At 44.6% G+C, this 136689-nt stretch overlaps 1 protein-coding gene, 1 long non-coding RNA gene, 1 pseudogene and 3 gene segments (V, D, J or C); 5 read left to right on the plus strand and 1 right to left on the minus strand.

Moving 5' to 3' along the window:
* The first annotated feature begins 1557 nt into the window (after positions 1–1557).
* LOC123487046 lies at positions 1558–23810 on the plus strand. The segment is given in 2 exon segments: positions 1558–1716; positions 23499–23810. Coding segments are annotated over 2 exon segments (471 nt in total).
* Positions 23811–30287: 6477 nt separating this feature from the next.
* LOC121579033 lies at positions 30288–31950 on the plus strand. The segment is given in 3 exon segments: positions 30288–30301; positions 30582–30661; positions 31362–31950. Coding segments are annotated over 3 exon segments (411 nt in total).
* Positions 31951–32795: 845 nt separating this feature from the next.
* LOC121579025 lies at positions 32796–62188 on the minus strand. The gene is made up of 5 exons (XM_045218195.1): positions 62115–62188; positions 61669–61965; positions 35045–35136; positions 33845–33917; positions 32796–33711 (listed from the first exon to the last, which is right to left on the minus strand). Exons 1-5 carry the CDS (start codon positions 62185–62187, stop codon positions 33296–33298), a joined length of 951 nt encoding a protein of 316 aa, XP_045074130.1. The 5' UTR covers position 62188; the 3' UTR covers positions 32796–33295.
* A 1407-nt stretch (positions 62189–63595) lies between these two features.
* LOC121580038 lies at positions 63596–71219 on the plus strand (annotated as a pseudogene).
* Positions 71220–109675: 38456 nt separating this feature from the next.
* Positions 109676–112001, plus strand: LOC123487047. The segment is given in 3 exon segments: positions 109676–109691; positions 110089–110205; positions 111415–112001. Coding segments are annotated over 3 exon segments (450 nt in total).
* Positions 112002–118441: 6440 nt separating this feature from the next.
* Positions 118442–120224, plus strand: LOC123487045. Its single transcript, XR_006659597.1, has 2 exons — positions 118442–118939; positions 119640–120224. It is a non-coding gene; the product is annotated as an uncharacterized LOC123487045 (long non-coding RNA).
* The last annotated feature ends 16465 nt before the right edge of the window (positions 120225–136689 follow it).

Here is a 136689-nt window from a genome sequence, read left to right on the forward strand (position 1 = left end):
CTGGACCTCGCTGGCTTCTAACTCTATTGCATCTATGTGTGAATGGAATGGATGATTCTACTGTTGGAAGTGGTAATTTCCCAATTTCGTGTACCATGAACTTTGATGTTACTACTCCAGAAAGGGTACCGTTCAGATGATGGTGCTTTCATAATGCAGATTGGGAAAATTTGGTGATCATTACTTAAATGTTGGACAGTTGTCTTTAGAGAGGCTGGTTGATGTATGTGCTTTCTCTGTGACATCACTGATTTTGAGTGCTACAAATGTGTATGTACCAGAGAGTGAAGTGGGTGAGAAAAGGAAGGTGTTTCCATGGTGGACTGAAGAGTGCACTGCGGCTATTAGAGAAAGAAATAGGGCTTACAGAGTGTTGCGTAGGTTCTATGACTCCTAAGAATCTAATTGATTTCCAAAGAAAGAGAGCTTTAGTACGTAGGGTCATTAAGTCTGTCAAGAGAAATGCATGGAGGCAGTTCTGCTCTACAATAGGCAGGGGTACTGAGCTGGGGGATGTATGGTCTATGTTGAAGAAGATGACCGGAAGAAGCAAGTCCACTCGAATTCCAGTTTTGGTTGTGGGTCCAAAAATGATAAAGAAAAACTGACTTGTTGGGGAAGACATTTGCTAGTGTACATAGTGGGGTCACTTTGGATGAAGTATAAAAGCAACGTAGGTGTGAGATTTGAAATGCTCATGTTAATGTGTATAAGAAAAGGGATACTGTTGACTCTTCTTTGGATGCTGATTTTACCATACATGACATGCGTTCAGTCTTAATAGGCTGTGGATATACAACTCCAGGTCATGATCAGTCGTGCTTTGTAATGTTTAAGCATATACCTGATGAGGTAATGTAGTGTATCTGTTTACTGCATGTCTTTGTAGACTTAGGGGCAGTTTGCCAGACACATTAAGCTTAGTCCTGGACTGAAAAGCAAACTCAATTTGATTATCTTCATTGAAGAGCTTCATCTGTGTCCAGGACATGGGGCGGCGCACAATTGGCCCAGCGTCGTCCAAGTTAGGGGAGGGTTTGGCCGGCAGGGATGGCGTTTGCAATGCCAGGGTTGTGGGTTCGATTCCCATGGGGGGCCAGTATGAAAAAAATAATGTATGCACTCACTAACTGTAAGTCGCTCTGGATAAGAGCGTCTGCTAAATGACTAAAATGTAAATGTAAAAATGAAACCCCCTCCTAGTGTTTTGTTGCTCTTGGTGTGCTAAACTGTAGAGCATGAATGTAACATACATTTTTCTGATGAATTGTTTGTCTTTATCTTTATAGATGAAGTGTTTTGTTGTTGTCGGTTGTTCTCAGTACAGTAGCTAGTTGTTTATCCTGTGTGTATTACCTCTCCTCTCCTCTCCTCTCCTAATATATTTCATTATACAATAGTAGTAGTAGCTGACTCTCCTCTAACATCTCTCCTCTTCTCCAGCTCTTCCCTCTGTCAGGCACACAGTGTCTCTGCTCCCTCCTGTCCACTGAGTAACTCTCTGGGTACTCGGCCAAACTGGCCTGCCTGCTGAGTGTCTACTCCCACCAGGGGGAGATGGTGAGCTGGGAGGTGGACGGGGCGGAAGTCAAGGATAGGGTCCTGACCACCACAGAAGAAGATAAGGGCGGCCACTTCAGCCGCAGTAGCACCCTGACCCTGAGCAAGGCACGCTGGGAAGATGGAGAGGTGTACACCTGCACGACGACGACACCAGTGATTCAGCCGTCAATATAGTGTCTAGAGACCGGAGAAGCCATTGTAGGGTTCTAGAGAATCCCCACATGGTGCTAGTTCTGGAAACATTAGTGTTTTAGAGCTGAATGTTACAGTATAATAGTGAATAATATCAGTAGTGCTGTGTGCTAAATGAACTATTTTGAGATTATGTTGTACATGTCTTCTTGCCTCTGAGTTCAAATAAAGCTTGTTTTGATTAGAAAATAACCCAATAACTGATTTAATCATGATTCCAGTGATCACTATCGCATGAATAGGCAGAACACTTCATACTAATTTACATCAATCAGCTTATTTTATAATTTCAGCATTGTAGCATATAGCTACTGTCACGCCCTGACTCAGAGGACTCGTATTTGTTGAGTGAGGGTGTGTATTTTCTGTGTAGTATGTTCTTTGTTGTATTTTCTAGGTTTAGATCTAGATCGTATAGATCTATGTTGGCCTGTGTGGTTCCCAATCAGAGGCAGCTGTCGCTCGTTGTCTCTGATTGGGGACCATACTTAGGCAGCCTATTGGCACTAGTGGGCTGTGGGATCTTGTTCCGTGTTAGGTATGTTGTTTGTTCTACCTTGGACTTCACGTTTCGTTTGTTTATTGTTTGATGAATATCACGTATATTAAGCAATTGTTATGAATAAAATATTTACATTAATATACATTATACTTTTGTGTAGATTAAATAATTGTTCAACAACAAATTCTGAAACTGTTAACCTTGAAAGCAGAAAGCAAGTGTCCAGATGAAGCTGGTGATAAAAGTGATGGTTGTTGTGGGTTCTGTTGTCATGAAGGACAGCTCTCAGTCATGAAGTGTTTAACTCACAGGGATATAAACACTCCCAGAGTACTGAAGCATGTGCTGCCAATACAAAGTGTCTTATATGTAAATATTCTTCTAGGACAGTCAGACTTTATTAGTAAATGTTGTGTGATGTGATGTAGAAACATGATACCTATGTAATCACTGATATCATTTCTGATATAAGTGCTGAATGGGGACTGATATATTGCTTCTTCAAGCTCTTCCAAAAGTTCTGTGCGATCCTCCATTGCATATTTACTCTAAACATATTCCATGTCCATCCTTTTTTTCTAGTCCATCATCTTCAACTTCACCAGATCTTCCAGAAGATAGCTCAATTGGTAGAGCACGGCGCTTGTAACGGCGTGCGCTTGTAACGCCAGGGTAGTGGGTTCGATACGTAAAAATGTATGCACACGTCTGCTAAATGGCATATTATATTATTATTATATTATTATAATCCCTCACTATATATTTATTCAGAATATGTTTCCCTTTCTTCCTTTTTCTCTTGTCCTCCATCTTCCCATCCGACAGAATGTCAACCCCTCGTCCTCCTCCACACTAGTTCAAAAAAACTGGGAGTTGAAGGGATCTGTGTGAACAGAAGCATTTTAAAGGTTGAGGCTGATTGTCCAGCCAATCATGGCCTTGATTGGTTAACAAGCCTCATCTGGGCTCAATCAAATGCTGGGAAGGTTCTGGAAAGTTCCAATCAGGCCTTTTGCTTGAATAGTCTTCCTGGAAATCAGACGTATTAATAAATCTTGTGTGAAGTAATGTAGATTCACGATAGCTATGTAATCACTGATATCGTTTCTGATATAAGTGATGAATGGGGACTGATATAATGATTATAGGCATCTACAAATGGAGCATATTGTTATTAATGTGTTATTAGACCAGGCAGTCTCTGTTTTCTGTCTCCCTCCAGTGGTCAGGGTCAGTAACTGCAGTCTGTGTGTGGATCGTGTGATGCCACTGAATGACAGCTCTAAAGGGGAATTCTCCAGATCTCTGACGTCTCCAGTCTCTTGCTTCACCTGCTGCTCTCTGGAACTACCACAGTGGTGTGAGGGAGGATATATGGGTAATGTTTGTGGTCTATATTGTATGTGTTTGAATCATGTTAATTAAATTCTAGCTATTCAAAACACAGGTCATCTTTAGGGGTTTTAATGATTGCACATCATCTCTATTCAGATTGGATGATGGTTTTCCTTGAGTTACTCAACAGAGTCAACATGTAGTTAATGGTCAGGAGAAACATTTCGTGATCAGTTATGATCTAAGGTCTTCTAGACATGGCTCGAGTTTGACTCTATTGTTGTTCAGCTCTACTACACACTGTGTCATTGTACTGGATCATCTCCTCCCCTCAGCACCTACAGTAGGTCCCAGCTGTAGCAGTACAGTCACTGTGCAGTCTGACTGAGGGAGGTTTTTGTACGGCTCTGTACCACTGTGTGAACACATCTTTACTATTGATGTAGTGCCAACTCTGACAGTAGTAATCTCCTGCATCTTCAGCCTGGACTCCACTGATGGTCAGAGTGAAGTCACTATGAGTTCCACTACCACTGAATCTAGATGGAGTCCCAGACTGAAGTGTTTTAGCATAGTAAATAAGGAGTTTAGGAGCTCCTCCAGGTTTCTGTTGGTACCAGGCTAGGTGGGGATTAGAGCCTCCTGCACCATACACATCACTGCTGGTTTTACAGTTCAGAGAGACTGTCTGTCCTGGGATAACAGCTTTTACTGCAGGGGTCTGAGTTACAGTGACCTGGCCTCTGGATTCTGAAACAGAGATGGCATGTAGAAATAGCATTCAATTGTTAATACATTTTTCCATATAGCATATGAAATTAAACTGTAATGAGGTTATATAGCCTGATATTGCAATTGTCCGGGTAGTTTTCTGTAAAATATATTACAGAGGGCAAATATCCAGATAAAGATGGTGATAAAAGTCATGGTTGTTGTGGGTTCTGTTGTCATGAAGGACAGCTCTCAGTCATGAAGTGTTAAACTCACAGGGCTATAAACACTCCCAGACCACTGAAGCATGTTCTGTCTATGCAGAGCATCATCACTATGCAAATAATCTTCTGGTCTTCTCCCCATCCACCATTATTCAGTAGTGTCCTACATGTAAGTAGTCTTCCTGGACAGTCAGAATGATGTGATGTAGAAACATGATATCTATGTAATCACTGAAATGGTTTCTGATATAAGTGCTGAATGGGGACTGATATAATGACTATAGACATCTACAAGTGGAGCATAACGTTATTACTGCTTTTAGACCAGATAGTATCTGCTTTCTGTAGCAGTACAGTCACTGTGCAGTCTGACTGAGGGAGGTTTTTGTACAGCTCTGTATCACTGTGTGAACACAAATGTACTATTTGGATAGTGGAAACTCTGACAGTAGTAATCTCCTGCATCTTCAGCCTGGACTCCACTGATGGTCAGAGTGAAGTCACTATGATATCCACTACCACTGAATCTAGATGGAGTCCCAGACTGAAGTGTTGTAGCATAGTAAATAAGGAGTTTAGGAGCTCCTCCAGGTTTCTGTTGATACCAGGCTAGATAGTTTTTGCTATAGACATCACTGCTGGTTTTACAGTTCAGAGATACTGTCTGTCCTGGGAGAACAGCTTTCACTGCAGGGGTCTGAGTTACAGTGACCTGGCCTCTCAATTCTGAAAAAGAGATGTCATGTAGAAATAGCATTCAATTGTTAGTACATTTTTCCATGTAGCATATGAAATTAAGCTGTAATGAGGTTATATAGCCTAATATTGCAATTGTCCCAGACTGAAGTGTTTTAGCATAGTAAATAAGGCGTTTACTAGTATTATACTCTATTGTATAATACTAGTGCTTTATTACCATCAGTCCCTATTGTATTTTACTAGTACTTCAATACTATCAGTCCCTATTGTATTATACTAGTACTTCAGTACTATCAGTCCCTATTGTATTACACTAGTACTTCAGTACTCTCAGTCCCTATTGTACTGTTGACCATGATGTCCTTCTGGACAGACTGGAGAGGTGGGTTGGCCTCTCCGGTCCAGTTCTGAATTGGTTGAGGACCTATTTAACCTGTCGAGAGTTTTAGACACCCTTGGTGACCATAATTAAGAGAAAATACAAATCACAGGTGGCATTCTACAAGGTTCGATTTTGGTTTCAGTACTGTTCAGTTTACATATGTTACCATATGGAACCGTTATCAGGAAGCACCACATTGATTTTCACTGCTGCGCAGCGATGCACAACTTTACATTTCTGTGGCACCAGAGGATTTCAACTCCATGGATAAATTATTAGACTTTATTAGTTATTTAAATACTTGGATGGCTCACAACTTCCTCCAGCTACATCAAGACAAGACGGAGTGTCACGTTCGTTGAGAGACAGGTCAGACCAAGGTGCAGCGTGGTATGCGTACATGTTTATTAGAATGAATAAACACTAGACAAAACAACAAAAGCAACGTAACGCGAAGCTCAACAGTGGCTACACACAACAAGCCAAACACGAGTCAAGATCCCACAACTAAGGTAGGCAACCAGGCTACCTAAGTATGATCCCCAATCAGAGACAACGATCGACAGCTGCCTCTGATTGGGAACCACACCCGGCCAGTATAGATCTAAACATACTAGATCTCCACATAGAATGACACATTACATAGATACTCACACCCTGACCAAACCAACTAGCGAACTCTATGTCAGGGCTTGACAGTACCTCCCCCCCCAAAGGTGCGTACTCCTGCCGCACCAACCTGACTCATTAGGGGAGGGTCCGGTTGGGCATTCAGCCTCGGAGGCGGCTCCGGCTCCGGGCGTGACGACCTCTCCCTCTTTGCCTCCCCGTTGCACCCCTGGTCTGGTCTGGACTTCGGCGCGATCCTTCCCCTCTCCTTCCTCCCACGATGCACCAAGCCCTGTCTGGACCCTGGTGTGGGAGGCCCCGAACCTGGAGAGGGGCTGACATCTGGGCCTGGAGTGGAGCCGCTGACCGGAGCTGAACTGGACCCCGGTGGAGCGGACTGCTCTGGCTCCGGAGTGGAGCCGCTGACCGGAGCTGGACTAGGCACCGGTGGAGCGGACTGCTCTGGCTCCGGAGTGGATCCGCTGACCGGAGCTGAACTGTACCCCGGTGGAGCGGACTGCTCTGGCACTGGACTGGAGCAGATGATCAGAGCTGGACTGGGCCCCGGTGGAGCGGACTGCTCTGGAACTGGAGTGGAGAAGCTGACCGGGCTGCGGACACGCACCACTGGTCTGGTGCGAGGAACAGGCATGGGCCGCACCGGGCTGGGAACACGCACCACTGGTCTGGTGCAAGGAGCAGGCACGGGCCGTGCCGGACTGGAGACGCGCACCACTGGTTTGGTGCGAGGAGCAGGGACAGGCTGTGCCGGACTGGGAACACGCACCACTGGTCTGGTGCGAGGAGCAGGCACCGGGCGTACCGGGCTGGCGACACGCACCACTGGTTTGGTGCGAGGAGCAGGCACGGGCTGTGCCGGACTGGGTACACACACCACTGGTTTGGTGCAGGGAGCAGGTACGGGCTGTGCCGGACTGGGAACACGCACCACTGGTCTGGTGCGAGGAGCAGGCACGGGCCGTGCCGGACTGGATACACGCACCACTGGTTTGGTGCAGGGAGCAGGTACGGGTCGTACTGGACTGGATACACGCACCAATGGTTTGGTGCGGGGAGCAGGTACGGGGCGTACCAGGCTGGGGAGGCGCACTGGTGACACAGTGCGTAGAACCGGAGCACGATATACTGGACCGTGGAGGCGTACTGGAGGTCTGGAGTGTACAGCTGGCACAACCCGTCCTGGATGCCCACATTCGCACGACACGTGCGGGGCACTGGCACAGGACACATTGGGCTGTGAATGCACACTGGTGACACAGTGCGTATCTCCGCATACCTTGGTTCCTCAATGAACGCACACTCCTTTTTTTGCCTGACCAGCTCCTCTCTCCATGTATCCACTACTTCCTTCTCCCTACAGGCCTCCTGCAGCGCCTCCTCTTGTAGGGAGCTCTCATGCTCTATTCTCACTATCAGCCCCCGTAATGTGGTGGCCTCCTCTCTTAAACTGCAGATCCGCAGGTCTTGGAGGACCTCTAAAATAGCGGCCTCCTCCTCTACAGTCAGCACTTTCACGGCCTCCTGCTGCCTCGTCGTCCACCCCGTTTGCCCCCCCAAAAAATGTATTGGGGCTGCTTCTCAGGCTTTCTTCGTGACCAAGTCTTTTTAAGTCGCCATTTCTCCTCCCTTGCTGCCTCTGTCTGCTCCCAAGGAAGGCGATCCATCCCAGCATGGATCTCTTCCCATGTCCATGAAACCTTACCATTTAATATCTCCTCCCAAGTCCATGATTTCTGCTTCTCCTGGGCACGCTGCTTGGTCCTTGTTTGGTGGGATCTTCTGTTACGTTCATTGAGAGACGGGTCAGACCAAGGTGCAGCGTGGTATGCGTACATGTTTATTAGAATGAATAAACACTAGACAAAACAACAAAAGCAACGTAACGCGAAGCTCAACAGTGGCTACACACAACAAGCCAAACACGAGTCAAGATCCCACAACTAAGGTAGGCAACCAGGCTACCTAAGTATGATCCCCAATCAGAGACAACGATCGACAGCTGCCTCTGATTGGGAACCACACCTGGCCAATATAGATCTAAACATACTAGATCTCCACATAGAATTACACATTACATAGATACTCACACCCTGACCAAACCAACTAGTGAACTCTATGTCAGGGCGTGACATGGAGGTACTTGTTGTTGGAGCCAAATAACAGAGAGAGAATCTAGTCACACATTTTAATTAACGGGCAATAAAGATAAAACACCAGGTAAAAAAACCTAGGTGTTATTTTAGATTCTGAATAAAATTTTGATTCACACATTAGGAATGTGACCAAAATAGCTTTTTACCACCTGAGGAACATTGCCAAGATGCGGCCGTTTCGCTCTCAGACTGATACAGAGAGACTCATCAATGCTTTCAATACAAGCAGGCTTGACTGCTGTGATGCTCTCCTGTCTGGTCTACCCATGAAAGCCATTGGTCAACTGCAAAACATACAGCATGCTGCAGCACGGGTACTGATCAAGACCAGATGTAGAGTACACATTACAGCGCTTTAAAGATCTCTGCACTGGCTGCCTGTGAGTTTTATAATTAATTTTAAGATTGTTTTTTAAATCAATCCACGATTGTGCACCCCAATACATGTCAGACATGCTTTTAAGTTATGTTCCCAGTAGGTCCCTCAGGTCCTCTGGCAGTGGCCTTTTAACTATCCCAAAGCCTAGGACGAAGAGACATTGAGAGGCAGCCTTTAGTTATTATGCCCCCAGTCTCAGGTATAGCCTGCCAGAGAACCCGAGGGGGCCGAAAATGTGGAAATATTTAAAAGAGATCTTAAAACATATCTAGTAGTAGTTGTTGTTGTAGTAGTAGTAGTAGTAGTAGTAGTAGTAGTTGTTGTTGTTTTAGTTGTAGTAGTAGTAGTAGTAATAGTAGTAGCCGACCCTCTCCTCTCTTCTTCTCCCCTCTCTTCTCCTCTCCTCCTCTCCTCAGTAGTTGTAGTAGTTGTAGTAGTAATAGTAGTAATAGTAGTAGTAGTTGTAGTAGTAGTTGTTGTTGTTGTAGTAGTAGTAGTAGTAGTAGTAGTAGTAGTAGTAGTAGTAGTAGTAGTAGTAGTAGTAGTAGTAGTAGTAGTAGTTGTTGTTGTTGTTTTTGTTGTTGTAGTAGTAGTAGTAGTAATAGTAGTAGTTGATGACCCTCTCCACTCCTCTTCTCCCCTCTCCTCTCCTACTATAGAGTTGTGGTAGCTGACCCGCCTCTCTCCTCCAGCTAGTCTCCCTGTCAGGAGGAGGAGGAGGAGGAGGAGGAGGAGGAGGAGGAGGAGGAGTAGTAGTACCACCTTGAAAGCAAGTGTCCAGATGGTGATAAAAGTCATGGTTGTTGTGGGTTCTGTTGTCATGAAGGACAGCTCTCAGTCATCAAGTGTTAAACTCACAGCGCTATAAACACTCTTAGAGCAGATGCATTATGCAAATGAGTGTTTCAAATCTATTTCGGTTTCCAAGTAGGCTCCCATCATAAGAATATAATTATCTTGCATAAGTTTGCTTTTCTAATAATAGTAATTAGGTGGGTGCTTATATTTGTCCTATTTCACACATGTGTATTATACGGGGATTGGATATGTTTTTTGGGTGGGATATCCCAACTCCCCCTGAGACATCCTCAGAGAGTGGGGTCACGGCCAGCATCTGCCATTATAAACGGCGACCCTGGAGCAATTAGGGTTAAGTGCCTTGCTAAAGGGCACATCGACAGATGTTTCGCCATGTCGTCCTGGGGATTTGAACTAGCAGCCTTTTGGTAACTAGGCCAACGCTCTAACATCAAACAGCAACTTTTACTCAAATAACTTATGTATGGCAACTTTTATGTCACACCACCATTTATTTTTATTCTGATGATGATCAGACATAATTAACTGTCTGTTCACTCATGCTTGGTCTCTTATGTAAGTTCCTCTAATCAGTTAGTGAACACTTCTCTAAACTAAAGCTGGTAGGATTCCTCTGGTAGTGTTGTCTGTCTGTGACTGTTAAATCTGAGATCAACATCTTTAATAAAGGAATATAAAACATGGATCACTATCAGTACTGCTGCTGCTGTTGTCTTTCATATGGACAATATGGAGGAATACTAGCAACACTGGAGCTAATGCTGGACAGTACTTACAGACTAGGAGAACATCTGATACACAGAGGAAGGAAAAAATACTAATATCTGGTTTTAAGATACAAATCATATTTGTATTATCTAGAAACAGCTTATATAAAGTGTTTGTTCTACCTGGAAGATGTTAAAGTGTATTTGTGTTGATTATGATTCTGTATGAGTGATCTTCACTGTAACAGCTGCAGCATCACAACACAGAGAGGTTTTTGTACGATCAGTAATAGGGATTATATCACTGTGGTACACTTTTGGTAGCGGCACCAGACTAGATGTTGGAAGTAAGTAACAAGCTCACTTGATATTTCTTTCTGATTACACTTATTAAGTATGTTATTCTTACACTCTGTCTATGAAAATATTGCGATTTTAGATTTTCAAAATGTTTTAATTGCTTTTGACTGACCCTTCGTTCTAATAAAATGTTATTGAATCGAAATGTTAAATTGTAGGTTTATTTTTGTCTGATTTGTATGATTGCAGACTATAACTCTTAATTTTGGTAGGATCACTATTTAATAGCATTGGATATAGTAGTCATTATTGTTGTATTGAGTTCATGGTAGCCTTCACTGTTAGTGTGAAGACAAAGGGTCTCAGTTATGTTTGTAACCAACTTCATGAACTAACATGGTTGATATGTGATTAAAACTAATTTATGCTCAGATTTTGCAAATACTATGAATATGAGAAGGCTATTCTGATCAGATCAATTCCTAAATAATATCTGTATGACATGTATAACTGACGCTGTATGACATGTAACTCTACTTACTTAATACTTGTTCGGTTCATTATTCTGCTTTATCATATTACAGTTTGTTTTATCCACATCTTTTACCAATCTAACTTTTGCATTAATATTTAGAAGGCATTTCCAAATCACTTTATTTTGATTTGTCCTTTGCTGAAGATAAGCTCTTGGTGAATTCACCTTATAGCCAGTGGGATAACCACTTTACAATATGTTTTTTTTTTCTTTCTTTGGGGTGGGGTAAGGGGGGGTAGAAGGATTACTTTATCCTATCCCAGGTATTCCTTAAAGAGGTGGGGTTGGTGAGTGACTCCGCTGTCCTGGCGTCGTGAGGGAGCTTGTTCCACCATTGGGGTGCCAGAGCAGCGAACAGTTTTGACTGGGCTGAGCGGGAACTGTGCTTCCGCAGAGGTAGGGGGGCCAGCAGGCCAGAGGTGGATGAACGCAATGCCCTCGTTTGGTTGTAGGGACTGATCAGAGCCTGAAGGTACGGAGGTGCCGTTCCCCTCACAGCTCCGTAGGCAAGCACCATGGTCTTGTAACAGATGCAAGCTTCAACTGGAAGCCAGTGGAGTGCGCGGAGGAGCAGGGTGACGTGAGAGAACTTGGGAAGGTTGAACACCAGACGGGCTGCGGCATTCTGGATGAGTTGTAGGGGTTTAATGGCACAGGCAGGGAGCCCAGCCAACAGCGAGTTGCAGTAATCCAGACGGGAGATGACAAGTGCCTGGATTAGGACCTGTGCCGCTTCCTGTGTAAGGCAGGGTCTTACTCTCCGAATGTTGTAGAGCATGAACCTACAGGATCGGCTCACCGCCTTGATGTTAGTGGAGAACGACAGGGTTTTGCCAAGGCTCTTTGCACTCTGGGAGGAGGACAAAACGGAGTTGTCAACCGTGATGGTGAGATCATGGAACGGGCAGTCCTTCTCCGGCAGGAAGAGCAGCTCAGTCTTGCCGAGGTTCAGCTTGAGGTGGTGATCCGTCATCCACACTGATATGTCTGCCAGACATGCAGAGATGTGATTCGCCACCTGGTTATCAGAAGGGGGAAAAGAGAAGATTAGTTGTGTGTCATCTGCGTAGCAATGATAGGAGAGGCCATGTGAGGACATGACAGAGCCAAGTGACTTGGTGATTAGCGAGAATAGGAGAGGGCCTAGAACTGAGCCCTGGGGGACACCATGGTGAGAGCACGTGGTGCGGAGACAGATTCTCGCCACGCCACTTGGTAGGAGCGACCTGTCAGGTAGGACGCAATCCAAGAGTGAGCCATCGCCGGAGATGCCCAACTCGGAGAGGGTGGAGAGGAGGATCTGATGGTTCACAGTATCAAAGGCAGCAGACAGGTCTAGAAGGACAAGAGCAGAGGAGAGAGAGTTAGCTTTAGCAGTGCGGAGAGCCTCCGTGACACAGAGAAGAGCAGTCTCAGTTGAATGACCAGTCTTGAAACCTGACTGGTTTGGATCAAGAAGGTCATTCTGAGAGAGATAGTAAGAGAGTTGGCTAAAGACGGCACGCTCAAGAGTTTTGGAGAGAAAATAAAGAAGGGATACTGGTCTGTAGTTGTTGACATCGGAGGGATCGAGTGTAGGTTTTTTGAGAAGGGGTGCAACTCTCGCTCTCTTGAAGACGGAAGGGACATAGCCAGCGGTCAAGGATGAGTTGATGAGCGAGGTGAGGTAAGGGAGAAGGTTTCCGGAAATGGTCTGGAGAAGAGAGGAGGGGATAGGGTCAAGCGGGCAGGTAATTGGGCGGCTGGCCGTCACAAGTCGCAAGATTTCATCTGGAGAGAGAGGGGAGAAAGAAGTCAAAGCATAGGGTAGGGCAGTGTGAGCAGGACCAGCAGTGTCATTTGACTTAACAAACGAGGATCAGATGTCGTCAACCTTCTTTTCAAAATGGTCATCCACAGAGAGGGAGGAGGGGGGGGGGATGGGGAGGAGGTTTCAGCAGGGAGGAGAAGGTGGCAAAGAGCTTCCTAGGGTTAGAGGCAGATGCTTGGAATTTAGAGTGGTAGAAAGTGGCTTTAGCAGCAGAAACAGAGGAAGAAAATGTAGAGAGGAGGGAGTGAAAAGACGCCAGGTCCACAGGGAGTCTAGTTTTCCTCCATTTCCGCTCGGCTGCCCGGAGCCCTGTTCTGTGAGCTCGCAATGAGTCGTCAAGCCACGGAGCAGGAGGGGAGGACCGAGCCAGCCGGGAGGATAGGGGACATAGAGAGTCAAAGGATGCAGAAAGGGAGGAGAGGAGGGTTGAGGAGGCAGAATCAGGAGATTGGAGGGAGAAGGATTTGAGCAGAGGGAAGAAAATGATGGTAGGATGGAAGAGGATGGAAGAGGAGAGAGTAGCGGGAGAGAAAGAGCGAAGGTTGCGACGGCGCATTACCATCTGAGTAAGGGCAGAGTGAGTAGTGTTGGAGGAGAGCGAGAGAGAAAAGGATACAAAGTAGTGGTCGGAGACATGGAGGGGAGTTGCAGTGAGATTAGTAGAAGAACAGCATCTAGTAAAGATGAGGTCAAGAGTATTGCCTGCCTTGTGAGTAGGGGGGACGGTGAGAGGGTGAGGTCAAAAGAGGAGAGGAGTGGAATGAAGGAGGCAGAGAGAAATGAGTCAAAGGTAGATGTAGGGAGGTTAAAGTCACCCAGAACTGTGAGGGGTGAGCCATCCTCAGGAAAGGAACTTATCAAGGCGTCAAGCTCATTGATGAACTCTCCAAGGGAACCTGGAGGGCGATAAATGATAAGGATGTTAAGCTTGAATGGGCTAGTGACTGTGACAGCATGGAATTCAAATGAGGAGATAGACAGATGGGTCAGGGGAAAAATATACTTGGTTTTAGCCAAGTATGTTAGGAGTTTAGGAGCTCCTCCAGGTTTCTGTTGGTACCAGGCCAACCACTGTCCATTGCTGTCACAGTCAAATATTTTACCTTGAATCCAGAGGGCAAATATCCAGATAAAGATGGTGATAAAAGTCATGGTTGTTGTGGAGTCTGTTGTCATGAAGGACAGCTCTCAGTCATGAAGTGTTAAACTCACAGGGATATCAACACTCCCAGACCACTGAAGCATGTGCTGCCAATGCAAAGTGTCCTCTCTATGCAAATGGGACTCCTGGAGCAAGGCAGATAACGTATGCCTCATTTGGTAATATATGGGATACACACTGAGTGTCCAAGACATTAGGAACGCCTTCCTAATATTGAGTTCCACCCCCTTTTGCCCTCAGGGCAGACTCAATTTGTCGGGTGATGGACTCTATAAGGTGTCGAAAGTGATCCTTCCACAGGGATGCTGGCCCATGTTGACTCCAATGACTCCCACAGCCATGAAGGGATGCACCTGATTGGCAATTTAAACGTTGCTCCACTTTTATCAAGGGCCCAATGTGTGCCATGAAAACACGCCCCACACTACCACAGCACCAACGTTGACACACAGCTTTTTGGATGCATGTACTCATGTGGTTTTGTCCATACCCTAGTCCTCCCATCAGCGTGAAACAGCAGGAACAGGGATTCATCAGATAAAGCAATATTTTTCCAATTCTCCAGTGTCCAGTATTTCCTTTCCATAGCCCACTGCAAACTCAGTTTCTTGTTTTTTTGCTGAAAGAAGTGTAACTTTGTAAGGATGTCGGCTGCCATACCCCATTTGTGTCAAGGTACGATGAGTTGTGCATTCTTTTATGGGTCTTTGGTCACAAATGTTGTACTAGTCTGTCAGTTGACTAACTGTAGCCCGTCTGTTGCTCTGCACAATTCATGTCAGGCTCCTTTGTCCTCTTCCATCAATTACCTGTTTTCGACCACTGGCCTGCCGTTGGCTGAATGTCCTTTGGGTGGTGGACCATTCTTGATACACATGGGAAACTGTTGACTGTGAAAAACCCAGCAGCGTTGCAGTTCTTGACACACAAACCGGCACCTACTACCATACCCTGTTAAAAGGCACTTCAACATCTACACTGATTGAAGTGGATTTATCAAGTGACATCAATAAGCGATCACAGCTTTCACCTGGATTCAACTTGTCAGTATGTCATGGAATGTTCCTAATGTTTTGTGCACTCAGTGTATATCATCCATTGTGTGACTGTTTTCATTTTGAGGTGTTGGTCGGTCAAATAATAAAGGGAACCTATAAAACTCTAGACTGTAGTCCTCGACACCAACACTGGTCTAGTCCTCAACACTATCATTGGTCTAGTCCCGAACACTATCACTGGTCTAGTCCCTAACACTAGCACTGGTCTAGTCCCTAACACTAGCACTGGTCTAGTCCCTAACACTATCACTGTTCTAGTCTCTAACACTATCACTGGTCTAGTCATGAACACTATCACTGGTCTAGTCCTCAACACTATCACTGTTCTAGTCCCTAACACTATCACTGGTCTAGTCCTGAACACTATCACTGGTCTAGTCCTAAGTACTATCACTGGTCTAGTCCTCAACACTATCACTGGTCTAGTCCTGAACACTATCCCTGGTCTAGTCCTGAACACTATCACTGGTCTAGTCCTCAACACTATCACTGGTCTAGTCCTCAGTACTATCACTTGTCTAGTCCTGAACACTATCACTGGTCTAGTCCTCAACACTATCACTGGTCTAATCCTCGGTACTATCACTGGTTTAGTCCTGAACACTATCACTGGTCTAGTCCTCAACACTATCACTGGTCTAGTCCTCAGTACTATCACTGATCTAGTCCTCAACACTATCACTGGTCTAGTCCCTAACACTATCACTGGTCTAGTCTTCAGTACTATCACTGGTCTAGTCCTCAGTACTATCACTGGTCTAGTCCTCAGTACTATCACTGATCTAGTCCTCAACACTATCACTGGTCTAGTCCTCAACACTATCACTGGTCTAGTCCTCAACACTATCACTGGTCTAGTCCTCAACACTATCACTGGTCTAGTCCTCAGTCCTATAAATGGTCTAGTCCTCAGTCCTATCACTGGTCTAGTCCTGAACACTCTCTCTGGTCTAGTCCTCAGTACTATCACTGGTCTAGTCCTCAACACTATCACTGGTCTAGTCCCTAACACTATCACTGGTCTAGTCCTCAACACTATCACTGGTCTAGTCCTCAACACTATCACTGGTCTAGTCCTCAGTCCTATCACTGGTCTAGTCCTCAGTCATATCACTGGTCTAGTCCTGAACACTCTCTCTGGTCTAGTCCTCAGTACTATCACTGGTCTAGTCCTCAACACTATCACTGGTCTAGTCCCTAACACTATCACTGGTCTAGTCCTCCCCCACAGCACCTGCAGCTAAGACTGTCTGAGAGTGGTCTGAGTGGGGAGGGGAAAACGGAAAACTAGCTGTTATTGGCAGAGAGATTTGGAACTCTCTTTGTTATTGGTCTATTAACTAATTTGCTACATGGTAATGTCACCATGGAAAGCCGAACCTCCCTCAAATGCAAACGTGCTAATTAGAAGGTCCTATGTACAGTACATCATCTTTTCAACTAGGAACAATCATGAAATAACACTGATCAATTTTTTTCATACTTTTACAGTGTTAGTTTCATCAGCTGTTGTACAATATTATATAAAACACAAGAAAAACTGAATTTTGACTGCACAGAGCCTTTAATGGATTACTGGTGGTTTTACAGCAGTGGAGAGTAACTGCAGTATGTGACCTGAAAGGACAGCTTTCACTGCAGGATCTGAGTCACAGTGATCTGCCCTCGGGATACTGAGAAAATAATAACACATTGTCAAGATCAGATTCCATTTAAGATCAGTTTTCTTTAACATAATATGCTTTAGAATTCAACAGCAACTTCAACTTGAAAGCAAATGACAAGCATCAAGATGAAGGGATCTATTCAATCCGTATTGCTGAGGTTCAGCGTTACAGCGTGATTGGAATTTAAAGGCAATGTTCCTGTGTTAGCGGAGACTGCATTCACAGTAAATGCTGCATATGGGGTGGCAGGTAGCCTAGCGGTTAAGAGGTCGCTAGTTCGAATCCCTGAGCCGACTAGGTAAAAAATCTGTCGATGTGCCCTTGAGTAAGGCCCTTATTGCTCCTGTAAGTCCCTCTGGATAAGAGCATCTGCTAAGTGAAGTAAATGTAATATGTCAGCTCAATCAAAAATTATCTTGACATTTCTATCCGGTAATCTGTAACACTTCAACGATACAACTTTTATTTCAGATGAAGGGCTCTATTCAATCCGTATTGCTGGAGTTCAGCGCTAAAGCCCAATTGAAATGTAAAGGCTTCAGCGATACAGATTGAATACAGCCCTAACTGTCACTTCACTCATGCTTGGACTCTTATGAAAGTTTCTCAAATCAGTTACTGAACATTTCTCTAAAATATTTGGGTTTGTTTTATACCTTTCTATTTTATAATAAAACTATAATGTTTTTCATTTAATCAAAAAACTATTTCAAATGAAGAATTTAACATTATATTTGGCCAGTATTCATATGTGCTCATGATTTAAACCACAGTCTAAACATTTTTATTATTCAGCTTGCCCAATGGTCAGGAGGTTTTTGTACCAGCAGTTATAGGGGTTGTATCACTGTGGTACACTTTTGGTAGCGGCACCAGACTAGATGTTGGAAGTAAGTTTCTTGATGTTTGTCTGATTCCATTTTTTTCTTAAACTCTTTAATCTCTATTAAAACATTTAGATTTGAGATACTTTACTTTCCAAAAATATTGTTATATTGTCAGGGCGTGTGTAGGTGTGGTGTAAGGAATCAAATGCAGGACGCAGACGGTAGGTTCCAAATGCTGTATTCTGGCCCAAACACAGGCAACAGGACAATTAAGCCCAACAGCTAAACTACGCACGAGGCGAAAAGGCAAATGCGCACAAACAGGTGCGACAAAACGAAGTGGTGCACGAAACAGGTGCAACTGAGCTCCAGCGCAGTGGAGAAAATATGCTCAACCGAGCAAACACAACACTGACGAAAAACAATCATACACAACCCATGACAAACACAACGAGAAACTTATAGGACACTAATTACGTAAAACAGAAACAGGTGTGACACAAACAGACAAAAGCAAACGAACATGAAACATCTATCGGTGGCAGCTAGAATTCTGGAGACGACGAGCGCCGAAGCCTGCCCGAACAAGGAGGAGAGGCAGCCTCGGCCGAAACCGTGACAGTACCCCCCCTTGACGCGCGGCTCCAGACGCGCGCCGACTCCGGCCTCGGGACGGCCAGGGGGACGCGGCGCAGGGCGCGTCAGATGCCCTCCGATGGAACTCCGTCAGGAGCGACGGGTCCAACACGTCTCTCCTCGGCACCCAGCACCGCTCCTCCGGACCGTACCCCTCCCACTCCACTAGATACTGGAGACCCCCCATCCGACGTCTCGAATCCAAGATGGATCTCACGGAGTACGCGGTGCCCCTCGATGTCCAACGGGGCGGAGGAGTCTCCAAGATCTCATCTTCTTGGAGTGGGCCCGCTACCACCGGCCTGAGAAGGGGACACATGGAACGAGGGGTTAATACACTTATACTCCACAGGTAGCTGTAATCTATAACAAACCTCGTTCAACCTCCTCAGGACTTTAAATGGCCTACAAACCGCCGACCCAGTTTCCGACAGGGCAGGCGGAGGGGCAGGTTTCTGGTAGAGAGCCAGACTCGATCACCAGGTGCATACACCGGTGCCTCACTGCGGTGGAGATCAGCGCTCGCCTTCTGACGTCGGAGGGCCCGCTGCAGGTGGACGTGTGCAGCGTTCCAAGTCTCCTCCGAGCGCCGCGCCCACTCATCCACCGCAGGAGCCTCGATCTGGCTCTGCTGCCAGGGTGCCAGAACCGGCTGGTAACCTAACACACATTGAAATGGGGTTAGGTTCGTGGAGGAATGGCGTAGGGAATTCTGGGCCATCTCGGCCCAGGGAACGTACCTAGACCACTCCTCCGGCCGGTCCTGGCAGTATGTTCTGAGAAACCTACCCACATCCTGGTTTACGCGTTCCACCTGCCCATTGCTCTCCGGGTGGTAGCCCGAGGTGAGGCTCACCGAGACCCCCAACCGCTCCATAAACGCTCTCCAGACCCTGGAGGTGAATTGGGACCCCGATCAGCCACAATGTCCTCGGGCACCCCGTAGTGCCGGAACACATGGGTAAACAGTGCCTCGGCAGTTTGCAGGGCCGTAGGAAGACCCGGCATGGGGAGCAAACGACAGGCCTTAGAGAACCGGTCCACAACGACCAAGATGGTGGTATTCCCTTGGGAGAGGGGAAGGTCTGTTATAAAGTCCACCGATAGGTGGGACCATGGCCGTTGTGGAACGGGCAGGGGTAGCAACTTACCCCTAGGTAAATGTCTAGGCGCCTTACACTGGGCGCACACCGAGCAGGAGGAAACATAAACCCTCACATCCCTAGCCAACGTGGGCCACCAGTACTTGGCACTAAGACAGTGCACTGTCCGGCCGATACCCGGATGTCCAGAGGAGGGTGACGTGTGAGCCCAATAGATCAATCGATACCCGAACCTCGAGCGGAACGTACTTCCGACCCTCCGGGCACTGTGATGGACTAGGGTCGGTGCGTAACGCCCGCTCGAGTTCAGCATCGACCTCCCACACTACCGGCGCCACCAGACACGACGCAGGCAGTATGGGAGTGGGCTCCACGGACCTCTCCTCCGCGTCATACCGCCGAGACAGCGCATCTGCCTTGCCATTCTGTGACCCAGGGATGTACGTGATCTTAAACGTAAACCTGGTCAAGAACATACTCCATCTTGCCTGGCGAGGGTTCAGCCTCCTCGCCCGCCCGGATGTACTCCAGGTTACGGTGGTCCGTCAAAATGAGGAAAGGGGTGTTGAGCCCCCTCAAGCCAGTGCCTCCACACCTTTAGAGCCTGTACCACGGCTAACAGCTCCCTGTCCCCCTACGTCATAGTTCCGCTCCGCCGGACTGAGCTTCTTAGAGTAAAAAGCACAGGGCGGAGTTTAGGTGGCGCGCCAGATCGTTGTGAAAGCCACGGCTCCTAAACCGGCCTCCGACGCGTCCACCTCTACTTGGAACGGCAAAGAGGGATCCGGGTGCGCCAGCACCGGGGCCGAGGTAAACAGGTCCTTCAGCCTCCCAAACGCCCTGTCCGCCTCGGCTGACCACTGCAGACGCACCCGGACCCCCCTTCAACAGAGACGTGATGGGAGCTGCCACCTGTCCAAAACCCCGGATAAACCTCCTGTAGTAATTTGCAAACCCCAAAAACTGCTGCACCTCCTTCACAGTGGTTGGTGTTTGCCAATTCACTGCACGGCCGACACTCGATCTACCTCCATCCTCACCCCTGACGCAGACAACTGATAACCCAAAAAGGAGACCGACTCCTGGAAAAACAGACACTTCTCTGCCTTCACATACAGGTCGTGCTCCACCAGCCTCCGCAACACCTTGCGCACCAGGGCTACATGCTCGACACGGGTAGGTGAGTACACGAGAATGTCATCAATGTACACCACCACCCCCTGCCCCTGCATGTCCCTGAAGATCTCATCCACAAATGATTGGAAAACTGATGGAGCGTTCATCAACCCGTATGGCATGACCAGATACTCGTAATGGCCCGAGGTGGTACTAAAGGCTGTTTTCCATTCATCGTTCTCCCTGATGCGCACCAAGTTGTACGCGCTCCTGAGATCTAGTTTCGTGAAGAAACGCGCCCATGCAACGACTCAGTCATGGTCGCAATCAGCGGGAGTGGATAACTATACTTCACCGTAATCTGATTGAGACCACGGTAATCGATGCATGGGCGCAAACCACCATCCTTTTTCTTCACGAAAAAGAAACTCGAGGACGCGGGGAAGTGGACGGCCGTATGTATCCTTGTCTCAGTGATTCGTCTATGTAAATCTCCATAGCTTTCTTCTCCTCCTGAGACAGAGGATACACATGGCTCCGTGGGAGCGCAGCTCCCTGCCTGGAGGTTTATCGCACAATCCCCCTGCCTATGGGGTGGCAACCGCGTCGCCCTCGCCTTACTAAACGCAATAGCCAAATCCCCATACTCAGGTGGAATGTGCAATGCGGGCACCTGGTTTGGACTCTCCACCGAGGTAGCCCCTACGGAAACGCCCAAACATCTACCCACACACTGGGCAGACCACTCCATCAGAGCCCTCTCCTGCCACGAAATCACTGGGTTATGGGTACTCAACCAGGGCATGCCCAGCACCACCGGATACGCAGGAGAGTCAATCAGGAACAGCTGAATCATCTCCTGATGATCCCCCTGCGCACACATCCTAAGTGGCGCCGTGACCTCCCTGATCAAGCCCGTACCCCAACGGACGACTATCTAGGGCGTGAACGGGAAAAGGAACATCAACAGGAATGAGGGGAATCCCTAACGCTAAACAAAACTTTTTATCAATAAAATTCCCAGCTGCGCCTGAATCTACCAGCGCCTTATGCTGGGCATGAGGTGCTACCTGTGGAAAACGTACAGGCATACAAAAATGGGCAACAGAGAGCTCTGGGTGAGTGGGGCGCCTACTCACCTGGAGGGAATCCCCAGTGCGGGACCTGTCGTCATCTCCCCTAGGAGGCCATCCCCAGCACCTAGCCGCGGTGTGTCCTCCCCGACCACAGTTGGTGCAGTGGATGGACCCCCTAGCCTGCCGACTCCTCCTCTCTCTAGCGCCAGCGCCCCGAGCTCCATGGGACAAGGCTCGGAGGCGCTGGAGGGTGGAATGGGACGGACCCTCCGCAAGACGTCCGCGGGTAGCCAGCAGGGTATCCAGCCTGATGGACATATCCACCAGCTGGTCGAAAGTGAGGCTGGTGTCCCTGCAAGCCAGCTCCCGACGGACGTCCTCACGTAGGCTGCATCGGTATAGATCGATGAGGGCCCGATCATTCCACCCTGCATCTGCCGCCAGAGTACGGATTCGAGCGCGAATTCCTGGGCACTTCTCCTCCCCTGTCGGAGGAAGACCAGACGCTCCCCCGCCGCTTTCCCTCCGGGGGATGAGTCAAACACCGCCCTGAAGCGGCGGGAGAACTCGGTGTACGTAATAGTCGTGGCGTCGATCTTCCTCCACTCTGCGTTGGCCCACTCCAACGCTTCCGGCCAGGCAGGAGATCAGGGCGGACACGCTCTCGTGCCCTGACGGTGCCGGGTGCACGGTGGCCAGGTATAGCTCTACCTGGAGCAGGAATCCCTGACACCCAGCCGCTGTCCCGTCGTAAGCCCTCGGGAGAGATAGTCGGACTCCTCGAGGTTCCGGCGCTGGACTGGGCGGGCTGGCCGATGGTGCTGGCAGGGGCGGGTGGTGGTGGAGGCGAACCCCAGCCTCGGAGTGTGGTAATCACCTCCTGCAGGGCGTTCCCCATCTGCAGGAGTTGCTCTTGCTGGTCCCGAACCTGGGCTTCCAGTCTTGTCTGGGCTGCTTCGGCTCCTGCTGATTCCATGACTGGTGTATGATTCTGTCAGGGCGTGTGTAGGTGTGGTGTAAGGAATCAAATGCAGGACGCAGACGGTAGGTTCCAAATGCTGTATTCTGGCCCAAACACAGGCAACAGGACAATTAAGCCCAACAGCTAAACTACGCACGAGGCGAAAGGCAAATGCGCACAAACAGGTGCGACAAAACGAAGTGGTGCACGAAACAGGTGCAACTGAGCTCCAGCGCAGTGGAGAAAATATGCTCAACCGAGCAAACACAACACTGACGAAAAACAATCATACACAACCCATGACAAACACAACGAGAAACTTATAGGACACTAATTACGTAAAACAGAAACAGGTGTGACACAAACAGACAAAAGCAAACGAACATGAAACATCTATCGGTGGCAGCTAGAATTCCGGAGACGACGAGCGCCGAAGCCTGCCCGAACAAGGAGGAGAGGCAGCCTCGGCCGAAACCGTGACATATATATTGATTTTGAAAGAGTCTTCTTTCAACAGTTTATTTAATCAAAATGTTAAATTGCGGGCATTTTTTTGTATGTTTTATTTGTATGATTGCAGACTATATAACTCTTATTCTGGTATGATAACTATAATATTTGTTATTGTAGTCATCAGTGCATTGTGTTCATGATAGCCAGAAAGGGTCTCTGTTATTTGTATCCAACCTCTTGGATTCTGCAAAATACTACAAATATGAGTATTCTGATGAGAAACGATCCTAAAAAAATATATTTATGACAAAGTAATGCTAAAGTTAAACACGTCATACTTGTATGCTTTCTGCTTGTATACTTTATACTTGTAATCTGCTTTCCTATCATAATAATGTTTGTGTTTTCTTCAAGTCTTTTAGCAATCTAATCTAAGTTTTAGAAGTCATTTCCAAAGTACTTTGTTTTGATGTAGTTGATGTGTTATGTTTCTTCCAGGTAACAGTTCCCAAACCCGTCCAGCCCCCCTCTAGTGAGGAGCTGTCCAGTAAGTCAACAGCCACGCTGACGTGTCTGGCCAACAAGGGCTTCCCCTCAGACTGGACCATGAGCTGGAAAGTGGACGGGACCAGCAAGAAGCAGGAGGCCAGTCCCAGGGTCCAGGAGAAGGACGGCCTGTACAGCTGGAGCAGCACACTGACTCTCACTGCCCAGGAGTGGACCAAGGCAGGAGAGGTGACCTGTGAATTCCAGCAGAAATCCCAGACTCCAGTCACAAAGACCCTGAGGAGGGCTGACTGTTCTGGGTAGGACCCCTCAGTCACACAGCCCTGTGGAGAGAGGATGCTGGTTCCTCTGCTTTGACTAGCTTTGTTCTAAAATCAGTAATTCTCTGATTTAGAGATCACCCTGGTGTAGACTAACAGGGGGCTTGGCTTGAATTCATGTGTCAATCCATTCTGTAGATTGAGATTGTGTTAGTTTTAGATTTGATGTGATCTGCTTTTATTCACTATCATGTTTGCTTTGATGCTTCGATTGTGTGATAATGGATTAAAATAAATATTTCTTTTTGAAATGCATATTTTTGTTGTTTCTATTAATAAACAGTTTCATAGATACTGTATATTTGTAATATTCTGGAAAAATATGTATTCAGTAAGGCTGATTAATGGTGTCTTTAAAAACTGTCAAGTCTAAAACTCACTCTAACATCATAATTGACCAGTATTTCATACTATCACAATATACTATGATATAATAGAAGAGGTTCTGCCATGGTAGTAGTTGACTGTCTTCATTCATCAGGATACTGAGTCTGTGTCAGACCTGTTTGACTTGACAGACTTTACAGTAATAAAAGAAGAACTATCAAACAGTCAACCGATATCTTGGACTCTCACGTGTGTTATAGGCTTTGATTTGAAGCAAAAAAAATAAAATTAAAATTAAAATATTAGAAGTGGCACTACTTCAAGATTTAGCAGCGTTTCCCATACTCGGTCCTCAAGGGGTGCACATTTAGTTTTTTGTCCTAACACTACACAGCTGATTCAAATTATCATAACTTGATGATTAGTTGATTATTTGAATCAGGTGTGTAGTGCTAGAGCAAAAACCAAAACGTGCACCCCTTGGGGTCCCGAGGACCGAGTTAGGAAAACGCTGTTATATAGTGTAGTGACAGTCTTCTCTACCTCCAACCCCCTGGGGACAGAGTGAACATCTGGTGACAGTACTGCTCTATTCTGGGACAAGCAGAACCACCCAGCCCTGTCTATGAAAATCTCAGTTTCACTCCCACAGATACCAGTCTAGTAGTTGAACAGTTTCACTCCCTGAAATACCCTGGACTGGGCCAAATGTGAGGGAGTGGACTGGTTTTAACCTCTAAGGTGGATTCAGGGAGGGACTCATAACATATATGCTACCATGTAATTAATGACAGATACAATTGATATTATACTTTACGTATGTAGTGTACATGTGTCTCATGTTTGAACCCAGCATCATGTCTAATTCACAGATATAACAGTCAGTAACCTGCTCATGAAAACAGTTAATATAATGCTAGAAGATCACAATTTAAATCACACGTTTGGTTGAGGTCCATTTTGGAACTTGTTTTGGGGGGTAATGTTGAGGTTAGAACACCTTTTGTTTTACATCTGTAGATCTTGCTTTACATATTGACAGAAAATGGGTTTCAAAACATCAAATAAATGTTATATACACTTAAAGGCCATGACAAATATAACAAGTTTTAACGATGATGATGATGTTAATGATGATGATGATGGTCATGTGAACTGAATGATTACCTTTTAACCATATTTTCACATGTCACAGTTGACTTCATCTAGTGTTCCATGTCACTGTCTCTTCCCCCTCAGCACCTGCAGTAGGTCCCAGCTGTAGCAGTACAGTCACTGTGCAGTCTGACTGAGGGAGGTTTTTGTACGACTCTGTACCACTGTGTGAACACCCAGACACTGTTGGGGTAGTGCCAACTCTGACAGTAGTAATCTCCTGCATCTTCAGCCTGGACTCCACTGATGGTCAGAATGAAGTCACTATGAGTTCCACTACCACCGAATCTAGATGGAGTCCCAGACTGATGTGTTGTAGCATAGTATATAAGGAGTTTAGGAGCTCCTCCAGGTTTCTGATGATACCAGGCTAGACGGTTATTGTTAAAGACATCACTGCTGGTTTTACAGTTCAGAGAGACTGTCTGTCCTGGTAGAACAGCTTTCACTGCAGGAGTCTGAGTCACAGTGAACTGGCCTCTGGATTCTGAAACAGAGATGGCATGTAGAAATAACATTCAATTGTTAATACATTTTTCCATGTAGCATATGAAATTAAACTGTAATGAGGTTATATAGCCTAATATTGCAATTGTCCGGGTAATTTTCTGTAAAATATATTACCTTGGAGACAGAGGGCAAATATCCAGATGAAGATGGTGATAAAAGCCATGGTTGTTGTGGGTTCTGTTGTCATGAAGGACAGCTCTCAGTCATGAAGTGTTAAACTCACAGGGATATAAACACTCTCAGACCACTGAAGCATGTTCTGTCTATGCAGAGCATCATCACTATGCAAATAATCTTCTGGTCTTCTCCCCATCCACCTTTATTCAGTAAAGTGTCCTACATGTAAGTAGTCTTCCTGGACAGAGACTGATGTGATGTAGAAACATGAAAGCTATTTAATCACTGATATGGTTTCTGATATAAGTGCTGAATGGGGACTGATAGAATGACTTTAGACATCTACATGTGGAGCATAACGTTATTACTGTTTTTTTAGAGCAGATAGTATCTGCTTTCTGTAGCTCAGCTGGTAGAGCACGGCGCTTGTAACGCCATGGTAGTGGGTTCGATCCCCGGGACCACCCATACACAAAAAGAATGTATGCACGCATGACTGTAAGTCGCTTTGGATAAAAGCGTCTGCTAAATGGCATATTATTATTATTATTATTATTCTGTCTCCCTCCAGTGGTCATGGTTAGTAACTGCAGTCTATGTGTTGAATATGTGATGCTGCTGATTGGCTGTGCTCTACAGGGGAGATCTCCACAGATCATACGTCTCCAGTATCCTGTTTCACCTGCTGCTCTCTGGAACTACCACAGTGGTGTGAGGGAGGATGTATGGGTAATGTTTAAGTGATATATTGTATGTGTTGGAATCATGTTGATTAAATTATAGCTATTCAAAACACAGTTCATCTTTAGGGGTTTTGATCATTGCACATCATCTCTATTCAGATTGGTTGATGTGTCATTGTACTGGATCCTATCCTCCCCTCAGCACCTGCAGTAGCTCCCAGCTGTAGTAGTACAGTCACTGTGCAGTCTGACTGAGGGAGGTTTTTGTACGACTCTGTATCACTGTGTGAACACATATTTACTATTGGGATAGTGGAAATTGACAGTAGTAATCTCCTGCATCTTCAGCCTGGACTCCACTGATGGTCAGAGTGAAGTCACTCCCAGATCCACTACCACTGAATCTAGATGGAGTCCCAGACTGAAGTGTTTTAGCATAGTAAATAAGGAGTTTACTAGTATTATACTCTATTGTATTATACTAGTACTTTATTACCATCAGTCCCTATTGTATTATACTAGTACTTCAGTACTATCAGTCCCTATTGTACTGTTAACCATGATGTCCTTCTGGACAGACTGGAGAGGTGGGTTGGCCTCTCCGGTCCAATTCTAAATTGGTTTAGGACCTATTTAACCGGTCGAGAGTTTTTTGACACCCTTGGTGAACATAGTTAAAAGAAAATACAAATCACAGTTGGCATTCTACAAGGCTCGATTTTGGGTCCGTTACTGTTCAGTTTACATATGTTACCATATGGAACCGTTATCAGAAAGCACAGCATTGATTTTCACTGCTGCGCAGACGATACTCAACTTTACATTTCTGTGTCACCAGAGGATTTCAACTTCATGGATAAATTATTAGACTGTATTAGTTATTTAAATACTTGGATGGCTCACAGCTTGGGCTCCCGAGTGGTGCAGTGGTCTATGGCACTGCATCTCTGTGCTTGAGGCGTCACTACAGATCCCCTGGTTCGATTCCAGGCTGTATCACAACCGGCCGTGATTGGGAGTCCCATAGGGCAGCGCACAATTGGCCCAGCGTCGTCTGGGTTTGGCCTGTGTAGGCTGTCATTGTAAATAAGAATTTGTTCTTAACTGACTTGCCTAGTTAAATAAAGGTAGAATGTGTGTTATTTATTTAAAAATAACTTCCTCCAGCTAAATCAAGACAAGACAGAGTTACTTATTGTTGGACCAGAAGCACAGAGAAAGAATCTAGGCAAACATTTTAATTCACGGGCAATAAAGATAAAACACTAGGTAAAAAAACCTAGGTGTTATTTTAGATTCAGAACAAAATTTCGAATCACACATTAGGAATGTGACCAAAATAGCTTTTTACAACCTGAGGAACATTTCCAAGATGCGGCCGTTTCTCTCTCAGGCTGATACAGAGAGACTCATCAATGCTTTCATTACAAGCAGGCTTGACTGCTGTGATGCTCTCCTGTCTGGTCTACCCATGAAAGCCATTGGTCAACTGCAAAACATACAGAATGCTGCAGCACGGGTACTGATCAAGACCAGACGTAGAGCACACATTACAGCGGTTTAAAGATCTCTGCACTGGCTGCCTGTGAGTTTTAGAATGAATTTTAAGATTGGTTTTTAAATCAATCCACGATTGTGCACCCCAATACATGTCAGACTGCTTTTAAGTTATGTTCCCAGTAGGTCCCTCAGGTCCTCTGGCACTGGCCTTTTAACTATCCCAAAGCCTAGGACCAAGAGGCATGGAGAGGCAGCCTTTAGTTATTATGCCCACAGCCTCTGGAATAGCCTGCCAGAGAACATGAGGGGGGCAGAAACTGTGGACATATTTAAAAGAGATCTTAAAACACATATTTTTACCTTTGCTTTCCTTAGGGCTGACCCTCCTCTCTCCTCTCCCATCCCCTCCTCTTCTCCCCTCTCTTCTCCTCTTCTCCTCTCCTCTCCTCTCCTCTCCTCTCCTCTCCTCTCCTCTCCTCTCCTCTCCTCTCCTCTCCTCTCCTCTCCTCTCCTCTCCTCTCCTCAGTAGTTGTAGTAGTAGTATTAGTAGTAGTAGTAGTAGTTGTTGTGTTAGTAGCAGTAGTAGTAATAGTAGTAGTAGTAGTTGTTGTTGTAGTAATAGTTGTTGTTGTTGTTTTTATTGTAGTAGTAGTAGTAGTAGTAGTAGTAGTAGTAATAGTAGTAGTAGTAGCTGATCCTCTCCTCTCCTCTCCTCTCCTCTCCTCTCCTCTCCTCTCCTCTCCTCTCCTCTCCTCTCCTCTCCTCTCCTCTCCCCTTCTCCTGCCCTGCCGGAAACTGGGTCCGTGGTTTGTGGGGCCATTTAAAGTCCTGAGGAGACTGAACAAGGTATGCTATAGCTTGCAGCTCCCCCCTGATTACCGTATTAACACCTCGTTCCATGTGTCTCTCCTCAGGCCGGTGGTGGCAGGTCCGCTCCAGCAGTCTGAGGTGCGGGAGGTTCCTCCGCCCCCTCTGGACATCGAGGGGGTCCCGGCATATACTGTACGAGCCGTCATGAACTCAAGGCGTCGGGAGAGGGGCCTTCAGTACCTCATGGAGTGGGAGGGGTACGGTCCGGAGGAGAGATGCTGGGTGCCGGTGGAAGATATCCTGGACCCTTCCTTACTGCAGGAATTTCACCGTCTCCACCCGGATTGTCTTGCGCCTCGTCCTCCGGGTCGTCCCCGAGGCCGGTGTCGGCCCGCTGCTGGAGCCGCGCGTCAAGGGGGGGGGGGGTACTGTCACGACTTCCGCCGAAGTTGGTGCCTTGTTCGGGCGGCGTTCGGCGGTCGTCGTCACAGGCTTTCTAGCTGCCACCGATCTACGTTTCTTTTTCCATTTGTTTTGTCTTGATTGTACACACCTGGTTCCCATTACATTATATTATTTCCCTATTTAAACCTCTGGTTCCCACTTGGTTTTGTGCATGTTTGTTCTTTGTTTTGTGTCTAAGACTTATGTGAGCTGGTGTGTTTTCCCTGCGTGGAAATTAGTGTTGTTTATTTTTCTAGTAAAGTACGTTGTTTACTCAGTTCTGTGTCCTGCGCCTGACTCCGTCCTACCGCTGCACATTGACAGTTGACACCTCTCCTCTCCTCTCCTCTCCTCTTCTTGCCTCTCCTCTCCTCTCCTAATTTAGAGTTGTAGTAGCTGACCCGCCTCGCTCCTCTCTCCTCCAGCGAGTCCCTCTGTCAGGGGTAGTTGTAGTAGTAATAGTAGTAGCAGTAGTGGTAGCAGTAGGAGTAGTAGTAGTAGTAGTAGTAGTAGTTGTAGTAGTAGTAGTAGTTGTTGTTGTTGTTGTAGTAGTAGTAATAGTAATAGTAGTAGTAGTAGTAAAGTGTAACCTTGAAAGCAGAAAGCAAGTGTCCAGATGAAGATGGTGATAAAAGTCATGGTTGTTGTGGGATTCATTGTCATGAAGGACAGCTCTCAGTCATGAAGTGTTAAACTCACAGGGATATAAACACTCTTAGAGCAGTGGGGCAGATGCATTATGCAACTGTTTGTTCACTCATGCTTGGTTTCTCATGTAAGTTCCTCTAATCAGTTAGTGAACACTTCTCTAAACTAAAGCTGGTAGGATTCCTCTGGTAGTGTTGTCTGTCCTCTGTGACTTTACAACCACTGTTAAATCTGAGATCAACATCTTTAATAAAGGAATATACAACATGGATCACTATCAGTACTGCTGCTGCTGTTGTCTTTCATATGGACAATATGGAGGAATACTAGCAACACTGGATCTAATGTTGGACTGTACCTACAGACTAGGAGAACACCTGATACACAGAAGAAGGAAAAAATACTCATATCTGGATTTAAGATACAATTCATATTTTTATTATCTAGAAACAGCTTATATGAAGTGTTTGTTCTACCTGGAAGATGTTAACGTGTATTTGTGTTGATTATAATTCTGTATGAGTGATGTTCACTGTAACAGCTGCAGCATGACAACACAGAGAGGTTTTTGTACGAGCAGTAATAGGAATTGTATCACTGTGGGCCACTTTTGGTAGCGGCACCAGACTAGATTTTGGAAGTAAGTAACAAGCTCTCTTGATATTTCTTTCTGATTACATTTATTAAGTATGTTATTCTTACACTCTGTCTCTATGAAACTATTGTGATTTTAGATTTTCAAAATGTTTTCATTACTTTTGACTGAGCCTTCTTTCAAAAACCTTTTTTTTTTAATCAAAATGTTAAATTGTAGGTTTATATATGTCTGATTTGTATGATTGGAGACCATAACTCTTAATTCTGGTATGATGACTATTTAATAGTATTGGATATAGTAGTCATTATTGTTTCATTGAGTTCATGGTAGCATTCACTGTTAGTGTTAAGACAAACGGTCTCAGTCATGTTTGGAACCGACTTCATGAACTAACATGGTTGATATGTGATTCAAACTAATTTATGCTCAAATTCTGCAAAGACTATGAATATGAAAAGGCTATTGTGATCAGATTCATTCCTAAATAATATCTGTATGACATGTATAACTGATGCTGTATGACTTGTAACTCTACTTATTTAAAACTTGTTCGGTTCATTAATCTGCTTTATAATATTACAGTTTGTGATTTATCCACATCTTTTGCCAATCTAACTTGTACATTCATATTTAGAGGGCATTTCCAATTCACTTTATTTTGATTTGTCCTTTGCTGAAGATAAGCTCTTACTGTAACTGTACTTGATGTAGTTACTTAGTTGATGTGTTCTGTTTGTTCCAGGTAACAGAGTCCCCACCCTCACCGTCCTGCCTCCCTCTAGTGAGGAGCTGTCCAGTACAACAACAGCCACACTGACGTGTCTGGCCAACAAGGGCTTCCCCTCAGACTGGACCATGAGCTGGAAAGTGGACGGGACCAGCAAGAAGCAGGAGGCCAGTCCCGGGGTCCAGGAGAAGGACGGCCTGTACAGCTGGAGCAGCACACTGACTCTCACTTCCCAGGAGTGGACCAAGGCAGGAGAGGTGACCTGTGAAGCCCAGCAGAAATCCCAGACTCCAGTCACCAAGACACTGAGGAGGGCTGACTGTTCTGGGTAGGACCCCTCAGTCACACACCCCTGTGGAGAGAGGATACTGGTTCCTCTGCTTTGACTTGCTTTGTTCTAAAATCAGTCGCTCTTCAATATAGTGATCACTCTGGTGTAGACTAACAGGGGGCTTGGCTTGAGTTCATGTGTCAATCCATTCTGTAGATTGAGATTGTGTTAGTTTTAGATTTGATGTGATCTGCTTTTATTCACTATCATGTTTGCTTTGATGCTTCGATTGTGTGATAATGGATTAAAATAAATATTTCTTTTTGGAATGCATATTTCTGTTGTTTTTATTAATAAACTGGATCATAGATAGTGTAAATTTGCAATATTCTGGAAAAATATGTATTCAGTAAGGCTGATTAATGGTGTCTTTAAAAACTGTCAAGTCTAAAACTCACTCTAACATCATAATTGACCAGTAAGTAATACTATCACAATATACTATGATATAATAAAAGAGGTTCTGCCATGGTAGTAGTTGACTGTCTTCATTCATCAGGATACGGAGTCTGGGTCATACGTGTTTGACTTGACAGACTTTATAGTAATAAAATAAGAACTATCAAACAGTCAACCGATATCTTGGACTCTCACGTGTGTTATAGGCTGTGATTTGAAGCTAAATATATATTTTTTAAATACAAAAATTGCAAGTGCCACTATTTCAAGATATAGCAGTGTTTCCCAAACTCGGTCCTCGTGACCCCAAGGGGTGCACTTTTCGTTTTTTGCCCTAACACTACACAGCTGATTCAAATTATCAAAGCTCGATGATTAGTTGATTATTTTTTATCAGCTGTGTAAAGCTAGGGGCAAAAACCAAACGTGCACCCCTTGGGGTCCAGAGGACAGAGTTTGGGAAACGCTGCTACATAGTGTAGTGACAGTCTTCTCTACCTCCAACCCTCTGGTGACAGAGTGAACATCTGGTGACAGTGCTGCTCTATTCTGGGACAAGCAGAACCACCCAGCCCTGTCTATGTAAACCTCAGTTTCACTCCCACAGATACCAGACTAGTAGTTGAACAGTTTCACTACTGAAATACCCTGGACTGGGCCAGATGTGAGGGCGTGGACTGGTTTTAACCTCTATGGTGGATTCAGGGAAGCACATAACAGATATGCCACAATGTATTTAATTACAGATCAAATGGATATTATACTTTACGTAGATAGTGTATGTAGTGTACATGTGTCTCATGTTTGAACCCAGCATCATGTCTCATTCACAGATCTAACAGTCAGTAACCTGCTCATGAAAACAGTTAATATAATGCTAGAAGATCACAATTTATATCACACATTTGGTTGAGGTCCATTTTGGGACTTGTATTGGGGGGCTGAAGTGATTGTAACGTTGAAGTAATGTTGAGGTCAGAACACCTTTGGTTTTACATCTGTAGATCTTGCTTTACATATTGACAGAAAATGTGTTTCAACACTTCAAATAAATGTTATACACACTTAAAGGCCATGACAAATATAACAGGTTATAACCATGATGATGATGTTAATGATGATGATGATGGTCATGTGAACTGAATGATTGCTTTCTAACCATATTGTCACATGTCACAGTTGACCTCATCTAGTGTTCCATGTCACTGTCTCTTCCCCCTCAGCACCTGCAGTAGGTCCCAGCTGTAGCAGTACAGTCATTGTGCAGTCTGACTGAGGGAGGTTTTTGTACGACTCTGTACCACTGTGTGAACACCCAGACACTGTTGGGGTAGTGCCAACTCTGACAGTAGTAATCTCCTGCATCTTCAGCCTGGACTCCACTGATGGTCAGAGTGAAGTCACTCCCAGATCCACTGCCACTGAATCTAGATGGAGTCCCAGACTGAAGGGTTTTAGCCCAATATATTAGGAGTTTAGGAGCTCCTCCAGGTTTCTGTTGATACCAGTGCAAAGAGTGTCCATTGCTGTTACTGTATACAGCACTGCTGGTCTTACAGCTGAGACTGACTGAGTGACCCACTGAAACAGTTTTCACTGCAGGAGTCTGAGTCACAGTGTACTGGCCTCTGGACTCTGAAACAGAGATGGCATGTAGAATTAGCATTACATTGTTCATTCATTTGTCCATATAGCATATTCACCAAACCTGTAATGAGCTTATATATTTATTTATATGATCCGGGTCATTTTCTGTCAGATATATTACCTTGGAGACAGAGGGCAAATATCCAGATGAAGATGGTGATAAAAGTCATGGTTGTTGTGGGTTCTGTTGTCATGAAGGACAGCTCTCAGTCATGAAGTGTTAAACTCACAGGGATATAAACACTCCCAGACCTCTGAAGCATGCGCTGGCAATGCAAAGTGTTCTCTCTATGCAAACATACTTTTTTGGTCTCAAAGGGATACTGTAGTTGAAGGGTTCTTCTTCTTCTTTGGGATTTGGTTGGCGGATCACATCCAAATTTTAGGTGCATACACCGCCACCTACTGTACTGGTGTGTGAGGCCCTTCACAGCCTACCTATCTTATATTCTTTAATACAATAATACAACATTGGGAAAAAGGAAAATGACCCTACCACCTATTAGCCCTCTCTAAAAACCCACCACCCATTCTACTATTTAACCCTACCTAGTCCTACTCCAGACCCTCTCTAAAAACCCACCACCCATTCCACTATTTAACCCTACCTAGTCCTACTACAGACCAACGGTCTGAGAGGACATATCACTACCACTCAACACCCCCTGCAGCTGTTCTGCAGTAAATCCTCACACTCCCTCACACTCCCAACCTCTATTTTCTGTGACTTTCAATCCATTTCTAAAGTACAATTAACAACCATGGCTATAAATGCTGAAAAGCCCACCATAATTAAGCACATATTCCTCCCATCACTCTCTCTTGTTCTCTGCCTACTCACAGGAATCCTCTCAGGATCCCTCACCCTGTACCTATCTTCCTCTACCACTCTCTTCACTGCTTAAGCATACGACACTTTCTATACTACTCTGACCCTGGCAACCTCAATCTGCCTTTCTCTCACCAGCCCCATGATCACCCCGACAACTAACACACACAAATCTCTCCACCAATAACACACATTCCTTTGTCTCATGCCCTCCTGCACACTTCTCACATCTCCCTACTACACACTGCTACAATATGCCCATAACCTTGACACCTAAAACACCGTAATATTTTCGGAACATAAACTCTCACGGGATAACTGACACTTCCTACCTTTACCTTATCTGGTAACAACTGTGCATCAGAACTCAGCATGACAGATAATGTCTTCTCCGTTTCCCCACCGGATCTACGTCTCACCAAACAGAGGGTGTCACAGACACCAGGAATCTTCCATTTCAACTGCTCCTCCTCAACACTTAATGCCACCCACGTTATCACTCTTTTCAATGAGGCCCTGCTCTGGAGAGCAAAGCACGTCACAACTCTTGTCCCTAATCTCGAAATCCGGAGCGCCCTCTCCCTCTGGGTGGAGGAAACACAATAAATCATCACAAGTCCACTCCGAGTTACCTTCACCAGCTCAACATTCCCCAACCTCTCCTCCACCCAACCTGACACCACATATGGATCAACCAAAAAGCAAGGATCTACTCTCTCTACAAATCTCACTCCCACTGGGCCAAAATCATCCTTATAATACTTGGGACGAGACCCAAACTCTGCTATACTCGCTGCAGGTACTTCACCTTCACTCTCAAAAAGTTCCATCTCCGAACTACTAGAGCACGTATCCCTGTTTTTGCACTTAACGCCCACCTTCCTCACCTCACTACTTCCCTCTACACTCAACTTCTTCTCAGCAGTCATCACTGCACCTGCCACCTCATTTAATTCATCCTCAGTCTAGTCATGTTCCATTGCCTCCTCAAGCTCTTCCAAAAGTTGTGTGCGATCCTCCATTCCATATTTACTCAAAACATATTCCATGTCTCTCCTTATTTTCTAGTCCATCATCATTTCCTTCTCCGATCTTCCGGAAGACTAGTACAATCCCCCACTATATATTTATTCATAACATGTTTCCCTTTCTTCCTTTTTCTCTTGTCCTTCATCTTCCCATCCGACAGAATGTCAACCCCTCGTCCTCCTCTGCACTCATTCAAAACAACTGGGCTTTGAAGGGATCTGTGTGAACAGAAGCATTTTAAAGGTTGAGGCTGATTGTCCAGCCAATCATGACCTTAATTGGTAAACAAGCTTAATCTAGGCTCAATCAAAGGCTGGGAAGGTTCTGGAAGGTTCTAGCTGGGCGTGGCAGGAGATATTGGTTATGTCTTGACAGAACCTTTGGTCGTTTAAGTGGCTTATAATAATGTTATATCATCTCAAAGCAAAGTGTCTTAAATGTCATTATAAACTGGGAGGTACGAGCCCTGAATGCTGATTGGCTGACAGACGTGGTATTTGATACAGTATACCACAGGTATAACAAACATTTATTATTACCGCTCTAATAATATTGGTAACCAGCTTATAATAGCAATAAGGATCCTCTGGGGATTGTGATATATGGCCAATATACCACGGCTAAGGGATGTGTCTAGACACGCCACGTGGCGTCGTCCATAGGAAGAGCCCTTAGCCGTGGTATATTTGCTATATACCACACCTCCTCTGGCCTTTTTGCTTAAATAGTCTTCCTGAACATTCAGACTTATTGATAAATCTTGTGTGACGTGATGTAGATTCATGATAGCTATGTAATCACTGACATGATTTATGATATAAGTGCTGAAAGGGGACTGATACATTGATTATAGACATCTACAAATGGAGCAGATTGTTATTACTGTGTAATTAGACCTGACAGTATCTGCTTTCTGTCTCCCTCCAATGGTCAGGATTAGTAACTGCAGTCTGTGTGAGGACATTTACATTACATTTGACATTTTAGTCATTTAGCAGACGCTCTTATCCAGAGCGACTTACAGTTAGTGAATACATTTTATTTTTTATACTGGCCCCCCGTGGGAATCGAACCCACAACCCTGGCGTTGCAAACGCCATGCTCTATCAACTGAGCTACATCCCTGCCGGCCATTCCCTCCCCTACCCTGGACGACGCTGGGCCAATTGTGCGCCGCCCATGAGTCTCCCGGTCACGGCCGGCTGCGACAGAGCCTGGATTCGAACCAGGATCTCTAGTGGCACAGTTAGCACTGCGATGCAGTGCCTTAGACCACTGCGCTACTCAGGGCTCCGAACTGACTCCCGCTCCAGAGGCCGGCAGATAAGGTGAGCTTTCTCACAACTTTGTGCGCTGGTCAGTTCGTGTGGCTGTGTGTGCGTTGAGGGGATGCACCGCGTGATGCGGCTGACTGACTGTTCTAAACGGGAGATCTCCAGAGCTCGGACGTCTCCAGTCTCCTGCTTCACCTGCTGTTCTCTGGAACTACCACAGTGGTGTGAGGGAGTATGTATGGGAAGTATTTGGGGGATTTATTGTATGTGTTTGAATAATGTTGATTAAATTCTAGCTATTCAAAACAGGTCATCTTAAGGGGTTTTGATCATTGCACATCATCTCTATTCTGATTGGTTGATGGTTTTCCTTGAGTAACTCAAAAGAGTCAACATGCAGTTAATGGTCAGGAGAAACATTTAGTGATCAGTTATGATCTAAGGTCTTCTAGACATAGCTCTAGTTTGACTCTACTGTTGTTCAGCTCTACTACACACTGTGTCATTGTACTGGATCATCTCCTCCCCTCAGCACCTGCAGTAGGTCCCAGCTGTAGCAGTACAGTCACTGTGCAGTCTGACTGAGTGAGGTTTTTGTATGACTCTGTATCACTGTGTGAACACCCAGACACTGTTGGGGTAGTGTAAACTCTGACAGTAGTAATCTCCTGCATCTTCAGCCTGGACTCCACTGATGGTCAGAGTGAAGTCACTATGAGTTCCACTACCACTGAATATAGATGGAGTCCCAGACTGAAGTGTTGTGGCATAGTAAATAAGGAGTTTAGGAGCTCCTCCAGGTTTCTGTTGATACCAGGCTAGGTATACTGGATTTTTTTTCCTCATTTTGTCTGTCATAGTTGACGTGTACCTATGATGAAAATTACAGGCCTCTCTCATCTTTTTAAGTGGGAGAACTTGCACAATTGGTGGCTGACTAAATACTTTTTTTCCCCACTGTACATATACAGTGGGGAGAACAAGTATTTGATACACTGCCAATTTTGCAGGTTTTCCTACTTACAAAGCAGGTCTGTCATTTTTATCATAGGTACACTTCAACTGTGAGAGACGGAATCTAAAACAAAAATCCAGAAAATCACATTGTATGATTTTTAAGTAATTAATTTGCATTTTATTGCATGACATAAGTATTTGATCACCTACCAACCAGTAAGAATTCCGGCTCTCACAGACCTGTTAGTTTTTCTTTAAGAAGCCCTCCTGTTCTCCACTCATGACCTGTATTAACTGCACCTGTTTGAACTCATTACCCGTATAAAAGACCCCTGTCCACACACTCAATCAAACAGACTCCAACCTCTCCACAATGGCCAAGACCAGAGAGCTGTGTAAGGACATCAGGGATAAAATTGTAGACCTGCACAAGGCTGGGATGGGCTACAGGACAATAGGCAAGCAGCTTGGTGAGAAGGCAACAACTGTTGGCGCAATTATTAGAAAATGGAAGAAGTTCAAGATGACGGTCAATCACCCTCGGTCTGGGGCTCCATGCAAGATCTCACCTCGTGGGGCATCAATGATCATGAGTAAGGTGAGGGATCAGCCCAGAACTACACGGCAGGACCTGGTCAATGACCTGAAGAGAGCTGGGACCACAGTCTCAAAGAAAACCATTAGTAACACACTACGCCGTCATGGATTAAAATCCTGCAGCGCACGCAAGGTCCCCCTGCTCAAGCCAGCGCATGTCCAGGCCCGTCTGAAGTTTGCCAATGACCATCTGGATGATCCAGAGGAGGAATGGGAGAAGGTCATGTGGTCTGATGAGACAAGAATAGTTCTTTTTGGTCTAAACTCCACTCGCCATGTTTGGAGGAAGAAGAAGGATGAGTACAACCCCAAGAACACCATCCCAACCGTGAAGCATGGAGGTGGAAACATCATTCTTTGGGGATGCTTTTCTGCAAAGGGAACAGGACGACTGCAGCGTATTGAGGGGAGGATGGATGGGGCCATGTATTGCGAGATCTTGGCCAACAACCTCCTTCCCTCAGTAAGAGCATTGAAGATGGGTCGTGGCTGGGTCTTCCAGCATGACAATGACCCAAAACACACAGCCAGGGCAACTAAGGAGTGGCTCCGTAAGAAGCATCTCAAGGTCCTGGAGTGGCCTAGCCAGTCTCCAGACCTGAACCCAATAGAAAATCTTTGGAGGGAGCTGAAAGTCCGTATTGCCCAGCGACAGCCCCGAAACCTGAAGGATCTGGAGAAGGTCTGTATGGAGGAGTGGGCCAAAATCCCTGCTGCAGTGTGTGCAAACCTTGTCAAGACCTACAGGAAACATATGATCTCTGTAATTGCAAACAAAGGTTTCTGTACCAAATATTACGTTCTGCTTTTCTGATGTATCAAATACTTATGTCATGCAATAAAATGCTAATTAATAACTTAAAAATCATACAATGTGATTTTCTGGATTTTTGTTTTAGATTCCGTCTCTCCCAGTTGAAGTGTACCTATGATAAAAATTACAGACCTCTACATGCTTTGTAAGTAGGAAAACCTGCAAAATCGGCAGTGTATCAAATACTTGTTCTCCCCACTGTATATGTTTTGGTTGAGAACAGGGGTTTTAGTTTTTTTGTAAGGAAATCTGTTAATTACGGTTCAAACCTTATGAGTCTCCATTTGAGAGAACATTTTCAAATTTGTTAAAATCTATGAGCCCCCGGGAGGACGTTATGATTGTATAGAGAGGATTTGTAATGGATAAGAAAATAACTATAAATCTGCAGATTAGAGTAGAATAAGTGAAGATAGTAAAGTTAAGTAACTTCGAAGTAGGATTTGTGTTCTATGTTTTGTGTTGGTTTGTGCGTTTTGTTCAGTGTTACTGTTGTCTGTGTGGTAATTGTGGTTTGTTGGAAAGAACGGAGAGACAGCTGGTCTGTCTGCTGTTTGACTTAGAGAAAACTTGCTTGCGGGAGGGCTCATCTCACTCTGAAGTCACACTAATAAATGAACTGCGCATGTGTGGAGTTCTAGGATTTTACAGTTACACAGAACGAATATGCCACTCCCCTGCCTGCACTGAGCTGCTGTGACACGCAGACTTATAGCTGCGAAGAGAAGGAGGGGGAGATTTCAGTACACACAAATAAAGTATTCTGTTTGTTAAGCGGCTGTTGCTTGACTAAGAAAACATATATGATGATTACTCCAATAGTTTAATATCTGTATTGTATGGTTGAAATAACCCAGTGAGTACATAAAATACTAAATTGTTGTCTGTTTCTTTTGTTCTCCTGTGGTGTGAGAGACGAGAAGGAGGAGACAGAGAGAGAGGAGGTGCTGACCAGTGCGTCACGCGACAGTATGTGCTGTCCCGGATCCAGTCCAATTAAGGCCAGTACTGTTCTATCCACAAACGTACTTTCCCTTACAGAATATTATAGATGAAGGGCATTTATCTCTTTGTGTATGCCTAAAATATTTCATGTTGAGACCATTTAGCAGGGACTTGGCAACAGACTGATCAATTGATGTGATTGAGAATTATATATTTTTTTGTGAATGGGTTGTTTTGATTAGAGTTGTGTTGAAAATCCAGCACTGAGATTATTCTGTAAAATTAAGGTGATTAGGTGCTTATTAAGCAATTGGTTTGTGGGCGCTGTAGTGTTGCTGGATTACAAGTCTTTCTTTTTTATTGCTCTGAAGTTGACTCGTTTCCTTTACTTTTCTTTATCGGATATGGTAAGATTGCCACTAATCAATAATTTGGTAGAAAAAAATAAAATAATAATAATAATAATAATAAATAGGAGGGAATGATAAGCAACATAGCTTCAAGTATTTTTTGGTTGACAAATTAAATAGTTTAAAATAATAATAAAAATAATAATAAAATAATTCACAATAAAGGAATATAAAAGAGTTGTTACAATGCAGAAAAGGGACATAAAAACTATGAAAGTAATTACTCCTGTTGATGTAGTACAAAAGAGTAACCCTCTAGTTAATGGTATTGCAAGGTTATCTGGAAAATGGCATAAACGTTGGCCTGACATTGAACAACCATGGCCAGTGGAAGGGACTCTTAACCCAGACGTAATTAAAATAATGCAAGTGCTTGTGTCCACGTATAAGGCAGATCAAAAGAAGGGGAAAAAAGGGGAACAACGTAAAGAAAAGAGACAAAGAGAGCTGGGTGTTCTTAAGTTGTTTGAAAATGAGGGACAAAAACTGATAAAAGATACAAAAGATAAAAGAGACAGAGGTATAGAGAAAATGGCAAAAGAGGCGAAGGTAACAGAAAAACGAATGGCAGAAGTCAATACACCTTTCTCACATACGGATTCAGCAAAAAGACCCCCACCTTACGAGGAAGAAGTAGAGTTTAAGGATGTCTATCCTCAGCTTCCAGTGATCATTCAGGAGGGTGATTATTGCATCAGAGATGAAGATGAACGAATAATAGAGAGACGACAAGCAGAAACGACCATAAAGATGAATCCAAACTCCAAAAGTAAGAAGAAAACGACATGTCTGGAAACTAAGGGTAGAGTGAGGTTCAGGAGGATGGAATTTGATGATGATGATGATGATCAGAGTGATTCAGAAGAGATCATGGGTGGATATGACCCTGTGTGTAACGATCCCGGCTGTCTGAGTCGGGTCCTGTCTGGTGACTAGTTTTCCTGTCGTAATCTCCAGTTTCCCGAGGGTTCGGGAACGCTCCGGGGAGCGCTCTGGTTTTCCGCACCTGCATCCCATCAGCAATCTGCACACCTGGTCCTGATCATCACCCTTCTTAGGCTCTGGCCGAACATCCAGTTCCTGCCGGATCGTTAGCTATGAACAGTATGTTTGTCAGCGTGTCAGCCTCTGAGCCCTTAGTTAGTTTTGTTGTTTTGCACCTGGTTACTTGCTGTGTACTGACCTCCGTTTTTGTTCTGTCTGCAGTCTCTCACCGGAACCTTCACCCAACCTCTGCCTGATGGTCGGCGGCTGCCGAGCCAGTACCGGACCAACCACTGCACCCTCAACAACCCATCCACGCCACCCGCTCTGTTCCCTGGATTATTCAGCCTCACTCGGAATCTACTAAATAAACACTCACCTTTCCCTCAACGTACCTTGTCCTTGTCTGCTTCTGGGTTCTGGCATAGTAAACCGTGACAGAACGATCCGGCCAGTAATGAACCCAGCGGACCTGGACTCCGTTACGCCATGCTATTACCCAGCAGGAGAAGATGTTGGGCCATCATAGCACGGTACTACAGGAGATCGCGTTGTCAGTTCGAACCTTTCTACCGGTCTGGCGGAGGTCCAGAACCAACGTAAGTGTCCGGTGGAGGATCCACTACCGGTTTCACCCATCTCGCCTGCCGCTTCTGAAGCTGTGTCCATCCGTGAGCCCAAGGTTCCGACGCCGGATAAATATGAGGGGGAGCTGGGAAGATGCCGTTCCTTCCTTATGCAGTGTGGATTAGTGTTCGATCTACAGCCCTACTCTTATGCCACAGACAAGGCTAGGATAGCCTTTGTGATTGAGTTGCTGCGTGGTCGGAGCTGGAGTGGGCTTCAGCCGTTTGGGAACGACAGGATCCCTGCATGGCTTCATACCAGGGGTTCACGGCCGAGATGAGGAAGCTCTTCGACCATTCCGTCCGAGGGAGGGACGCAGCTAGGCGCCTGTTTTCGCTTCGCCAAGGAACTCGCTAGCGTGGCCGACTTCGTGATCGAGTTCAAGACGTTGGCTGTGGAGAGTGGGTGGAACGAGGAGTCGCTGCAAGCGGCCTTTTACCAGGGTCTGTCGGAGCAGCTCAAGGATGAGTTGATCTCCTATCCGGAGCCTAGTGACCTGGACAGCTTGGTAGCCTTGTCTATTCGGGTGGATAATCGAGTCCGAGAGCGAAGGAGGGAGAAGCAATGGGGTCCGTCCAATCGATCAGCTTCTCAGTTCCCAGTCGGGTCGGGTGGTGGACCAGAACACGTCGATCATTCTCCACCACAATGGATTAGTGGAGAGGTCCTCTCTCCCGATTCTGAACCCATGCAAGTGGGGCGGCACGGGTTAACCAAGGAGGAGCGTCAACATAGACGTAAGACCAACTGCTGCCTCTACTGTGGTAGCTCGGGACATTACATCTCCACTTGTTCCCGGCGGTGCGTCAAACTGCCCGGCTCGCTAAAGTTGGGAGGACTTTTAGCGAGCCAGTTTCAACCTCTCAGTACCTCTGTCAGACCCCGTTTCCCGGCTACCCTTGTGAACAGGAATCAGAGCTTAGCGCTTAACGCTTTTATCGATTCAGGTGCCGATGGAAGCTTTCTTGATGCCGAGTTGGTGGAACAGCTGGGGCTTTCCAAGGAGCAATTGCCGGAAGCCATTGAAGCGACCACTCTGAACGGCAGTAGTCTGGCACGTATCACGATGAGGACTGAACCGGTTAAGATGCGGTTGTCGGGGAATCATTCTGAGATGATTTCATTCTTCATTCTGCCGTCTTCCCATGTTCCTCTGGTCCTTGGATACCCCTGGCTGAAGGAACACAATCCCACGTTCGATTGGGTGACGGGCAAGGTAACGAGTTGGAGCCTTGATTGTCATGCTAACTGTCTCAAGACTGCCTGCCCCCATTCGGTTCCCAGTCAGGTGATTGAGGCTAAACCCCCAGATTTGTCCCTGGTTCCCGAGACATATCACGATTTGGGGAAGTTTTCAGTAAGCAGAAGGCTCTGTCACTCCCCTCCCCCACCGACCATATGATTGTGCCATCAACCTGGTCCCTGGAGCTGTCTACCCCAAGGGAAGGTTATACAGTATCTCCCGACCTGAACGTGAGGCGTTGGAGACCTACATCAAGGAGTCCCTAGCTGCTGGTCTCGTTCGTCCCTCGTCATCACCCCTGGGGGCAGGATTCTTCTTTGTGGGTAAGAAGGATGGCTCTCTTCGACCGTGTATTGATTATCGGGGGTTGAATGACATCACGATCAAGAACAAGTATCCCCTGCCCTTGATGAGTTCTGCCTTCGACTCCTTACAGGGTGCTACGGTGTTCACCAAGCTAGACCTACGCAATGCGTATCACCTGGTCCGGATCAGAGAGAGGGGGACGAGTGGTTGACGGGTTTCAATACACCGATGGGTCACTCGAGTATCAGGTGATGCCGTTTGGACTGACCAATGCTCCAGCGGTATTCCAGAGTATGGTGAACGACGTCCTGAGAGATATGATCGGTCTCTTTGTGTTTGTTTACCTGGATGACATTCTGATCTTCTCGAAGGAACCTTCCGACCACGTCCAGCATGTCCGGCAGGTCCTGCAGCGATTGTTGGAGAATCGCCTGTTCGTGAAGGCCGAGAAGTGCGAGTTTCACGCCCACACGACATCCTTTCTCGGGTACATCATCTCCAGGGAGAGAGATTAGGATGGACCAGGAGAAGGTTAGAGCGGTTCTGGAATGGGCCCAGCCCGGTACGAGATTGCAGCTCCAGAGATTTTTTGGGGTTTGCGAATTTCTACCGCAGATTCATCCGGGATTACAGCCGTGTGGCCGCTCCGTTAACTGCCTTGACTTCCAGTATCAGGACCTTCAAGTGGAATCCGGAGGCGGATCGGCGTTTCTGGATTTGAAGAGGCGATTCACCAACGCACCGATTCTCTCTCAACCGGACACGGCCCGTCAGTTCGTCGTTGAAGTGGACGCGTCTGATGTGGGAGTTGGCGCCATCCTGTCGCAGCGATGCTCCACGGACAGTAAACTCCATCCCTCGCCTACTACCTCGTCGCCTTTCGCCTGCGGAGAGGAATTACGATGTGGGTAACCGGGAGCTTCTCGCGGTGAAACTTGCCTTGGAGGAGTGGCGCCACTGGTTGGAGGGGCGGAGCAACCGTTTATTGTCTGGACTGACCACAAGAATCTTGCTTACGTGCAATCGGCTAAACGTCTCAACTCCCGTCAGGCCAGGTGGGCGTTGTTTTTCGGACGATTCAAGTTTGCCCTGACGTTCCGACCTGGATCTAAGAACGGCAAGGCGGACGCCTTGTCCCGGATGTTCTCCAAGACGGAGGAGAGTGGGTCCAAGACCGAGACAATTCTCCCCGGAACTGCGTCGTGGGAGCAGTTATGTGGAGGATTGAGGAGGAGGTGCTGGCGGCCCTTCGGACTCAGCCCGGTCCCGGTAACGGTCCACCCGGTCGGTTGTTTGTGCCTGAGTCGGTTCGTCCGGCTGTCCTCAAGTGGTCCCACGCCAGCAAGATGGCTTGTCACCCTGGCGTGGCTCGGACAATGGCGTTTCTTCGCAGACGTTTTTGGTGGCCTGCCATGGCCGAGGATACTCGGGGGTTTGTTGCTGCCTGTCCAGTGTGTGCGCAGAATAAGAGTACCAATCGGCCCAGCTCTGGACTACTTCACCCCCTTCCTATTCCCCGGCGACCATGGTCGCATCTGGCCCTGGACTTCGTCACTGGGTTGCCCGCTTCTGAGGGAACACGGTCGTTCTGACTATCGTGGACAGATTCAGCAAGTTCGCCCACTTTGTGCCAATTGCCAAGCTTCCCTCTGCCTCGGAGACGTCCGAGATCCTGGTTAGGGAGGTTTTCAGGGTCCACGGTTTGCCCAGTGATATCGTTTCCGACCGTGGCCCTCAGTTTACCTCTGCTGTCTGGAAGTCCTTCTGTTTGGCCATTGGAGCTACAGTCAGTCTCACATCTGGTTTTCACCCCCAATCCAATGGTCAGGCGGAGAGAGCCAACCAGAAGATGGAATCCACGCTACGCTGTCTGGTCTCTTCCAACCCCACCTCCTGGGTCTCTCAGTTGCCTTGGGTTGAGTATGCCCACAATACTCTTCCTACATCTGCCACTGGGATGTCTCCCTTCCAGTGCCTGTATGGCTACCAACCTCCCCTGTTTCCTTCTCAGGAGAAGGAGCTCTCAGTGCCTTCTGTTCAGGCCCATATTCGTCGTTGCCACCGGACCTGGCATCGGGCCAGAAAGGCACTCCTTAGAGTTTCGGACCGGTATCAGCTCCAGGCGAATCGTCGCCGGATCCCCGCTCCCACCTATACCATCGGAGATAGGGTTTGGTTGGCCACACGGGATCTTCCGTTACGGACTGAGTCTAGGAAGTTGTTACCGAAGTTCATTGGTCCGTTTGTGGTGGAGAAGGTGATCAATCCAGTGGCAGTTCGACTCAAACTACCGAGGACGCTCAGAGTCCATCCCACCTTTCATGTCTCCTGCCTCAAGCCTGTCTTCCTCAGTCCTCTGTTGCCTCCTCCGCCTCCTCCTCCTCCTCCTCGGATGATCGGAGGTGGTCCTGCCTACACGGTGCGTCGCATCATGGATTCCAGACGGCCGGGGCCGGGGTTTCCAGTATCTCGTGGACTGGGAGGGTATGGTCCTGAGGAGAGGAGTTGGATTCCGCGGCGACAGGTCCTTGATGCGGACCTCATCAGTGACTTCTACCGCCTCCATCCTGGCGCTCCGGGAGTCCGCCCGGTGGCGTTCGTCGGAGGGGGGTACTGTAACGATCCCGGCTGTCTGAGTCGGGTCCTGTCTGGTGACTAGTTTTCCTGTCGTAATCTCCAGTTTCCCGAGGGTTCGGGAACGCTCCGGGAGCGCTCTGGTTTTCCGCACCTGCATCCCATCAGCAATCTGCACACCTGGTCCTGATCATCACCCTTCTTAGGCTCTGGCCGAACATCCAGTTCCTGCCGGATCGTTAGCTATGAACAGTATGTTTGTCAGCGTGTCAGCCTCTGAGCCCTTAGTTAGTTTTGTTGTTTTGCACCTGGTTACTTGCTGTGTACTGACCTCCGTTTTTGTTCTGTCTGCAGTCTCTCACCCGGAACCTTCACCCAACCTCTGCCTGATGGTCGGCGGCTGCCGAGCCAGTACCGGACCAACCACTGCACCCTCAACAACCCATCCACGCCACCCGCTCTGTTCCCTGGATTATTCAGCCTCACTCGGAATCTACTAAATAAACACTCACCTTTCCCTCAACGTACCTTGTCCTTGTCTGCTTCTGGGTTCTGGCATAGTAAACCGTGACACTGTGATCAGACGGAGGTTGGTCAGAGCGGAAAAAAGGGGTGATGGAAGTTGGAAGAAGAAGGATACAAGAGATCCAACCTCTGATGAAAGTGAAGATGAAGACAGCGATAAAGATTTGGAGATTAAAGGTGCTTCATGTTCAAGATGATTTTATCCTACAATGACTAGCACAGAAGAAATAGAAAGAGATATGGATCGATGCATATCATGCTTGAATAAGTCAAATAATTTAGAAGAAGTAAGAGAATTGGAAGAACAACTCAAGAAGCTGAAGATACAGAAGGAAAAACTGCTGAAAAAAGAATCCCAAAAATGTCAGAGGAAGTATACATTGCGGCCAAGAAAAGGGAGCACAAGTAAGAAGATGATGCCAGTGGTAATCCGAGGACAGAACCTGGAGTATAAGCCTTTGTAGAATACCGATATGTCAGATATACTTGAGAAGCTGCCTACTCTTCAAGATGGAGCACATCCTTGGATTTCAAAGTTGGAAGAAATTACGGTGGGAACACAGTCTGCCATAGGAGACATTAAGAGACTTTTGACTAATCTCCTTGGGATTCCAGGTATGTAAGACATTTTTCAGAGAGCTGGACTTAATCGATATATGGGGACTGCGGTGAATGATCCTGAGTTTTTAGCTGCAAGTAGAAAATGGCTGTGGAGAGCACTGAAAGATACATTTCCAACAAATGTGCATCCTGACAACATTCTGATTGACCCACTAGGACAACAAGAAAATCAGAGAGCCTATGTGTCAAGAGCTCATCATGAGTGGAGAAATATTACCGGAAATGATCCAGATGTGAGTCAAATAGAGCAGTCAATTTTGCGAGTAAGGAGCAAACTGGCAGAGGTGGTTGGACTTGGAAGTATGGCAAAAGGTGTCTATACAGATCATATAGCCCATCAAGTGGATCTATACAGGAAAAAGGAACACAACCAGAAAGAACAGGACCAAGAAACTCTCAGAAAACTCAATCAAATACAACTGGTGGAGAATAAGAAGACGGAGAAGAAACAGGCTTTGGTTATGCAGAATCAGTGTTCACCAAATCAACAATCACTGCCACAGCTTCAACCGAACCATGTCCAACCGCAATTGTCCCAGCCACCACTAGTGGTACCAGTTGTTTCATATCCACAGCCAGTTTCCGGACAGACACAGAATTGGAGAGGAAGAGGACGAGAAGGTTTAGGAAGAGGAAGAGGAAGAGGAGAAAGATTTAATCCATACTTCCAGCAATCTTCAGAAGTGTGTTATAATTGTGGACAGGTTGGTCACTTTGCCCGTGAGTGTAATGGGCCAGGAGGAAACACCAGAGGAAATGTCAGAGGAAGATACAGGGGCCAGTCAAGATCATTTGAAGGACCGGTGAACCCTTATAGGGGCCCGGAGCCAGGATTCTAGAGGTGCCCAGAAGATCCGAAAGGGGGGTGTCAGCTGGTAGCATCAGGACCGGAAAAAGATCCAACAATTGAGGTGAAAGTAAACAACCGACCATTGGAAGTGATGGCAGATAGCGGAGCTGCTTTCACCTGTGTTCGGCCTGAAGATGCTACACATCTCCCTATGTCCAATCAACTGATTCGGACAATCGGAATTGAGGGAGTGAAACAGCTGATTCCTCTTACAGAACCAATTGAGCTCTGCTATAAAAATCAGAAAATTACAATACCCATACTGGTATCGGAACATACACCTATTGCATTGTTGGGAAGAGATGCATTGTGTAGATTGAATTGTACAATAAAATGTACGCCAGACGGCTGTCTGGTAGAAGTGCCAAAAGAAAAGGTTTACCAATTGTTGATGATGACAGAGATTGACTCTTCTTCAGTATTTTGGATTGGAAATCTCAGTGCAGATTTTTTGAAGCCGGCTAAGATATGGGAGAAATTAATTGTGGCAAACATGCCAGATGCGAGGCTTCCGGAATATCCATTTCATTGTACGCTCAAGTATTTCAAGAATGCTGCCCAATCGAACTCAGGGGAATGGTTGAGTCATCAACCAAAGAAAGTTCAACTCAGCTCATGTTGCATACTTTTAGGACCACAAGGAGCAGCTATGAAGATAAACACAGACGATTATCTGGATAAAGAATTTGAGATTGAGAAGAGTGTGCCACATGTGACCTTGTTGGTTTCTGAAGACTATGAGCAGAAGCATATAGGAGAAATGATGACAGAAGCAGAGAAAGCTGTTTTTGTACCGATGAAAGAGAATTTGGCGATTTGGAGGAGTGAAGATCAGCGATTTCTCAAAATCATGATTTCGGCTCAAGGACAAGGACAGCCACAAGCTGTAAGGATGACACATGAATCTATTTGCAGTGCGAAGATGGATTCAGACCCTATGAAAGAGGAGATGTTGCAACAAGTTCCAGAATGTTTGTGGTCTCAACACAGTACCGATATTGGACTTGTGAAATCAGCCCAACCGGTGAAAGTTGAACTCCGACCAGGAGCCAGACCTCCTTGGAAGAATCAGTATCCATTGAAAGATGAAGCAATCCAAGGGATCGAACCACAAATTGAAGGACTTTCGAAAGCAGGTGTTTTGAAGACAATAAAAAATCCTCAGAGTAACACACCTTTGTTGCCTTTGAAGAAACCTGATGAGACTTATCGTATGGTTCATGATTTGAGAGCAGTGAATTAAGTAGTAACTGATTTTCCAGCAGAAGTACCAGACCCGCATACCTTGTTAGCCCAAATTCCTCCTGATGCGTCACATTTCACGGTGGTAGACTTATGTGGTGCAGTTTTTAGTGTTCCACTTAGTGTAGAAAGTCAGGGTTTATTTGGGTTCACATATAATGGACAGTTCTATGAGTACGGGAGATTGCCACAGGGGTTCAAGCATAGCCCTCACATTTTCAATAAAGTACTGAAGGATGATTTGGTAGGGATAGATCAGATATTGCAAAGCACTGTCATTCAGTACGTGGATGATATAATTATCTGTTCACAGAATGAGGAAACATGTCATAAAGACTCAATTAAATTGCTACAGGTATTGGCAGAAAAGGGGCATAAGGTTTCACAGAAAAAGTTGCGATATTGCCAGGAGAAGGTCGTTTATTTGGGTCAGAAAATAACGCATGGACACAGAAGCATTTCTGACAGTCAATTGGAAGCTATTCGTAAGGCTCCGAAGCCTAGAACTGTCAGAGAGATGATGACATTTCTTGGTATTGCTGGTTATTCTTCAGCCTGAGTTGAGGGCTATGCTAGTTTGACGGAACCTTTGAGAGCTATGGTTAAAGGTACTGGGAATGGTCAACTCCATAGCAATCTTTCCTGGACACAGGAAGGCCTTGTAGCATTTCAAACGATCAAACAGAGGTTACAAGAGGCACCAGCACTCACACTACCAGACTACTGTAAGAATTTCTTGCTATATGTGTCTACTTCTACTGGAGGTAAATATGCTTGTGCAGTTCTTTGTCAGTTGACAGGTACAGGGACGAATCCTCAACCTATTTCCTACTACTCTACTGCTTATTCAGAAGTAAAACTAGGGCTACCACTGTGCTACAGAGCAATGGTGGGAGTATATTTAATGTATGACAAAGCATAATCTGTTACGATGGGTTACCCAGTAACAATTCTTACCCATCATAGTCTCAGAAATCTTCTGAACTATGGAAAATATACATTGACTATGCCTAGGCTCAGAGACTATCATAGGCTCTTAGAGCAGGAATATGTCAACCTAGTGAGGTGTGATACGGTGAATCCAGCTGAGAATTAGCCAAATTCAGAGGATGGTGAGCCACATGATTGTGTTCAAGAAGCAGAGAAATACTTGAGGCTTAGATCAGATTTGCAAGCCGTTCCATTACGTGAGGCAGACCTGGAGTATTGGACTGATGGGTCTTGTTATCGTGTGGGACATAAATTGTGTGCTGGCTATGCAGTAGTTAAAGCCCAAGGAACTGGTCTTGTTGTTGAAAAGGCTGAAGTAATACCACAGCCTGCGTCCGTACAACTTGCTGAACTTGTGGGGCTAACAGAAGCGTGTTTGTTAGCAGAAGGAAAGCGAGTGACGATATATACGGATTCTGCATATGCACATGGTGTATGTAATTTGTTTGGAGCAGTGTGGAAAGGTTGAGGGTTTAAGAAAATGAATGGTTCTCCGATACAACATTACGCACAAATAATGAAACTGTTGCATGCTATGATGAAGCCTAAAAAGATAGCGATAGCTAAGTGTGCAGCTCATAAAACAGATGTGTCAAAAGTCACACAACGGAACAAAGCTGCTGATGAAGCTGCAAAAGCCGTCACAGGAGCGGACAAATTGGGCAAGGTTTTTCTGGTCACTCAGGGAGTGGACTTGGAAGACAAAATTACGCTTAAGGATGTGATTTTGATGCAGGAAGCTGCTCCTACGATTGACAAACAGTTATGGCTAGACCGAGGTGCCGTCAAAGATGCTACGGGTCTTTGGAGAAACCATGAGGGGTTGATAGTAGCGCCTCTAGACCTATTAGGTCTGATGATTCAGGAAGCACATGGGTTAGCTCATGTTGCAAGGGGGAGGTTAGGAGAAAGATCACAAAGGAGTATGGTTTTTGGGCACTATATTTGCTTGAACAGGTTGACTATGTCATAGGCATCTGTCTGAAAAATAATGTTTGCAGGGGTGTGACTGTTCTTCCTGGTCACTTTCCAACACCGAGAGGTCCTATGCGGGAGTTGGTTATCGACTTTGTTGATATGATAAAACCAATTGAAGGGAAAAGATACATGCTGGTGGTTGTGGATATATTTTCACGATGGCCGGAGGCCTGTCCAACCAAACGAAAAGACGCTGAGTCGGTTGCCAAGTTCTTGTGTAAAGAAGTCATAAGCAGGTGGGGACTTCCCGATCGAATATCCTCAGATAATGGGAAAGAATTTGTGGATAAATCAGGGGAAATTTATTTTGCAAAAATTGGGAATTAAGCAACATCTAGGAGCAGTTTATCACCCACAAAGTCAAGGGATTTGTGAAAAAATGAATGGTGTTTTGAAAAATCGCATGATCAAGATTTGCCAGCATACGGGTCTAAACTGGATAGCGGCGCTCCCTTTAGCATTAATGATGTGTCGCTCAAGTGAGTTGCGTGATCTACGTATGACACCCCATGAACTGGTCACAGGAAGAAGGATGCCTACGCCTTGTTTGCGAACAAATGGAAAGGGTCCAAGTTTGGCTCTTTTGGAAGATTAAATGAGAGCGTATGTTACATATATGGCCAATTTTCATAAAAAGTTATCCACATATGTTTCTGACAGGCAAAGAAAAGAAGAGGTGCAGGAGAAGCTCGATGAGCAAAAAAAGGAGTACAGTGCAACCTGGGGACAAGGTGTTCGTGAAGGTATTTAGAAGGAAGTGGTATAACGAACGCCGTGAGGGACCATTTGAAGTTGTTCGTAGTACTGGAACGGCTGTCCAGGTTAAAGGGTCTCCAACATGGTATCATTTGTCACATTGTGTTAAAGCGCCTAGAGAAGAGGTGCCACACGCAGAGAGCCAAGATGTTGAAGGCTCAAGAGAGCAGGATGAAGATAGGGAAGAACAGACAGAAGGAGAGATGCATGACAATATCCAGAGTCAAAACCCAGAAGGAGAGGTTGTCCATGCTGTGGACAACGTTGATGATCATGTGTACACTTCTGATGATGCCAGACACGACTCTGCAATGGATGGAAAGGAAAGGAGATTTGGGGACATTGATTTTCAATACGTCCCAGAAACAACAGGGCATATTTCAGTGGAATGTGAAACCGCAGAGATCACCAAGGGCAACTCTGTTACAGGAGAAGCCGGTGATTCGGTTAGACAAAGTAGCCCCAGACCAGTTCGGAAAAAAGTCAGACCAAAACGTTACGAAAACTAGGGTTGAAGTAACTCTAGAAAAGTCAGATGCCTTTGTTAACCGTGACTGATCTAGATGGAGATGAACAAGTGGTACTGGATGGAGTATTGATGGATAGATATCCATTTTGAATATCTGATTGTGCGATAATTTTCAAATTTCTTTGCATATTGTTGTGATATTTAGTGTTTTCTTATGAATCAAAGGGGGGAAATGGAATGTGATTCATTTTTATATATCATTTATATATATTATTTTTGATATTGATGTTTTAATTTTCATGTGTTGCTTTGCAAAAGATACTGGTTGGTGTTTTCTTTTCTTCCAGAAGCATATGGGGAATGTGTAGAGTGTGATTAAAATACTCAAACATGGACAATATGAATGGACTGGAGGAAGTTGAACAAGGACGGTGTGAAAATGTTCAGATTCCATCATCGACGTTGCATTGAAAGTCGACACTGCTGAGGAGCTGCAGTGTAGTGGACTACATTCCAGTGTCTGCACTGATATATATACATATTTGCATGTGTAATACATAATTTGTGTCATATTCTTTCTGTATACTTTTTTTTGGAAGAATGATGTTTTCTGTTGTTGTGGGGACCTCAGATGTTTTTCATTTTTTCTTTGATGCTTAGGGATGTTGGGTCTAGGCAGGGACAGAGAGAATCCACGGGAGGGTCCGGTGGGTCGACCAGCCTGAATGTGGACATTTTTTTATTGTATTTTGTTTTCTGAGGTTTTCACGTGTGTTCGATTGCATCATAGCTTAAAATACATTGATAAATATTTATAAATTGATCTGGAGTACTTAGGTGGTCGCCTGGGACAGAGGGGCCGTGAGAGAATTTTCCTGTCTTGATTGATTGATGGATATTTGGAAAGAAAGCTGCCAGACAGGTTTTTCGCTCTTACACTCCATAAAAATGTATTCACACTCCATAAACTTTGTTTTATTGCTAAAGTTACACAAGAAGCCTGAAGTAATAAAAAATGTATTTGTCATAATCCTATTCTTTTTGTTTTCGAGACTTAATTAGTCTCGAAGGGGGGAAATATGTAGTATCTGTGACGCCCTGGCTCTGGGGACTCTTAAATGTTGAGCCAGGGTGTGTAGTTTCTGTGTTAAGTTTTTCTATGTTTAGTTTCTAGATCGTGTAGATCTATGTTGGCCAGGGTGGTTCCCAATCAGAGGCAGCTGTAGCTCGTTGTCTCTGATTGGGGACCATACTAAGGCAGCCTTTTGGCACCAGTCTGTGTGGGACCTTGTTCCGTGTGAGGTATGTTATTTAGTCTACCTTGGACTTCAAATCAAATCAAATCAAATAAAATCAAATTTTATTGGTCACATGCGCCGAATACAACAGGTGCAGACATTACAGTGAAATGCTTACTTACAGCCCTTAACCAACAGTGCATTTATTTTAAACAAAAAAAGTAAGAATAAAACAACAACAAAAAAAGTGTTGAGAAAAAAAGAGCAGAAGTAAAATAAAGTGACAGTAGGGAGGCTATATATACAGGGAGGTACCGTTGCAGAGTCAATGTGCGGGGGCACCGGCTAGTTGAGGTAGTTGAGGTAATATGTACATGTGGGTAGAGTTAAAGTGACTATGCATAAATACTTAACAGAGTAGCAGCAGCGTAAAAAGGATGGGGTGGGGGGGGGCAGTGCAAATAGTCCGGGTAGCCATGATTAGCTGTTCAGGAGTCTTATGGCTTGGGGGTAGAAGCTGTTGAGAAGTCTTTTGGACCTAGACTTGGCACTCCGGTACCGCTTGCCGTGCGGTAGCAGAGAGAACAGTCTATGACTAGGGTGGCTGGAGTCTTTGACAATTTTGAGGGCCTTCCTCTGACACCGCCTGGTATAGAGGTCCTGGATGGCAGGAAGCTTTGCCCCAGTGATGTACTGGGCCATACGCACTACCCTCTGTAGTGCATTGCGGTCAGAGGCCAAGCAGTTGCCATACCAGGCGGTGATGCAACCAGTCAGGATGCTCTCGATGGTGCAGCTGTAGAATTTTTTTAGGATCTGAGGACCCATGCCAAATCTTTTTAGTCTCCTGAGGGGGAATAGGCTTTGTCGTGCCCTCTTCACGACTGTCTTGGTGTGTTTGGACCATGATAGTTCGTTGGTGATGTGGACACCAAGGAACTTGAAGCTCTCAACCTGTTCCACTACAGCCCCGTCGATGAGAATGGGGGCGTGCTCAGTCCTCTTTTTTTTTCCTGTAGTCCACAATCATCTCCTTTGTCTTGGTCACGTTGAGGGAGAGGTTGTTGTCCTGGCACCACACGGCCAGATCTCTGACCTCCTCCCCTATAGGCTGTCTCATCGTTGTCGGTGATCAGGCCTACCACTGTTGTGTCGTCGGCAAACTTAATGATGGTGTTGGAGTCGTGCCTGGCCATGCAGTCATGGGTGAACAGAGAGTACAGGAGGGGACTGAGCACACACCCCTGAGGGGGCCCCCGTGTTGAGGATCAGTGTGGCAGATGTGTTATTACCTACCCTTACCACCTGGGGGCGGCCCGTCAGGAAGTCCAGGATCCAGTTGCAGAGGGAGGTGTTTAGTCCCAGGATCCTTAGCTTAGTGATGAGCTTAGAGGGCACTATGGTGTTGAATGCTGAGCTGTAGTCAATGAATAGCATTCTCACGTAGGTGTTCCTCTTGTCCAGGTGGGAAAGGGCAGTGTGGAGTGCGATAGAGATTGCATCATCTGTGGATCTGTTGGGGCGGTATGCAAATTGGAGTGGGTCTAGGGTTTCTGGGATTATGCTGTTGATGTGAGCCATGACCAGTCTTTCAAAGCATTTCATGGCTACAGAAGTCAGTGCTACGGGTCGGTAGTCATTTAGGCAGGTTATCTTAGAGTTCTTGGGCACGGGGACTATGGTGGTCTGCTTGAAACATGTTGGTATTACAGACTCAGTCAGGGACATGTTGAAAATGTCAGTGAAGACACTTGCCAGTTGGTCAGCACATGCTCGGAGTACACGTCCTGGTAATCCGTCTGGCCCTGCGGCCTTGTGAATGTTGACCTGCTTAAAGGTCTTGCTCACATCGGCTACGGAGAGCGTGATCACATAGTCATCCGGAACAGCTGGTGCTCTCATGCATGCTTCAGTGTTGCTTGCCTCGAAGCGAGCATAGAAGTGGTTTAGCTCGTCTGGTAGGCTTGTGTCACTGGGCAGCTCGCGGCTGTGCTTCCCTTTGTAGTCTGTAATAGTTTTCAAGCCCTGCCACATCCGACGAGCGTCAGAGCCAGTGTAGTATGATTCAATCTTAGACCTGTATTGACTCTTTGCCTGTTTGATGTTTCGTCGGAGGTCATAGCGGGATTTCTTATAAGCGTCTGGGTTAGAGTCCCGTTCCTTGAAAGCGGCAGCTCTACCCTTTAGCTCAGTGCGGATGTTTCCTGTAATCCATGGCTTCTGGTTGGGGTATGTACGTACGCTCACTGTGGGGACGACATCATCGATGCACTTATTGATGAAGCCAGTGACTGATGTGGTGTACTCCTCAATGCTGTCTGAAGAATCCCGGAACATGTTCCAGTCTGTGCTAGCAAAACAGTCCTGTAGCTTAGCATCTGCGTCATCTGACCACTTTTTTTTATTAACCGAATCACTGGTGCTTCCTGCTTCAGTTTTTGCTTATAAGCAGGAATCAGAAGGATAGAGTTATGGTCAGATTTGCCAAATGGAGGGCGAGGGAGAGCTTTGTATGCGTCTCTGTGTGTGGAGTAAAGGTGGTCTAGAGTTTTTTTTCCCTCTGGTTGCACATTTAACATGCTGGTAGAAATTAGGTAGAACGGATTTAAGTTTCCCTGCATTAAAGTCCCCGGCCACTAGGAGCGCTGCATCTGGATGAGCGTTTTCCTGTTGATTAATGGCCTTGTACAACTCATTCAGTGCAATCTTAATGCCAGCATTGGTTTGTGGTGGTAAATAGACAGCTATGAAAAAAATAGATGAAAACTCTCTTGGTAAATAGTGTGGTCTACAGCTTATCATAAGATACTCTACCTCAGGCGAGCAAAACCTCGAGACTTCCTCGAGACTTCCTCGTTTGTTTGTTGTTTTGTCGTGTGTTAAGTACTAAATAAATATGTACGCTTATCACGCTGCGCCTTGGTCCATCTCATCCGTAAACGATCGTGACAGAAGATCCCACCAAATGAGGACCAAGCAGCGTGCCCAGAAAGAGAGAATAGCGATGTCTCAGGTGGGCAAATGGTGGTCATGGGAGGAGATATTCGTGGGGAAAGGACCATGGGCGAAGGTAAATGCCCAGGCAGGAGAGGAGAAACGGCGCCAACCGTGCCGACGACGGAAACCTGAGAGGCAACCCCAAGAAACAATTTTGGGGGGGGCACACGGCTTGGACGACGAGGCAGCAGGAGGCAGCGACAGGGCGAATCTGCAGATTAGGAGGCCACCAGGTTACGGGGGCTATTGGTCCAGAGGGAGCAGGAGTTAATTGGTCAGAGGGAGGAGCTACAGGAGGCGATAAGGGAGAAGGAGAGTGTAGAGGCACGGCAAGAGGAGCTGGTTAGAAAGCAGAAGGAGCGGAGGTTTATAAGGGAACCCAGTCCCTCTCCTCGCACCAAGCAAGTGGTGTGTGCCGCCAGTCCGGTCCGGCCCGTTCCTGATCCCCGCACTAAGCGAGTGGTGCGTGTTCCCAGTACAGCCCGACCCATTCCTGCTTCCCGCACAAGGCCAGTGGTGTGTGTTCCCAGTACGGTCCGGCCCATTCCTGCTCCCCGCACTAAGCTAGTGGTGTGTGTTCCCAGTACGGCCCGACCCGTTCCTGCTCCTCGCACTAAGCCAGTGGTGTGTGTCCACAGTCCGGTACGGCCCGTTCCTGCTCCCCGCACCAAGCCAGTGGTGTGTGTTCCCAGTCCGGCCCGGCCCGTTCCTGCTCCCCGCACAAAGCCAGTGGTGCGTGTTCCCAGTCCGGCCCGGCCCATTCCTGCTCCCCGCACCAAGCCAGTGGTGCGTATTCCCAGTCCAGCCCGGCCTGTTCCTGTCCCTCGAACCAAGCCAGTGGTGCGCATCGCCAGCCCGGTCCGGCCTGTTCCTGTCCCTCGCGCCAAGCCAGTGGTGCGCGTCACCAGCCCGGTCCGGCCTGTTCCTGCCCCTCGCACCAAGCCAGTGGTGCGCGTCGTCAGGCCGGTCCGGCCCGTTCCTGCTCCCCGCTCCAAGCCAGTGGTGCGTGTTCCCAGTCCGGCCCGGCCCGTTCCTGCTCCCCGCACCAAGCCAGTGGTGCGTATTCCCAGTCCAGCCCGGCCTGTTCCTGTCCCTCGCACCAAGCCAGTGGTGCGCGTCGCCAGCCCGGTCCGGCATGTTCCTGTCCCTCGCACCAAGCCAGTGGTGCACGTCGCCAGCCCAGTCCGGCCTGTTCCTGCCCGGTGCGCGTCGCCAGCCCGGTCCGGCCTGTTCCTGCCCCTCGCACCGAGCTAGCGGTGCGCGTCGCCAGCCCGGTCCGGCCTGTTCCTGCCCCTCGCACCAAGCCAGTGGTGCGCGTCGCCAGCCCGGTCCGGCCTGTTCCTTGCCCCTCGCACCAAGCCAGTGGTGCGCGTCGCCAGTCCGGTATGGCCCGTTCCTGCTCCCCGCACCAAGCCAGTGGTGCGCGTCGTCAGCCCGGTCCGGCCTGTTCCTGCCCCTCGCACCAAGCCTGTGGTGCGCGTCGCCAGTCCGGTACGGCCCGTTCCTGGTCCCCGCACCAAGACAGTGGTGCGCGTCGTCAGCCCGGTCCGGCCCGTTCCTGCTCCCCGCACCAAGGCAGTGGTGCGCGTCGTCAGCCCGGTCCGGCCCATTCCTGCTCCCCGCACCAAGCCAGTGGTGCGCGTCATCAGCCCGGTCCGGCCCGTTCCTGCTCCCCGCACCAAGCCAGTGGTGCGTGTGTCCAGTCCGGCACGGCCCGTGCCTGTTCCACCGGTGCCTGGTCTGGCACCGGTCAGCTGCTCCACTCCGGAGCCAGAGCAATCCGCTCCACCGGGGTCCGGTCCAACTCCAGTCAGCGGATCCACTCCGGAGCCAGAGCAATCCGCTCCACCGGTGTCCAGTCCAGCTCCGGCCAGCGGCTCCAGTCCGGAGCCTGTACTGTTCGATCCACCGTCGTCGGGTCCAGCTCCAGTCAGCGGTGCCAGACAAGACCAGGGGCGCAACAGGGAGGTGGAGAGAGAGTGGTGGTCAAGCCCGGAGCCGGATCCGCCTCCGAGGCGGAATGCCCACCCGGCCCCGACCCTGTTATGTTTATTTGGCGACATTTAATCAAGTAGAATTCACTCATATTTTCTGACTCACGTGTTTGACGACAGCTGATAATCAGATAAATTCACACGCTGTACCAAAATGAATGAATGGCTGGAGTCAACGCAATCGCGCATTAGCGAACACATTCTATGTTCGAAATGTCATATACTATAAAACGCTATTTTTTCGCATAATATTTAGTATGGTAGTATGGGTATTCAGACATGGCCAGGGTCTTTTCTCCCCCCTCCTCTGGGCAGTTATTCTCTCGTCTCCTCTCCTAATGTTATAGATTAGTAGTAGTAGTAGTAGTAGCAGTAGAAGTAGTAGTTGTAGTGCTAGTAGTAGTAGTAGTAGTAGAAGTAGTAGTAGTAGTTGTAGTGGTAGTAGTAGTAGTAGTAGTAGTAGTTGTTGTAGTGTTAGTAGTAGTAGTAGTAGTAGTAGTAGTAGTAGTAGTAGTAGTAGCAGTAGTAGTAGTAGTTGTTGTTGTTGTAGTGCTAGTAGTAGTAGTAATAGTAGTAGTAGTAGTAGTAGTAGTAGTTGTAGTGCTAGTAGTAGTAGTAGTAGTAGTAGTAGTAGTAGTAGTTGTTGTAGTGCTAGTAGTAGTAGTAGTAGTAGTAGTAGTAGTTGTTGTTGTAGTGCTAGTAGTAGTAGTAGTAGTAGTAGTAGTAGTAGTAGTAGTAGTAGTAGTAGTAGTAGTAGTAGTAGTAGTTGTTGTTGTAGTGCTAGTAGTAGTAGTAGTTGTAGTGCTAGTAGTAGTAGTAGTAGTTGTAGTGCTAGTAGTAGTAGTAGTAGTAGTTGTAGTGCTAGTAGTAGTAGTAGTAGTAGTAGTTGTTGTAGTGCTAGTAGTAGTAGTAGTAGTAGTAGTAGTAGTAGTAGTAGTTGTAGTGCTAGTAGTAGTAGTAGTAGTAGCTGACCCTCTCCTCTCCTGTCCTCTTCTCTCCTTCCCTCTCCTCTCCCAATATATTCCATTATAGAGTAGTGGCAGCTGATCCTCCTCTCTCCTCTCTCCTCTCTCCCCTCCTCCAGCTGGTCCCTCTGTCAGGCCCACAGTGTCTCTCCTCCCCCCGTCCTCTGAGCAGCTCTCCGGGGGCTCGGCCACACTGGCCTGCCTGCTGAGCGGCTACTCCCCCCTGGGGGCGATGGTGAGCTGGGAGGTGGACGGGGCAGAGGTGAAGGAGGGGGTCCTGACCACCACAGAAGAAGAGAAGGGCGGCTGCTACAGCCGCAGTAGCACACTGACCCTGAGCAATGCACTCTGGGAAGAGGGAGAGGTGTACACCTGCTGGATCACCCATGACGACACCAGGGATTCGGTCGCCTTCCGGAGAAGTCACTGTAGTGTCTAGAGACCGGAGAAGCCATTGTAGGGGTCTAGAGAGTCCCCACGTGGTGTTAGTTCTGGAAACATTAGTGTTTTAGAGCTGAATGTTACAGTTTAATAGTGAATAATATCAGTAGTGCTGTGTGCTAAATGAACTATTTTGAGATTAAGTTGTGCATGTCTTCTTGCCTCTGAGTTCAAATAAAGCTTGTTTTGATTAGAAAACAACCCCAAGAGTTCATTTTATCATCATTCCAGTGATCACTATTGCATGAATAGGCAGAACATTTCAGACTAATTTAGATCAATCAGCTTCTTTTATAATTTCAGCATTGTAGCAAATAGCTAATCTCATGTTTTCAAACATAATTAAAGGGCATCTGATCCAACAAACACTCTGCAATCATTTCTACAACTGAATGATCCTGTTATACTGTAGCACCAATACCAGTGATAATAAATAGTGATATTTGATAATAAACCTCTAAGATCTGTTCTCAGAACTCACACTGCTAACCTGTAACTTTCCATAACATATATATTTATCATGTTTAAATCCTAACATGATTTTTTAGATGTTTCTTGAATGGTTTTCTACAATGTGGGGATCTTCTCTACCTCCAACCCCCTGGGAATAGGCTGAACATCTGGTGACAGTGCTGCTCTATTCTGGGACAAGCAGAACCACCCAGCCCTGTCTATGCAAATCTCAGTTTCTCTCCCACAGATACCAGTCTAGTTTCAGTTTCACTGCCTGGACTGGGCCAGATGTGAGTGGGGGGACTAGTTGTACTGTAACCTCTATGGTGGATTCAAGGAGGGGGACTTTATTACAATGAATAAAACACCATGTAATAGATGACAGATAAGATGGGTATTACTTAAAGACAGGCATTGACAGTTACTGACATGTGTTTAATGTCTGAGCTCCACATCTTTTTCCTTTTCATACAGGGGGGAAGTGGGGGATAAAATGTTTCTAATTTTAATTTGCAAATGACTTCTTTAACTCCGTGGGGTTACTTTTTATAGGTGCACTTACGTGTCAGTACAAATAGTGATCATGATAATTTACTCAGCATATTGATGATGATGATGATGATGATGATGATGACAGAGAACATGTGATCTGAATGATCACTTTCTAATCATATTGTCACATGCCAGAGTTGATGTCTTCTACTGATCAGTGTTCCATGTCACTGTCTCTTCCCCCTCAGCACCTGCAGTAGGTCCCAGCTGTAGCAGTACAGTCACTGTGCAGTCTGACTGAGGGAGGTTTTTGTACGGCTCTGTATCACTGTGTGAACACCCCACCAGTGTGGTCACTCTGACAGTAGTAATCTCCTGTATCTTCAGCTTGGACTCCACTGATGGTCAGAGTGAAATCACTCCCAGATCCACTGCCACTGAATCTAGATGGAGTCACAGACTGAAGTGTTGTAGCAAGGTAAATAAGGAGTTTAGGAGCTCCTCCAGGTTTCTGTTGGTACCAGGCTAGAAAGTTATTGTTATGCACATTTCTGCTGGTTTTACAATTCAGGGAGACTGTCTGTCCTGGGAGAACTACTTTCACAGCAGGAGTCTGAGTTACAGTGATCTGTCCTCTGGATTCTGGTAAATTTAGTAAAAGAAAAATGAATAATTAAATACATATTACAATAAATAGTTCTCAATATATATATAAAAGCCATATATATTATTCATGTGTGTATCTTGAATGATCTTTTCTAAAATATAAAAACAAATCTTAACATTGTAACCTTGAAAGCAGAATGCAAGTGTCCAGATGAAGATGGTGATAAAAGTCATGGTTGTTGTGGGTTCTGTTGTCATGAAGGACAGCTCTCAGTCATGAAGTGTTAAACTCACAGGGATATAAACACTCCCAGACCACTGAAGCATGTGCAGCCAATGCAAAGTGTTCTCTCTATGCAAATGAGCCTCCTGGAGCAAGGCAGATAACGTATGCCTCATTTGGTAATATATGGGATACACACGGAGTGTCCAAGACATTAGGAACGCCTTCCTAATATTGAGTTCCATCCCCTTTTGCCATCAGAGCAGACTCAGTTTGTTGGTTCTTGAACTCTATAAGGTGTCGAAAGTGTTCCTTCCACAGGGATGCTGGCCCATGTTGACTCCAATGCCTCCCACAGTTGTGTCAAGTTGGCTGGTAGTGGATCTCTACTCCGAATTGCTCGTTCCATCTCATCCCACAGAATTTTATTGAGATCTGGTGACTGGGAAGGCCACTGCAGTAATCTGAATTCACTGTCATGTTCGTGGAACCATTCCTGGACAATCCTAGCCTTGTGGCATGGGGCATTATCCTGATGAAAAAATAAATTTGCAGATAGATACACTTCTACCATGAAGGGATGCACCTGATTGGCAATTTAAACGTTGCTCCACTTTTATCAAGGGGCCCAATGTGTGCCATGAAAACACACTCCACACCATCACACCACCGACGTTGACACACAGCATTTTGGATGCATGCACTCATGTGGTTTTGTCCATACCGTAGTCCTCCCATCAGCGGGAAACAGCAGAAACAGGGATTCATCAGATCAAGCAATATTTTTCCGTAGCCCACTGCAAATTCAGTTTCTTGTTTTTTGCTGAAAGAAGTGGAACTCTGTAAGGATGTCGGCTGCCATACCCCATTCGTGTCAAGGAACGATGAGTTGTGCATTCTTTTATGTGTCACGGTTTCGGCCGAGGCTGCTCCTCCTCCTGGTTCGGGCAGGCATCGGCGGTCGTCGTCCCCGGAGTACTAGCTGCCACCGATCTATGTTTCATGTTCGTTTGGTTTGGTCTTGATGTTGTACACCTGTGTCTAGTTAGTCCTCATTAGTGTTCTATTTAAGTCTCGTTGGGTGTGTCTGTGTTTGTGTGTGATTGTTCCTGTCGTATGTTTGCTTGTCGATTTCCTTATTCGCTCGGTTGAGCTTTACTCCACTGTGTTGGAGCGTTTTACGCACCTGTGTAGTGCGCCTTTTGTTTGTCGCCTACGTGCGTAGTTTCGCCTTCGGGCAAGTTGGTTCTGTTTTCCTTGTTGGATATTCCACTAAAGTCTTTTGGACTATACTTCGGTGTCCTGCGCTTGATTCCACCACTACACCCACCTACAGCATTTATGACAGAATCACACACCACAAGAATGGAATCAGCAGGAGCCGCAGCAGCCCAGGCGACGCTGGAGGACAGGGTCCGTGAACAGAGTGACCAGATCCTGCAGATGGGGTCCGCACTGCAGGAGGTGATAACCACCATCCGATGCTGGGGGACTCCTACACCGCCATCCTCTCTGCCAGCCCCATCGGGAAGTCAGCCCATTCCCGCTCCGGAACCCAGAGGAGTTCGACTCTCGCTCCCGAGGGCCTACGATGGGACCGCGGCCGGGTGTCAGGGATTCCTTCTCCAGGTGGAGCTTTACCTGGCCACCGTGCACCCGGCGCCCTCGGGACATGAGAGTGTGTCCGCCCTGATCTCCTGCCTTTCCGGGAAGGCGTTGGAATGGGCCAACGCAGAGTGGAGGAGGATCGACGCGAACACCATCACCTACGACGAGTTCTCCCGCCGCTTCAGGGGCGGTGTTTGACCATCCCCCGGAGGGGAAAGCGGCGGGGGAGCGTCTGGTCTTCCTCCGGCAGGGGAGGAGGAGTGCCCAGGAGTTCGCCTTAGAATTCCGTACTCTAGCGGCGGATGCAGGGTGGAATGAGCGGGCTCTCATCGATCACTACAGATGTAGTCTACGCGAGGACGTCCGTAGGGAGCTGGCCTGTAGGGACACCAGCCTCTCGTTCGACCAGTTGGTCGACATGTCCATCAGGCTGGATAACCTGCTAGCTACCCGCGGACGTTCCGAGGGGGGTCCGTCCATTTCACCCTCCAGCGCCTCCGAGCCGTGCCCCATGGAGCTCGGGGGCGCTGGCGCTAGAGAGCGGAGGAGGAAGAGCCCGAGGGGGCCTGTCTCCTGCACCAAGTGCGGTCGTGGAGGGCACACTGCGGCCAGGTGCTTGGGAGGGTTCTCCGAGGGAGAGGACGACAGGCCACGCACTGGGGGGGCCTCCCAGGTGAGTAGACGCCCCGCTTACCCAGAGCTTTCTGTTGCGCACTTTTGTATACCTGTTGGTTTTCCACAGGTTGCACCTCATTCCCAGCATAAGGCGCTAGTAGATTCAGGCGCAGCTGGGAATTTTGTTGATCGAAAGTTTTGTTTAGAGTTAGGGATCCCTCTCCTACCTGTTGACAAACCTTTTCCCGTACATGCCTTAGATAGCCGCCCGTTGGGGTCGGGGTTGATCAGGGGAGGTCACAGCGCCACTTAGGAGTGTGTGCGCAGGGGGGTCATGAAGAGACTATACAGCTGTATCTGATCGACTCTCCTGCGTACCCAGTGGTGCTGGGGATTCCCTGGTTAAGCACCCATAACCCTGCTATTTCGTGGCAACAGAGGGCTCTCGATGGGTGGTCTGCTCAGTGTGAGGGGCGATGTCTGGGTGTTTCCGTGGGGCGACTTCGGTGGAAAGTCCAAACCAAGTGCCCGCACTGCACATTCCGCCTGAATATGGGGATTTAGCTCTTGTGTTTAGCAAAACTAGGGCGACGCAGCTGCCTCCCCATAGACAGGGGGATTGTGCGATTGATCTCCAGGCAGGAGCAGCGCTCCCACGGAGCCATGTGTATCCTTTGTCTCAAGAGGAGAGGAAAGCTATGGAGACTTACATAGCCGAATCTTTGAGACAGGGATACATTCGGCCTTCCATTTCCCCCGCCTCTTCGAGTTTCTTTTTTGTGAAAAAGAAAGATGGAGGGTTGCGCCCGTGCATTGATTACCGTGGTCTCAATCAGATTACTGTGAAATACAGTTATCCACTCCCTCTGATTGCGACCATGACGGAGTCATTGCATGGGGCGCGGTTTTTCACAAAATTGGATCTCAGGAGCGCGTATAACTTGGTGCGCATTAGGGAGGGCGATGAATGGAAAACGGCGTTTAGTACCACGTCAGGTCATTTCGAGTATCTTGTCATGCCATATGGGTTGATGAATGCTCCATCAGTCTTCCAATCCTTCGTAGATGACATTTTCCGGGATATGCAGGGACAAGGGGTGGTGGTGTACATTGATGATATTCTGGTGTACTCGTCTACCCGAGCCGAGCATATAACCCTGGTGCGACGTGTATTGAGGAGGCTGTTGGAGCACGACCTATATGTCAAGGCAGAGAAATGTCTGTTTTTCCAGGAGTCGGTCTCCTTTTTGGGTTATCGGTTGTCCGCGTCAGGGGTGAGAATGGAGGTGGATCGTGTGTCCGCTGTGCGTAATTGGCAAACTCCAACCACTGTAAAAGAGGTGCAGCAGTTCTTGGGCTTTGCGAATTACTACCGGAGGTTTATCCGGGGTTTTGGACAGGTGGCAGCTCCCATCACGTCCCTTCTGAAGGGGGGTCCGGTGTGCCTGCAGTGGTCAGCTGATGCGGACAGGGCCTTTGGGAGACTGAAGGACCTGTTTACATCGGCTCCGGTGCTGGCGCATCCGGATCCCACAAGTCCATTTCAGGTTGAGGTGGACGCGTCTGAGGCTGGTATAGGGGCCGTTCTCTCTCAACGGTCCGGCTCGCCACCTAAACTCCGCCCCTGTGCTTTTTACTCCAAAAAACTCAGCCCGGCGGAGCGTAACTATGACGTTGGGGACAGGGAGCTGTTAGCTGTAGTTCAAGCCCTTAAGGTGTGGAGGCATTGACTTGAGGGGGCTCAACACCCTTTCCTCATTTTGACTGACCATCGGAACCTGGAGTACATCCGGGCAGCGAGGAGACTGAACCCTCGCCAGGCTCGATGGAGTATGTTTCTCACCAGGTTCGTATTTAAAATCACGTACATCCCTGGGTCCCAGAATGGTAAGGCAGATGCACTGTCCCGGCGGTATGACACGGAGGAGAGGTCCGTTGAGCCTACTCCCATACTACCGGAGTCTTGCCTTGTGGCACCGGTGGTGTGGGAGGTCGATGCCGAGATCGAGCGAGCGTTGCACCGACCCCAGCCCTCCACAATGTCCTGAGGGTCGGAGGTACGTTCCGCTCGAGATTCGGGATCGACTCATCTACTGGGCTCACACGTCACCCTCCTCTGGACATCCGGGTATTGGCCGGACAGTGCATTGCCTTAGCACTAAATACTGGTGGCCTACTTTGGCTAGGGATGTGAGGGTTTACGTCTCCTCCTGCTCGGTGTGCGCCCAGTGTAAGGTGCCCCGACATCTGCCCAGGGGTAAGTTACAGCCCCTACCCGTTCCACAACGACCATGGTCTCACCTCTCGGTGGATTTTGTAACAGACCTTCCCCTCTCTCAGGGGAATACCACCATCCTGGTCGTTGTGGACCGGTTCTCTAAGGCCTGTCGTCTTCTCCCTATGTCGGGTCTTCCTACTGCCCTACAGACCGCTGAGGCCCTATTTACCCACGTCTTCCGGCATTACGGGCTCCCCGAGGATATAGTGTCTGATCGAGGCCCTCAGTTTACCTCCCGTGTGTGGAGAGCGTTTATGGAGCGTTTGGGGGTCTCGGTTAGCCTTACCTCGGGGTACCACCCGGAGAGTAACGGGCAGGTAGAACATGTTAACCAGGATGTGGGTAGGTTTCTGAGGTCGTATTGCCAGGACCGGCCTGAGGAGTGGGCGCGTTACATTCCCTGGGCCGAGATGGCCCAGAACTCTCTCCGCCACTCCTCTACTAACCTAACCCCTTTCCAATGTGTATTGGGTTACCAGCCGGTTCTGGCACCATGGCAGCAGAGCCAGATCGAGGCCCCTGCGGTGGATGATTGGATGAGGCGCTCGGAAGAGACGTGGAACGCTGCCCACGTCCACCTGCAGCGGGCCGTCCTTCGTCACAAGGCGAGCGCCGATCTCCACCGCAGTGAGGGGCCGGTGTACGCACCCGGAGATCGAGTCTGGCTCTCTACCAGAAACCTGCCCCTCCGCCTGCCCTGCCGGAAGCTGGGTCGGCGGTTTGTGGGGCCCTTTAAAGTCCTGAGAAGATTGAACGAGGTGTGTTATAGGTTACATCTACCTGTTGAATATAAGAATATTAACCCCTCGTTCCATGTGTCTCTTCTCAGGCCGGTGGTAGCTGGTCCACTCCAGGACAATGAGATAGGAGAGACTCCTCCGCCCCCATTGGACATCGAGGGGGCTCCGGCGTACACCGTTCGGTCCATCTTGGACTCCAGACGCCGGATGGGGGGTCTCCAGTATCTCGTGGAGTGGGAGGGGTACGGCCCGGAGGAGCGGTGCTGGGTGCCGTGGAGGGACATCCTAGACCCATCTCTCCTGTCGGAGTTCCACCGGGACCATCCCGCGCGCCCTGCTCCGCGTCCTCCTGGTCGTCCCCGAGGCCGGCGCACGGCTGGAGCCGCGCGTCAAGGGGGGGTACTGTCACGGTTTCGGCCGAGGCTGCTCCTCCTCCTGGTTCGGGCAGGCATCGGCGGTCGTCGTCCCCGGAGTACTAGCTGCCACCGATCTATGTTTCATGTTCGTTTGGTTTGGTCTTGATGTTGTACACCTGTGTCTAGTTAGTCCTCATTAGTGTTCTATTTAAGTCTCGTTGGGTGTGTCTGTGTTTGTGTGTGATTGTTCCTGTCGTATGTTTGCTTGTCGATTTCCTTATTCGCTCGGTTGAGCTTTACTCCACTGTGTTGGAGCGTTTTACGCACCTGTGTAGTGCGCCTTTTGTTTGTCGCCTACGTGCGTAGTTTCGCCTTCGGGCAAGTTGGTTCTGTTTTCCTTGTTAGATATTCCACTAAAGTCTTTTGGACTATACTTCGGTGTCCTGCGCTTGATTCCACCACTACACCCACCTACAGCATTTATGACATTATGGGTCTTTGGTCACAAATGTTGTACTAGTCTGTCAGTTGACTAACTGTAGCCCATCTGTTTCTCTGCACAATTCATGTCAGGCTCCTTTGACCTCTTTCATCAATTACCCGTTTTCGACCACTGGCCTGCCGTTGGCTGAATGTCCTTTGGGTGGTGGACCATTCTTGATACACACAGGAAACTGCTGACTGTGAAAAACCCAGCAGCGTTGCAGTTCTTGACACACAAACCGGTGCGCCTGGCACGTACTACCATACCCCGTTAAAAGGCACTTAAATATTTTGTCTTGCCCATTCACTCTCTGAATGGCACACATACACAATCCATGTCTTAATTGTCTCAAGGCTTAAAAATCCTTCTATAACCTGTCTCCTCCCCTTCATCTACACTGATTGAAGTGGATTTATCAAGTGACATCAGTAAGCGATCATAGCTTTCACCTGGATTCACCTTGTCAGTCTGTCATGGAATGTTCCTAATGTTTTGTGCACTCAGTGTATATCATCCATTGTGTGACTGTTTTCATTTTGAGGCGTTGGTCGGTCAAATAATAAAGGGAGCCTATGCTACTCTAGACTGTAGTCCTCAACACCAACACTGGTCTAGTCCTCAACACTATCACTGGTCTAGTCCTCAACACTATCAATCTGCCTAGTCTATTACACTATCACTGGTCTGGTCTTGAACACTATCACTGGTCTAGTCCTGAACATTGTCACTGGTCTAGTCCTCAACACTGTCACTGGTCTAGTCCTGAACACTATCACTGGTCTGGTCTTGAACATTATCACTGGTCTAGTCCTCAGTACTATCACTGATCTAGTCCTCAACACTATCACTGGTCTAGTCCTCAACACTATCGCTGGTCTAGTCCTTCTCCTCAGCACCTGCAGCTAAGACTGTCTGAGAGTGGTCTGAGTGGGGAGGGGAAAACGGAAAACTAGCTGTTATTGGCAGAGAGATTTGGAACACTCTTTTTTTTATTGGTCTATTAACTATTTTGCCACATGTTAACGTCACCATGGAAAGTCGAAACTCCTTCAAATGCAAACCTGCTAATTAGAAGGTCCTATGTACAGTACATCATATTTTCAGCTAGGAACTATCAGGAAATAACACAGAATAATTTTTACACTTTTACAGTGTTAGTTTCATCAGCTGTTGTACAATATTATATAAAACACAAGAAAAACTGAATTTTGACTGCACAGAGCCTTTAATGGATTACTGCTGGTTTTACAGCAGTGGAGAGTAACTGCAGTATGTGACCTGAAAGGACAGCTTTCACTGCAGGAGTCTGAGTCACAGTGATCTGCCCTCGGGATACTGAGAAAAGAGTAACACATTGTCAAGATCAAATTCCATTTAAGATCAGTTTTCTAGAACATAATATCCTTTAGAATTCAACTTCAACTTGAAAGCAAATGGCAAGCATCATGATGAAGGGGTCTATTCAATCCGTATAGCTGAAGTTCAGCGTTAAAGCGTGATTGTAATTTAAAGGCAATGTTCCTGTGATAGCGGAGACTTTTTGACATCACTATAATTTTTCTGTCAATTGTAAGACTTCATGTTCAGCATTTTTTTTTTGTTTTATAACTTTATATTATATAATAAAACTATTTCAAATGAAGAGTATAACATTGTATTTGGCCGGTATTCATGAGTTCATGATTTAAACCACAGTCTAAAAAATGTAAGTATTCAGCTTGCCCAATGGTCAGGAGGTTTTTGTACCAGCAGTTATAGGGTTTGTATCACTGTGGTGGACTTTTGGCAGAGGCACCAGACTTGATGTTGGAAGTAAGTTTCTTGATGTTTGTCTGATTCAATGTTTTTCTTAAACTCTTTAATCTCTATTAAAACATTCAGCTTTGAGATATTTCACTTTCCAAAAAGATTGTTATATATTGATTTTGACTGAGCCTTCTTTCAGCAGTTTGTCTTTCAAAATGTTAAATTTGCATGTTTGATTTGTATGATTGCAGACTATATAACTCTTATTCTGGTATGAGAACTATAATATATCTTGTTGAAGTCATCATTGCATTGAGTTCATGATAGCCTATACTATTAATGTGGATTCTGACAAAATACTCTAAATATGAGGTTAATCTAGTCAGATACATTCCCCCAAAAATATGTGCATGACTAGTAACGGAAAGTTACTAACCCTTCCCACTGGGCACAGATGTCAGTTCAACGTCTAGTTTTGATTTACATTTGGTTGGAGTTGTCAACTAAAGTGAAATGAATGCAAAATCAACAAATAAATTACAATGTCATTGAATTTAGGTTACAAATACGAAATCCCCTTACGTTGATTACTTTTTGCAAATCCAATCAGTTTTCCATGTTGATTCAATGTTATCACATATATTTCTTGGGTTGAAGTGACGTGGAGACATCATTGATTCAATCAGTTTTGCCCAGTAGGTTCATACTTGTATGCTTTCTGCCTGTATACTTTATACTTGTAATCTGCTTTATATCATATTACTGTTTGTGTTTTTATCACATATTTTAGCAATCTAACATATATATTCATATAAGGTTTTAGAAATAATTTCCAAAGTGCTTTGTTTTGATGTAGTTGATGGATTTTGTTTTTTCCAGGTAACAGTTCCCACACCCTGACCGTCCTGCCCCCCTCTAGTGAGGAGCTGTCCAGTAAGACAACAGCCATGCTGACGTGTCTGGCCAACAAGGGCTTCCCCTCAGACTAGACCATGAGCTGGAAAGTGGACGGGACCAGCAAGAAGCAGGAGGCCAGTCCCGGGGTCCAGGAGAAGGACGGCCTGTACAGCTGGAGCAGCACACTGACTCTCACTGCCCAGGAGTGGACCAAGGCAGGAGAGGTGACCTGTGAAGCCCAGCAGAAATCCCAGACTCCAGTCACCAAGACCCTGAGGAGGGCTGACTGTTCTGGGTAGGACCCCTCAGTCACACACCCTTGTGGAGACAGGATGCTGGTTCCTCTGCTTTGACTTGCTTTGTTCTAAAATCAGTCGTTCTCTTATTTAGAGATCATTCTCGTGTAGACTAACAGGGGGCTAGGCTTGAGTTCATGTGTCAATCCATTCTGTAGACTGAGATTTTGTTAGTTTTAGAGTTGATGTGATCTGCTTTAATTCACTATTTGTTTTGATACTTCAGTTATGTAATAATGGATTAAAATACAGATTTATATTTGGAACGCACATTTGTATTGTTTTCATTAATAAACTGGATTATAGATACATTTGTCATATTCTAGAAAAATAAGTATATTCAGTAAAGCTGATTAATGGAGTCTTTGAAAACGGTCAGACCTAAACCTCATTCTCACTTAACATCATCATTGACCAGTAATTAATACTATCACAATATGCAATGATATAATAGAAGAGGTTCTGCCATGGTAGTAGTTGACTGTCTTCATTCATCAGGACACTGAGTCTGTGTCAGACCTGTTTAACTTGACAGACTTTACAGTAATAAAATAACTATCAAACAGTCGACAGATATCTTGGACTCTCACACGTGTTATAGGCTGTGATTCGAAGCTAAATGTATTTATTTTTTTGACAAATATTACAAGTGCCACTACTTCAAGATATAGAGCAGAGTAATAGTCTTCTCTACCTCCAACACCCTGGGAACAGGATTAACATCTGGTGACAGTACTACTCTATTCTGGGATATGCAAATCTGTTTCACTCCCACAGCTACCAGGCTAGTTTCAGTTTCCCTGCCTGGACTGGGCCATATGTGAGTGGGTGGACTAGTTTTACCACCTCTATGGTGGAATCAAGGAGGGGACTTTCTTACACTGAAGAAACCACCATGTAATAGATGACATATAAGATGGGTATTACTAAAGACAGGCATTGACAGTTACTGACATGTGGTCTAATGTCTGAGATCCACATCTTTTTCCTTTTCATACAGGGGGGAAGTGGGGGCTGAAATGTTTCTCATTTTAATTAGCATATGTTTTGACTTCTGCAACTCGGTGGGGTTACTTTTGTAGTTTCACTTAGGTGTCATGACAATTACAGCAATAATCATAAGTCATTTATCAAGGATGATGATGATGACAGAGAACATGTGATCTGAATAATTGCTTTCTAATCATATTGTCACATGCCAGAGTTGATGTCTTCTACTGATCAGTGTTCCATGTCACTGTCTCTTCCCCCTCAGCACCTGCAGTAGGTCCCAGCTGTAGCAGTACAGTCTGACTGAGGGAGGATTATGTATCTGTGAACACCCAGACACTGTTGAGGTAGTGTTGACTCTGACAGTAGAAATCTCCTGCATCTTCAGCCTGGACTCCACTGATGGTCAGAGTGAAGTCAGTAACAGATCCACTGCCACTGAATCTAGATGGAGTCCCAGAATAGCGTGTGTTCCCTGGGAGCATCATGAGTTTGGGTTTTTCTCCAGGTTTCTGTTGGTACCAGGATAGACACTGATGGCTCAATAACCAACCATTGTGACACTTACCATGCACATCACTGCTGGTTTTACAGTTCAGATAGACAGACTGTCCTGGGATAGCAGCTTTCACTGCAGGAGTCTGAGTCACAGTGACCTGTCCTCTAGATTCTGAAACAGAGAGAAAAATAATAATTGTACATCACCAGGAATGAATAACACATTATCAACGACCTTTCAGTTCAGTCAAATTGTTTACATTTCATTATACAAACATGGAACTTAATTGTATTCACCCTTGAAAGCAGAGGGAAAGTGTCCAAATGAAGATGGTGATAAAAGTCATGGTTGTTGTGGGTTCTGTTGTCATGAAGGACAGCTCTCATTTTTACATTTTAGTCATTTAGCAGACGCTCTTATCCAGAGCGAACCCACAACCCTGGCGTTGCAAACGCCATGCTCTACCAACTGAGCTACATCCCTGCCGGCCATTCCCTCCCCTACCCTGGACGACGCTGGGCAAATTGTGCGCCGCCCCATGGGTCTCCCGGTCGTGGCCGGCTACGACAGAGCCTGGATTCGAACCAGGATCTCTAGTGGCACAGCTAGCACTGCGATGCAGCGCCTTAGACCACTGCGCCACTCGGGAGACTGTTGCATAGTGATGATTCTCTGTCTCAGTCATGAAGTGTTAAACTCACAGGGATATAAACACTACCAGACCACTGAAGCATGTGCTGTCTATGCAGAGCATCATCACTATGCAAAAAATATTCTGGTCTTCTCCCCATCCACCATTATTCAGTAAACTTAGACCACTAAGGATCCATCAGATTAGAACTGAGAGTCCATTACAATCTGATGATCTTGCTCCCACAATTGTCATCTAATAATCATAGAAGTCCATATGAATATGAAAATAAATCATGTGAATAAAAAGAGAATAAATACAATGCTATTATTGGTTTAAGGGCTGTAACATATGATCACTATCAATGTTGTTTAGCAAGACAATACCATAATGAATACTGGAGATATTTTTTTGTTATGTCATGTATCATGTCACTTCTGAACATATATCACTTTGTCTGTTGACTAGTGTTATGGTAATATGGTATGGTTGATTACTGTTATTGTAATATGGTCTGGTTGATTAGTGTTATGGTAATATGGTATGGTTGATTGGTGTTATGGTGATATGGTATGGTTGATTAGTGTTATGGTAATATGGTATGGTTGATTGGTGTTATGGTGATATGGTATGGTTGATTAGCGTTATTGTAATATGGTCTGGTTGATTAGTGTTATGGTAATATGGTATGGTTGATTAGTGTTACGTAATATGGTATGGTTGATTCGTGTTATGGTAATATGGTATGGTTGTCTAGTGTAATGGTAATATGGTCTGGTTGATTAGTGTTATGGTGATATGGTATGGTTGATTAGTGTTATTGTAATATGGTCTGGTTGATTAGCGTTATGGTAATACAGTATGGTTGATTAGTGTTATGGTAATATGGTATGGTTGATTAGTGTTATGGTAATATGGAATGGCTGATCAGTGTTATTGTAATATGGTATGGTTGATTAGTGTTATGGTAATATGATATGGTTGATTAGTGTTATGGTAATATGGTATGGTTGATTAGTGTTATGGTAATATGATATGGTTGATTAGTGTTATGGTAATATGGTCTGGTTGATTAGTGTTATGGTAATATGATATGGTGATTAGTGGACTGATTGCTGGATTACTGGAATACTGGACTACTGGACTACTGGATTACTGGACTACTGGACTACTGGAATACTGGACTACAGGATTACATGAATACTGGACTACTGGACTACTGGACTACTGGACTACTGGACTACTGGACTACTGAACTACAGGATTACTAGACTACTGGACTACAGGACTACTGGACTACTGGACTACTGGACTGCAGGATTACTGGATTACTTTACTACAGGACAACAGGATTACTGGACTACAGGACTACTGAACTACAGGATTACAGGATTACTGGACTACAGTACTACAGGACTACTGGACAACTGGACTACTGGAATACTGAACTACTTGACTACTGGACTACAAGATTACTGGATTACTGGACTACATGACTACAGGACTATTGGACTACTTGACTACTGGACTACAGGACTACTGGACAACAGGACTACTGGACAACGGGACTACTGGACTACTGGACTACTGGACTGCTGGACTACTGGATTACAGGACTACGGGACTACTGGACTAGTGGACAACAGGACTACTTGACTACTGGACTACTGGACTACTACTGAGAGAAGAGGGGCTCCACTGTGCAGGACTGCTCCTGAGTTCAGCTCCCTCCCACCTCTCCTGTGTCTCTGATCAGACACACTGGGACTCTGTACACCATCATTACAATACATGAAACCCAGCATCTCCTCTACTTCTTAAGAATACAATGTTCACAGGGTCTGAAGTAATTTCTAAAAATGTCAAGGGGTATCAGGAAGTCTGTTTTGGATGATACTAGATTTGAAGGCTTTTGAAGATACATTTCTTCATGGTTCACCATGAGAGACTCATGAAAAATGAGTAAAAATGCATTAAAGAACTGACGGGATAGTGACTGAATATGAGTTAACAGCTTTGAGTTATCAGATATAACTATTGTTGTTCAGCTCTACTACACACTGTGTTATTGTACTGAATCATCTCCTCCCCTCATCACATGCAGTAGATCCCAGCTGTAGCAGTACAGTCACTATGCAGTCTTACTGAGGGAGTATCACTGTGTGAACACATATAGTAATCTCCTGCATCTTCAGCCTGGACTCCACTGATGGACAGAGTGAATTCACTATTAGTTCCACTACCACTGAATCTAGATGGAGTCCCAGACTGAAGTGTTGTGGCATAGTAAATAAGGAGTTTAGGAGCTCCTCCAGGTTTCTGTTGGTACCAGGCTAGGCGGGGATTAGAGCCTCCTGCACCATTCACATCACTGCTGGTTTTACAGTTCAGAGAGACTGTCTGTCCTGGGAGAACAACTTTCACTGCAGGAGCCTAAATCACAGTGACCTGGCTTCTGGATTCTGAAACATAGAGAAAACTAATAATTATATATCACCAGGAATTAATAAAACAATATCAACAACCTTTCAGTTTACTCGCTGTTTACTTTTCAGTATACAAACGTATAACAACATTTTTTTTTTTACCCTTGATGTAGAAAGCAAAATTGCAGATGAGGATGGTGATGAGAGTCATGGTTGTTGTGGGTTCTGTTGTAATGAAGGATAGCTCTCAGTCATTACACAGACTATTATATAATGTTTTAAATACCTTACACTGTAAATCAGTGATCCAAGTGGACAATACTCATAACCCAGAACTATCAGTCCCTAATGAATTATAATAGTACTTCAGAACTATCAGTCCCTATTATATTATACTAGAACTTCAGTACTATCAGTCCCTATTGTATTATACTAGTACTTCAGTACTATCAGTCCTTATTGTATAATACTAGTACATCAGGACCATCAGTCCCTACTGTATTATACTAGTACTTAAGTACTATCAGTCCATATCATTGTATACTAGTACATCAGAGTTCTATCAGTCCCTATTGTATTATACTAGTACTTCAGAACTATCAATCCCTATTGTAATATACTAGTACTTCAGTACTATCAGTCCCTATTATATTATACTAGTACTTCAGTACCATCAGTCATATTGTATTATATTAGTACTTCAGCACTATCAGACCATATTGTCTTATGCTAGTACTTCACGACTATCAGGCACTATTGTATTATACTAGTACCTAAGTACTATCATTCCCTATTGTATTACACTAGTACTTCAGGACTATCAATCCTAATTGTATTATACTAGTACTTCAGTACTATCAGTCCCTATTGTATTATAATAGTAATTCAGAACTATCATTCCCTATTTTATTATACTAGTACTTAATTACTATCAGTCGCTATTATATCATACTAGTACTTCAGTACTATCAGTCCATATTGTATTTTATTAGAACTTCAGTATACTATCATTCCCTATTTTATTATACTAGTACTTCAATACTATTAGCCCCAATTGATTTATACTTGTACTTCAGTACTATTAGTCCCTATTGTATTATACTGGTACTTTAGGACTATCAGTCCCTATTGTACTACACTAGTACTTCAGGACTATCAATCCCAATTGTATTATACTAGTACTTCAGTACTATCAGTCCCTATTATATTATAATAGTACTTCAGAACTATCATTCACTATTTTACCATACTAGTACTGCAGTACTATCAGTCGCTATTGTATCCTACTAGTACTTCAATAATATCAGTCCATATTGTATTATACTTGTACTTCAGTATCATTTGTCCCTACTGTATTATACTAGTACCTTAGTAATATAAGTCCATATTGTATTATACTAGTACTTCAATGTTCAAGAATGGCCTTTTCCCCTTTATTCAGATTACAACCTCTCACTTTCAATTATTTGAAAAGGAAATAATCTCCCAAATATCACTATATCTAAAACAAGCCATAGAAAGTTGGTTGCAATTTCAATTTAATCCTCCAGAAACTCCAGAACAAATAATGCTACAAATATTGTGGTTAAACTCAAATATACTAATTGACAAAACCCCTTTTTTTTTACAAAATGTTTAAAAAAGGTATAATCTTTGCCAATGATATCATCGGTAGGACTGGTAGAGTTATGTCGCACATGCAGCTAACAAAGACATATGGAAATGACTGCTCTACCAAAATTACAACCAAATAATTGCAGCCTTACCGCAAAAATGGAAGAGGAAAGTGGAAGGGGGAGAAAGTAAGGAACTTGTCTGTCGGCCTTGCATTAAAGAACATAATTGGTTAAGGAAAACTGTGATAAATAAAAAAGTATACCAGTTTCATTTAAGGACCAAAGGATTGACAGCCATCCCATATTGTCAGGATGTCAGTGTGATGCGGTAGGACGAAGTCAGGCGCAGGACACAGAGCTAATCGAAAACGTACTTTACTCGTAGGTAACGTAAATAACATAACCTCCACGCAGGGAGGAACAAACCCGCTCACTAGACTACAACCAAACATGAACAAACACGCACAAAACACAGTGGGAGCCAAAGGGTTAAATAGGGAAGAAACCAATATCTAATGGGAACCAGGTGAGAACAATAAAGACAAAACAAGTAGAACACAGAAACATAGATCGGTAGCAGCTAGTACTCCGGTGACGACGAACGCCGAAGCCTGCCCGAGCAAGGAGGAGGAGCAGCATTGGCTGAATCCGTGACAGTACCCCCCCTTGACGCGCGGCTCCAGCCGTGCGCCGACACTGGCCTCGGGGACGGCCAGGAGGACGCGGCGCAAGGCGAGTCGGATGACGACGGTGGAAATCCCTCAACATGGAGGGATCGAGGATGTTCCTCCGGACCGTACCCCTCCCACTCCACGAGATACTGCAGGCCCCCCACCTGACGCCTCGAATCCAGGATGGAACGGACCGAGTACGCCGGTGCCCCCTCGATGTCCAGTGGGGGCGGAGGAACCTCCCGTACCTCAGACTCCTGGAGTGGACCAGCTACCACTGGCCTGAGGAGAGACACATGGAACGAGGGGTTAATACGATACTCAGGAGGAAGCTGTAACCTATAACAAACCTCATTCAATCTCCTCAGGACTTTAAATGGCCCCACAAACCGCTGACTCAGCTTCCGGCAGGACAGGCAATGGGGCAGGTTTCGGGTCGAGAGCCAGACCTGGTCCCCCGGTGCATACACCGGAGCCTCACCGCGGTGGCGGCGGCACTCGCCTTTTGTCGCCTGATGGCCCGTTGTAGGCGTACATGGGCAGCGTTCCAGGTCTCTTCCGAGCGCCGAAAGCACTCATCCACTGCAGGTGCCTCGTTCTGGCTCTGATGCCATGGTGCCAGAACCGGCTGATAACCTAATACACACTGAAATGGAGTAAGGTTAGTGGAGGAGTAGCGGAGGGAGTTTTGGGCCATCTCTGCCCAGGGGATAAAACCCAACCACTCCCCCGGCCGGTCCTGGCAATAGGACCACAGAAACCTACCCACATCCTGGTTCACTCTCTCCACCTGCCCATTAATCTCGGGGTGAAAACCTGAGGTCAGGCTGACCGAGATTCCCAGACGTTCCATGAACGCCCTCCAGACTCTTGAGGTGAACTGGGGACCCCGATCAGATACAATATCCTCAGGTACCCCGTAGTGCCGGAAGACATGAGTAAATAGGGCCTCCGCAGTCTGTAGGGCCGTAGGGAGACCGGGCATAGGAATGAGACGGCAGGACTTAGAAAACCGATCCACAACGACCAGGATCTTGGTGTTTCCTTGTGATGGGGGAAGGTCTGTAACAAAATCCACAAATAGGTGGGACCAAGGCCGTTGTGGAATGGGTAGGGGTAGTAATTTCCCTCTGGGCAGGTGTCTAGGTGCCTTACACTGAGCGCACACCGAGCAGGAGGAAACATAAACCCTCACGCCCTTGGCTAAAGTGGGCCACCCGTACTTCCCAGTAAGACAGTGCACTGTCGACCGATGCCAGGATGACCAGAGAAGGGTGACGTGTGAGCCCAATAGATCAATCGATCGCGGACCTCTAACGGCACGTACATACGACCCTCTGGACACTGGGGGGGAGTGGGCTCTGTACGTAACGCCCTCTCGATGTCTGCGTCAACGTCCCACACCACCAGACACGACGCCAGAAGTATGGGAGTGGGCTCAATGGACCTCTCCTCTGTGTCATACAGTCGGGACAGGGCGTCTGCCTTAGTGTTCTGGGAACCTGGTCTGTAAGAAAGGGTGAACACAAAACGAGTGAAAAACATGGCCCACCTTGCCTGGCAAGGGTTCAATCAAATCGCCGCCCGGATGTACTCCAGATTGCGGTGGTCAGTCAAAATGAGAAAAGGGTGTTTAGCCCCCTCAAGCCAATGCTTCCACACTTTCAGAGCTTTAACCACAGCTAACAGCTCCCGGTCCCCCACATCATAGTTGCGCTCCGCCGGGCTGAGCTTCTTCGAAAAAAAAGCGTGTGAAAGCTAAGGAAGGATCCGGATGAGCCAGCACTGGAGCCGAGGTAAACAGGTCCTTCAGGTGACCAAACGCCCTGTCCGCCTCGGCTGACCACTGCAGTCACACCAGTCCCCCCTTCAGCAAGGAGGTAATGGGAGCCGCTACCTGACCAAAGCCCCGGATAAACCTCTGGTAGTAGTTGGCAAACCCTAAGAATCGCTGCACCTCCTTAACCGTGGTTGGAGTCGGCCAATTACGCACGGCCGAAATGCAGTCAATCTCCATCTCTACCCCTGACGCGGACAGGTGGTGCCCTAGGAAGGAGACAGACTTTTGAAAGAACAGACATTTCTCCGCCTTGGTGTACAGGTCATGTTCCAACAGTCGACCAAGCACCTTGCGCACCAGGGACACATGCTCGGCTCGTGTAGTATATGAGAATATCATCTATATACACCACTACACCCTGTCTGTGCAGGTCCCTGAAAATCTCATCTACAAAGGATTGGAAGACTGATGGAGCGTTCATCAACCTGTACGGCAAGACGAGGTACTCATAGTGCCCAGATGTGGTACTAAATGCCGTCTTCCACTCATCTCCCTCCTGGATACGCACCATGTTGTACGCGCTCCTGAGATCCAATTTTGTGAAGAAGCGCGCCCCGTGCAATGACTCCGTCATACTAGTAATGAGTGGTACTGGATAACTGTACTTGACAGTGATATGATTGAGACCCCGGTAGTCAATGCACGGGCGTAAACCTCCATCCTTCTTCTTCACAAAAAAGAAACTCGAGGAGACAGGTGAAGTGGAAGGCCGAATGTATCCCTACCCCAGAGATTCGGAGACATATGTTTCCATACATGTGACTCCGGGGAAGTGCAGCGCCTACCTGGAGATATATCGCACAATCCCCCTGTCGATGGGTGGTCATTGAGTCGCCTTCTTTTTACAGAAGGCGAGAGCCAAATCGGCATATTCGGGGGGAATGTGCATGGTGGAGACCTGGTTTGGACTTTCCACCGTAGTTGCCCCTATGGAAACACCTACACACCTCCCTGAGCACTGACTTGACCATCCCTTGAGAGCCCTCTGTTGCCATGAAATTGTGGGGTCATGAGAAGTTAACCAGGGAAGCCCCAACACCACTGGAAACGCAGGAGAATCAATCAGATAGAGACTAATTTTCTCCTCATGACCCTCCTGCGTCTTCATCCAGAGTGGAGCTGTGACCTCCCTAATCAGGCCTGACCCTAAAGGGCGACTATCTAAGGCATGTACAGGGAAGGGCACATCAACATGAACAATAGGAATCCTGATAGATTAATTTGTATTTTAAGAATAATGACTAAAGGATTTCACCCCAAATACAGTATAAATGTGTGAACGGTGTTAGAGTTATAATGTAGTGTCAACCCACTAACAGAGGGGGGAAGTTAGAAACTGTTGAGAAAGCATTCCAGGGTGAAGGGGACTAAGAAACGGTTTAAAGGTGGGCGGAGCAAAGTGCCTTTGTGTGTAAAGGGACATAAAAGCTGTATGTATGTTTTTTGGCGCCAGAGCTCTCCATGATTAAAACATACAGATCATTCTTGTTGGTTGCGGACCTTTGTTTAATTCATGATTAAACCAGAGCCTTACACCCTCTGGGAATTATTCAAAGCATTAAGTTTGATTAATTAGAGATAGAAATTCTCGTGACAAATCCCTAAACTACGGGAAAACTGACGATCAATAAAGTTCCCAGCTGCGCCTGAATCTACGAGCGCCTTATGCTGGGAATGTGGGGAAAACTCTGGAAATACGATATCAATACACATATGCGTAACAGGGAGCTCTGGGTGAGTTGGGTGCCTACTCAACTGAGACGGTCCACCAGTGCTCTGCCTACTGCCTCGACTCCCTAAAGACCCTCCCCAGCACCGACCAGCAGTGTGTTCTCTGCGGCCACAGTTGGTGCAGGAGACGGCCCCTCTTCCGGTCTCCCTAAGCGCAGCACCTCCGAGCTCCATAGGGGTAGGGTCGGAGGTGCTGGGGGTTGGAATGGACGGCCCCTGATCCGGACATCCGCGGGTTGCCAACAGGTTATCCAGTCTTATCGACATATCCACCAGTTGGTCCAGGTTAAAGGTGGTTTCCCTGCAGGCCAGTTCCCGATGAACGTCCTCCCGTAGGCTGCATCGGTAGTGGTTGATCAGGGCCCTCTCATTCCATCCTGCGCTGGCAGCCAGAGTCCTGAAGTCCAGTGCAAAGTCCTGTGTGCTCCTCTTCCCCTGTCTGAGGTGGAATAGACGTTCCCCCGCCGCTCTCCCCTCCGGTGGATGATCGAATACCGCCCGAAAGCAACGGGTGAAATCCTCATAGTGTACTGACGCTGTGTCTATTCCTCCCCACTCAGCGTTGGCACACTCGAGCGCTCTCCCCAACAGACAGGAGATGAGGGCGGACACGCTCTTGTATCCCGAGGGAGCCGGGTGGATGGTAGCCAGATAGAGCTCTACCTGGAGCAGAAAACCCTGGCACCCGGCAGCTGTACCATCGTATGCCCTCGGGAGCGAGAGCTGAATCCCACTGGACGGTGTGGGTGGTTGTGTAGTTGGAGGAGGTGTAGGAAAACCACCTCTCTCCCATCGCTCCATGGTATTCAACACGCGCTCAATTGCAGTGCCGAGAGTCTGGATCATGTTCGCCTGCTGTTGGACGCGTTCCTCCAATGATCCGGACGGAATTAATGTACCTGCTGACTCCATTTGAGGTGCGTGTTTCTGTCAGGATGTCAGTGTGATGTGGTAGGATGACGTCAGGCGCAGGACACAGAGCTAATTGAAAATGCACTTTACTCGTAGGTAATGTAAATAACAAACCTCCACGCAGGGAGGAACAAACCAGCTCATCAGATGACAACCAAACATGCACAAAACACAGTGGGAGCCAGAAGGTTAAATAGGGAAAAAATCTATACCTAATTAGAACCAGGTGTGAACAATAAAGACAAAACAAGTAGAACACAGAAACATAGATCGTTAGCAGCTAGTACTCCGGTGACGATGAACGCCGAAGCCTGCCCGAGCAAGGAGGAGGAGCAGCTTCGGCTAAATCCGTGACACATATACAGTGTGGAAAAAAAGTATTTAGTCAGCCACCAATTGTGCAAGTTCTCCCACTTAAAAAGATGAGAGAGGCCTGTAATTTTCATCATAGGTACACGTCAACTATGACAGACAAAATGAGAAAAATAATTCCAGAAAATCACATTGTAGGATTTTTTATTAATTTATTTGCAAATTAAGGTGGAAAATAAGTATTTGGTCAATAACAAAAGTTTCTCAAAACTTTGTTATATACCCTTTGTTGGCAATGACACATGTCAAACGTTTTCTGTAAGTCTTCACAAGGTTTTCACACACTGTTGCTGGTATTTTGGCCCATTCCTCCATGCAGATATCCTCTAGAGCAGTGATGTTTTGGGGCTGTCGCTGGGCAACACAGACTTTCAACTCCCTCCAAAGATTTTCTATGGGGTTGAGATCTGGAGACTCCAGGACCTTGAAATGCTTCTTACGAAGCCACTTCTTCGTTGCCCGGGCGGTGTGTTTGGGATCATTGTCATGCTCAAAGACCCAGCCACGTTTCATCTTCAATGCCCTTGCTGATGGAAGGAGGTTTTCACTCAAAATCTCACGATACATGGCCCCATTCATTCTTTCCTTTACACGGATCAGTCGTCCTGGTCCCTTTGCAGAAAAACAGCCACAAAGCATGATGTTTCCACCCCCATGCTTCACAGTAGGTATGGTGTTCTTTGGATGCAACTCAGCATTCTTTGTCCTCCAAACACGACGAGTTGAGTTTTTACCAAAAAGTTATAATTTGGTTTCATCTGACCATATGACATTCTCCCAATCCTCTTCTGGATCATCCAAATGCACTCTAGCAAACTTCAGACGGGCCTGGACATGTACTGGCTTAAGCAGGGGGACACGTCTGGTACTGCAGGATTTGAGTCCCTGGCGGCGTAGTGTGTTACTGATGGTAGGCTTTGTTGCTTTGGTCCCAGCTCTCTGCAGGTCATTCACTAGGTCCTCCCGTGTGGTTCTGGGATTTTTGCTCACCGTTCTTGTGATCATTTTGACCCCACAGGGTGAGATCTTGCGTGGAGCCCCAGATCGAGGGAGATTATCAGTGGTCTTGTATGTCTTCCATTTCCTAATAATTGCTCCCACAGTTGATTTCTTCAAACCAAGCTGCTTACCTATTGCAGATTCAGTCTTCCCAGCCTGGTGCAGGTCTACAATTTTGTTTCTGGTGTCCTTTGACAGCTCTTTGGTCTTGGCCATAGTGGAGTTTGGAGTGTGACTGTTTGAGGTTGTGGACAGGTGTCTTTTATACTGATAGCAAGTTCAAACAGGTGCCATTAATACAGGTAACGAGTGGAGGACAGAGGAGCCTCTTAAAGAAGAAGTTACAGGTCTGTGAGAGCCAGAAATCTTGCTTGTTTGTAGGTGACCAAATTCTTATTTTCCACATTAATTTGCAAATAAATTCATTAAAAATCCTACAATGTGATTTTCTGGATTTTTTTTCTCTCTCAATTTTCTGTCATAGTTGACGTGTACCTATGATGAAAATTACAGGCCTCTCTCATCTTTTTAAGTGGGAGAACTTGCACAATTGGTGGCTGACTAAATCATTTTTTCCCCCACTGTAAGTATAAGCTGGAAATAGAGGCCTAAGCATTGTTGTTCACTAGTTTACTCCAAGTAGGGAAAGGGTGGTGGGGTTGGAAAGTAATGAAGGGGAATATATATTTTTTAAAGGATATGTATGTGTATGTATGTGTGTATGTATGTGTGTATGTATGTGTGTATATGTGTATATATATGTGTATATATATGTGTGTGTATATGTATGTGTATGTATATATATATAAACTTGGGGGATTGGAAGTGATGCAGACAATTACATTGATGGAAGTTACAATTATCTGCAATATTAAGCTGATCTACCCCATAAAAAAATAAAATAATAAAAAGTACTTCAGTACTATCAGTCCCTATTGTATTACACTACTACTTCAGGACTAACAATCCCAATTGTATTATACTAGTACTTAATTACTATCAGTCGCTATTATATCATAATAGTACTTCAGAACTATCATTCCCTATTTTACTGTACTAGTACTGCAGTACATTCAGTCACTATTGTATCATACTAGTACTTTAATAATATCAGTCCATATTGTATTATACTTGTACTTCAGTATTATTAGTCCCTACTGTATTAAACTAGTACCTTAGTAATATAAGTCCATATTGTATTATACTAATACTTCAGTACTATCAGTCCCTATTGTATAATAATAGTATTTCAGGACCATCAGACGCCACTGTATTATACAGGTACTTAAGAACTGTCAGTCCATATTGTATTATACTAGTACGTCAATGTATTATCAGTCCCTTATGGATTATACTAGTACCTCAGTACTATCAGTCCCTATTGTAATATACTAGTACTAAAGTACATTCAGTCCCTATTGTATTATATTGGTAGTTCAGTACAATATGTTCCTCTTGTATTATACTAGTACTTCAAAAAAATCAATCCCTATTGTAATATACTATTACTTCAGTACTATCAGTCTAAATTGTATTATAATAGTATTTCAGTACAATCAGTCCCTATTGTAAAACATTTGTACTTCAGTACTATAAGACCCTATTGTCTTATGCTAGTACTTCATGACGATCAGGCCCTATTGTATTATTCTAGTACCTAAGTACTATCAGTCCCTATTGTATTATGCTAGAATTTCAGTACTATCATTCCCTATTGTATTTCACTAGTACTTCAGGACTAACATTACTTATTTTATTAAACTTCAGTTCAATCAGTCCCTATTGTAATATACTAGTACTTCAGTACTATCAGTCCCTTTTGTATTATACTAGTACTTCATTCCAATTAGTCCTTATTGTATTATACTAGTACCTTAGTAATATAAGTCCATATTGTATTATACTAGTACTTCAGAACTATCATTACCTATTTTATTATACTAGATATTCAGTTATATCAGTCCCCATTGTATTATACTACTACTTCAGTACTATCAGTACCTATTGTATTATACTAGAACTTCAGAACAATCAATCAATATTGCAATATACTAGTACTTCAGTACTATCAGCACACATTGTATTATGATAGCAATTCAGAAATATCATTCCCTATTGTATTATACTATTGCTTCAGTACTATCAGCCCCTATTGTATTATACTAGTACTTCAGTACTATCAGTCCCTATTGTAGTATACTAGTACTTCATTACAATGAGTCCCTATTGTATAATTCTAGTATCTCAGTACTATATGTCCATATTGTATTATACTAATACTTCAGTGCTATCAGTCCTTATTGTATTATACTTCAGTACTATTAATCCCTATTGTATTATACTAGTACTTCAGTAAAATCAGTCCCTATTGTATTTTGTTAGTATTTCAGTACTATCATTCCCTATTGTTTTACACTAGTACTTCAGGACCATAAATCCCTATTGCATTATACTAGTACTGCAGTACATTCAGTCACTATTGTATCATACTAGTACTTCAATAATATTAGTCCATATTGTATTATACTTGTATTTCAGTATTATTAGTCCCTACTGCATTAAACTAGTACCTTAGTAATATAAGTCCATATTGTATTATACTAATACTTCAGTACTATCAGTCCCTATTGTATAATAATAGTATTTCAGGACCATCAGACGCCACTGTATTATACAGGTACTTAAGAACTGTCAGTCCATATTGTATTATACTAGTACGTCAATGTATTATCAGTACCTTTTGGATTATACTAGTACTTCAGTACTATCAGTCCCTATTGTAATATACTAGTACTAAAGTACATTCAGTCCCTATTGTATTATATTGGTAGTTCAGTACAATATGTTCCTCTTGTATTATACTAGTACTTCAAAACAATCAATCCCTATTGTAATATACTATTACTTCAGTACTATCAGCCCCTATTGTATTATACTAGTACTTCAGTACTATCAGTCCCTATTGTAGTATACTAGTACTTCATTACAATGAGTCCCTATTGTATAATTCTAGTATCTCAGTACTATATGTCCATATTGTATTATACTAGTACTAAAGTACATTCAGTCCCTATTGTATTATATTGGTAGTTCAGTACAATCTGTTCCTCTTGTATTATACTAGTACTTCAAAACAATCAATCCCTATTGTAATATACTATTACTTCAGGACTATCAGTCTAAATTGTATTATAATAGTATTTCAGTACAATCAGTCCCTATTTTAAAAATATTTGTACTTCAGTACTATAAGACCCTATTGTTAATGCTAGTACTTCATGACGATCAGGCCCTTGTGTATTATTCTAGTACCTAAGTACTATCAGTCCCTATTGTATTATACTAGAATTTCGGTACTATCATTCCCTATTCTATTACACTAGTACTTCAGGACTAACATTACTTTTTTTATTAAACTTCAGTTCAATCAGTCCCTATTGTATTATACTAGTACTTCATAACTATCAGTCCCTATTGTATTATACTAGTACTTCAGTACTATCAGTCCCTATTGTATTATACTAGTACCACATTCCAATTAGTCCTTATTGTATTATACTAGTACCTTAGTAATATAAGTCCATATTGTATTATACTAGTACTTCAGAACTATCATTACCTATTTTATTATACTAGATATTCAGTTATATCAGTCCCTATTGTATTATACTACTACTTCAGTACTATCAGTACCTATTGTATTATACTAGAACTTCAGAACAATCAATCAATATTGCAATATATCAGTACTTCAGTACTATCAGTAGACATTGTATTATGATAGCAATACAGAACTATCATTCCCTATTGTATTATACTATTACTTCAGTACTATCAGCCCCTATTGAATTATACTAGTACTTCAGTACTATCAGTCCATATTGTAGTATACTAGTACTTCATTACAATCAGTCCCTATTGTATTTTTCTAGTATCTCAGTACTATACGTCCATATTGTATTATACTAGTACTTCAGTACTATCAATCCCTATTGTATTATACTAATACTTCAGTACTATCAGTCCTTATTGTATTATACTTCAGTACTATTAATCCCTATTGTATTATACTAGTACTTCAGTAAAATCATTCCCTATTGTGTTTTGTTAGTATTTCAGTACTATCAGTCCCTACTGTATTATACTAGTACTTCAGTACTATCAGTCCCTATTGTATAATATTAATATTTCAGGACTATCAGACCCTACTGTATTATACGGGTACTTAAGTACTGTCAGTCCATATTGTATTATACTAGTACGTCAATGTGCTCTCAGTTTTTTATGTTTTATACTAGTACTTCAGTACTACCAGTCCCTATTGTATTATACTAGTACTTAAGTCATTCAGTCCCGAATGTATTATATTGGTAGTTCAGTACAATATGTTCCTCTTGTATTATACTAGTACTTCAAAACAATCAGGCCCTATTGCAATATACTATTACTTCATTACTATCAGTCTAAATTGTATTATAATAGTATTTCAGTACAGTCAGTCCCTATTGTAATATATTTGTACTTCAGTACTATGAGACCCTATTGTGTTTTGCTAGTACTTCATGACTATCAGGCCCTATTGTATTATTATAGTACCCAAGTACTATCAGTCCCTATTGTATTATACTAGATTTTCAGTACTATCATTCCCTATTGTATTACACTAGTACTTCAGGACTATCAATCCTAATTGTATTATACTAGTACTTCAGTAATATCATTACTTATGTTATAATACTAGAACTTCAGTTCAATCAGTTCCTATTGTATAATACTACTTCTTCAGTACTATCAGTTCCTATTGTATTATACTAGTACTTCTGTACTATCAGTCCCTAGAGTATTATAACAGTACTTCAGTACTATCAGTCGCTATTGTATTATAATAGTACTTCAGTACTATCAGTCGCTATTGTGTTATAATAGTACCTTAGTAATATAGGTCAATATTGTATTATACTAATACTTCAGAATTGTCAATCCCAATTGTATTATGCTAGTCCTTCAGGACTACCAATCCTTATTGTATCATAGTATTACTTCAGTACTATCAGTCCCTATTGTATTATACTAGTACTTCAATACAATCTTTCTCTATTGTATTATAATGCTAATTCAGTACAATAAGTCCCTATTGTTTTATACTACTGCTTCAGAATAATTAGTCCCTATTGTATTATACTAGTACTTCAGTACTATCAGTCCATATTATATTACACTAGCACTTAAGCACTAACAGTCCCTAAAGAATTTTACAAGTAATTCAGTACTATCATTACCTACTGTATTATAATAGTATTTAAGAACTATCATTCCCTATTGTTTTACACTAGCACTTCAGGACTATCAATCCCAATTGTATTATACTAGTACTTCAGTACTATCAGTCCCTATTGTATTATATTACTTCTTCAGAACTATCAGACCCTACTGTATTATACAGTTACTTCAGAACTATCATTACTTATTTTATTATACTAGAACTTCAGTTCAATTAGTCCCTATTGTATTATACTACTACTTCAGTACTATAAGTACCTGTTGTATTATACTATAAATTCAGAACCATCAGTCTCTATTGTATGATAATATTACTTCAGTACTATCAGTCCCTATTAAATTATACTAGTATTTTAGTACACTCAGTCCCTATTGTAATATATTTCTACTTAAGACCCTATTGTCTTATGCTACTACTTCATGACTATCAGGCCCTATTGTATTATTCTAGTACCTAAGTACTATCAGTCCCTATTGTATTATACTAGAATTTCAGGACTATCATTCCTAATTTTATTTTACTAGTACTTCAGAACTATCAGTCCCTAATGTATTATACTAGTACTTCAGAACTATAAGTACCTGTTGTATTATACTAGAACTTCAGAACCATCAGTCCCTATTGTATTATACTAGTACTTCAGTACTATCAGTCCCTATTGTATTATACTAGTACTTCAGTACTATCAGTCCCTATTGTATTATATTAGTACTTCATTACAATTAGTCCTTATTTAATTATACTAGTATCTTAGTAATATAAGTCCATATTGTATTATACTAGTAACTCAGAACTATCAATCCCTATTGTTTTATGCTAGTAATTCAGGATTACCAATCCATAATGTATCATAGTATTACTTCAGTACTATCAGTCCCTATTGTATTATACTACTTCTTCAGAAAAATGAGTAACTATTGTATTATACTAGTACTTCAGTACTATCATACCCTTTTATATTACACTAGTATTTAAGCACTATCAGTCCCTAAAACATTTTACAAGTACTTCAATACTATCATTACCTACTGCATTATAATAGTATTTAAGAACTATCATTCCCTATTGTATTACACTAACACTTCAGGACTATCAAACCCAATTGTATTATACTAGTACTTCAGTACTATCAGTCCCTATTGTATAATACTAGTTCTTCAGTACTATCAGTCCCTATTGTATTATACTAGTACTTTAGTACTATCAGTACCTATTGTATCATTCACGTGTTTTAGTACTGTCAGTCCCTATTGTATTATACTAGTACTTCGAAACAATCAGTCTCTATTTCATTGTAATAGTACTTCAGAACTGTCAATCAATATTTTAATATACTAGTACTTCAGTACTATCATTCCATATTGTATTATGCTAGTAATTCAGAACTATCAGTCCCTATTGTATTATGCTAGTGTCACGCTGCTGTGTATAGGTGTGGTGTAGAATCAGGCGCAGGCAGCAGAGGATAAGTCCAACAAGACTTTACTTGAGCACACAAAATAAATCCAAACCGCCCGGAGGCAAAAATGACGCACACAGGCGTAAATAGCGAGCGCACACACAGGTGCGTAAAACTCTCCTAACACACAAAGGAGGAAGCTATGAAAATAGCGTACCGACACGGGTAGCGCAAACATGACACGAACAATTACACACAACACTAAACTAACAACAAGGAAACTAAATAGGGTGCTAAATGAGACATAATACAAAACAGGTGTGACTAACAGACAAAACCAATCAAACAAGAAACATAGAGCGGTGGCAGCTAGAACTCCGGAGACGACGACCGGCGAAACTTGCCCGAACAAGGAGGAGGAGCCGCCTCGGCCGAAACCGTGACAGCTAGAACTTCAGAACCATCAGTCCCTATTGTATTATACTAGTAATTCAGTACAGTCAGTCCCTATTGTATTATACTACTTCTTCAGAACAATCAGACCCTACTGTATTATACAGGTTCTTCAGAACTATCATTACTTATTTTATTATACTAGAACTTCAGTTCAATCAGTCCCTATTGTATTATACTACTTCTTCAGTACTATAAGTACCTGTTGTATTATACTAGAACTTCAGAACCATCAGTTCCTATTGTATTATACTATTACTTCAGTACTATCAGTCTAAATTGTTTCATAATATTACTTCAGTACTATCAGTCCCTATTAAATTATACTAGTATTTCAGTACACTCAGACCCAATTGTAATATATTTCTACTTAAGACCCTATTGTCTTATGCTAGTACTTCATGACTATCAGGCCCTATTGTATTATTCTAGTACCTAAGTACTATCAGTCCCTATTGTATTATACTAGAATTTCAGTACTATCATTCCCTATTGTATTACACAAGTACTTCAGGACTATCATTCCTAATTGTATTATACTAGTACTTCAGAACTATCAGTCCCTAATGTATTACACTAGTACTTCAGAACTATCAATACTTATTTTATTATACTAGAACTTCAGTTCAATCAGTCCCTATTGAATTATACTACTTCTTCAGTACTATAAGTACCTGTTTTATTATACTAGAACTTCAGAACCATCAGTCCCTTTTGTATTATACTAGTACTTCAGTACTATCAGTCACTATTGTATTATACTAGTACTTCAGTACTATCAGTCCCTATTGTATTATACTAGTACTTCATTACAATTAGTCCTTATTTAATTATACTAGTATCTTAGTAATATAAATTCATATTGTATTATACTTGTAATTCAGAACTATCAATCCCTTTAGTTTTATGCTAGTAATTCAGGATTACCAATCCATAATGTATCATAGTATTACTTCAGTACTATCAGTCCCTATTGTATTATACTACTTCTTCAGAAAAATGTGTACCTATTGTATTATACTAGTACTTCAGTACTATCATACCCTTTTATATTACACTAGTATTTAAGCACATTCAGTCCCTAACACATTTTACAAGTAGTTCAATACTATCATTACCTACTGCATTATAATAGTATTTAAGAACTATCATTCCCTATTGTATTACACTAACACTTCAGGACTATCAAACCCAATTGTATTATACTAGTACTTCAGTACTATCAGTCCCTATTGTATTATACTAGTTATTCAGTACAATCAGTCCCTATTGTATCATTCTAGTGTTTTAGTACTGTCAGTCCCTATTGTATTATACTAGTACTTCGAAACAATCAGTTTCTATTTTATTGTAATAGTACTTCAGAACTGTCAATCAATATTTTAATATACTAGTACTTCAGTACTATCAGTCCATATTGAATTATGCTAGTAATTCAGAACTATCAGTCCCTATTGTATTATACTAGAACATCAGGACTATCAGACCCTACTGTATTATACAGGTACTTAAGTACTGTCAGTCCATATTGTATTATACTAGTACGTCAATGTGCTCTCAGTCTTTTATGTTTTATACTAGTACTTCAGTACTACCAGTCCCTATTGTATTATACTAGTATTTCAGTACACTCAGTCCCTATTGTAATATATTTCTACTTAAGACCCTTTTGTCTTATGCTAGCACTTCATGACCATCAGGCCCTATTGTATTATACTAGTACTTCATTACTATCAGTCCCTATTGTATTATACTAGTACTTCAGTACTATCAGTCCCTATTGTATTATACTAGTACTTCATTCCAATTAGTCCTTATTGTATTATAGTAGTACCTTAGTAATATAAGTCCATATTGTATTATACTAGTACTTCAGAACTATCATTACCTATTTTATTATACTATATATTCAGTTCTATCAGTCCCTATTGTATTATACTACTACTTCAGTACTATCAGTACCTATTGTATTATACTAGAACTTCAGAACAATCAATCAATATTGCAATATATCAGTACTTTAGTACTATCAGTACACATTGTATTATGATAGCAATTCAGAACTATCATTCCCTATTGTATTATACTATTACTTCAGTACTATCAGCCCCTATTGAATTATACTAGTACTTCAGTACTATCAGTCCATATTGTAGTATACTAGTACTTCATTACAATCAGTCCCTATTGTATTATTCTAGTATATCAGTACTATATGTCCATATTGTATTATACTAGTACTTCAGTACTACCAATCCCTATTGTATTATACTAATACTTCAGTGCTATCAGTCCTTATTGTATTATACTTCAGTACTATTAATCCCTATTGTATTATACTAGTACTTCAGTAATATCATTCCCTATTGTATTTTGTTAGTATTTCAGTACTATCAGTCCCTACTGTATTATACTAGTACTTCAGTACTATCAGTCCCTATTGTATAATATTAATATTTCAGGACTATCAGACCCTACTGAATTATACGGGTCCTTAAGAACTGTCAGTCCATATTGTATTATACTAGTACGTCAATGTGCTCTCAGTCTTTTATGTTTTATACTAGTACTTCAGTACTACCAGTCCCTATTGTATTATACTAGTACTTAAGTACATTCAGTCCCGAATGTATTATATTGGTAGTTCAGTACAATCTGTTGCTCTTGTATTATACTAGTACTTCAAAACAATCAGGCCCTATGGTAATATACTATTACTTCAGTACTATCAGTCTAAATTGTATTATAATAGTATTTCAGTACAGTCCCTATTGTAATATATTTGTACTTCAGTACTATAAGACCCTATTGTGTTTTGCTAGTACTTCATGACTATCAGGCCCTATTGTATTATACTAGTACTTCAGTACTATCAGTCCCTATTGTATTATACTAGTACTTCATTACAATTAGTCCTTATTTAATTATACTAGAATCTTAGTAATATAAGTCCATATTGTATTATACTAGTAACCCAGAACTATCAATCTCTATTAGTCTATGCTAGTAATTCAGGATTACCAATCCATAATGTATCATAGTATTACTTCAGTACTATCAGTCCCTATATTATTATACTACTACCTCAAAAAAATTAGTACCTATTGTATTATACTAGTACTTCAGTACTATCATACCCTTTTATATTACACTAGTATTTAAGCACAATCAGTCCCTAACACATTTTACAAGTACTTCAATACTATCATTACCTACTGCATTATAATAGTATTTAAGAACTATCATTCCCTATTGTATTACACTAATACTTCAGGACTATCAAACCAAATGATATTATACTAGTACTTCAGTACTATCAGTCCCTACTGTATTATACTAGTTCTTCAGTACTATCAGTCCCTATTGTATTATACTAGTGTTTTAGTACTGTCAGTCCCTATTGTATTATACTAGTACTTCGAAACAATCAGTCTCTATTTTATTGTAATAGTACTTCAGAACTGTCAATCAATATTTTAATATACTAGTTCTTCAGTACTATCAGTCCATATTGTATTATGCTAGTAATTCAGAACTGTCAGTCCCTATTGTATTATGCTAGAATTTCAGAAGCATCAGTCCCTATTGTATTATACAAGTAATTCAGTACAGTCAGTCCCTATTTTATTATACTAGTACTTCGGTACTATCAGTCCCTATTTTATTATACTAGAACTTCAGTACTATCAGTCCCTATTGTATTATACTAGTACTTCAGTATTATAAGTCCCTATTGTACTATGCTATTTCTTCAGTACTATCATTCCCTATTGTATTGGACTAGTACTTCAGGACTATCAATACCTATTGTATTATACTAGTACTTCCGTACAATCAGTTCCTATTCTATTATACTTCTACTTCAGTACAATCATTCCCATTGCATTTTACTACTACTTCAGAATTATAAGTCCCTATTGTATTATACTTGTACTTCAGTACTTTCAGTCCCTATTATATTATACTAGTACTTCAGGACTACCAGTCCCTATTATATTATACTAGAGCTTCAGGACCATCAGTCACTATTGTATTATAATTGTACTTCAGTACTATCAATCCCAATTGTATTATACTAGTACTTAAGTACTATCAGTCCATATTATATTATACCAGTACTACAGTACTATCAGTACATATTGTATTATACTAGTATTTCAGTACTATCATTCCCTATTGTATTGGACTAGTACTTCAGTATACTATCAGTCCCTATTGTATTATACTAGTACTTCATTACCATCAGTACCTATTGTATTATACTAATACTTAAGTACTATCAGTCCCTATTGTATTATTCTAGTACCTAAGTACTGTCAGTCCCTATTGTATTATTGTAATGATGTCATGTCATAGTATTGTGTGGACCAGTGAAGAGTTAGGGGATAATTGACTTGGTTCCACTGAGTCTGCATTCCTTATGTCAAAGGAGATTAGTGAGGTTGATATTAGAATAAACGATGGGACAGGATATATGACTTGGGGTAAGAGTGATGAACATCAAAGACAGGGAGTGCCAATGGAGACTTACCAGATGTATGCCAAGAAGATGGTAACAGAGGGTATATAAGGGAGAGTGGCTCTTTTGTTCAAGTGAGTTCGTAACACCAAAAGGCAAAGCTCTGGTCATTGTTGCAACGAACCCGGTACCGATCATTAAACATTTGCATTAACTTTCTACAAAGTGTTTAAGTATATCCTTGCATCCTTAATTCTTTGATACCAGAGAAACTCATCATAACAATTATACTAGAATTTCAGTATTGTATTGTATTCAGTATTTTGAGATTATTTTGGTTAAAGTCTCAGAGTATATTTGACAAAATTGATGGAAATGTATACTGTGAATAGTAAATCTGATTATTAAATATGAATATACTGATATCTGTAAATTGCATGTCTTTGAAGACTTAGGGGCGGTTTGCCAGACACATTAAGCCTAGTCCTGGACTAAAAAGCTCAATGGATAATCTTCATTCAAAGTGCTTTTTAGTCTACGACAAGTATTAATTTGTGTCCGGGAAGCCCACTTTTAGTGTTTTGTTGCTTTTGGTGGGCTAAACTGTGGAGCATGAATGTAACATACATTTATCTGATGGATTGTTTTGTCCAAAAATATTTTCAGAGTTTATTGTTGCATATATCTTTATACCATTTAATAGATGACATATAAGATGGGTATTACTAAATATAGGTATTGATAGTTACTGACTAATTCCTAATTCTATGGTTACGGAGATGTGTGTAATGTCTGAGCTCTAAATATTTTTCCTGAAAGCAGAGGGAAAGTGTCCAGATGAGGATGGTGATAAAAGTCATGGTTGTTGTGGGTTCTGTTGTCATGAAGGACAGCTCTCAGTCATGAAGTATTCAACTCACAGAGATATAAACACTCCCAGACCACTGAAGCATGTGCTGGCAATGCAAAGTGTCTTATATGTAAATAGTCTTCCTGGACAGTCAGACTTTATTAGTAAATGTTGTGTCATGTGATGTAGAAACATGATAGCTATGTAACCACTGATATGGTTTGTGATATAAGTGCTGAATGGGGACTGATATATTGATTATAGACATCGACGAATGGAGCAGATTGTTATTACTGTGTTATTAGACCAGAAAGTATCTGCTTTCTGTCTCTCTCAAGTGGTCAGACTTAGTAACTGCAGTCTGTGTGAGGACTGTGTGATGCTGCTGACTGACAGATCTAAAGGGGAGATCTCCAGAGCTCTGACATCTCCAGTCTCATGCTTCAATGGCTGCTCTCTGGAACTACCACAGTGGTTCGAGGGAGGACGTATTGGTAATGTTTGGGGGCTTTATAGTGTGTGTTTGAATCACGTTGATTAAATTCTAGCTATTCAAAACACGGGTCATCTTTAGGGGTTTTGATCATTGCATATCATCTCTATTCAGATTGGTTGATGGTTTTCCTTGAGTTACTCAAAAGAGTCAACATGTAGTTAATGGTCAGGAGAAACATTTAGTGATCAGTTATGATCTAAGGTCTTCTAGACACAGCTCTAGTTTGACTCTATTGTTGTTCAGCTCTACTACACACTGTGTCATTGTACTGGATCATCTCCTCCCCTCAGCACCTGTAGTAGGTCCCAGCTGTAGCAGTACAGTCACTGTGCAGTCTGACTGAGGGAGGTTTTTGTACGACTCTGTATCACTGTGTGAACACCCAGACACTGTTGGGGTAGTGTAAACTCTGACAGTAGTAATCTCCTGCATCTTCAGCCTGGACTCCACTGATGGTCAGAGTGAAGTCACTCCCAGATCCGCTGCCACTGAATCTAGATGGAGTCCCAGACTGAAGGATTTTAGCCCAATATATTAGGAGTTTAGGAGCTCCTCCAGGTTTCTGTTGATACCAGTGCAAATAGTGTCCATTGCTGTTACTGTATACAGCACTGCTGGTCTTACAGCTGAGACCACACATTCCTTTGTCTCATGCCCTCCTGCACACTTCTCACATCTAGAAATCTCCCTACTATACACTGCTTGACACCTAAAACACTGTAATATTTTCGGAACATAAGCTCTAACAGGATAACTGACACTTCCTACCTTGACCTTATCTGTTAACGACTCTGCATCAAAACTCAGCATGACAGATAATGTCTTCTCTGTTTCCCCACCGGATCTACGTCTCACCAAACGGAGGGCGTCACAGACACCGGGAATCTTCAATTTCAACTGCTCCTCCTCAATACTTAATGCCACCTCCATTATCACTCTTTTCAATGAGGCCCTGCTCCGGAGAGCAAAGCACGTCACAACTCTTGTCCCAAATCTCGAAATCCAGAGCGCCCTCTCCCTCTGGGTGGAGGAAACACAATAAATCATCAGTAGTCCACTCCGTGTTACATTCACCAACTCAACATTCCCCAACCTCTCCTCCACCCAACCTGACACCACATACGGATCAACCAAAAAGCAAGGATCCATTCTCTCTACAAATATCACTCCCACTGGGCCAAAATCATCCTTATAATAATTGGGATGAGACCCAAACTCTGCGATCCTCGTTGCAGGTACTTCACCCTCACTCTCAACAACTTCCATCTCTGAACTACTGGAGTATCCCTGTTCTTGCACTTAACGCCCACCTTCCTCACCTCACTACTTCCCTCTAAACTCAACTTCTTCTCAGCAGTCATCACTGCACCTGCCACCTCATTTAATTCATCATCACTCTCGTCATGTTCCATTTCCTCCTCAAGCTCTTCCAAAAGTTATGTGCGATCCTCCATAGCATATTTACTCAAAACATATTCCGTCTCTTTTTTCTAGTCCATCATCTTCTCCTTCACCAGATCTTCCAGAAGACTAGTATAATCCCTCACTATATATTTATTCAGAATTGTCCAGTCAATCATGGCCTTGATTGGTTACCAAGCGTCATCTGGGCTCAAACAAATGCTGGGAAAGTTCTGTAATGTTCTAGCTGGGCGTGGCAGGAGAGAGGTTTTGCCTTGACAGAACCTTAGGTCCTTTAAGTAGTTTATAATCATGTTATATAATCTCAAAGCAAAGTGTTTTATATGTCATTATAAAATGTGTGGTTCGAGCCCTGAATGCTGATTGGCTGACATATGTGGTATTTGAGACCGTATACCACAGGTATTACAACACATAGCTTATGATAGCAATAAAGCTCCTCAGGGGTTTGTGATAGATGGCCAATATACCACAGCTAAGGGCTGTGTCTAGACACTCCGCATTGCGTCATGCATAAGAAGAGCCCTTAACGTGATATATTGGCCATATACCACACCCCTCAGGCCTTATTGCTTAAATAGTCTTCCTGAAAATCAGACTTATTAATACATTTTGTGTGATGTGATGTAGATTCATGATAGCTATGTAATCACTGACATGGTTTCTGATATAAGTGCTGAAATGGGACTGATATATTGATTATAGGCATCTACAAATGGAGCATATTGCTATTACTGTGTCATTGGACCAGAAAGTATCTGCTTTCTGTCTCTCTCCTGTGGTCAGTGTCAGTAACTGCAGTCTGTGTATGGCCTGTGTGATGCTACTGACTGACTGATCTAAAGGGGAGATCTCCAGAGCTCTGACGTCTCCAGTCTCCTGTAAATTCCTTTCCTGAGCATGGCTCACCCCTCACAGTTCTGGGTGACTTTAACCTCCCTACGTCTGCCTTTGACTCATTTCTCTCTGCCTCCTTCTTTCCACTCCTTTCCTCTTTTGACCTCACTCTCTCACCGTCCCCCCCCTACTCACAAGGCAGGCAATACACTTTACCTCATCGTTACTAGATGCTGTTCTTCTACGTTGCAACCTTCGCTCTCTCTCACCCGCTACTCTCTCCTCTTCCATCCTATCATCCTTCCCTCTGCTAAATCCTTCTCCCTCCGATCTCCTGATTCTGCCTTCTCAACCCTCTCCTCTCTTTCTGCATCTTTTGACTCTCTATGTCCCCTATCCTCCCGGCCGTCTCTGTCCTCCCCTCCTGCTCCGTGGCTTGACGACTCATTGCGAGCTCACAGAACAGGGCTCCGGGCAGCCGAGCGGAAATGGAGGAAAACTAGACTCCCTGCAGACCTGGCATATTTTCACTCCCTCCTCTCTACATTCTCTTCCTCTGTTTCTGCTGCTAAAGCCACTTTCTACCACTTTAAATTTCAAGCCACTGCCTCTAACCCTAGGAAACTCTTTGCCACCTTCTCCTCCCTGCTGAATCCTCCTCCTCCTCCCCCTCCTCCCTCTCTGTGGATGATATCGTCAACCATTTTGAAAAGAAGGTTGATGACATCCGATCCTCATTTATGAAATCAAATGACACCGCTGGTCCTGCTCACACTGCCCTACCCTATGCTTTGACTTCTTTCTCCCCTCTCTCTCCAGATGAAATCTTGCGACTTGTGACGGCCGGCCGCCCAACAACCTGCCCGCTTGACCCTATCCCCTCCTCTCTTCTCCAGACCATTTCCGGAGACCTTCTCCCTTACCTCACCTCGCTCAACAACTCATCCTTGACCGCTGGCTATGTCCCTTCCGTCTTCAAGAGAGCGAGAGTTGCACCCCTCCTCAAAAAACCTACACTCGATCCCTCCGATGTCAACAACTACAGACCAGTATCCTTTCTTTCTTTTCTCTCCAAAACTCTTGAGCGTGCCGTCTCTAGCCAACTCTCCTGCTATCTCTCTCAGAATGACCTTCTTGATCCAAACCAGTCAGGTTTCAACCCTGGTTATTCAACTGCGCTTCTCTGTGTCACGGAGGCTCTCCGCACTGCTAAAGCTAACTCTCTCTTCTCTGCTCTTATCCTTCTAGACCTATCTGCTGCCTTTGATACTGTGAACCATCAGATCCTCCTCTCCACCCTCTCCGAGTTGGGCATCTTCGGCGCTGCTCACTCTTGGATTGCGTCCTACCTGACAGGTCGCTCCTACCAGGTGGCGTGGCGAGAATCTGTCTCCGCACCACGTGCTCTCACCACTGGTGTCCCCCAGGGCTCAGTTCTAGGCCCTCTCCTATTCTCTCTATACACCAAGTCACTTGGCTCTGTCATATCCTCACATGGTCTCTCCTATCATTGCTACGTAGACAACACACAATAAATGTTCTCCTTTCCCCCTTCTGATAAGCAGGTGGCGAATCGCATCTCTGCATGTCTGGCAGACATATCAGTGTGGATGTCGGATCACCACCTCAAGCTGAACCTCGGCAAGACGGAGCTGCACTTCCTCCCGGGGAAGGACTGCCCGCTCCATGATCTCGCCATCACGGTTGACAACTCCATTGTGTCCTCCTCCCAGAGTGCAAAGAACCTTGGCATGACCCTGGACAACACCCAGTCGTTCTCCGCTAACATCAAAGCGGTGACCCGATCTTGCAGGTTCATGCTCTACAACATTCGCAGAGTACAATCCTACCTTACACAGAAAGCGGCACAGGTCCTAATCCAGGCACTTGTCATCTCCCGTCTGGATTACTGCAACTCGCTTTTGGCTGGGCTCCCTTTCTGTGCCATTAGACCCCTACAACTTATCCAGAACACTGCAGCCCGTCTGGTGTTCAACCTTCCCATGTTCTCTCATGTCACCCCACTCCTCCGCACACTCCACTGGCTTCCAGTTGTAGCTCGCATCTACTACAAAACCATGGTGCTTGCCTACGGAGCTGTGAGGGGAACAGCACCTCCTTACCTTCAGGCTCTGATCCTACACCCAAACGAGGGCACTACGTTCATCCACCTCTGGCTGCTAGCCCCCCTACCTCTACGGAAGCACAGTTCCCGCTCAGCCCAGTCAAAGCAATTCGCTGCTCTGGCACCCCAATGGTGGAACAAGCTCCCCCACGACGCCAGGACAGCGGAGTCACTCACCACCTTCTGGAGACACTTGAAACCCTATGTCACGAGAATTTCTATCTCTAATTAAACTTACATTTGAATAATTCCCAGAGGGTGTAAGGCTCTGGTTTTAATCATGAATTAAACAAAGGTCCACAACCAGCAAGAATTATCTGTATTATTTAATCATGGAGAGCTCTGCCGCCAAAACACATATACAGCCTTTATATATGCCTTCACACAAAGGAACTTTGCTCCGCCCACCTTTAGGCGGCCTGTACATTTCCACAACCAGTTTCTAAGTCTCCTCCCTCCTGGAATGTTTGTCTCAGCAGTTTCTAACTCACCCTCTGTTAGTGGGTTTACACTACATTATAACTCTAACACAGTTCACACATATATACCATATTTGGGGTGAAATCCTTTAGTCATTATTTTCAAAATACAAATTAATCTATCAATCCACCCTTTGACAAAAAATGTCACACTCAGGATGAATGTATTTACAAGCATGATTAATCTCAGAGATTAGTTATATTTAACTCCTTCCAACCATAGGCCTTCTTTTTAAGATTTTCGCTATGATATTCATACGTCAGAACATATAAATGTTTCATCCAATTGCGGTCTTTCAGGGTCAAAGTCCTCGTTATCCACCAAGCCTGGAGGATCGCATTTCACATTCCACTGGTCAGTCCGTAGTCGGTCCATATCTTATCATCTGTTGAGAAACTGCATCCTCCAACGCCTAACTCACCAACCCTCGGACACAGCAACAACAACCACATAATACAAGCAATTGCATCCAATTGCGGTGGCTGCCCCCAAGATGGTGGCTGCTATGGTTTTCCATTTACCAAACATTTTGTGATGAGTGCTGAGGATACGAAGAGGCAGGACACAGACCCAGGAATTAATAAGGTCAAGGTTTACTCAAAGAGAATTAACATAGATAGAATACATGACACGAAGCAAAACAATCACACGCAACATGACACAGAACAGTCCAGGGTCAGGGCGGTGACGGTGGATGTCCCGAATTAGGTTGGGGTCCAGAATGTCCCCAGCCGGAACCCAGCTCCTCTCCTCAGGACCATACACATCCCAGTCCACCAGATAATGGAGCAGTCCCCCACGGAACCTGGAGTCCAGCAGGTCCCTCACCGTATACGCCGAACTCCCATCAATGTCCAGGGGCGGAGGAGGCGTACCCCGGGGGACGGCATCCGCCTAAGGACCTGGAACCACCGGCCTGAGGAGAGACACATGAAAAGTGGGTGAGACACGGTAGTGAGGAGGAAGGAGCAGCCGGTACGATACCTCATTTATCTGCTGGAGGACCTTTAACGGCCCCACAAACCGGGGGCTCAGTTTCTTGCAGGGCAGGCGGAGAGGAAGGTTTTTTGTGGACAGCCAGACACGATCCCCAGGCTGGAATACAGGGGCTTCACTGCGGTGGCGGTCGGCTTGGTCCTTCTGCCGATGAATGGCCCTCTGGAGATGGACATGGGCGGCGTCCCAGACCTGTCCGGCCCTGTGAAACCACTCGTCGACAGCGGGCGCTTTGGTCTGGCTGGGTGTCCAAGGTGCCAGGGCCGGCTGGTACCCTAGGACACACTGGAAGGGAGTGAGCCCCGTGGAGGAGTGAATGAGGGAGTTCTGCACATATTCTGAACAGGGAAGGAACCTCGCTAACTCACCCTGCCAGTCCTGACAGTGGCAACGAAGAAACCTCCCCAGCTCCTGGTTCATGCGCTCCACCTGCCCATTCGACTGAGGCCTATACCCGGAAAGGATTCCACACTCGGGAGGTGAATTGGGAGCCACGGTCCGAGACGATGTCCTCCGGAAGTCCATAATGCTGGAAGACCTGTTGGAACAGAACCTCAGCAACCTGGAGAGCAGAAGGAAGACCAGTTAGTGGCAAAAAACGGCATGATTTGGAGAACCGATCTACGACCACTATTACTGTGGTGAAGCCCTCAGAACGTGGAAGGTCGGTGACAAAGTCTATGGACAAGTGTGACCAAGGTCGCTGAGGCACTGGGAGAGGAACTAGTTTGCCTGCCGGGGCGATCCGAGGTGTCTTCGTTTGGGCACATACGGAACAGGAGTTGACATAGCGGGACACATCAGAAGCCAAGGTGGGCCACCAGTACTTTTGTGCTAGAGAATGCAGAGTGCGCGTAAGGGTGGTGTGCGGCCAGATCAGCAGGCGGTCCCGGACACTGGTGGGTACATACACGCACCCCGGAGGGGCGCTGGCAGGCTCCGGGTCCTCCTGAGCCGCCGGGCGGATGTCTTTTTCCACATCCCAAACGACAGGTGCAACAATGTAGACGTTGGCAGGATAGGATCCCCCAGATCCTTCCTTTCTCCGGTATGGTGCATCCTGGAGAGTGCGTCAGCTTTCACATTCTGGGACCCTGGGCAGTAGGACAGAAATAATTGAAATCGAGTGAGAAATTTGGCCCACCTTGCTTGATGAGAGTTCATGCGTTTCGCTGCCCGTATGTGCTCCAAATTCCGGTGGTCAGTAAGAATCTGGAATGGATGGACTGCACCCTCCAGCCAGTGTCTCCATTCCTCCAGAGCGAGGACCACCGCCAACAGCTCCCTGTCTCCAACTCCATAGTTCCTCTCTGCGGGGGTAAGCTTTTTTGAGAAAAAGGCACAGGGATACATTTGCTCTGGCTTACCGTGCCACTGGGAGAGGACCGCACCCATGCCCTCCTCCGATGCGTCCACCTCCAGGATGAAAGGATGAGAGGGATCTGGGTGTTTTAGGATGGGCACTGTGGTGAACCTCTCCTTCAGCCTCTTGAAGGCATCGTCAGCCTCAGGGTTCCAGGTCAGCTTCTGAGGAGAGAGGTGAGCAAGGCGGCTATGGAGCTGAAGGACCTGATGAAACGGCGGTAGAAATTGGCAAAGCCCAGGAAGCTCTGTAGGCCCTTGATGGTGGTGGGAACTGGCCATGACCTGACGGCGTCCGTCTTCACTCCTTCCATGAACACCCCCTGAGGACTGATCCTGTATCCTAGGAAGGAGATGGCCTGTTGGTGGAATTCGCATTTCTCCCCCTTCACCAACAGGCTGTGTTCCCGGAGGCGGAGTAGGACAGCTTGGACGTCCCTGACGTGCTCCTCGAACGTAGCCGAGTGGATCAGGATATCGTCGATGTACACCACCACCTGTCTACTCAGCATGTCCCGGAACACGTCATTGACAAAGGACTGGAACACAGATGGTGCGTTGGCGAGGCCGTAGGGCATGACGCGGTATTCATAGTGGCCTGAGGTAGTATCTGCTAAATGACTAAAATGTAAAATGTAAATGTAATGTAAAATGTAGTACTGAATGCCGTCTTCCACTCATCTCCTTCCCGGATTTGGATTAGGTTGTAGGCACTCCTCAGGTCCAACTTGGTAAAGTACCGGGCCCCTCATAGCTGCTCGATGGCCGACGGAACCAGAGGGAGGGGGTACCGGTACTTGGTGGTGACTGCGTACAGCCCCCTGTAGTCAATGCATGGTCTCAGTCCTCCGTCTTTCTTTTTGTTAAATTTTTTTATTTCACCTTTATTTAACCAGGTAAGCCAGTTGAGAACAAGTTCTCATTTACAACTGCGACCTGGCCAAGATAAAGCAAAGCAGTGCGATAAAAACAACAACACAGAGTTACATATGGGGCAAACAAAACATAAAGTCAAAAAAACAACAGCAAATATATATACAGTGTGTGCGAATTTAGTAAGTTATGGAGGTAAGGCAATAAATAGGCCATAGTGCAAAATAGTTACAATTTCGTATTAACACTGGAATGATAGATGTGCAAAAGATGATGTGCAAATAGAGATACTGGGGTGCAAATGAACAAAATAAATAACAAATGGGGATGAGGTAGTTTGGTGGGCTAATTTCAGAATGGCTGTGTACAGGTGTAGTGATCTGTAAGCTGCTCTGACAACTGATGCTTAAAGTTAATGAGGGAGATAAGAGTCTCCAGCTTCAGAGGTTTTTGCAGTTCGTTCCTGTCATTGGCAGCAGAGAACTGGAAGGAATGGCGGCCAAAGGAGGTGTTGGCTTTGGGGATGACCAGTGAGATATACCTGCTGGAGCACAGACTACGGGTGGGTGTTGCTATGGTGACCAGTGAGCTAAGATAAGATGGGGATTTGCCTAGCACGAAGAAGAAGCTGGCGGAGGCAGGAGAGGTAGAGCATCTGATGAACCCCTGTTTCAGGGTCTCCGCCACATACTTCTCCATGGCCTCAGTCTTCGCCATGGAAAGGGGGTAAATGCGAATCTTCAGGGGGTGTTGTCTCTCCAGCAGGTCAATGGCGCAGTCCCAGGGCCTGTGAGGAGGGAGACACGTAGACTTTACTGAAGAGAAGACATTGGAGAGATCTGCATACTCACGTGAAATGTTGGGCTGGAGGGCGGAGTCCGGACTCTCCACTGACGAGGAACAACAAACCACCGGCAGCCAGGTCTTCCGGCATGAGGTAGACCAGGCTGTGATACTCTTGGTGCTCCAATTGATGATGGGGTTGTGTAGTCTTAGCAAGGGCAATCCCCAGACGATCCGGTGAAGGGTGACGTGATGATGTGGAATGACAGCTCCTCGTTGTGCTCCGGTAGTGTGGGAATGGTGATGGTGATGGGGACAGTGACGTACATAATGGTGCCTGATCCAAGGGGTTTATTGTCCAGTGAGGTGACATGTAGCGGAGATGGCAGTGGCACGGTGGGCAACCCCCATTCAGAGACCAGCTCCCTATCTATAAGGTTCCCCGCTGATCCGGAATCTATCATAGCAGGAGAAATGGAAGAGAAGGAATAACCAGACACCGTTATGGGAACTAAAAACAATGGTTTTGTGATAGGAGCTGACGTAACACTCATGGAGCGGCGACGGGAGTCATATCGCCTAGATAGGGAGCCGCCAGGAGATCTGTGGTCCGTGGTTGTGTAGGGGGTGCTGCCCACCTCCATGGGTGAGGACTCGGAAGCAGGGCGGCTTACATAGCTCAGATGGGGTGAGCGTTGAGACTCCGGGAGGTGTTGGGAACGCCGTCTCTCTCTCTCAACATGTCGTCAAGACGGATGGACGTAGTGATGAGGGTATCAAGTTCCATCTCGTCGTCCCGACATGCGAGTTCCATCTTGTTGTCCTCCCGTTAGCCTCTCCTGAAGGCCGTGCGCAGAGCACGCTCATTCCAGCCGGAAGATGCCGCCACAGTGCGAAAGCTCAGAGCGTACTCAGACGCGGGCCCCTCTCTCTGTTGTAGATGGAGGAGACGCTCACCCCCGTCCTTTCCCTCCGTGGGATGATCAAACACTGCCCTGAACTGAGCGAGGAAGGTGGGGTAGGGTAGTGCCACTGCCTCCTCTCCTTCCCAGACTGCCGTGGCCCAATCCAGCACCTTCCCCTTAAGAAGTGAAATCACCAGCGCTATCCTGGCTTGGTCAGATGGATATGCCCCAGGCTGACGCGCCATATAAAGTGACACTTGTAGCAAGAAGCCTCTACATTTAGTAGTTCTACCGTCAAAGCGTTCCGGTAGGGCGAGGGTTCCCGCAAAAGTGGGTGATATCCCAGGGACAGGTGGATTGGAGGCACTCGCCGCTCCTTGAGGTAGAAACGGAGAGCTGGGCAGATTGTGCAGAGTTTGGAGTACTTTCTGCATGGCGACATTCAACTGGGCAAGCTGCTGCTGGTGCTGGTCGAGACACTGGGAAACTCCTGCTGCATCCATTTTCGTTTGATGTGTGATTCTGTGACGAGTACTGAGGATACGAAGAGGCAGGAGGAGAGCAATGGGAGGAGACGAGACAGATTTAAATACTTGGATGGCTCACAACTTCCTCCAGCTAAATCAAGACAAGATGGAGGTATTTATTGTTGGAGCCAAAGCACAGAGAGAGAATCTAGCCACACATTTTAATTCACGGGCAATAAAGATAAAACACCAGGTAAAAAAACCTAGGTGTTATTTTAGATTCTGAACAAAATTTCGAATCAAACATTAGGAATGTGACCAAAATAGCTTTTTACAACCTGAGGAACATTTCCAAGATGCGGCCGTTTCTCTCTCAGGTTGATACAGAGAGACTCATCAATGCTTTCAATACAAGCAGGCTTGACTGCTGTGATGCTCTCCTGTCTGGTCTACCCATGAAAGCCATTGGTCAACTGCAAAACACACAGAATGCTGCAGCACGGGTACTGACAAAGACCAGACGTAGAGCACAAATTACAGCGGTTTAAAGATCTCTGCACTGGCTGCCTGTGAGTTTTATAATTAATTTTAAGATTGAACTTTAAATCAATCCACGATTGTGCACCCCAATACATGTCAGACTGCTTTTAAGTTATGTTCCCAGTAGGTCCCTCAGGTCCTCTAGCACTGGCCTTTTAACTATCCCAAAGCCTAGGACCAAGAGGCATGGAGAGGCAGCCTTTAGTTATTATGCCCACAGCCTCTGGAATAGCCTGCCAGAGAACCTGAGGGGGGCCGAAACTGTGGAAATATTTAAAAGAGATCTTAAAACACATATGTTTACCTTTGCTTTCCTTAGGGCTGACCCACCTCTCTCCTCTCCCCTCCACTCCTCTTCTCCCCTCTCTTCTCCTCTTCTCCTCTCTCCTCTCCTCTCCTCTCCTCTCCTCAGTAGTTGTAGTAGTAGTAGTAGTAGTAGTAGTAGTAGTAGTAGTAGTAGTAGTAGTAGTAGTTGTGTTAGTAGCAGTAGTAGTAATAGTAGTAGTAGTAGTTGTTGTTGTTTTTGTAGTAGTAGTAGTTGTTGTTGTTTTTGTTGCAGTAGTAGTAGTAGTAGTAGTAGTAATAGTAGTAATAGTAGTAGCTGATCCTCTCCTCTCCTCTCCTCTCCTCTCCTCTCCTCTCCTCTCCTCTCCTCTCCTCTCCTCTCCTCTCCTCTCCTCTCCTCAGAAGTTGTAGTAGTAATAGTAGTAGTAGTAGTAGTAGTAGTTGTAGTAGTAGTAGTAGTAGTAGTAGTAGTAGTAGTAGTAGTAGTAGTAGTTGTTGTTCCTCTCCTCTCCTCTCCTCTCCTCTCCTCTCCTCTCCTCTCCTCTCCTCTCCTCTCCTCTCCTCTCCTCTCCTCTCCTCTCCTCTCCTCTCCCCTTCGCCTGCCCTGCCGGAAGCTGGGTCCGCGGTTTGTGGGGCCATTTAAAGTCCTGAGGAGACTGAACAAGGTATGCTATAGCTTACAGCTCCCCCCTGATTACCGTATTAACACCTCATTCCATGTGTCTCTCCTCAGGCCGGTGGTGGCAGGTCCGCTCCAGCAGTCTGAGGTGCGGGAGGTTCCTCCGCCCCCTCTGGACATCGAGGGGGTCCCGGCGTATACTGTACGAGCCGTCCTGGACTCAAGGCGTCGGGAGAGGGGCCTTCAGTACCTCATGGAGTGGGAGGGGTACGGTCCGGAGGAGAGATGCTGGGTGCCGGTGGAAGATATCCTGGACCCTTCCTTACTGCAGGAATTTCACCGTCTCCACCCGGATTGTCCTGCACCTCGTCCTCCGGGTCGTCCCCGAGGCCGGTGTCGGCCCGCTGCTGGAGCCGCGCGTCAAGGGGGGGGTACTGTCACGACTTCCGCCGAAGTTGGTGCCTCTCCTTGTTCGGGCGGCGTTCAGCGGTCGTCGTCACAGGCTTTCTAGCTGCCACGATCTACGTTTCCTTTTCCATTTGTTTTGTCTTGATTGTACACACCTGGTTCCCATTACATTATATTATTTCCCTATTTAAACCTCTGGTTCCCACCTGGTTTTGTGCATGTTTGTTCTTTGTTTTGTGTCTAAGACTTACGTGAGCTGGTGTGTTTTCCCTGCGTGGAAATTAGTGTTGTTTATTTTTCGAGTAAAGTACGTTGTTTACTCAGTTCTGTGTCCTGCGCCTGACTCCGTCCTACCGCTGCACATTGACACCTGACAACTCTCCTTTCCTCTCCTCTTCTCGCCTCTCCTCTCCTCTCCTAATTTAGAGTTGTAGTAGCTGACCCGCCTCGCTCCTCTCTCCTCCAGCTAGTCCCTCTGTCAGGGGTAGTTGTAGTAGTAATAGTAGTAGCAGTAGTGGTAGTAGTAGTAGTAGTCATAGTAGTCGTAGTAGTTGTTGTTGTTGTAGTAGTAGTAATAGTAATAGTAGTAGTAGTAGTCAAATGCAACCTTGAAAGCAGAAAGCAAGTGTCCAGATGAAGATGGTGATAAAAGTCATGGTTGTTGTGGGTTCTGTTGTCATGAAGGATAGCTCTCAGTCATTAAGTGTTAAACTCACAGGGATATAAACACTCTTAAAGCAGTGGGGCAGAGGCATTATGCAACTGTCTGATCACTCATGCTTGGTCTCTCATGTAAGTTCCTCTAATCAGTTAGTGAACACTTCTCTAAGCTAAAGCTGGTTTGGATTCCTCTGGTAGTGTTGTCTGTCCTCTGTGACTTTACAACCACTGTTAAATCTGAGATCAACATTTTTAATAAAGGACTATACAACATGGATCACTATTAGTACTGCTGCTGCTGTTGTCTTTCATATGGACAATATGGAGGAATACTAGCAACACTGGATCTAATGCTGGACTGTACCTACAGACTAGGAGAACACCTGATACACAGAAGAAGGAAAAAATACTCATATCTGGATTTAAGATACAATTCATATTTTTATTATCTAGAAACAGCTTATATGAAGTGTTTGTTCTACCTGGAAGATGTTAAAGTGTATTTGTGTTGATTATGATTCTGTATGAGTGATCTTCACTGTAACAGCTGCAGCATCACAACACAGAGAGGTTTTTGTACCAGCAGTAATAGGGATTGTATCACTGTGGTGGACTTTTGGTAGCGGCACCAGACTTGATGTTGGAAGTAAGTAAACAACAAAATTAACTGTTTTATTCAGCTTTTGATGTCGTGTTCCAATATCTCTAGAATTGTAGCCTCGATATTGGGGATTTTTTTTACTTACTTTTTTTACATGATTTTGGCGGAAAATATACAAAGCCTACACATAATATGGTCAATTTGAATAAGTATGTTATTACATCTAATTAACTTTGACCTGCCTTTAAACAAGAGAGAGTGATTAGCCTACATTTTAGATTAGGTGTATGAATAAACATACTGCACCTTGTAGGAAATGTTCAATAAACAGGTTTAGCAATTTTTGTGGAAAAAAACTAAAAACACTTTATGTCAAATGAACAAAATAAAATCATCTTTGGCAAGTATTCATACCATATTAGAGTCAATGATTTCAACCACAGTCTAAAGAAATTCAGCTTGCCCAATGGTCAGGAGGTTTTTGTATGAGCAGTAATAGGGATTGTATCACAGTGGTACACTTTTGGTAGCGGCACCAGACTAGATGTTGGAAGTAAGTAACAAGCTCTCTTGATATTTCTTTCTGATTACATTTATTAAGTATGTTATTCTTACACTCTGTCTCTATGAAACTATTGCGATTTTAGATTTTCAAAATGTTTTAATTACTTTTGACTGAGCCTTCTTTCAAATAAACTTTTTTTGAATCAAAATGTTAAATTTTAGGTTGATTTGTATGTCTGATTTGTATGATTGGAGACTATAACTCTTAATTCTGGTATGATGACTATTTAATAGTATTGGATATAGCAGTCATTATTGTTTCATTGAGTTCATGGTAGCATTCACTGTTAGTGTTAAGACAAAAAGTCTCAGTCATGTTTGGAACCGACTTCATGAACTAACATGGTTGATATGTGATTAAAACTAATTTATGCTCAAATTCTGCAAATACTATGAATATGAAAAGGCTATTGTGATCAGATTCATTCCTAAATAATATATGTATGACATGTATAACTGACGCTGTATGACTTGTAACTCTACTTATTTAATACTTGTTCGGTTCATTAATCTGCTTTATCATATTACAGTTTGTGATTTATCCACATCTTTTGCCAATCTAACTTTTACATTAATATTTAGAGGGCATTTCCAATTCACTTTATTTTGATGTGTCCTTTGCTGAAGATAATCTCTTACTGTAACTGTACTTGATGTAGTTACTTAGTTGATGTGTTCTGTTTGTTCCAGGTAACAGAGTCCCCACCCTCACCATCCTGCCCCCCTCTAGTGAGGAGCTGTCCAGTACAACAACAGCCACACTGACGTGTCTGGCTAACAAGGGCTTCCCCTCAGACTGGACCATGAGCTGGAAAGTGGATGGGACCAGCAAGAAGCAGGAGGCCAGTCCCGGGGTCCAGGAGAAGGACGGCCTGTACAGCTGGAGCAGCACACTGACTCTCACTGCCCAGGAGTGGACCAAGGCAGGAGAGGTGACCTGTGAAGCCCAGCAGAAATCCCAGACTCCAGTCACCAAGACCCTGAGGAGGGCTGACTGTTCTGGGTAGGACCCCTCAGTCACACCTCTGTGGAGAGAGGATGCTGGTTCCTCTGCTCTGACTTGCTTTGTTCTAAAATCAGTCGTTCTCTAATTTAGAGATCACTCTGGTGTGGACTAACAGGGGGCTAGGCTTGAGTTCATGTGTCAATCCATTCTTTAGATTGAGATTTTGTTAGTTTTAGATTTGATGTGATCTGCTTTTATTCACTATCATGTTTGTTTTGATGCTTCGATTGTGTGATAATGGATTAAAATAAAGATTTCTTTTTGGAATGCATATTTTTGATGTTTTTATTAATAAACTGGATCATAGATAGTGTACATTTGCAATATTCTGAAACTCAGTCTAACATCATAATTGACCAGTATTTAATACTATCACAATATACTATGACATAATATAAGAGGTTCTGCCATGGTAGTAGTTGACCGTCTTTATTTATCAGGATACTGAGTCTGTGTCAGACGTGTTTGACTTGACAGACATTATAGTAATAAAAGAAGAACTATCAAACAGTCAACCGATATCTTGGACTCTCACGTGTGTTATAGGCTGTGATTCAAAGCTAAATATATTTTTTTAAATAAAAAATATTACAAGTGCCACTACTTCAAGATGTAGCAGTGTTTCCCAAACCTGGTCCTCGGGACCCCAAGGGGTGATGATTAGTTGATTATTTTTCATCAGCAGTATAAAGCTAGGGCAAAAACCAAAACATGCACCCCTTGGGGTCCCGAGGACCGAGTTTGGGAAACGCTGCTATATAGTGTAGTGACAGTCTTCTCTACCTCCAACCCCCTGGGAACAGAGTGAACATCTGGTGACAGTACAGCTCTATTCTGGGACAAGCAGAACCACCCAGCCCTGTCTATGTAAATCTCAGTTTCACTCCCACAGATACCAGTGTAGTAGTTGAACAGTTTCACTCCCTGAAAAACCCTGGACTGGGCCAAATGTGAGGGAGTGGACTGGTTTTAACCTCTAAGGTGGATTCAGGGAGGGACTCATAACAGATATGCTACCATGTAATTAATGACAGATAAAATGGATATTATACTTTACATAGATAGTGTATGTAGTGTACATGAGACTCATGTTTGAACCCAGCATCATGTCTCATTCACAGATATAACAGTCAGTAACCTGCTTATGAAAACAGTTAATATAATGCTACAAGATCACAATTTAAATCACACATTTGGTTGAGGTCCATTTTGGGACTTGTTTTGGGGGTCTGAAGTGATTGTAACTTTGAAGTAATGTTGAGGTCAGAACACCTTTAGTTTTACATCTGTAGATCTTGCTTTACATATTGACAGAAAATGGGTTTCAAAACATCAATTAAATGTTATATGCACTTAAAGGCCATGACAAATATAAGAAGTTATAACGATGATGATGATGTTAATGATGATGATGATGGTCATGTGAACTGAATGATTACTTTTTAACCATATTTTCACATGTCACAGTTGACTTCATTTTTTATTTTTTTATTTTTTTTAATTTTTTATTTTTTAGCAGACGCTCTTATCCAGAGCGACTTACAGTTAGTGAATACCTTTTTTTATTTTATTTTATTTTTTATTTTATACTGGCCCCCCATGGGAATCGAACCCACAACCCTGGCGTTGCAAACACCATGCTCTATCAACTGAGCTACATCCCTGCCGGCCATTCCCTCCCCTACCCTGGACGACGCTGGGCCAATTGTGCGCCGCCCATGAGTCTCCCGGTCGCGGCCGGCTGTGACAGAGCCTGGATTCAAACCAGGATCTCTAGTGGCACAGTTAGCACTGCGATGCAGTGCCTTAGACCACTGCGCCACTCAGGAGCGTCATCTAGTGTTCCATGTCACTGTCTCTTCCCACTCAGCACCTGCAGTAGGTCCCAGCTGTAGCAGTACAGTCACTGTGCAGTCTGACTGAGGGAGGTTTTTGTACGACTCTGTATCACTGTGTGAACACCCAGACACTGTTAATGTAGTGTTCACTCTGACAGTAGTAATCTCCTGCATCTTCAGCCTGGACTCCACTGATGGTCAGAGTGAAGTCACTATGAGTTCCACTACCACTGAATCTAGATGGAGTCCCAGACTGAAGTGATGTAGCATAGTATATAAGGAGTTTAGGAGCTCCTCCAGGTTTCTGTTGATACCAGGCTAGGTCGTTATTGTTATAGACATTACTGCTGGTTTTACAGTTCAGAGAGACTGTCTGTCCTGGTAGAACAGCTTCCACTGCAGGAGTCTGAGTTACAGTGACCTGGCCTCTGGATTCTGAAACAGAGATGTCATGTAGAAATAGCATTCAATTGTTAATACATTTTTCCATGTAGCATATGAAATTAAACTGTAATGAGGTTATATAGCCTAATATTGCAATTGTCCGGGTAATTTTCTGTAAAATATATTACCTTGGAGACAGAGGGCAAATATCCAGATGAAGATGGTGATAAAAGTCATGGTTGTTGTGGGTTCTGTTGTCATGAAAGACAGCTCCCAGTCATGAAGTGTTAAACTCACAGGGCTATAAACACTCCCAGACCACTGAAGCATGTGCTGCCTATGCAGAGCATCATCACTATGCAAATAATCTTCTGGTCTTCTCCCCATCCACCATTATTCAGTAAAGTGTCCTACATTTAAGTAGTCTTTCTGGACAGAGACTGATGTGATGTAGAAACATGATAGCTATGTAATCACTGATATGGTTTCTGATATAAGTGCTGAATGGGGACTGATAGAATGACTTTAGACATCTACAAGTGGAGCATAAAGTTATTACTGTTTTTAGACCAGATAGTATCTGCTTTCTGTCTCCCTCCCTCCATCACACAGACTGCAGTTAGTAACTGCAGTCTGTGTGATGCTGCTGATTGACTGCTCAAAAGGGGAGATCTCCACAGCTCTGAAGTCTCCAGTCTCCTGCATCACCTGCTGCTCTCTGGAACTACCACAGTGGTGTGAGGGAGGATGTATGGGTAATGTTTAAGTGGTATATTGTATGTGTTGGAATCATGTTGATTAAATTATAGCTATTCAAAACACAGGTCATCTTTAGGGGTTTTGATCATTGCACATAATCTCTATTCAGATTGGATGATGGTTTTCCTTGAGTTAATCAACAGAGTCAACATGTAGTTAACGGTCAGGAGAAACATTTAGTGATCAGTTATGATCTAAGGTCTTCTAGACATAGCTCTAGTTTGACTCTATTGTTGTTCAGCTCTACTACACACTGTGTCATTGTACTGGATCATCTCCTCCCCTCAGCACCTGCAGTAGGTCCCAGCTTTAGCAGTACAGTCACTGTGCAGTCTGACTGAGGGAGGTTTTGTTTTTGTATGACTCTGTATCACTGTGTGAACACATATTTACTATTTGGATAGTGGAAACTGACAGTAGTAATCTCCTGCATCTTCAGCCTGGACTCACTCCCAGATCCACTACCACTGAATCTAGATGGAGTCCCAGACTGAAGTGTTTTAGCATAGTAAATAAGGAGTTTACTAGTATTATACTCTATTGTATAATACCAGACTATATATATGTTATCTGTTCCCTGCATGTCTTTCTAGAATTAGGGGCGGTTTCCCAGACACAGATTAAGCCTGGTCCTGGAATAAAAAGCAATCTCAGTGGAGAATCTCAATAAAAAATGCTTTTAGTCTAGGACTAGGCTTGACCTTTGTCCGGGAAACCGCCAGTGTTTTGTTGCTCTTTGAAGGCTACACTGTAGAGCATGAATGTACCTTTACATGTTTTGTCAAATAATTAGTCCAGACTTTTTTTGTTTACCTATTTCTTCATAGACTAAGTGTTTGGTTGTTCTCGGTTGTGCTTGGTTGTTCTTTGTACTGTAGCTAGTTGTTTATGCTGTTTACTGTCAATCTGAAATTGTTTTGTTCACTGATAACACAGTGGCTGTGTCCGAATACCCACATTAGCCTACTATATACACTCATTTTGGTGTTTAATCAAGTAGAATTCACTCGTCTTTTCCAACTCACGTGTTTGACGACAGCTGATAATCAGATAAATTGATGCGCTGTACAAAAATGAACGAATCACGAATTAGCGGATGCATTCGGAGTACTATGTTCAAAATTTCATATACTAGAAAACGCTATTTTTTCACATACTATTTAGTACAGTAGTATGGATATTCAGACATGGCCAGTGTCTTTTCTCCCTCTCCTCTGGGGAGTTCTTCTCCCCTCTCCTAATGTTATAGAGTAGTAGTAGTAGTAGTAGTAGTAGTAGTAGTAGTAGTTGTTGTTGTTGTTGTTGTTGTTGTTGTAGTTGTAGTTGTAGTTTTAGTAGTAGTAGTAGTAGTAGTAGTAGTAGTTGTTGTTGTTGTTGTAGTTTTAGTAGTAGTAGTAGCTCTCTTCTCGTCTCGTCTCGTCTCGTCTCGTCTCCTCTCCTCAGTAGTAGTAGAAGTAACAGTGGTAGTAGTAGCTGACCCTCCTCTCTCCTCTCCTCTCCTCTCCTCTCCTCTCCTCTCCTCTCCTCTCCTCTCCTCTCCTCTCCTCTCCTCTCCTCTCCTCTCCTCTCCTCTCCTCTCCTCTCCTCTCCTCTCCTCTCCTCTCCTCTCCTCTCCTCTCCTAATATAGAGTTGTAGTAGCTGACCCGCCTCTCTCCTCTCACCTCCAGCTAGTCCCTCTGTCAAGCCCACAGTGTCTCTGCTCCATCCTGTCCTCTGAGCAGTTCTCTGGGGGCTCGGTCACACCGGCCTGCCTGCTGAGCGGCTACTCCTCAGCAGCACTCTGACCCTGAGCAAAGCACGCTGGGAAGAGGGAGGCATGTACACCTGCAGGGTCGTCCACAACGACAAATCCATTTAAATCAGACATTTGGTTGAGGTCCATTTGGGGACTTGGTTTGGGGGGCTGAAGTGATTGTAACTTTGAAGTAATGTTGAGGTCATAACACCTTTTGTGTTACTTTTTACTTTGCATTTGGACAGGTATTGTGTTTTCAAAACCTCTAATAACTTTTAGATGATCTTTCAGGTCATGACAAATATACAGAGTTACAACCATGATGATGATGATGATGATGATGGAGAACATGTGATATGAATTATGCTTTCTATCCTTATTCAAGGTTTCCTCGCTGATCAGTGTTCCATGTCACTGTCTCTTCCCCCTCAGCACTTGCAGTAGGTCCCAGCTGTAGCAGTACAGTCACTGTGCAGTCTGACTGAGGGAGGTTTTTGTACGGCTCTGTATCACTGAAGTGTTGTAGCCGTGTAAATAAGGAGTTTATGAGCTCCTCCAGGTTTCTGTTGGTACCAGGCTAGATAGTTATTACCAAGCACTGCTGGTTTTACAGTCAATAATGACTGTCTGTTCTGGGAGAACAGCTATCACTGCAGGAGTCTGAGTCACAGTGACCTTTCCTCTGGATTCTGAAAAATAGAATTACAAATATTATATGAATAAATTATTACATATAGTAATCAATAGTTCTGAATAGAAATATTAACATTGATATACATTTCCATGGTGTAGATTTAATTAATTTTCAACAGTAAATTCTGAAAAGTGTCCAGATGAGGATGATGATAAAAGTCATGGTTGTTGTGGGTTCTGTTGTCATGAAGGACAGCTCTCAGTCATGAGGTGTTAAACTCACAGGGATATAAACACTCTTAGAGCAGTGGAGCAGATGCGTTATGCAAATGAGTGTTTCAAATCTATTTCAGTTTCCAAGTAGGCTCCCATCATTACAATATATTTTGTCCTGCATGAGTTTGTTTTACTAATAATAGTAATTAGGTGGGTACTTATATTTGTCCTATTTCACGCGTGTATTATACGGGAATTAGAAACAATTTTTGGGGGGATATCCCAACTCCACCTGAGACATCCTCGAAGAGTGGGGTCACGTACAGCATCTTTCATTATAAACAGAGACCCTGGAGCAATTAGGGTTAAGTGCCTTGCTAAAGGGCACATTGACAGATGTTTCACAGTGTCGGCCTGGGGATTTGAACTAGCAACCATTTGGCTACTAGGCCAACGCTCTAACCGCTAGCTACCTGCCTTCCCTTTAATAACATCAAACATCAAATGTTTACTCAAATAACTAATATATGGCAACTTTTATGTCACACCATCATTTATTTTTATTCTGATGATGATCAGATATAATGAACTGTCTGTTCACTCATGCTTGGTCTCTCATGTAAGTTCCTCTAATCAGTTAGTGAAAACTTCTCTAAACTAAAGCTGGTAGGATTCCTCTGGTAGTGTTGTCTGTCCTCTGTGACTTTACAACCACTGTTAAATCTGAGATCAACATCTTTAATAAAGGAATATACAACATGGATCACTATCACTACTGCTGCTGCTGTTGTCTTTCATATGGACAATATGGAGGAATACTAGCAACACTGGATCTAATGTTGGACTGTACCTACAGACTAGGAGAACATCTGATACACAGAAGAAGGAAGAAAAAATACTAATATCTGGTTTTAAGATGCAATTCATATTTGCATTATCTAGAAACAGCTTATTTGAAGTGTTTGTTCTATCTGGAAGATGTTAAAGTGTATTTGTGTTGAATGTGATTATGTATGAGTGATCTTCACTGTAACAGCTGCAGCATCACAACACAGAGAGGTTTTTGTACCAGCAGTAATAGAGATTGTATCACTGTGGTGTACTTTTGGTAGCGGCACCAAACTTGATGTTTGAAGTAAGTAAACAACAAAATTAACTGTTTTATTCAGCTTTTGATGTTGTGTTTCAATATCTCTATAAATCTAGCCTCGATATTGAGGATTTTTTAACATACTTTTTTTTACATGATTTTGGGGGGAATAATACAAAGCCTACACATAATATGGCCAATTCTAATTAGTATGTCATTACATCTAATTAAATTTGACCTGCCTTTAAACGATGAGAGTGATTAGCCTACATTTGATTAGGTGTATGAATAAACATACTGTACCTTGTAGGAAATGTTCAATAAACAGGTTTTGCAATTTTGGGGGCAAAACAAAACAAAAAATACTTCATTTCAAATGAACAAGATAAAATCATCTTTGGCAAGTATTCATAACATATTAGAGTCAATTATTTAAACCACAGTACAAAGAATTTCAGCTTGGCCAATGTTCAGGAGGTTTTTGTACGAGCAGTAATAGGAATTGTATCACTGTGGGTCACTTTTGGTAGCGGCACCAGACTAGATGTTGGAAGTAAGTAACAAGCTCACTTGATATTTCTTTCTGATTACACTTATTAAGTATGTTATTCTTACACTCTGTCTCTATGAGAATATTGTGATTTTAGATTTTCAAATTGTTTTAATTGCTTTTTACTGAGCCTTCTTTCAAATAACATTTTTTAAAATCAAAATGTTAAATTGCAGGTTTATTTGTATGTCTGATTTGTATGATTGCAGAATATAACTCTTAATTCTGATATGATGACTATTTAATAGCATTGGATATAGTAGTCATTATTGATGCATTAAGTTCATGGTAGCCTTCACTGTTAGTGTGAAGACAAAGGGTCTCAGTTATGTTTGTAACAGACTTCATGAACTAACATGGTTGATATGTGATTCAAACTAATCTATGCTCAAATTCTGCAAATACTATGAATATGGCAAGGCTATTCTGATCAGATCCATTCCTAAATAATATCTGTATGACATGTATAACTGATGCTGTATGACTTGTTACTCTACTTATTTAATATTTGTTCGGTTCATTAATCTGCTTTATCATATTACAGTTTGTGTTTATCCACATCTTTTAACAATCTAACTTTTACATTAATATTTAGAGGGCATTTCCAATTCACTTCATTTTGATGTGTACTTTGCTGAATATAATTTCTTACTGTAACTGTACTTGATGTAGTTACTTAGTTGATGTGTTCTGTTTGTTCCAGGTAACAGAGTCCCCATCCTCACCGTCCTGCCCCCCTCTAGTGAGGAGCTGTCCAGTACAACAACAGCCACACTGACGTGTCTGGCCAACAAGGGCTTCCCCTCAGACTGGACCATGAGCTGGAATGTGGACGGGACCAGCAAGAAGCAGGAGGCCAGTCCCAGGGTCCAGGAGAAGGATGGCCTGTACAGCTGGAGCAGCACACTGACTCTCACTGCCCAGGAGTGGACCAAGGCAGGAGAGGTGACCTGTGTAGCCCAGCAGAAATCCCAGACTCCAGTCACCAAGACCCTGAGGAGGGCTGACTGTTCTGGGTAGGACCCCTCAGTCACACACCCCTGTGGAGAGAGGATACTGGTTCCTCTGCTTTAACTTGCTTTGTTCTAAAATCAGTCGCTCTTCAATATAGTGATCACTCTGGTGTAGACTAACAGGGGGCTTGGCTTGAGTTCATGTGTCAATCCATTCTGTAGATTGAAATGTTGTTAGTTTTAGATTTGATGTGATCTGCTTTTATTCACTGTCATGTTTGCTTTAATGCTTCGATTGTGTGATAATGGATTAAAATAAAGATTTCTTTTTGGAATGCATATTGTTGTTGTTTTTATTAATAAACTGGATCATAGATACTGTATATTTGTAATATTCTGGAAAAATATGTATTCAGTAAGGCTGATTAATGGTGTCTTTAAAAACTGTCAAGTCTAAAACTCACTCTAACATCATAATTGACCAGTATTTCATACTATCACAATATACTATGATATAATAGAAGAGGTTCTGCCATGGTAGTAGTTGACTGTCTTCATTCATCAGGAAACTGAGTCTGTGTCAGACGTGTTTGACTTGACAGACTTTATAGTAGTATAATAAGAACTATCAAACAGTCAACCGATATCTTGGACTCTCATGTGTGTTATAGGCTTTGATTTGAAGCTAAAATAAAAAATAAAAAATTACAAATATTACAAGTGGCACTACTTCAAGATAGTAGCGTTTCCCATTACTCGGTCCTCAAGGGGTGCACATTTAGTTTTTTGTCCTAACACTACACAGCTGATTCAAATTATCATAACTTGATAATTAGTTGATTATTTGAATCAGGTGTGTAGTGCTAGAGCAAAAACCAAAACGTGCACCCCTTGGGGTCCAGAGGACCGAGTTTGGGAAACGCTGCTATATAGTGTAGTGACAGTCTTCTCTACCTCCAACCCCCTGGGGACAGAGTGAACATCTGGTGACAGTGCTGCTCTATTCTGGGACAAGCAGAACCACCCAACCCTGTCTATGTAAATCTCAGTTTCACTCCCACAGATACCATTCTAGCAGTTGAACAGTTTCACTGCCTGAAATACCCTGGACTGGGCCAGATGTGAGGGAGTGGACTGGTTTTACTGTAACCTCAATTGTGGATTCAAGGAGGGGGACTTTCTTACAATGAATAAACCACCATTTAATAGATGACATAAAATATGGGTATTACTAAATATAGGTATTGACAGTTACTGACATCACATTCTAATTCCTAATTCTATGGTTACTGAGATGTTTGTAATGTCTGAGCTCAAAATATTTTTCCTCAAAGCAGAGGGCAAGTGTCCAGATGAGGATGGTGATAAAAGTCATGTTTTTGTGGGTTCTGTTGTCATGAAGGACAGCTCTCAGTCATGAAGTGTTCAACTCACAAGGATATAAACACTCCCAGACCTCTGAAGCATGTGCTGGCAATGCAAAGTGTTCTCTCTAACCAAACAGACTTTCATGGTCCCACAGAGAAACTGTAGTTGAAGAGATCTTCTTCTTTGGTATAATAGTGTTCGCAACAATTATGTGTATTCCGCCACCTACTGTACATGTGGATAATAAGGATCCAAAAGGAAAAAAGTGGGGTAAAAAATAAATAAATACATATATTTTTTAAAATCCATACAAACTATCTGTAATGAAATGTTAATTAAACTAAATCAAAACGAAATTTGTTTTAATCAGGTCCCTACACAGGCTCAGAAGGATCCTGTGATGGCGGGACATTTCCTGCCGACAATAGTCCTTGCAGTGCTTCTGCTGTTTAAGTCTTCTCATTTACATTTACATTTACGTCATTAAGCAGACGCTCTTATCCAGAGCGACTGGATTGGTGCAAATTGGTGCATTCACCTTATAGCCAGTGGGATAACCACATAGCCAGTGGGATAACCACTCGGCTGCAGATATAATGATGTCCAGCTTCTTAGACACTTGTGCAGTACAATTAATAACTGTGGCTATAAATGCTACAAAATACACCTTTTTCACAATAAGTGTATCCAGATTACTTGATTGAAGTATAACATTCGCAACTGGTTGTGGTGCATCCACCACCATATCTTCTTCAGAACTGTGGCCTCTTGCCCCTTCAACGCTCTTCACCACCTCCACATAGGAGATTTGCTGTACAGCCCTGATCCTTGACACCTCAACCTCTTTCACCCTAACAGAACACTCAGGGTATTCAGAATTATGATCCCCGCCACAGTTGAAACATTTTACATTCACAGACTCTTCAATAACATATTCCTTCCATTGTCGTGGTAGAAATATTTGACTAGATAATCAACTCAAAAATATCTCTCAAGACATCGGAGCCTGTGAATTCAAGAATTAGACTTTATTGCAGAACAAAGCCCAGCTTGCTCCATGGAACAAAACTGTCTCCCTCCGGCTTAAAGATCTCTTATATCCACCCAAATGAAAAAACATGCGTACATTCCTAACTTTTTTAGTTCTGTACCACCCCTCTCATTCTATCATTCTATTGGCTGCGTGCTTAGGCCCCTTCTTAAAAGCCCCTTCTTAAAAAAAAACGAATGTAATGCATACCATATGTCTATAACAAACCCATGGCCACAGTTTAAAAGCCCTGTGAAAGAACACATGCATTCATTTAAAACACAGCATATACTCCATGTCTATATTCCTTATTTAAGCATGTATCTGGATTATAAAATATCAAACATGTTCATTCTGTTTCACCATTATCATTTCATAACACATTATAAAACATTTATCATTCATCATCCTCCCCGGCCCCTGAGATTATGTGCATGTGGCCATGTGTCAGGTCATAAGGTCATAAGCATAAAGAAATGCTAACACTAGTTCCATTGTTACTTCAATCTCCACACAGCCATCACGTCATTGACATTCCCAGACCAGCTGCAGGGAGTTTTTATGAAAAACACATAAATGTCTCTGCTCTGTATTCACCCTTCAACTGGTTCTCAATCCATAAACATTTTAAGGCATATAGGTTTTTAATTTTACAACATATCCATGCTTATTACTAATATTATTATTTTACCTTTGACCTCTCCCTACATTTGCCTTAATGATACATAAAATAATACCATACCATCTGCAAACACTTGACACATGGCCAAACGTTTTACACTTTTTGCATTGCTTCGGGTGTTGCACGAATGCTCTTAGAGCGTATCTTATATCCCAACTTTACATAGGGTGGTAAATACTCATCAAACATCAATAATACAGATAAACTTTGCTCCTTTTTCCCATTCTCCATACGGGTCAAGCGACATGCATTAACTACTCCTGGAATTTTTTGCCTAAGATATTGATTATCAATGTCCAACGGGACGCCAGAAATAACACCATTTACCGGTTTCCTGCTCCGAAAACCAAAGCTGTTCACTTCATGCGTCGATATTTTCGCGAGCCACAATGCACATTCCTTTTGCTCTTTAGATACACACCATATCAACACCATCCTGGTTACTATGATATCAACACCATACCACTCCTGGTTACTATGATATCAACACCATACCACTCCTGGTTATTATGATATCAACACCATACCACTCCTGGTTACTATGATATCAACACCATACCACTCCTGGTTACTATCATATCAACACCATACCACTCCTGGTTACTTTGACTGCATCCACATTTCCCAATGCCTTCTTCACCATCCTCTGACTTCAAAAGGGTTTCCCAAATAAACATCTTTATCCAAAAAATGTACTCCAACAAGGAACTGTCACACCCTGACGTATGAAACTCTAGTATGTTGAGTCAGGGTGTGGAGTTCTATGTTGTATTTTCTATGTTCTCAGTCTAGGTGTTGTATTTCTGTTTGGCCGGGTGTGATTCCCAATCAGACAGCTGTCGCTCGTTGTCTCTGATTGGCTCAGATTGGGGATCATACTTAGGCAGCCTGTTTACAATCATTAGTTGTGGGATCTTGTTCCGTGTTAGAGGCTTGTATTGTCTTTAGCCTTAGGACTTCACGTTTCGTTGTTTGTTCGTGTGTTTATCGGTGAAATAAACATGTATGCCTTTCACGCTGCGCCTTGGTCTGACCCGTCCTTAAACGAACGTGACAGGAACGATTCATCAGACTCATTTTCCACAACAATTTTAGCCCTTTCTGTTCCATTCTTGGACTTCACTATTGTCCACTCATCTTTCTCACTAACTGTACTCAACGCGCTTTCAGCTTCAAACGACACTACTTCTTCTTCCACCATCTCTCCCCTCGTTGAAGAGATGTGTGAGCAGCTGACCTTTAAAAAGGTTGAGAGCTGATTGTCCAGCCAATCATGGCCTTGATTGGTAAATGAGCCTCAGCTGGAATCAATTAAAGACTGTGAAGGTGCTGGAAGATAGCAGGGCGTGGCAGGAACGAGGTGTTGTACTAACGATCAGGCGTTTAAGAATATATAATTGATTTAGAGATTAAACCTGATGTGGCTTAGACCACATCTTGATTAGATTATTCCTGGTTATTGTTCAATCAGATCCGATAGATCAACTGGACAGGGTGGTACATTTTTACATTTTTTTACATTTTAGTCATTTAGCAGACGCTCTTAACCAGAGCGACTTACAGGAGCAATTAGGGTTAAGTGCCTTGCTCAAGGGCACATTAACGTCATTTAGCAGACGCTCTTAGCCAGAGCGACTCACAAATTGGTGCGTTCACCCCTATAGCCAGTGGGATAACCACTTTACAATTTGGGGGGGGGTTAGAAGGAATACTTTATCCTATCCCAGGTATTCCTTAAAGAGGTGGGGGTTTCAAATGTCTCCGGAAGGTGGTGAGTGACTCCGCTGTCCTGGCGTCGTGAGGGAGCTTGTTCCACCATTGGGGTGCCAGAGCAGCGAACAGTTTTGACTGGGCTGAGCGGGAGCTATGCTTCCGCAGAGGAAGGAGCCAGCAGGCCAGAGGTGGATGAACGCAATGTCCTCGTTTGGGTGTAGGGACTGATCAGAGCCTGAAGGTACAGAGGTGCCGTTCCCCTCACTGCTCCATAGGCAAGCACCATGGTCTTGTAGCGGATGCGAGCTTCAACTGGAAGCCAGTGGAGTGTGCGGAGGGAGGGGGGGGTGACGTGAGAGAACTTGGGAAGGTTGAACACCAGACGGGCTGCGGCATTCTGGATGAGTTGTAGGGGTTTAATGGCACAGGCAGGGAGCCCAGCCAACAGCGAGTTGCAGTAGTCCAGACGGGAGATGACAAGTGCCTGGACCAGGACCTGCGCCGCTTCCTGTGTAAGGCAGGGTCGCACTCTCCGAATGTTGTAGAGCATGAACCTGCAGGAGCGGGTCACCGCCTTGATGTTGGCGGAGAACGACAGGGTGTTGTCCAGGGTCACGCCTAGGCTCTTCGCACTCTGGGAGGAGGACACAGCGGAGTTGTCAACCGTGATGGCGAGATCATGGAACGGGCAGTCCTTCCCCGGGAGGAAGAGCAGCTCCGTCTTGCCAGGGTTCAGCTTGAGGTGGTGATCCGTCATCCATACTGATATGTCTGCCAGACATGCAGAGATGCGATTCGCCACCTGGTTATCAGAAGGGGGGAAAGGAGAAGATTAGTTGTGTATCGTCAGCGTAGCAATGATAGGAAAGGCCATGTGAGGATATGACAGAGCCAAGTGACTTGGTGTATAGGGAGAAAAGGAGAGGGCCCAGAACCGATCCCTGGGGGACACCAGTGGTGAGAGCACGTGGTGCGGAGACAGCATCCCGCCACGCCACTTGGTAGGAGCGACCGGTCAGGTAGGACGCAATCCAGGAGTGAGCCGCGCGGAGATGCCCATCTCGGAGAGGGTGGAGAGGAGGATCTGATGGTTCACAGTATCAAAGGCAGCAGACAGGTCTAGAAGGACAAGAGCAGAGGAGAGAGAGTTAGCTTTAGCAGTGCGGAGAGTCTCCGTGACACAGAGAAGAGCAGTCTCAGTTGAATGACCAGTCCTGAAACCTGATTGGTTTGGATCAAGAAGGTAATTCTGAGAGAGATAGCAAGAGAGTTGGCTAAAGACGGCACGCTCAATAGTTTTGGAAAGAAAAGAAAGAAGGGATACTGGTCTGTAGTTGTTGACATCAGTGGGGTCGAGTGTTGGTTTTTTGAGAAGGGGAGTAACTCTCGCTCTCTTGAAGACGGAAGGGACATGGCCAGCGGTCAAGGATGAGTTGATCAGCGAGGTGAGGTAGGGGAGAAGGTCACCGGAGATGGTCTGGAGAAGGGGAGGAGGGGATGGGGTCAAGCGGGCAGGTTGTTGGGCGGCCTGCAGTCACAAGTCGCAGGATTTTATCTGGAGAGAGAGGGGAGAAAGAAGTCAAAGCATAGGGTAGGGCAGTGTGAGCAGGACCAGCAGTGTCATTAGACTTAACAAACGAGGATCGGATGTCGTCAACCTTCTTTTCAAAGTGGTTGACGAAGTCATCCACAGAGAGAGAGGAGGGGGGGGGATTCAGGAGGGAGGAAAATGTGGCAAAGAGCTTCCTAGGGTTAGAGGCAGATGCTTGGAATTTAGAGTGGTAGAAGGTGGCCTTAGCAGCAGAAACAGATGAAGAAAATGTAGAGAGGAGGGAGTGAAAAGATGCCAGGTCGGCAGGGAGTTTAGTTTTCTTCCATTTCCGCTCCGCTGCCCGGAGCTCTGTTCTGTGAGCTCGCAATGAGTCATCAAGCCACGGAGCTGGAGGGGAGGACCGAGGCCGGCCGGGAGGATAGGGGGACACAGAGAGTCAAAGGATGCAGAAAGGGAGGAGAGGAGGGTTGAGGAGGCAGAATCAGGAGATTGGAGGGAGAAGGATTGAGCAGAGGGAAGAGATGATAGGATGGAAGAGGAGAGAGTAGTGGGAGAGAGAGAGCGAAGGTTGCGGCGGCGCATTACCATCTGTGTAGGGGCAGAGTGAGTAGTGTGGGAGGAGAGTGAGAGAGAAAAGGAAACAAAGTAGTGGTCGGAGACATGGAGGGAGTTGCAGTGAGATTAGTAGAGGAGCAGCATCTAGTGAAGATGAGGTCAAGCGTATTGCCTGCCTTGTGAGTAGGGGGGACGGTGAGAGGGTGAGGTCAAAAGAGGAGAGGAGTGGAAAGAAGGAGGCAGAGAGAAATGAGTCAAATGTGGACATAGGGAGGTTGAAATCCCCCAAAACTGTGAGGGGTGAGCCATCCTCAGGGAAGGAACTTATCAAGGCGTCAAGCTCATTGATGAACTCTCCAAGGGAACCTGGAGGGCGATAGATGACAAGGATATTAAGCTTAAATGGGCTAGTGACTGTGACAGCATGGAATTCAAATGAGGAGATAGACAGATGGGTTAGGGGAAAAATTGAGAATGTCCACTTGGGAGAGATGAGGATTCCTGTACCACCACCCCTCTGACCAGATGCTCTCGGGGTATGCGAGAACACATGGTCAGACGAGGAGAGAGCAGTAGGAGTAGCGGTGTTTTCAGTGGTGATCCATGTTTCCGTCAGCGCCAGGAAGTCGAGGGACTGGAGGTTGGCATAGGCTGGGATGAAGTCAGCTTTGTTGGCAGCAGAACGGCAGTTCCAGAGGCTGCCTGCGACCTGGAACTCCACGTGGGTGGTGCGTGCAGGGACCACCAGGTTGGAGAGGCAGCAGCCACGCGGTGTGGTGCGTTTGTGTAGCCTGTGCAGAGAGGAGAGAACAGGGATAGGCAGAGGCATAGTTGACAGGCTGTAGCAAATGGCTACAAAAATGCAGAGGAGATTGGAATGAAATGGACTAAGCATCTGGGAGCGGAGAGAGCAGGGCCTCCCTCACCAAAAACTTCTACCTCAGAAACTAAAATTGTTTCACTGAACCACCCGACCAAAAAACTCTCCCAACTTCCGCCTTTGGAAATCAGAATTGTTGTGAACCACAGCGGTTCAATGTTTAAAGGAATAGACTCAACCCACTTTGTTCAGCTAGCCAACTATGACACCATAGCCAACTAGCAGACTAGCATCCAATAACAATAACACACCGTTTAGCACCAACACTTGGTCACAACAAACCACCAATAATGTGATAACACACTAAACAGATCATTCGTGTCTGTGTCAAGTTCCTTTCATGACGCAGCAATGATTAGACGTTGGCTAGCTAGGAGACACCAAACAGACAATTCAAGTCCGTGTCGAGTTCCCTTCACAACGCAGCAAAAAATAAAATAAAAAAATAAACGTTGGAACCAGCTCTCCAGCGTTGCTAATCGTTACCAGTAGCTACCCGCTAGCTAGCTAGCCTCGTGCCTCGATACTAACCTACAACTACCCACGGAAACCTACAATAACAACAACACCAACCTACAATAAATACAATACCTAACTACAGCTAACTACCTACCTACGATCTAATACATGGTTAAGCAAAAGTTAAACGTTGGCTAGGACTACATTACCATTGGAACCAGCTCTCCAGCGTTGCTAATCGTTACCTGTAGCTACCCGCTAGCTAGCTAGCCTCGTGCCTCGATACCAACCCACAATTACCCACGGAAACCTACAATAACAACAATACTAACCTACAGTAAATACAATACCTAACTACAGCTAACTACCTACCTACGATCTAATACATGGTTAAGCAAAAGTTAAACGTTGGCTAGGACTACATTACCATTGGAACCAGCTCTCCAGCGTTGCTAATCGTTACCAGTAGCTACCCGCTAGCTAGCTAGCCTCGTGCCTCGATACTAACCCACAATTACCCACGAAACCTACAATAACAACAATACTAACCTACAATAAATACAATACTTAACTACAGCTAACTACCTACCTACGATCTAACACATGGTTAAGCTTTACTCAACACTACATGTAGCTTACCTCCTGCTTACCTCCAGCCAGAGAAAAACACGACCTCTCCCGACAACCTCGCCAGGCCCGTCACTGAATGCCACCAGCCAAACCCACGGAAGGTCTTGTATATCGTAATATACCTATCCCATCTGAATATGAATGTGTGATGGTGGAAATATACATTGCAGGTAGTAATATTAAGTTGCACAATTTTTACAACTGTCTGTAGCGATGTTTGATGAAATATCAGGAGAAATGGGCTCTAGAGAGATATGGTGCGCAACTTTAATGCACATAATAGTTTATGGGGACGCACACATACTGATGCTGATGGTACTATTGTGGAAGATATGATGGAAACAAGAGCATATGTCTTAACGATGGATGTGGTACAAGAGTTTATGTTGTTAGAGGGGTTACATCCTGCCTGGACCTCGCTGGCTTCTAACTCTATTGCATCTATGTGTGAATGGAATGGATGATTCTACTGTTGGAAGTGGTAATTTCCCAATTTCCTGTACCATGAACTTTGAACAAAGAAAGAGAGCTTGTGTACTTAGGGTCATTAAGTATGTCAAGGGAAATGCATGGAGACAGTTCTGCTCTACAATAGGCAGGGGTACTGAGCTGGGGGATGTATGGTCTATGTTGAAGAAGATGACCGGAAGAAGCAAGTCCACTCGAATTCCAGTTTTGGTTGTAGGTCAAAAAATTATAAAGAAAAAGCTGACTTGTTGGGGAAGACATTTGCTAGTGTACATAGTGGGGTTACTTTGGATGAAGTATAAAAGCAACGTAGGTGTGAGATTTGAAATGCTCCTGTAAATGTGTATAAGAAAGGGATACTGTTGACTCTTCTTTGGATGCTGATTTTACCATACATGACATGCGTTCAGCCTTAATAGGCTGTGGATATACAACCCCAGGTCATGATCAGTTGTGCTTTGTAATGTTTAAGCATATACCTGATGAGGTAATGCAGTGTATGTCACGGTTTCGGCCGAGACTGCTCCTCCTCCTGGTTCGGGCAGGCTTCGGCGTTCGCCATCCCCGGAGTACTAGCTGCCACCGTTGAATGTTTCGTGGTGTGATTGCTTTGGTCTGTCTTGTACACCTGTGTCTGTTTGTGTTCTGATTACGTGTCCTATAAGTTCCCTGTTTGGTATTGGTTAGATTGTGTGTTGTTGTCTGCCTGTATTTTCGGAGCTGCGTTTTGACGCTCTGTTTGTTTGTTTAGTGTGGTTGTTTACGCATGGTTTACGTATCCACTCGCCTCTGTTTGTTTTCGAGGCCGTGTATTGTAATTTAGCACTTTTGACTAGTAAAGTCTGTTGGACGAAGCCTCTGTGTCCTGCGCCTGACTCCTCCACCACATCCACATTGGTTCTACTGACAGTGTATCTGTTTACTGCATGTCTTTGTAGACTTAGGGGCAGTTTGCCAGACACATTAAGCTTAGTCCTGGACTGAAAAGCAAACTCAATTGGATAATCTTCATTGAAAGAGCTTTTAGTCTAGGACAATGCTTCATCTGTGTCCAGGAAACCCCCTCCTAGTGTTTTGTTGCTCTTGGTGTGCTAAACTGTAGAGCATGAATGTAACATACATTTATCTGATGGATTGTTTTGTCTAGAAATGTTTTCAGAGTTTATTTTTGCCTTTATCTTTATAGATTAAGTGTTTTGTTGTTGTCGGTTGTTCTCAGTACTGTAGCTAGTGGTTTATCCTGTGTGTATTACCTCCTCTCCTCTCCTCTCCTCTCCTCTCCTCTCCTCTCCTCTCCTAATATATTCCATTATACAATAGTAGTAGTAGCTGACTCTCCTCTATCATCTCTCCTCTTCTCCAGCTCTTCCCTCTGTCAGGCACACAGTGTCTCTGCTCCCTCCTGTCCTCTGAGTAACTCTCTGGGTACTCGGCCAAACTGTCCTGCCTGCTGAGTGTCTACTCCCCCCAGGGGGAGATGGTGAGCTAGGAGGTGGACGGGGCGGAGGTCAAGGATGGGGGTCCTGACCACCACAGAAGAAGAGAAGGGTGGCCACTTCAGCCGCAGTAGCACCCTGACCCTGAGCAAGGCACGCTGGGAAGATGGAGAGGTGTACACCTGCACGACGACGACACCAGTGATTCAGCCGCCTTCAGGAAAAGTCAATATAGTGTCTAGAGACCGGAGAAGCAATTGTAGGGTTCTAGAGAATCCCCACATGATGCTAGTTCTGGAAACATTAGTGTTTTAGAGCTGAATGTTACAGTATAATAGTGAATAATATCAGTAGTGCTGTGTGCTAAATGAAGTATTTTGAGATTATGTTGTACATGTCTTCTTGCCTCTGAGTTCAAATGAAGCTTGCTTTGATTAGAAAATAACCCAATAATTGATTTAATCATCATTCCAGTGATCACTATCACATGAAGAGGCAGAACATAAACATAAACAGCGCCGGAGAAGATGGCTGCCGTTTTACAGCCCTCTAACCAATTGTACTATTATGTGTGTTTTTCCGCGTTATTTGTAATTTATTTTGTACATAATGTTTATGCCATCGTCTCTTATAACCAAAAAGAGCTTCTGGATATCAGGACAGCGATTACTCACCTCGCATTGGACGAAGACTTTTTCTTCAACGAGTCGGACGCGAGGATATTCTACAGACACCCGGCAAGGGCCCAGATCCCCGTCATTCGCCTGAGGAAGAGACGGAGATATCGTGGGACGTAGGTCGGGGGTGCCTTGTAAGATCCGACGGCGGCGAGTAAACTGCCTCTCCCATCAATACTATTAGCCAACGTTCAATCTTTTGAGAATAAAATTGACGATTTAAGATTACGGTTATCCTACCAACGGGACATTAAAAACTGCTAATATCTTATGTTTCACTTGAGTCGTGGCTGAACGACAACAATGATACCATTCAGCTAGCAGGCTACACGCTACATCGGCAGGACAGAACGGCTGGCTCCGGTAAGACAAAGGGTGGCGGTCTCTGTATATTTGTAAACAACAGCTGGTGTACAAAATCAAATACTAAGGAAGTCTCGAGGTTTTGCTCGCCTGAGGTAGAGTATCTTATGATAAGCTGTAGACCACACTATTTACCAAGAGAGAGTTTTCAGCTATATTTTTCATAGCTGTCTATTTACCACCACAAACCAATGCTGGCATTAAGATTGCACTGAATGAGTTGTACAAGGCCATTAATCAACAGGAAAACGCTCATCCAGATGCAGCGCTCCTAGTGGCCGGGGACTTTAATGCAGGGAAACTTAAATCCGTTCTACCTAATTTCTACCAGCATGTCAAATGTGCAACCAGAGGGAAAAAAACTCTAGACCACCTTTACTCCACACACAGAGACGCATACAAAGCTCTCCCTCGCCCTCCATTTGGCAAATCTGACCATAACTCTATCCTCCTGATTCCTGCTTATAAGCAAAAACTGAAGCAGGAAGCACCAGTGATTCGGTTAATAAAAAAGTGGTCAGATGACGCAGATGCCAAGCTACAGGACTGTTTTGCTAGCACAGACTGGAACATGTTCGGGATTCTTCAGACAGCATTGAGGAGTACACCACATCAGTCACTGGCTTCATCAATAAGTGCATCGATGATGTCGTCCCCACAGTGACCGTACGTACATACCCCAACCAGAAGCCATGGATTACAGGCAACATCCGCACTGAGCTAAAGGGTAGAGCTGCCGCTTTCAAGGAACGGGACTCTAACCCGGAAGCTTATAAGAAATCCCGCTATGACCTCCGACGAACCATCAAACAGGCAAAGAGTCAATACAGGTCTAAGATTGAATCATACTACACTGGCTCTGACGCTCGTCGGATGTGGCAGGGCTTGAAAACTATTACAGACTACAAAGGGAAGCACAGCCGCGAGCTGCCCAGTGACACAAGCCTACCAGACGAGCTAAACCACTTCTATGCTCGCTCGAGGCAAGCAACACTGAAGCATGCATGAGAGCACCAGCTGTTCCGGACGACTATGTGATCACGCTCTCCGTAGCCGATGTGAGTAAGACTTTTAAGCAAGTCAACATTCACAAGGCCGCTGGGCCAGACGGATTACCAGGGCGTGTACTCCGAGCATGTGCTGACCAACTGGCAAGTGTCTTCACTGACATTTTCAACATGTCCCTGACCGAGTCTGTAATACCAACATGTTTCAAGCAGACCACCATAGTCCCCGTGCCCAAGAACTCTAAGATAACCTGCCTAAATGACTACCGACCCGTGGCACTGACGTCTGTAGCCATGAAGTGCTTTGAAAGACTGGTCATGGCTCACATCAACAGCATAATCCCAGAAACCCTAGACCCACTCCAATTTGCATACCGCCCCAACAGATCCACAGATGATGCAATCTCTATCGCACTCCACACTGCCCTTTCCCACCTGGACAAGAGGAACACCTACGTGAGAATGCTATTCATTGACTACAGCTCAGCATTCCAACACCATAGTGCCCCTCTAAGCTCATCACTAAGCTAAGGATCCTGGGACTAAACACCTCCCTCTGCAACTGGATCCTGGACTTCCTGACGGGCCGCCCCAGGTGGTAAGGGTAGGTAACAACACATCTGCCACACTGATCCTCAACACGGGGGCCCCTCAGGTGCGTGCTCAGTCCCCCTCCTGTACTCTCTGTTCACCCATGACTGCATGGCCAGGCACGACTCCAACACCATCATTAAGTTTGCCGACTGACACAACAGTGGTAGGCCTGATCACCGACAACGATGAGACAGCCTATAGGGAGGAGGTCAGAGATCTGGCCGTGTGGTGCCAGGACAACAACCTCTCCCTCAACGTGACCAAGACAAAGGAGATGATTGTGGACTACAGGGAAAAAAAAGAGGACTGAGCACGCCCCCATTCTCATCGACGGGGCTGTAGTGGAACAGGTTGAGAGCTTCAAGTTCCTTGGTGTCCACATCACCAACGAACTATCATGGTCCAAGCACACCAAGACAGTCGTGAAGAGGGCACGACAAAGCCTATTCCCCCCTCAGGAGACTAAAAGATTTGGCATGGGTCCTCAGATCCTCAAAAATTCTACAGCTGCACCATCGAGAGCATCCTGACTGGTTGCATCACCGCCTGGTATGGCAACTGCTTGGCCTCTGACCGCAAGGCACTACAGAGGGTAGTGCGTACGGCCCAGTACATCACTGGGGCAAAGCTCCCTGCCATCCAAGACCTCTATACCAGGCGGTGTCAGAGGAAGGCCCTCAAAATTGTCAAAGACTCCAGCCACCCTAGTCATAGACTGTTCTCTCTGCTACCGCACGGCAAGCGGTACCGGAGTGCCAAGTCTAGGTCCAAAAGACTTCTCAACAGCTTCTACCCACAAGCCATAAGACTCCTGAACAGCTAATCATGGCTACCCGGACTATTTGCACTGCCCCCACCCCATCCTTTTACGCTGCTGCTACTCTGTTAAGTATTTATGCATAGTCACTTTAACTCTACCCACATGTACATATTACCTCAACTACCTCAACTAGCCGGTGCCCCGCACATTGACTCTGCACCGTTACCCCCTGATATATAGCCTCCCTACTGTCACTTTATTTTACTTCTGCTCTTTGTTTTTCTCAACACTTTTTTTTTTTTTTTTTTGTTGTTGTTTTATTCTTACTTTTTTGTTTAAAATTAACCCACTTGTGGTTAAGGGCTGTAAGTAAGCATTTCACTGTAATGTCTGCACTTGTTGTATTCGGCGCATGTGACCAATAAAATTTGATTTGATTTGATTTGAACACTTCATACTAATTTAGATCAATCAGCTTCTTTTATAATTTCAGCATTGTAGCATATAGCTACTCTCATGTTATCAAACAGAATTAAAAGGGCATCTGATCCAACAAATACTCTGCAATCATTTCTACAATTGAATGATCCTGTTATACTGTAGCACCAATAACAGGTATAATGATTAGTGATATTTGATAATAAACCTCTAAGATCTGCTCTCAGAACTCACACTACTAAACAGTTACTTTCCATAACATATATATTTATGATGTTTAATTCCTAATATGATTTTATTAAATTAGATATTTTTGCAATGGTTTTCAACAATGTGTGGTCTACACCTCTCCGTTATATTTCCCCTGATCTTCTCTACCTCCAACCACCTGTGGACAGAGTGAATATCTGGTGACAGTGCTGCTCTATTCTGGGACAAGCAGAACCACCCAGCCCTGTCTATGCTGAATTAACATTACTTTTCTTTTTACTTCAGTAGATCTTACTCTGCATATGGACAGGTAATGTGTTCCAAAACTTCTAATACATTTTTATATACACTTTCAGTTCATGACAATATAACAAGTTACAACCATGATGATGATGTTGATGACACTTTCTAACCATTTTCAAAGTTGACCTCCTCTACTGATCAGTGTTCCATGTCACAGTGTCCCCCTCAGCACCTGCAGTAGGTCCCAGCTGTAGCAGTACAGTCACTGTGCAGTCTGACTGAGGGAGGTTTATGTACGGCTCTGTATCACTGTGTGAACACCCAGACACTGTTGGGGTAGTGGTGACTCTGACAGTAGTAATCTCCTGCATCTTCAGCCTGGACTCCACTGATGGTCAGAGTGAAGTCACTATGAGTTCCACTGCCACTGAATCTAGATGGAGTCCCAGACTGAAGTGTTGTAGCATAGTAAATAAGGAGTTTAGGAGCTCCTCCAGGTTTCTGTTGATACCAGGCAAGACGGGCATCAGAGTAACCTGCTTGATACACGTTACTGCACGTTTTACAGTTCAGAGAGACTGTCTGTCATAGGAGAAAAGTTTTCACTGCAGGAGTCTGAGTCACAGTGATCTGTCCTCTGGATTCTGAAAAATAGAATAAAACATTTATATGAAATGAATATCACATATATTAAGCAATTGTTCTGAATAAAATATTTACATTAATATACATTATACTTTTGTGTAGATTAAATAATTGTTCAACAACAAATTCTGAAAATGGTAACCTTGAAAGCAGAAAGCAAGTGTCCAGATGAAGATGGGGAATAAAGTCATGGTTGTTGTGGGTTCTGTTGTCATGAAGGACAGCTCTCAGTCATGAAGTGTTCAACTCACAGGGATATAAACACTCCGAGACCACTAAAGCATGTGCTGTCTATGCAAAGTGTCTTATATGTAAATATTCTTCTAGGACAGTCAGACTTTATTAGTAAATGTTGTGTGATGTGATGTAGAAACATGATACCTATGTAATCACTGATATCATTTCTGATATAAGTGCTGAATGGGGACTGATATATTGCTTCCTAAAGCTCTTCCAAAAGTTCTGTACAATCCTCCATTGCATATTTACTCTAAACATATTCCATGTCCCTCCTTTTTTTCTAGTCCATCATCTTCTCCTTCACCAGATCTTCCAGAAGACTAGTAATAATCCCTCACTCCATATTAATTCATAATATGTTTCACTTTCTTCCTTTTTCCCGTCCGACAGAATGTCAACCCCCTCGTCCTCCTCCGCACTCGTTCAAAACAACTGGGCGTTAAAGGGATCTGTGTGAACAGAAGCATTTTTAAAGGTTGAGGCTGATTGTCCAGCCAATCATGGCCTTGATTGGTTAACGAGCCTCATCTGGGCTCAATCAAATGCTGGGAAGGTTCTGGAAGGTTCCAGACAGGCGTGGCAGGAGAGAGGTTAAGCTTTGACCAGAACCTTAGTTCGTTTAAGTGGCTTACAATAATTTTTTATCATCTCAAAGCAAAGTGTCTTATATGTCATTATAAACTGGGTGGTTCGAGCCTTGAATGCTAATTGGTTGACAGACGTGGTATTTGAGACCGTGTACCACAGGTATGACAAAACATTTATTTGTATTGCTCTATATACGTTGGTTACCAGTTTATAATAGCAATAAAGCTCCTCAGGGTTTGTGATATATGGCCAATATACCACA

The sequence above is a fragment of the Coregonus clupeaformis genome, unplaced genomic scaffold, assembly GCF_020615455.1.
Source record: "Coregonus clupeaformis isolate EN_2021a unplaced genomic scaffold, ASM2061545v1 scaf1432, whole genome shotgun sequence".
In the NCBI taxonomy this organism is placed as follows: domain Eukaryota; kingdom Metazoa; phylum Chordata; class Actinopteri; order Salmoniformes; family Salmonidae; genus Coregonus; species Coregonus clupeaformis.

Coding starts and splice junctions, on each gene's coding strand:
- LOC121579025 (XM_045218195.1), bottom strand. CDS start 62,187: ATGACAACAGAACCCACAACAACCATGACTTTTATCACCATCTTCATC. Junction 61,966..62,114: donor ACTTGCATTCTGCTTTCAAG/GTTACAATGTTA, acceptor TAAATTTACCAG/AATCCAGAGGACAGATCACT. Junction 33,712..33,844: donor ATTTGCCCTCTGTCTCCAAG/GTAATATATCTG, acceptor TCTCTGTTTCAG/AGTCCAGAGGCCAGTACACT.